We start from the raw sequence: 105,668 nt of genomic DNA, 5'->3' as shown, positions 1-105,668 counted from the left end.
CAGTAGGGTCTTTCAATTCTTACTTATTTAATAGGTCAGTTTAATTTACTGCCAAAGACAAGCAAGCCTTTATGCAAAAGTGACTTTGATATAAAAACTGAAAACTAACAGGTTTTTCTCCAGCTTGAGAGATGAAGGACTGTCAGACTCTGATGGCGGCTCTGACTGAGAACACGCTGATCGTCAACATGCTACTGAGTCTCTTCTTTCTTCCAGGTGGGATGTTTGCTCTGTTCCTTTCAAGTGGAGATGTAAAAAAATTTTTTCTAGTCTGACGTATTTGATCTTGATACACATGAATAATTTGTAGTCAGAAATGTTTGATCCTGATTTTGTTTGAAGGCTTCACATGTAACATGATAAAACTGTACTGGAGTTTTTTGGATTATGAACTTTCTCTACACTTCTCTTGCTTCAGATTATGTTCATTTTTATTCTGGTTTACAGAAGCTTTGGCTGATGACTGTGGTGGTGCAACACCAGCCCTCAGGATCACTACGCCAAATAACATGGAAGCTCTGATTGGATCCTGTGTGCAAATCCCATGTACCTATCAGACAGAGAATACTAATTACAACAGCAGCAGAAGTATCTATGGAATTTGGGTGAAAGGTAAACATTTTGGGTCCGATTCAAGCATTATTTTCCACAGCAGTGGGTCAATTAACAAATATTCACTGAGTATGACTGGAAACCTGAAAGAGAAAAACTGCACCACTCTGTTTCCTAATCTAACAACAAGTCATACAGACAAATACTTCTTCAGAGTTGAGAACGGTGTCTACAAGGCATCAGCTTGTGCTGATCCTCTTCAAATAACAGTAAGAGGTAAGAACATTTTTATTTTAATGTAGTGTAACATTAATATAATTGCTGCTCTGATGAATATTCAAAAAGTAGGCTTAGTACAACAATAACACTCAGTCGTCCTCAGTATTTTATTTTAATGTTACAAAATGCTTTTTCATTTTGTTGTTTGAAGGTTCACTTTCATTTCTTTTGAAAGACTCTTATGTGTGGCTACTGCACAAAGAATTTACTTATGTTTGGTACAAACATTAATTAATAATGGTAGATTAAAAATAACTAAAAAAATATACTTTGTCTTCAGTTTTTTTCATGATAAATGCTAGTGGATCCATTTTAAGAACTTTTGGTTGAAGTTGAGGAAAATAGTGATTGGATATTTCTTTTTATTTTAACAACTGTTCAGTCATTTTCTGAAGACTGGAAGTTTTAGCTAATAAAAATATCTATCTGATGTGAAACCCCAGATTCTCCATGGAGTCCCAGCATTAATGTTCCCTCTGACCTGAAGGAGCATCAGTCTGTCACTGTAACCTGCTCAGCTTTCACTCCCTGTCCACACTCACCTCCTGAACTCACCTGGAATCTCCAACAAGACTCTCTCAGACAAACTGAGAAAAACACAGATGGAACCTTTACAACTAAAATCCAGGAGAACATCACTCTGTCAGACACACATGATGGATACAACATCAGATGTTCTGCCAGATATCCTGTGATTGGAGGAATCAAGACAGCAGAGACAGAAGTGACTCTCAGTGTTTCCTGTAAGTGATCCTGTCAGCAGGTCATGGTTCAGCTGTTTCTGATCAACAAAGTTCATGTGTGTCTCATTTTCCTCAGATGCTCCTAAAAACACCTCAGCATCCATCAGTCCATCAGGTTTGATGTCAGCAGGTAGCTGGGTGGAGCTGAGCTGCTCCAGCAGAGCCAAACCTCCACCCAGCTTCACCTGGTTCAGGATCAGTGAACATGGAGCCACTAAAGTGTCCGTGGGGAAAGTTTACAGTTTCAATGTTTCTGAGGGAGGAGAGTATCACTGTGAGGCTACAAATGATCTGGGTCAACAAAAATCACCTGTGATCCTTGTTGCTAATAAAGGTAATACTTTAACCTGAACTCATCTGGTCATGTTTTTTTTTCTTTTAGGATGACTCCATTTGTTTTGTGTTTCAGATTTATCATTGAGTTGTCTTAACTTGTTCAGAAATTGGTTTACAAATCACATTTTAAATATCAAAACATTCAATTAGATTTTTTTTTACAGTAACAAATAATTAGGAGGATTTACTGAATATACTTTCTTATTGCAGATAATCGATCATCTGAATTCCAGATCCTTAATATATTGAAGATCCTGGGGATTGTATTGCTCTGCAGTAGCATCATCATCTTTGAGAGGTGGGGTACTTTTCTAATAGTTGATACTTTGCAGCTTCTGTTAGATGCTGGTGATTAAATATTTTTTTGCTCTTTCAGCTGGTTCAGATTCTCCAAGAAACCAAAGAAGGTAAACAGAGTTCATTCTTTGCATCCTAAGACAAAAAAATTACAAAAACAGTTCAGGCACCATCTAAAATAAATATGTTAGGTTTGATTAAAAACCCCTTTTTTATGTCACAAGTTTTAGAAATGATTTAGAAATAAAAAGGTCAAAACTCTTAATCAACAGCTGATGCAGTTCGTTACCGTAAATCAGTGATGCCCAAAGTCGCTCCTCAAGGACCGGCATCCTGCATGTTTTAGTTTTCTACCTGGTTGAGAGAACTAACCAACCAACTAACTTACTTATTTCAATGTACCTGGATGAAATAAGGGCTCATCAGAAGACCAAAAAGGAAAATTGAGAGGCTGAAAAGTTTGTTACTACCACCAGGGAGAGAATTAAAACATGCAAGATGCCGGCCCTCGTGGACTGACTTTGGGCATCACTGCCGTAAATAGTATAAACGTCTAAAATTAGAGGCTAAAGTGAGTTACATTTCCTCAAACACATCCATACACAGGATCAGCATGGTAACTTAGGGTTCAATTTTACCCAAAGACTCTTCGACATATGATGAAAAGAAGCTGGAATCGAACTCACAACCAAATTTCTGACAATTACCACCAAGCTACAACTTACCATTTTATTAAAGGAGAAATACAGTACCTTGTGCTTTTAGTTGGGAATCCAGTGAGACTGAAAATAAAGAGACCAACCTTCATTTAATTTGAAACTGTTTGAGCTCAAATAAATTTACTGCAGGCAAGCAAAACACAAGTTTGCTTTTTCTGACCACAGGAAACAGAAGAGCCAATCTATGTCAACAGTGTGATGCCGACTGCAGCGTCATGAGCCACAAGGAGACCAGGAAGATGCCAAGGTCTCTGTCAGAGAGAGGATTTATTTATATCTACCAATATAGTTTCTCTGTCCAATAATTAATGTTTGTGTTTCAAGAAGCTCATTCCTATCTGCAAAGGCCAGTTGCTGAGACGCTGAACGTGTCACCAGATCATTACATCACCGTTTATTGGGGTTTAGAAATCCCTTATTATTATTATCATTATTATTTCATGACATTTTTTTCAGCAATTATGTGTAATACTAATGGAGTAAATACTAATCCTTTGGTGGATCACTGAGTTATAAAAGAGATCTAAAAATGTCACAAAATAAAGAGGTTGTACGAGTGAAGCAGAACTCCTCCTGAATGTAACATTTCTTTGTGTGAATAGAAGTAGATTGTTTATGAAAGGGAACTTTTTGATTATTACTGCCACATATTGCCATTTTGAACAGATCTTTAACAATTACACTACATGTTTTTGCTGTCAGCAAAAGGCGTAAAATGTGATATATTCCATAATGTGAGGTTGAAAATCTGTACTCTTTGTCAAAGGTTTTTAAATCCTCATATGTTGTACAAAGGATAGTTGCAGCAATAGCTAACAGGTGTGGACACAGGATGATTTCTTCATTATGGTTTCATAAAGGTGTTGGTGTAATACATGTAGAATGAACTTTCGTTCTCTTGTGTAACAGGACAATTTCCAATACCAAAACACAGGTTTCAGTATTTAATGTGCGTAGTTCTGAACGCTTCTGGTTTTCGTTCCTGGTGGTTTTGCCTTATATGTCCATCGCTTCTCTTTTTACATTTTCTGGGTTTCTCCCAAGTGTTTTTTTTCTTCTTCTTTCAATTTGCCGCTAATTCATTAGCTCTGACACTTTCTGTAAAGATTCTTTGAAACAATAAATAAAAATGATTCAGAGAAAAGGAGTCATTGGTGCTTAATTTTCTGGAGAAGCTGGTAAGAGCCAGAGTCCTGATTGATTTAATTGATTTTAATTATTCAAATGGGACGGCGCAAATTAACAAATGTACAATGTTGTCAAAATGAAGTATGATGGAAGAATCTGAAAGTGAGCAAAAAACAAAAAAACAACAGCTTATACACTGAGGCAGAGGTGGAAAATAACAAGGAACTGATCAGAGGTGATGAGGAAGAGCTGTGGTAGAAAACAATAGAGAAACAAAAGGAGAGACACCAATCAAGTTAAGTTGACTTACAAAGATAATTTCAGAAGCAAGACAGTTCAAAGCCTCTTAAATCACAAAAACATCATACTGCAGTCAATTGTGAAACAACCAATAAATATTCAATTTGTTGAACGGCATCATTATGATCATCAAGCAAATAAACATCAAATATGTTGATCAGTGTTCCTGTTCCTGCTGATAATTAACACAACGAGACACTCAAAGAAACTCCACATCAACAGGAAAAGAAACTCTGAAAAAAAAAAGACAAAAAGGCAACAACTACTAACTGAGACAAAAACACAGTGGATCATTACGGTCATGACCATATTAGTCTTTCTCAGCTGCAGGACCATCATTATTTTTATTGGTAATGGTTATTTTTTTTATTAGTTTTTCAGCAGCAAGTCAACTTTATCCATTGATTGCCAAATCATTAAAATCTTATTTTTTCAGGATTGGTAATTGTATTAAGGTGGTATAGAAAAACGACTGAAAAAAAAGTCAATTATGTTTTAAGTAACTGTAAATATATATATATATTTCTTAATAAACACTATAACTAAACTTCGAACACTATAACTAAACTTCGAAAGCTAAAAGAAATCTACTGTTTTGCATAAAGTCCCCCACCTATTCCTCATCTACAAATTGAAACTGTTATTGAAACTGTTATTCAACACATAGTGGACATCAGTGAGGTAGTTCATGGACATAATCAGTCAACAAGACCATAAAGGCAAATTCTGCACCCAACATCCTCTTTTTACAACAGAGGAAGAATGAGCACAGACACAGACGTGCTTTCATACATCGGCTAGAGAAGGTGCTTCTTAGGTCTTTTCTCACCTGCAGAAATTTACACTTTTCTTGATTTGGAACAATTTTTAAACAACTGTTCACTGACTGGGTAAGAGCATTTTATGAAGTTTACACATTTTGCTACTTTTAAAACAGAAAACTAACTTCTTGCCATTAAAATAATGGAATTTAGTGTCCTTATTTTTACTCTATTTTAGATACATGTCATGTAACTTTTATATAAAGATATACATGTATATAGAGTTGAATGTGATTCTCATCTAACACAGTAGGAAGTGTATGTTCCTGTCTACTTTCTAGTATATAAGAAATCTGTTTTAATTCCCTGCCAAAGATGTTGCAAAATTTATATAAAAAAGATTTTGATGAGAAAATTGAAATGTTGCTGATTCTAAAACCTTCTCCAGTTTGACAGATGAAGGTCAGTCAGACTCTGACTGAGAACATGCTGACAGTCAACATGTTACTGAGTGTCTTCCTTCTTCCAGGTGAGATGTTTGTTCACTTCCTTTTATTGGTAGAGGCCAGATAAACCACTTCAAGTCTAAAATACTTCATCATGATGTTGTCTATAGTTTCCACATGAGAGATGCTGCAGCTGAACTGGAGTTTATAAATCATAAACGTTCTCTGCAGGCAGACTTTGCTCTACATTGTGTTCATTATTGGTCTGGTTTACAGGTGCTTTGGCTGATTACTGTGGTGATGTAACACCAGCCCTCAGGATCACTACACCGAATAACATCGAAGCTCTGTCTGGATCTTGTTTGCAAATCCCATGTACCTATGACCCAAAACATAATGAATATGACAGCAGTAAAACTATCTATGGAGTTTGGATGAAAGGTGGTGTAAATTTTGGGTCCAATTCAAGCATTGTTATTTTCAACAGCAGTGGGCCAGTTAACACCTATTCACTGAATATTACTGGAAACCTGAAAGAGAAAAACTGCACCACTCTGTTTCCTAATCTAACAACGAGTCACACAGACAAATACTTCTTCAGAGTTGAGAACGGTGTCTACAAGGCATCAGCTTGTGCTGATCCTCTTCAAATAACAGTAAGAGGTAAGAAAAATTTTCATAATAGAATGATATTATATAATGTCGTTCTGGTTATATTGTTAAACCTGCGTACTACAAGCATATTTAATCTTTTTAAATTGTAACTTTTAAAACATTCTGTCACTATATGCTTTTACAGCCTTTGCAAGAATCCCTGACTAGTTTTATCATTAATTTATTAGTTAGTGGCATTTAAAGGTTCACATTAAGCTCTATCTGGAAATATATTAAGATATGCTCCAAATGTTTATTATTTTTCAGAGATATTGACTAAGTGTTGCAGATAGAGATGTCAGTTCTTTTGCTTGGAACAGCTGAACTGTTTTGGAGCACATTCAACAATTTTTTATTTAGTACAATGAATGTGTGCTCTTTTTCTACAATGTGTGTCTGATGTGAAATTATAGATTATCCTCGGAGTCCCAGCATTAATATCTCTGGTGGTGACCTGAAGGAGCATCAGTCTGTCACTGTAACCTGCTCAGCTTTCACTCCCTGTCCACACTCACCTCCTGAACTCACCTGGAATCTCCAACAAGACTCTCTCAGACAAACAGAGGAAAACACAAATGGAACCTTTACAACTAAAATCCAGGAGAACATCACTCTGTCAGACACACATGATGGATACAACATCAGTTGTTCTGCCAGATATCCTGTGATTGGAGGAAACAAGACATCAGAGACAGAAGTGACTCTCAATGTTTCCTGTAAGTGATCCTGTCAGCAGGTCATGGTTCAGCTGTTTCTGATCAATAAAGTTCATGTGTGTCTCATTTTCCTCAGATGCTCCTAGAAACACCTCAGCATCCATCAATCCATCAGGTTTGGTGTCAGCAGGTAGCTGGGTGGAGCTGAGCTGCTCCAGCAGAGCCAAACCTCCACCCAGCTTCACCTGGTTCTGGAATGGCACAAAAGTGTCTGAAAAACAAAATTACAGCTTCATTGTCACTAAGGAAGGAGAGTTTTACTGTGTGGCCAAAAATGATTTAGGAAATGAAACGTCATCAAGGATCTGTGTCAGTATTAAAGGTAAGTAAATGTTGTTACTTCTTGCTTCAAATCAATTCTGATTCTAGAAATGTAGATCAATAACATCAGAAGTTGTTATTTTAAAAATATGAGCACGTGCTGATCAGAATCTGCTTGATCCCATATTTGGGATTTTTATTATTTATAATTTGTTCAATTTTTCACGGTGTAATGGTTTTCCAACTTACACCTGCAATGATTTGAAAAGCAAGTATTGAGAACACAGATTTAAATTTAATGCAGTTTGTCTCTGATCCACAAACAAATGAAATTATTTTTAGACGGTTTTGCCATTACAATAGATATTTGACCACTGTTGTTATCAAAAATGGTAGATTTTCATCTGGAAGTGACCAGTCCATGAGCACAATGTTTTTTTATCCATTTTTAAATTATATTGTGATGTACATTAAAGTGCCCTGTGACAGACTGGCGACCTGTCCAGGGTGAACCCGCCTCTCACCCGGAACGTAGCAGGTACCAACAACCCTCCCGACCCCATTTGAAACAAGGGTGAACAGAAAATGGATGGATGGATGTACATTAAAGATCAGTGTTTATCATGGGCTCAGCTGTGGTAAAGCTTTATTAAACAGACTGAAAGTGTCAGCTAAGATGACATAAATGAAGATGTTTGAGGACCTATCCTGCAACCATCAAAGCTTAAGCCTGTCAAAAACATGGTGTTATTGTTCACAGTGAAGCAAGTTTCAAATCAAAATAGATTAATGCAGTATCGACAAAAAGAAAATAACATTTTCTAAACAATAAAAATATAAATTATGGTAAGAGGAGACAAAAATTGATCTGTTAAGACACAATGAGGCTTTAAAAGGATCATGATATTGAACTGATATGAAACATGTTTTTTCAAAGGTTAACAAAGTCTAACATTAATGATATAAAACATTAAACTTTTAAAACTATACTTGATGTTTATCTAAGCTCTAAACTGGTACTTCCTCACACTAATAATATGTTTCATATCTTATGTCTCAGATTCTCCATGGAGTCCCAGCATTAATGTTCCCTCTGATCTGAAGGAGCATCAGTCTGTCACTGTAACCTGCTCAGCTTTCACTCCCTGTCCACAATCACCTCCTGAACTCACCTGGAATCTCCAACAAGATTCTCTCAGACAAACAGAGAAAAACACAGATGGAACCTTTACAACTAAAATCCAGGAGAACATCACTCTGTCAGACACACATGATGGATACAACATCAGATGTTCTGCCAGATATCCTGTGATTGGAGGAAACAAGACAGCAGAGACAGAAGTGACTCTCAGTGTTTCCTGTAAGTGATCCTGTCAGCAGGTCATGGTTCAGCTGTTTCTGATCAATAAAGTTCATGTGTGTCTCATTTTCCTCAGATGCTCCTAAAAACACCTCAGCGTCCATCAGTCCATCAGGTTTGGTGTCAGCAGGTAGCTGGGTGGAGCTGAGCTGCTCCAGCAGAGCCAAACCTCCACCCAGATTCACCTGGTTCAGGAACAGTGAACATGGAGCCATGAATGTATCTGTGGGGAAAGTTTACAGCTTCAATGCCTCTGAGGGAGGAGAGTATTACTGTGTGGCTACAAATGATCTGGGTCAACAAAAATCATCTGTGATCCATGTCAATATTAATGGTAAATATTTTAGCTCCACTGAATCTTGCCTAAATGTTTAAAATTACCCTTCTAACAGAAGCTATTGATTTATTTTTACTGTTTTATTTGCTTGTCAAGAAGCCAACAGACACTTTGATACAATGGGAATCGCAGTGGGAATATCAGTGACCGTCGTCCTTCTCGTTTGCCTCGGTGTGTCATTTTGGTGAGTATCACAATTAAAATTAAAATGTTACACAGTGAAGATACCATTTTGTTCATAACAGTAAGAATGTGTTCATAAAGGTCTTTCTTTACATGCCTTTGCATTTTGAACAGTCCACTTCTTGTTGCAAATCAAAATATAAATAACAAAAAAAAGTTTTAGTTTTTCCCTTCAGTGAAATGAATCAAAGGGAATGTTGGGCTTGTAAAAAAAAGTTGCAGTTTCTTGTGATTGTATGTAGAGTGAAGTGAAATAATTAGGTTTATATTTTTATTGTGATACCACAGAAAAGGTTTCAACAGTTTTCTTTTTATTGTCTTTAGCAGCTTAAGGAAAATTTCCAGATTCTTTGTCTTTTTGGCTGTTTTGTGATTCAGTGGAGAGATAGCTTTATATTTTTTTTACTTTTCTTCGTGTTTCTGATTTTTAAGGTTTTCAGAAGATTTAAGCTGCACAGTCTATCTCTTTTTTTTGCCTTAGTTTAAATGTTTGCCACTCTCCAGTCAAATGTTTGTTCAAAAACACTGTTCTCCTGAACTGAGAAAAATGCCCAAAATGTTTTAGTTTTCTGTAATTCTGGAATTAACACTGACTATTAAATGTTTTCTGATGGTAGCAGTGCAAATAGTAAACACTATTTCTCATATAGAAATATAATTTTGACAGTAAACTGTTTAATCTGGCTACTGATGTTGGACTGCATTTACTTGTTGTGGTGTTGTTTATACTATAACATCAGACTTTAGATAAGTATTGATATTAATAAAAGTTTAAAGAAATTCCCAGAACGTTAAACAAATAGGAGAAAAGACAATGTATACATAAATTAGTAATATCTAGGAAGAATGAAACACATCTAACAGCTGTGAAACACTGCAGCCTAATGGATTAACATCACAATAACAGCCTCTGTGGTTTCACCTTCTAGTCTCAGCAATCTCTACATTTGTAGCCAGAAAATGTTTTTACTTCACAACTAAACTGATAAGAAAGCCACTTCACTGTCACCGAAACGGATTTTTGCAATAAATTACATTTTATGCGTCATATTTTTGAGCAAAAGAAAATGTCACTTTCAAGAGATAACTCAATCGAAATTAAAGCGCCGTCTTATGAAAGTAAAGAATAACAATTTGTGGAAAAATACTTAGCTTCAGAGGACTTGTCTCATGTTCTGTGTTGCCATGGTTATTGTGTTGGTTATCTAGACAAATTATTTCTGATATTACAAATGTATAACCAAACTGGTGTCAAATTAACACCATGAGGAAAAAGTAGCTTTTGTTGTACATAAAACCCTTAATATTCATTTTGATTATACATGAAACTTTATCCCTGAAAATGACTTCTTGTTTGTCTTTCAATTATTGTTTAACTTGACCAGGACTTAATCTGATGTGATTAAACTGATGTTTATTTTCTAGTGTTTGCTTCACATAAAGTCTTGACTGTCTTGAGTCTTTGTGTTATCACCTGAACCACAGTAGAAATCTTCTGTAATCTATTGTCTTCCAGGTGTTTTCAGTCCAAACATTCAAATCTACAAAAGAGTCAGGTGAGGAAATGTTCATCTTCTGGATGCAGCACTGCAGTGTGCTGTCATGATTGTGACCACATCAGCGCGAACAACGCATTTCATTATTTTCCACAGAGTCAAACAGGCATTGAGGCTGATGCTCCGATGTCAGAGGTCAACCAAACAGAAGGGGAAGTTAATTATGGAGAAATTAACTTCATCAAAAAGACACCTGAAACTTCCTTACCGCCCGTCCAGAACAGTGATCAGCAGGAGATGGTGTACGCTCAGGTCAAAGTGTCAACGGCGGAAAACTCCTCGACACAGACCGCTGAGAGTCCAGAGAGTCTCTACGCTCAAGTGAAGAAAAAATAATGTTTCCTTGTTAAATATGAAACACTGAGTTTTAGTTTTGTTTACACAATCAATTAGTTAGTTCATGTCAGACCTTAAGAGAATCTGCTTCTGTCAATCTGTGTATCCTTTTTGTCATTTTTAACTAAATGCTTTTCAATCATTCAAGATGAATGAATGAATGAATGAATGAATTATGTGATGCATTCCACCAGGATCATATGCTTACATACTGTATTCCTCAGTGTGAATACATTTTATTACATCTTTATAAATTAATGCAACAGGAAATACTCATTATATGTAGTTGTAAAAATAAATACTCACACCTGCACAAATTCGTCACATTTTTTTAGGGAACATGTCTGAAAAAGGGATGAAGAAGTAGAAATTGTTTAATCACAGTCCTTCATCATTCAGTGGTTGTGAACATAAATAATCTTCTCATTTCCTCTGCAGCTACACATAACCGTACGCCCACTCTATCAGTCAAAGACCTCTGAATATTATGAGCTATTGAATTTAGCTTCATACATCAGCTGCGATATTTGAAATTCTATCTAATCTGGCAGTGTGCGAAGACAGGAAATTATAAATAAACTATTAGTTTGGTCATAAAAACCTACCATGTGAACCATTCTGATGGCTATTTTTTGATACAAGGGTATTGGTCAAAGCGTTGCCCCAAACTTCAACACAGTAACTTAAATATGGAAAAATTAAGAGCATACAAAATGAAGCGCAGTACAATTAAGAAAATGTCTAGCATCGCTGAGAACTTATCGTTTGTGAAATATTTAATAAAGCAAATGAGTCTGGAGTTGTTCCAAAAAACATCATTTAATATGTTCTCAAAATTACTGATGTTATTTTATTTCTCCAATAGTGTGCAATAGTATTCTTGTTTAGCTATATTTATATTTTCAGCCTTTATTTTATTATCTTTCAAGATATCTATGTATGGTGTGTTCATTTTTTTCATAATCCACACAGCTATTATAACCTTTATGACTAAACTTTTTCATTGGATAGTTGTTGTCATATAATGGTTTACAATTGTTTAGAAAATTTTCATATGCACTATCAATGTCATCTTTCTCCAGTACTGATTTCTATTTTTTTTTAGATAATTAATAGATAAATAGAGTAGATTATTCAGTTCTCAATCTGTCATGTAGAAATAACTGCTAAAACCAAAAAGATTTAGCTGATCACTAATACCATTAATTAATTGCTTACAAATAGATTTTGACATGCTTACTGCGTTCTATTTGTGTTTCTTTTACATGAAAACAGCAAAGTTGTTGAAAAGGAGTGAGTAAACATTTTATTACTTAAGTCCATCCATTCCTTCTCTGTACCTGCTTCATCTGGTTGACTTCAACAGATGGCTGTAACCTGAGTGAAAAGCGACAAAGAGCCGAGATGCATCAAAGACAGGTCACCATAGGAACAGAAACAAGCAGCTACACACACACACACACACGCACACGCACACGCGCACACGCCCACACACACACACACGCACACACACACACACACACACACACTCTTAGGAGAATTCAGTGTTGCTGGTTAATCTGCAAGAGCTGTTGGACCTTCTTGCTGTTAGCAGCAAAATCAGACGTCGAGTTTTGGTAACCCTAACTAGCTTGTCCATGATCTTCACAGCAGGTCCAGGCTTAATTTATTTACGTTTCTTTAACACGATAACTTGATGTTTTTATTTGGATGCGCTTAATTTGATTATTTGTCACAACAAATCTCAGATTTTTATTTTATGTTGGAGGGTGTGTTTTCTTTTTTCAGTGTATCAATGTGCATTTCCAGTTGCTAATGCATGCTCTGACAATCCAATTAAAAACAAACCAACATCCTCTTTGGAAGAAGAACTCAAAAATACAGCCGTTGTCTGTGACACAACGTTCTAGTTTTAAAATAGAGAAATTCGTCCCTGGATCCTCAGCTCATCAGATGAAACTTAAACATTATTTGACTGAAAGGTAAATCCTTAAACATTTTTGTTTTCTGATTCGGATGAGAGAATGTTTGTGTTTATTTATTTATGACTTTGAGTCAAAAAAACCACACGGCTTCTTGGTTTGAGAACATTTTAAAATTTGTTCAAACTGTGGTTTTCGTTTTGAATTTTATCTTCAAATTATTTTCAAAAGTCCTTGGTTTATTCTGCAGTGACTTTGATGTAAAACTGTATTTCTCAGATCTTTTTGTCCAGTCCAGGAGACTGGCAGCTCTGCTGACAATCACCGTGTGTGCAGAAAATAAGCTTCATTTTGCAGATAGATACGTCTACGAAATACTGACCTGATTTTCTGCATGCTTGGTTGGAGTGTTTTCAAAGAAATGTCTAGTTTTGTTTAATTTTTTTAAGATGTGCTGACAGAGTAAATAAAATAAAATAAAATAAAATAAAAATAATGCATATCTTGGTACATGTCATGCAAAGTAAAACATATTCCTGGCTTTTAACTTCAAAATATAGTTTTGTTTCAAGTCCTTTTGGGCCTAAATGTGTTTGACTTGGATAGTACAATCACAACCACAAATTGTTAATATTGATTATCGTCATATTTTTATTTATCTTATTATCATTAGTTACAAATAGCATCACATAAGTTACACCGATTTGAAGTCAGCTGTCAAAAACTGTTTCATCCTTTTCTTACCCTGTAGATTGGTGAGTGGAAATATAAATTTACTTTTTCAAAAAAGTTATCGGTACACAACACATGGGATTGTGCACAATAGAAATGGTTGTGTAGAGATGTGAAGGGAAGCAATGCAAATTTCTACTCATTATTTTATGCACTTTGTTCTCTGCCATGTCATGCATAGTTCAGAGGGAGACGTACATCCACCTGTTTCAAATAAAAGCATCGATAAAAGGCCTTCTTCTTCTTTTTCTTGTTCTTCTTTTTGTCTCTTTGCAATTGAAAAGAGGGTTGACAGAGAACAAATTGCAATGAGTTGTTTCCTCCGTGCTCCATGTTAATTCAGACAATTTATTTTTGCATGAAAATAAATCGTCAAACAAACGTTGCATCCTCTTTTAGAAGAGGAACGAAGAGATTGTGCTTGATTTCACACAACATAAAACAGGCCTGCATGATTTTCTTATCGCCAGATGGTTTTAACACATTCCTTGATTTGGAGAAATGTTATTTTATTTCATATTGATTGGGAAAGAAGTGAACATCTTTATGAATTATACAGTTATTAACATTTGCTATGACTCAATTAGCTCAATTTGTCTGCATCTGCACTATTGCAGACTAATTATATTTTTCTCTGTTTGGTGTGAATAATGTTCCTTCACTTCATTGTGTGTTTCTTACCAGTTTATTCTTACTTCTACCACACTAAAATCTGTCATTCTTCTTTATTTCCTAGTTTACATTAGATCAGTTTTAATTCATTTTAAAAGACAATACAAACTTTATTCAAAAGAGACTTTAAATGGAAAAACTGAAATGTAATTTTTTACTGAAATCTTCTCCAGTTTGACAGATGAAGGTCAATCAGACTCTGATGGCAGCTCATGTCACATATATATATATATATATATATATATATATGTGACATGAGCTGCCATATATATATATATATATATATATATATATATATATATATATATATATATATATATATATATATATATATATATGACATGAGCTGCCATCAGCTGCCATATATATATATATATATATATATATATGTATATATATATATATATATATATATATATATATATATATATATATGACAAATAACACATAAAAGAGGGAAGATGACAGATAACACATAAAAGTAAGAGAGCAAGCCAGATGCAAGGTTGACAAATTAAATGGACTTTTAATGCAACTTTTGCTGAAAGTCTTTATTGGAGTAAATGATATCCAATCATACCATTAAAACACTAAATCGACAGACAGACGTTCAGGGTTGAGTAAAAACTCTTCAGATTTGCACTCTGATGATCAAGGCCGCCATCGCCAACAAGACGAAACACAGATAACGACCAAGTTGGGAACCTCGAAATAAAAATCCTCATTTCTATAAGAGAGCAGAAAATATGACAAGTGGTTGGATTTGTTTATATTTTGTCCTGGTCACCAATAATACTTGAAAAATAATCACTGTTGTTTTTCTGCAGCTGTTGATGAAGCTGCTACATGCCACAAACACAATAAAACTAATCAGCTACAAGCAAATCAGTAAGATCAAAGTTTTTGTCATGAGTACTTTAGCAGTTTATATGATTCATTTCATATCATGATACAAGTTTAATTATTAGTACTAACTGTTTTATTTCAACACCAGACAGTAAAAAAAAGTAAATTTGGATGTTTGAAAATAAAATATTGATTTTGCTTTTGGTTAGATGAACCCCAAATTTAACTAACCCTTACAAAAATACAACAAATGTTCCTTAGATTTTAAAATGCCCTGTGTGTTTCTTATCTTCATAATCAAACTGTTATTCAACACATAGTGGATACAAGTGACATGTTACAAGGAAGTAATCAGTCATACAGATGTTTTTCATTTAGTTCAACCACTTCTGAGAAAGAGCCATTGATTTCCATCCTTTTTGACATACTACGGTCTGTATATTCTTGTTTATAATATGAAAGTTTTAATTTGCTGCCAAATAATTTATCCAAAACAACCTCTGATTTAAAAACTGAAAAATAATTTTCTGAGCTCTTTTCCTCTTTGACAGACGAAGGACGACTATCAGTCTGATGGCGGCTCTGACTGAGAACATGCTGACAGTCAACATGTTACTGAGCCTCTTCTTTCTTCCAGGTGAGATGTTTGTTCACTTCCTTCCTTTTGGAGAAATTGAGACATTTCTAAAATATTTAATCTTGATCTTGTTTAAAGCCTCCACACGTAACATGATGCAGTAAATCTGGAGTTTGTGGATCATGAAGTTTTCCTGTTGGCAGATTTTGCTCTACATTGTGTTCATTATCAGTCTGCCTTACAGGTGCTTTGGCTAACGACTGTGGGAAGAATATACCAGCCCTCAGGATCACTACACCGAATAACATGGAAGCTCTGACTGGATCTTGTTTGCAAATCCCATGTACCTATAACCCAACGGATTCTACATATGACAGCAGTAAAACTATCTATGGAATTTGGATGAAAGGTGGTGTAAATTATGGCAATGATAGAGATAAAGTTATTTTTGACAGCAGTGGGTCAATTAACATCTATTCACTGAATATTACTGGAAACCTGACAGAGAAAAACTGCACCACTCTGTTTCCTAATCTAACAACAAATCACACAGACAAATACTTCTTCAGAGTTGAGAACGGTGAATACAAGGCATCAGCTTGTGCTGATCCTCTTCACATAACAGTAAGAGGTGAGAACATTTTTGTTTTAATGTAGTGTAACATAGAACTGCTGTTATGATAGTGATGATTAATATTGTAAATTTAGTTGTAGTGCAACAAGATCACTTGACATTCCTCAAGTTTTTCCAAGTCTTTCAAATTGTTAACATGTGGTCTTTTAACTTAGTGTTGTTTGAAAGTTTACTTTAATTGTTTCCTACAAAATACAACATATATATGTATTTGGGACAACTGTCTCTCAAAATGTATAATATTTTTGGGCTTTCTTCCACAAACGTATGACTGGTAAACTGACACATTTGAATTGATTAGAGGAACACATTTTGATCTGATTGGCCATAATAACAATCATTACATTTGGAGGATAGTTGGGGATGCTTACTTCATCCTCACTGTCAACTATGGAAGTGGCAGCATCATGATGTGGGACTGCTTGCTGCAGGAGGAATTGGTACCCATCATAAAACTCATGGCATCATGAGGAAAGAACACTATTAGCAAATATTGAAGCAACATCTGAAGACTTCAGCCTGGCAGTAAAACTTGGGCACTGATTGGTTCTCTAAATGGACAACATCCAATTTGTCATAATGTGGCTTAAAGACAACAAAGTCTGTGTTTTAGAGTGGCATCACAAAGCCCTGATCAAAGTCCTAAGGGAAAGATGTGGGAAGATCTGAAAAGACCAGTGAGTGAGGCTGCCTACAAACTGGACCCAGTTTAACCAGTTCAGTCAGGAGGAATGGAGACCAGCAGCAAAATATTAGGAAAAGGTTGTGGAAGGAATCCCAAAACGGTTTGATCCAAGTCATATATTTTAAAAGACAGTTTTCTCTGATACTGAGCAAATTTATGTAAACTTGTGAATATAAGTAAAGTTTAAAAAAAAATTCTCTCATTGAGCAAATAGAAATAATTTTTGTAATTATGACTTATCTAAAACAACAACTGAAACAAAGGTTTCTCTGGATTTAGTTTCATACAGTCAGAAAAAAAAGTGCATGTGTCTCTTTATTTTGTTTGTGAAAATATCTGGTGTCAACTGTGCATACATGTTTTCATGCGTGCACAAAATAATCATTTGTTTCCTTTTTGTCTTCAAATTTTTTAATGAAGTGAGATAAATGTCAATGGATCACTGGTCAATTTGAGGACAACTGTGTTTGCTTATTTCTTTTTCTCAGATTAATTAAACTTATTGAAAAATATTTTAACAATCATTTGGTAGTTTTGGGCACTGGAAGTCTGCTTTGTTTATTAAAATGTGCGTCTTATTTGAAATTTTAGATTCTCCTTGGAGTCCCATTATTAATATCTCTGGTGGTGACCTGAAGGAGAATCAGTCTGTCACTGTAACCTGCTCAGCTTTCACTCCCTGTCCACACTCACCTCCTGAACTCACCTGGAATCTCCAACAAGACTCTCTCAGACAAACTGAGAAAAACACAAATGGAACCTTTACAACTAAAATCCAGGAGAACATCACTCTGTCAGACACACATGATGGATACAACATCCGATGTTCTGCCAGATATCCTGTGATTGGAGGAAACAAGACAGCAGAGACAGAAGTGACTCTCAGTGTTTCCTGTAAGTGATCCTGTCAGCAGGTCATGGTTCAGCTGTTTCTGATCAATAAAGTTCATGTGTGTCTCATTTTCCTCAGATGCTCCTAAAGACACCTCAGCATCCATCAGTCCATCAGGTTTGGTGTCAGCAGGTAGCTGGGTGGAGCTGAGCTGCTCCAGCAGAGCCAAACCTCCACCCAGCTTCACCTGGTTCTGGAACAGCCAACATGGAGACATGAATGTGTCTATGGGGAAAGTTTACAAATTCAATCCTGCTGAGGAAGAAACGTTTCACTGTGTGGCTACAAATGATCTGGGTCAACAAAAATCACCTGTGATTCTTGTTGCTATTAAAGGTAATACATTAACTTACATGCATCTTGTCATGTTCTTTTAGGATTATACTATGTCTTGCATCATGTTTCAACATTGATATTTTGTCACTTTTACAAAGAATTATTATTAGTTCAGATTTTGGCTTATAAAGAAAAAATTAAAAACAAATAAAACATCCAATTTGAAATATTTTGCAGTAAAACGAATAATGAGGATTTACTGAATATACTTTCTTGTTGCAGATAATCGATCATCTGAATTCCAGATCCTTAATATATTGAAGATCCTGGGGATTGTATTGCTCTGCAGTAGCATCATCATCTTTGAGAGGTGAGATGCTTTTCTAATAGTTGATACTTTGCAGCTTCTGTTAGATGTTGGTGATTAAATATTTTTTGTTCTTTCAGCTGGTTCAGATTCTCCAAGAAACCAAAGAAGGTAAATTAAATGAGTTTATTTTTTGCATCCTAACACAAACAAGACAGAAAAAGTTCTTCAGGCGACATCTAAAATATTTAGTTTAGTTTTTTTTTTTAAAAGTTAGATTTTATGTCAAAGGATTTTAGAAATGGTTAAGGTGAAAATCCACTGTCTTTATCATCAGATCATCATGTTCTTTAACCTAAATGATAAATATTCTGCATAGATTTAATACTTAAACTTTTAAAATTAGAGGCTACAGTGAGTGATATTCCCTCAAACACATCCAAACACTGATGTACAGGATCATCAGGTAACTTAGAGTTCAATTTTACCCAAAGACACTTCAATCATGATGAAAGGAAGCTGGAATTGAACTCACAACCAAATTTCAGACGACTACCACAGAGCTACAATTTACCATCTCATTAAAGGAAAAATGTTGTATTTTGTACTTTTAGTTGGGAATCCAGTGAGACTGAAAGCAAAGAGACCAGCCTCTACTTCCTCTGAAACAGTTTGAGCTCAAGTGCATTTACTGTAAAATACATTTTGTTTTTCTCTACACAGGAACCAGAAGAAACAATCTATGTCAACACTGTGATGGAGGCTAAAGCATGATGAGCCACAAAAAAAGACCAAGAAGACGTCAAGGCCTCTGTCAGAGAGAGGATTTATTATTTCTGTCCAATTCTTCAAGTTTTTATCTCAAGAAGCTTTTTTCTATCAGCAAAGACCAATAGGTGGAGGTCTGGATACACTGTGGACGAGTCACCAGTCCATCACATCCCCATTTGTTGGTCTTTAGAAATATGTTCCTTTTCTTGCTACTTTTTTTCCGCAATAAAATATAATACTCATTGTCTAAACAGTAATGCTTTGGTAGAACACTGAGATCGAAATATCTGTGAAAGAAAACAAGTTCATATTTATTTAGAAACAACATTTCTAATGTTTTGACTCAGTGTTCAGAAATCAATATTTAGTGGAATAACCATGAGGTTTTCATTGAGGTTCAGTTCAGTGGTCTCTTACTCTATATTGTATCTATATGTGGCCCATATATATTTATGGTCTCTATTCCAGATTTACACTTTCCACTTTTTCTCAGCTCAGATCAGAACTGGTTTTTAGCTGAATGAAAAACAAAATCATAAAAGCAACAACAACAACAACAACAACAACAACAACAACAACAACAACAACAACAATATTGATCAAAGTAGTGCAGATTTTTGAAAACATAATTTACTGAAACCATGTCTCACAGTGAGCAGAGTATGATAATGGACATGTCTAACTTTGAATAGTTTTTCTTAACCACAAACTTTGTACGTAGATCATCAGAAAAAAGTACAATTTTAGCCTCACAACATATTTTGCACAGATTAATGTGCTTTATTATTCCTTTATTATTTATAACAATGGATTTCTTCTTTGCAATCATCCATGAAGGACATGTCTGAGATGTCCACACCCAGAAATTGTCCCTTAACCAAATTCTCCCACCTGAGGTCCAAACCTTATTTTGTTGGGCTTGAAGTTGTACTAAGTACCACTAAACTCAATGTTCAGGTAGAGAATAACATCATCTTCATAATAAACTGATTTTGTTTTGCACTTAGGATTAAATCATATTGTTTGTAAATAGTTTTAATCTTCCTATGTAATCAAAGTGCATTATAATGATATTATCATTTATGAATGGGGTTTTTATTTACCATATTTTCCGCACTATAAGGTGCACCGGATTATAAGGTGCACTGTCGGCCTTTCAGAAAATTGAAGGTTTTTAGGTGAGCCTTATAATGAGGAAAATACGGTAATTGTTGTTCAGTTTCTTGAGACGATGTTTTGCTGTGAAAATATACTTAAAATAATCCTTATTGAAATAAATGATAAAGTTTATATATTGATATGATTTTCCTTATCTGTGTACACCATGGCAGACAATGTGTTAGAAAGGCTAACATCCACTTTCACAAAAGAGGAAGGATAAACAGCACTTTGACCTAAAATTGACATTCAAACACAAAAGTCCCTCTTGTGATGTTTGTGATCTTTGCTATAAAAACTGCCATTGTTTTTTATTTGAGAACTAGTTGTTTTTAATACATCATTTATTATTTAAAAGCTCAAGCTTTTTCTGAGCTCTGTGTCATGTAGTGCAACTCCTACCTAAAGGAGCCCAGAATGACCATTAACTGCATGTTTAGTGATGAATAAGAAAACTTACAAAGATTTTGGCATGTTAAGAATACAGCAGCGACAACAGGGAAACCTGATGAGAGAACCAGTGGAGAACAATGAGGATAAAAAGGCCTAAAAACTCTGAGACTGACAGATAGAGGGAAGATGACAGATAATAAATAAAAGTAAGAGAGCAAGCCAGATGCAAAGTTTACAAATTAAATGGACTTTTAATGCAACTTTTGCTGAAAGTCTTTATTGGAGTAAATGAAATCCAACCATACCATTAAAACACTAAACCGACAGACAGACGTTCAGGGTTGAGTAAAAACTCTTCAGATTTGCACTCTGATGATCAAGGTCGCCATCGCCAACAAGACGACACACAGATAACGACCAAGTTGGAAACCTAGAAAATAAACTCCTCATTTCTATAAGAGAGCAGAAAATATGACAAGTGGTTGGATTTGTTTATATTTTATCCTGGTCACCAATAATACTTCAAAAATAATCACTGTTGTTTTTCTGCAGCTGTTGATGAAGCTGCTACATGCCACAAACACAATAAAACTAATCAGCTACAAGCAAATCAGTAAGATCAAAGTTTTTGTCATGAGTACTTTAGCAGTTTATATATGATTCATTTCATATCATGATACAAGTTTAATTATCAGTACTAACTGTTTTATTTCAACATTAGACAGTAAAAAAAAGTTAATTTGGATGTTTGAAAATAAATATTGATTTTGCTTTTGGTTAGATGAACCCCAAATTTAACTAACCCTTACAAAAATACAACAAATGTTCCTTAGATTGTAAAATGCCCTGTGTGTTTCTTATCTTCATAATCAAACTGTTATTCAACACATAGTGGATACAAGTGACATGTTACAAGGAAGTAATCAGTCAAACAGACTAAGAAAAGCAAATTCTATACCAAACTTCCTCTTTTGCAAATGAGGAAAAAAAAATACGCCACCTAGATTTCATACAACCTTAGCTTTTAAACAGAGAAGTTGCTCTTTTGGATCTTCTGCTCACCTGCTCAAATTCATATTCTCCTTAATTTGAAGCAATTTTGTTACAAGTGTTGATTCATTGGGTAAGAACATTTTATGAATTACATTTCTGTTGCAGTTATTAAAGTAATAAATTACTTTTTTTGCCATTAAAGAAACTGTGGAGATTATTGTAATAAATTATACTTGACGTTTTCTTGCATGTTTTTCATTTAGTTCAACCACTTCTGAGAAAGAGCCATTGATTTCCATCCTTTCTGACATACTACGGTCTGTATATTCTTGTTTATAATATGAAAGATTTAATTTGCTGCTAAATAATTTATCCAACACAACCTCTGATTTAAAAACTGAAAAATAATTTTCTGAGCTCTTTTCCACTTTGACAGACGAAGGACGACTATCAGTCTGATGGCGGCTCTGACTGAGAACATGCTGACAGTCAACATGTTACTGAGCCTCTTCTTTCTTCCAGGTGAGATGTTTGTTCACTTCCTTCCTTTTGGAGAAATTGAGACATTTCTAAAATATTTCATCTTGATCTTGTTTAAAGCCTCCACATGTATCATGATGCAGTTAATCTGGAGTTTGTGGATCATGAAGTTTTCCTGTTGGCAGATTTTGCTCTACATTGTGTTCATTATCAGTCTGCCTTACAGGTGCTTTGGCTAACGACTGTGGGATGAATATACCAGCCCTCTGGATCACTACACCGAATAACATGGAAGCTCTGACTGGATCTTGTTTGCAAATCCCATGTACCTATAACCCAACGGATCCTAAATATGACAGCAGTAAAACTATCTATGGAATTTGGATGAAAGGTGGTGTAAATTATCGCAATGAAAGAGATAAAGTTATTTTTGACAGCAGTGGGTCAATTAACATCTTTTCACTTATTATTACTGGAAACCTGAAAGAGAAAAACTGCACCACTCTGTTTCCTAATCTAACAACAAATCACACAGACAAATACTTCTTCAGAGTTGAGAACGGTGTCTACAAGGCATCAGCTTGTGCTGATCCTCTTCACATAACAGTAAGAGGTAAGAACATTTTTATTTTAATGTAGTGTAACATAGAACTGCTGTTATGATAGTGATGATTAATAATGTAAATTTAGTTGTAGTGCAACAAGATCACTTGACATTCCTCAAGTTTTTCCAAGTCTTTCAAATTGTTAACATGTGGTCTTTTAACTTAGTGTTGTTTGAAAATTTACTTTAATTGTTTCCTACAAAATACAACATATATATGTATTTGGGACAAATGTCTCTCAAAATGTATAATATTTTTGGGTTTTCTTCCACAAACGTATGACTGGTAAACTGACACATTTGAATTAATTAGAGGAACACATTTTGATCTGATTGGCCATAATAACAATCATTACATTTGGAGGATAGTTGGGGATGCTTACATCATCCTCACTGTCAACTATGGAAGTGGCAGCATCATGATGTGGGACTGCTTGCTGCAGGAGGAATTGGTACCATCATAAAACTCATGGCATCATGAGGAAAGAACACTATTAGCAAATATTGAAGCAACATCTGAAGACTTCAGCCTGGCAGTAAAACTTGGGCACTGATTGGTCCTCTAAATGGACAACATCCAAAGTGGTCATAATGTGGCTTAAAGACAACAAAGTCTGTGTTTTAGAGTGGCATCACAAAGCCCTGATCAAAGTCCTAAGGGAAAGATGTGGGAAGATCTGAAAAGACCAGTGAGTGAGGCTGCCTACAAACTGGACCCAGTTTAACCAGTTCAGTCAGGAGGAATGGACACCAGCAGTAAAATAATAGGAAAAGGTTGTGGAAGGAATCCCAAAACGGTTTGATCCAAGTCAAATATTTTAAAAGACAGTTATTTATGATACTGAGCAAATTTATGTAAACTTGTGAATATAAGTAAAGTTGGAAATAGAAATAATTTTGGTAATTATGGCTAATCTAAAACAACTGCAACAAAGGTTTCTCTGGATTTAGTCTCATACAGTCTGAAAAAAAGTGCATGTTTCTCTTTATTGTGTTTGTGAAAATATCTGGTGTCAACTGTGCATACATGTTTTCATGCGTGCACAAAATAATCATTTGTTTCCTTTTTGTCTTCAAATTTGTTAATGCAAGTGAGATAAATGTCAATGGATCACTGGTCAATTTGAGGACAACTGTGTTTGCTTATTTCTTTTTCTCGGATTAATTAAACTTATTGAAAAATATTTTAACAACCATTTGGTAGTTTTGGGCACTGGAAGTCTGCTTTGTTTATTAAAATGTGCGTCTTATTTGAAATTTTAGATTCTCCTTGGAGTCCCAGCATTAATGTTCCCTCTGACCTGAAGGAGCATCAGTCTGTCACTGTAACCTGCTCAGCTTTCACTCCCTGTCAAAACTCAACTCCTGAACTCACCTGGAATCTCCAACAAGACTCTCTCAGACAAACAGAGGAAAACACAAATGGAACCTTTTCAACTAAAATCCAGGAGAACATCACTCTGTCAGACACACATGATGGATACAACATCAGCTGTTCTGCCAGATATCCTGTGATTGGAGGAAACAAGACAGCAGAAACAGAAGTGACTCTCAGTGTTTCCTGTAAGTGATCCTGTCAGCAGGTCATGGTTCAGCTGTTTCTGATCAATAAAGTTCATGTGTGTCTCATTTTCCTCAGATGCTCCTAGAAACACCTCAGCATCCATCAGTCCATCAGGTTTGGTCTCAGCAGGTAGCTGGGTGGAGCTGAGCTGCTCCAGCAGAGCCAAACCTCCACCCAGCTTCACCTGGTTCAGGAACAGCGAACATGGAGACATTAATGTATCTATGGGGAAGGTTTACAGCTTCAATGTTACTGAGGGAGGAGAGTATTATTGTGTGGCTACAAACCGTCTGGGTAATGAAACGTCATCAGTTATACTAGTTATAACGAAAGGTAATTATTAAACTTAAAGTCTACTTTTAGAAATAGCTGCCTGTAATTGTTTGTAATATAGTTTTCTGTGTTCTTCCTGTAAGGTGTAAAACTGTTGGTGCCCGTCATCGTGGGGATTATTGTGGTCATCTGCTTTCTTGTTTTTCTGGTTGTGTTTGTTTGGTGAGTTTCACCCGTAAACATTTTGAGATGAAATGAAGGTCCAAACCTAAGTAGAATGCTCCACTGTAAACAGGACATCCATACAGTTTCAAATGTCTATCATTAGATAGGTAAGAGATTGGTTCAAAAAGTATTACATCAATTGTGAGTTATACAAGAAGGTCTGCAGGAGGATGTGTTTTGTTCCTTATTTGTTATTTTCAAACAGCTGGAAATGTTACATTTGGAAACCCTCCAGTCAATAAATTAATACATACATCAGCGAGCTCAAAATGGCAGACTGAAGTTTTACAGATGACATTATAGAGATGTATTCAGATTGTTTACAGAATTTAATCACTCTTGGTTGCAGGTTGTTGGAGTAGCCCTTATTTTTATTATTTATTTTTATTTATTCTGTACATCATTTCATTTGCTCGAGGAATTGCAAAAGTTTGGATTACCTTTTTAAATTTTACCCAGTTGCTATGATGCATACCTGTGGCAACAGGATATTGTTTTCACAAGTGGGAGCAATTATTACCACCTGAACAAGTCAAATTATACCTGAAATATAGACTCTATTCCCAGAGTTGTAAATGGAGGTTTTGTGAAGACAGAGCAGAATTTTACTTCTGATCTTTCCAGCCCCATTAAAACCAGATTTGTGCCACTTCTGTATGTGGTACTAGATGGGAAACATATAGTGTATAATGTAACATGTAGTTTTGAAAGAAACTGTTATCAGAACGGTCGTGCTACATTCATCCAAATTTGTGATCATTGCTGTGAAACGTGCATTATTATTCTGCAGCAGATGTGATAAGTCCAGACATAATCAGTAACTGGAAATTAAAATTAGGAAATTATGAAATAAGTCTGTATCACTGAAGCACATCACATAACAACTCCACCACTGTCCTGGCTCCGGCTACACATCCAAACTTCTCAACAGAAATTGCAGTCAATGTTCTGCAAAAGACCATTGCTATTGGTTCTTCTTCCTTTTTCTATTGACTTCATTTGTGTTATGATTTTGTGACAATACTGTTGACTCCCAGTGTTGTCACAAACATCGCTTCATAGACAACTGCATCCATGATTACTTCTCTAAACAGTGTGGTGCTGTGTGACATCTTTGTTCTTTTTCTGCGCAAGCGGGTCATTTTGGGAATCATCCACACAGAAGTCTGATTGCATCATTCAGTGAGTCGTATGAAGGACTATAAGAGAAATGGATTTCAGAAAAAAAAAGAAAAAAGTAAAAGGAAATAAGCATCAAAACTTGTAATATTAAGATAGCTTAAAATTTGCAGGACGGTAGCTCTCGAGGTCCAGACTTGGGCATCGTAGACCTAAAACAAAGACTCCAAAGTTTTCTGGAGCCTCCTTTAGGTGAACACAATAAAACACAGAGAATGGGGATTAATAGGAAGCTTGACCTTCCAGTGGCCAAGTATTTTGGTTCCACTCACACCTTGCACCACTCCCTAAACCACTGTGGATTATTCCTTTTCCACTGGTATTGTCACTGCTTATATAGCTATCCCCACATAAGACATACTGCTGCAATGCATCTTGGGAGCCTGTTTGGGATGAACAAGGTTGGAGCTGACACCATCAGCCCAATTGGTCCTCACCCTGTGCCCTTACAATACTGAAAGTACGGGGAATGTCCATTGACGCTCTTTTCATTGTTTTATGAAAATGACATTGTCCAAATTGTGACTGATCTGCCATGAAATCTGGCCCTTGGTGAAGATAGTTTTTGCCCTAGTGTTGGCCACACCCAACATCTTATTTGGTCCAAGAAACATAGAAACACTATGTCTTGAAAAAAAACAACAGCCAAAAAAAAAATATCTTTGATATAGCTCAACACTGTAAAAACCAAAACATCACAGAAACAGACTCATGAGTCTGAGTTAGTAGCCATTCCCCTTTCGTCTACAAATAAGTAACGGCAGTGAATTTTTAGCTTTAGAAAACCATAAAAAATTGTCATTCTTTGTAGGAAGAATAACAACAACAAAGCAGCTAGCATCCTTTTGTGCAATATCATTGTATTCAGGCTGATTAGTGAGACAACATTTGCTCCGCCATGAAACTGTACTACAAATTAAACTTGTTAAAAGCAACGTGAAAGAAACATTGTGCCTACTTTTGGTTTGTTTTAATTTTCTTAGTGTACGTTATAATCAGGTTTTATCTAAAACAAAAGCTTGAAAACGCGACAGTATTTCAAGCTAACCAGATGTAAATGGGATTGAATTATGGTAATCATCTTTTTCAAATGTTTTTTGCATACTAGTCTTGATTCTTGCTCTGTTTGTGCCATCACCTGAAACACAGCGCCATTATTCTGACAGCTCTCTAATGTCTTGCAGGTATTTTATGTTCAAATATTCAGCGGCACAAAAGACTCAGGTGGGGGAACGTTCATCCTTTGTACTCAGCACTGCTGTGAGATTCTGTTTGCATATTTGTTACCTCCTGAAATTTTATTTTTCCGCAGAGTCAAATGGACATAGATCTTGGTGTTCAGAATCCAGCATTTGAGCAAGAGGAAGAACTGCATTATGGGGAAGTCAAAGTAACCAGTAAGACACCTACAGTTTCACTTAAACCAGCGCAGGACAATGAGCAGCAGGAGACGGTGTACGCACAGGTCAACGTGTCAACGCCAGAAAACCCTCCAACACAGGCTGACGGCGGCCCAGAGAATTACTACACTGAAGTGAAGAAAAAATAGTCTTTGTTGTGAGATAAGAATTTTTTTCTTTTGTTTTTTCTCAGCTCAGAATTTCAAACAAATCTTTTTTTTTTTTTTTTTTTTTTTAAATCATGGCTATTCGGTAAAGTTTTTATTTTTTTTATTTTTTATATATCATAGCCCTAATGGACACTGCTTTGGCTAATTTTGAAAATGTTTAGCAAACTTATCTTCCCTAAATATTTTTTTTTCCAGTTGAATTGTAAAGCACTAATTTATGTGGCTGATTTGTAAACTTTCAATTGGATAAACTTCAAGATCTGAATTACTTTAGTTGACTTTTCAAAGTACTCACATTCGTACTTTGAAAGACGTTAAACTGGTTATTCAACAGTCTAGTTTCCTTTCCTCATTTTCTATCTCTTTTGTTCCTCCAATAACTTTATTTAAAATAAGAAAAATACAGGACCAAATAAAATGGATAAAAGAAACCAAAATCTAAACATAAATAAATAAAAATGCAAATTAATGTCAAAAGTATTGGTGTTCAAGGGTTGTGGTCTTTCAAGGGTTTTAACATTTAAACTTGATTTTAAAGACACTAGAGTCCTATATTTATTGAAAATAAGAAAATCTGAAATGAGGTTTTTTTTTGCAGATGTTTGGAGGCATGAATATGATATTTACCATAAATAACAAAAAAAGTAAACATTTAAAAAGTTTGTATCACTAAGGTCCCATTTTTCTATTCCAAATAAAACAGCCTTATTTGTTACTGTCCAGTTAGGTCAGGTTTTTATTAAAAGTAAAGAACTCTTGATGATCGGATCACTGAACTCAATGCTCAAGAAAACTGTCAGCAGTTTGCAGCTAAACTGCTTTTGACTAAGTTTCTTTTATAGCCAGGATTAAATCAAAAATATATGTAAATAGTTTTGTTCTGCCTATGTGGTTGAAATGTACTGGATATATTTGATTATATATTTCTGGATATTAATTTGATGTGTTTGTCATAATGTTTTGTGAGATGATAATTCTTGTAAATTTGTGCTTCATAAATTAAAACTCAATGCAACTAAATCAATTCTTCAGAGTCGGGTGGAATAAATGCAAATTAAAAATGATATTAACTTCTAAACTTCTAGCTTTTTTTTAACCCCACCCCTCCATCAGTTTCCCAGATTATTTCATATATTGCTTTTGATTTTGTTGAATGTTTGTCTGAAGTAAAACCCCAGATTCTCCATGGAGTCCCAGCATTAATGTTCCCTCTGACCTGAAGGAGCATCAGTCTGTCACTGTAACCTGCTCAGCTTTCACTCCCTGTCCACACTCACCTCCTGAACTCACCTGGAATCTCCAACAAAACTCTCTCAGACAAACAGAGAAAAACACAGATGGAACCTTTACAACTAAAATCCAGGAGAGCATCACTCTGTCAGACACACATGATGGATACAACATCAGATGTTCTGCCAGATATCCTGTGATTGGAGGAAACAAGACAGCAGAGACAGAAGTGACTCTCAGTGTTTCCTGTAAGTGATCCTGTCAGCAGATCATGGTTCAGCTGTTTCTGACCAATAAAGTTTATGTGTGTCTCATTTTCCTCAGATGCTCCTAGAAACACCTCAGCATTCATCAGTCCATCAGGTTTGGTGTCAGCAGGTGTCAACATTATGTTTCTTTGAAGCTTCTCTGTGGTTTTCTTCATCCTTTGAACATGGCAGTCCTAATATTCATCCCATGCATTGCCTAATAAATGCACTGTTCCTGGGTTTAAATATTAACAGGCTGTCCTCCTCTTTTACAATAAGAGGAAGGATAAATATCGCACCTGTAAAGTCTGACTAAACATTGACTTTGAAACTCAAGTTGCTTGTTGGATGTTTTGCTCACCGAGTGAAATTCTTAAACCAGATTCACATTTTTCTGAGTTTATCTGCACATTATTCAGGTAAGTATGCTGTTAAAATGAAAACGCTTTTGACAATGTGTTTTTCCTAAACCAGTATTTTTTCTTGCTATAAAATCTGTCATTGTTTTTATGTGAAAATAGTTGTTTTTAGTTATACATTCAATTTGTTATCAATAAGCTGTGCCGCAGTTGTTCATGTAGTTTAAGTTTGAAGATGGATCAAAATGTATGAAGGGTTGTCCAGGACGAGAACTCTGTTTTCTCTCACACACATTACTACGGACTCTCACACAAACACAAGAATTGCATTTACACACTATTTAAATATCACACACAGTGAAAGAGTACCTATGACCGCCGATGTTGTGACTATCTGTGCTATTAGAAATTTTCGAAAGGTAGCATCGACAGATAGACATGGCCGTCTAGATGCGCTGCGGTAGGAAAATCTGATGAGGAAGCACAGAAAGTCAGAACATCTGGGGTTAGAGGAGCTCTTTCATTTAAGGCAAGGGTCACACTGCTTGTTAAATTCGATGATGAGAAAATTCAATTAAAAATTGTGACTACTTATCTTAATCTGTCCTTAGTCAAATTGCAAATATTGTTAAAGTACGAGTGTCTCATTCATATACATGTAATGTCATTCATTCAGGCTAATTAGTTCACACACACACACACACGCACACACCCACGCACGCACACACATGCCTACAGTCCTGAGTTTAGTTTAAACAGTAAATGTGCATGTGATATTTTAATAGTGTATATCTGTAATTTTAGTCTTGTGTGTGTGTGTGAGAGAGAAAACATCATTTTTGTCCTAAACGGCCCCTTATAAAGCTGCAGAATGGAGCTTGAAGTGACCATAAAGTGCATGTTTAATGATAACAAAGGAAACCTACAAAGATCTTGGGAAGGTGAAAAGATAAAAGTTACAATGGCACAAATCATAGCAAAAACTGACAAAGAAACCAGTGCAACCAGTTTATTACCAGTGACTGGCTTATGCGCTCCAATTACCTCTTCTGGTCTTCCTGTTTTTCTCCACTCCTTTCTCACAGTGAAACAGAAACAGCTGAGGGACAAGTGCAGATGGAGGAGGATAAACCTAACAGATAAAAGGGGAAACTAAACCCACAGGGGATATAAATTAAAATATTAAATACTTATCTAACAGAACCCAAGCTGGAGCACAAAGGGGGAAGACAGATGAATAAATCAACTAAGATAGACTAAAATGTCAAGATCTCAGTAAATGCACAACAAAGAGGAAATCAGAATAGAAACCCTTGAGAAACTAAAGGTTCAAAAGCCTACACATCATGACATAAACAACAATTTCCTAAATAGGTTTTATTCAAATACGACATATTGGAAACGCTGAAATGCAGCAAGTGTTTTCATCTTTTTCCAGTCTGATTTCAGCTGTCTGAGAACATGCTGAGAGTCAACTTGATACTGAGTGTCGTCTTCCTTCCAGGTGAGATGTTTGTTCACTTCCTTTAATTTGGACACATCACATGAAACATTACTAGTCTGCTTGAAGGCTTCCCGTGTAAAAAAAAAAAAAAAAAAATGCTGCAACTCAACTGGGGTTTCTAGATGATGAAACTTATCTACAGTCAAATATTTTTTTATTATTGCTGTTCTTACAGGTGTCTTGACAAAATGCCCAAATCCAGTCCTTATTGCTAGCACACCTGGGCAGATTGAAGCACTGAATGGATCTTGTTTGCAAATCCCATGTAGCTTCAGTACGACGGATCGGAACTTTAACATCAATAAAGCGATTTATGGAATTTGGCTGAAGAAAGTGTCAAAATTTAATGCCAACCCAAGTCCCATTATTTTCAACAGCGATGGGTCGGTTAACAAATATTCACTGAGTATGACTGGAAACCTGAGAGAGAAAAACTGCACCACTCTGTTTCCTGATTTAAGAACCAGTTATACTGACAAATACTTCCTCCGAATTCAAAATGAGAAATTTAAGGCAACAGACGTCTGTAATCCTCTTCATATAACAGTCAAAGGTAAGACACTTTCTACCTGCTTACACTATGATACTGATGTGCAATGTTATTCAGAAATATTTACATCCTGATGTATTTAGGTTATTTTCATTCAATTGAGATGTTTTCTACAGATGGAAAGATGATAAAAACAAGACTTCTTTGTTTTTATTGACATTTCAAAAATGTCCATCTTGCAGGCCTTTAGTATTTGGTTACTTGAAGGAAAAAAATAATCTTCATTGGCTTTGCATTATATTACAATTACTTTTATGAGTTTTGACCAGCTGTTTTCACTTTCCATTGGGATATCGTCAATTTATTCCAAATATTTTTATGGATGAGCTCTCTCACAGATTCTCAGTGATAATTAAGTCAAGACTCTTCTAGACCCGCCATAAAACATTAAAATTATCTCCAATTATCTGGGCGTGCCGTGGTGGCGTAGGGGATAGCACGACCTTTGTTTGGAGGCCTTGAGTCCTCGACGTGGTTGTCGCGGGTTCGACTCCGGGACCCGACAATATTTGCCACATATATTCCTTTCCTGTTAGAGCTCACAAAAGACCCCCTGGAGGGGAAAAATATACATCTCCAGTTATCTGTTCTTAACTGAAATTATTGAAATAAGAGTCAATTAAAAAGAACGAGGAAAAATTTCATGAAATATTATGTACATATTTCTTGTTTGTCACATGTCGACTATGTTGAAAACCTGTTGAGTACCCTAGTACTCAACAGGTTGGAGTTATTCAGTGGACATATTTTACACATTTCACTTTTTAACCTGCTGGTTTTGTGTAAAACCCCAGATTCTCCATGGAGTCCCAGCATTAATGTTCCCTCTTACCTGAAGGAGCATCAGTCTGTCACTGTAACCTGCTCAGCTTTCACTCCCTGTCCACACTCACCTCCTGAACTCACCTGGAATCTCCAACAAGACTCTCTCAGACAAACAGAGAAAAACACAGATGGAACCTTTACAACTAAAATCCAGGAGAACATCACTCTGTCAGACACACATGATGGATACAACATCAGCTGTTTTGCCAGATATCCTGTGATTGGAGGAAACAAGACATCAGAGACAGAAGTGACTCTCAGTGTTTCCTGTAAGTGATCCTGTCAGCAGGTCATGGTTCAGCTGTTTCTGATCAATAAAGTTCATGTGTGTCTCATTGTCCTCAGATGCTCCTAGAAACACCTCAGCATCCATCAGTCCATCAGGTTTGGTGTCAGCAGGTAGCTGGGTGGAGCTGAGCTGCTCCAGCAGAGCCAAACCTCCACCCAGCTTCACCTGGTTCAAGAATAGTGAATATGGAAACATTAATGTATCTGTGGGGAAGGTTTACAGCTTCAATGTTACTGATGGAGGAGAGTATTACTGTGTGGCTACAAATGATCTGGGTAATGAAACATCATCCAGGCTCTGTGTTGGAATAAAAGGTAACTGTTTTCTTCTTCATGTTTCAATTTCATTTCAAATGTTTGTTTTCTATTAAAATGTGAGGTGCTAAGTGGAAAAAACAAATTCACATGACCAGAGTTTCTTTTGACCAACAAGCAGCTGTATAACATATAGGTCTGCTTGCACCGATTGTTTGCATATTTTTGTAAAATGTGTTTTAACTTAAAACTCCAGGATCTCCATGGAGTCCCATCATTAATATTTCTGGTGGTGACCTGAAGGAGAATCAGTCTGTCACTGTAACCTGCTCAGCTTTCACTCCCTGTCCACACTCACCTCCTGAACTCACCTGGAATCTCCAACAAGACTCTCCCAGACAAACAGAGAAAAACACAGATGGAACCTTTGCAACTAAAATCCAGGAGAACATCACTCTGTCAGACACACATGATGGATACAACATCAGATGTTCTGCCAGATATCCTGTGATTGGAGGAAACAAGACAGCAGAGACAGAAGTGACTCTCAGTGTTTCCTGTAAGTGATCCTGTCAGCAGATCATGGTTCAGCTGTTTCTGATCAATAAAGTTCTTGTATTTCTCATTTTCCTCAGATGCTCCTAAAGACACCTCAGCATCCATCAGTCCATCAGCAGGTAGCTGGGTGGACCTGAGTTGCTCCAGCAGAGCCAAGCCTCCCATTACCAGCTTCACCTGGTTTAAGAACAGTGCAGAAGGAGCCATTAAGTTATCTGAGGGCCAGGTTCATAGATTCAGTGCCATAGAGGGAGGTGAATATTATTGTATGGCCATAAATGATCAGGGAAATCAAACATGTCCAGTTATCCTTGTTATTGTCACTGGTAAGTTGGTTATTATATTGTGTCTTCTGTTCTCCATCATACAGATAATCTCTCTAAACTCAGAACATTTTGTGTGTTTCATTAAGGTTTGCCATTTAACCCTCTTTATTGGGGAATCATTCCAGTAGGATGCATTGTGTTCATCTGTCTCTTTGCTGGTTTTTGGTGAGTATCAGAAATTAAATTTGTGAGAAGCTAAACCCAGGTTACCCTATACAAGTGTATTTCTTCTCACTGCAGTGGGATTTTGTCCCTACTGGGAGATATAAAGGCTGAGAGATGATCTTTTTGCTGCATGAAGGGTGCTTGAAACTATTTGCAAACCAAATCAAATTTTTGAGATCATTACACATCCTCTCCAGTAATTAGATAATTTACACTTGAACATAATTTTAAACTTTTGTAGGTAAGAATTAACGGTATAAAAAAATACTTTGGAGAGTCTAAACATGAGGAAACTAAGGAGACACTTTCAAACCGGAAGTCTTGTTTTGTTTTTCATTTTGCTGTACTGCTGTTCTGAATAGTGCAGGTGTACAGGGATCAAAATTGCAAAATTCACTGTGTTCCACCATTTAAGGACAGAGTACATTTTTTATGCTATGAGATGCTTATTGTTGACTTATTATTCGGAATTACAGATTAACCAACAATCCAACCCCATATTATATTTCAAGGCTGGCTGAGTGTCTCCAATATATTGGATAATTATTATCTGAATAATTCAGAGAATGAGCCATGACTTCGGGTTCGGCATACAGTCATGGTACACATCTACAGCATAAAACTTCAATCATGCAGTGGTGTTATTATTATTATTATTATTATTATTATTATTATTATTATTATTATTATTATTATTATTATTATTATTTGCTTATCCAAACAATGTAGGGTAGGAAAGCTTATCTGGAGATCAATTTGTATATTGTACTGTTGTATCAAAGCCATAGTAAAATGACTTGTAAATTTCTTTCCTATGTCATTGAAATAAAAGTCAGTAATGCAATGACATGAATAGGGCATTGAGGCAAGAGGAAGATATTGCACAACAGAGTTCTTGTTACTGAAATGTTGGCACTTCAGCTACAGCATGAATAACTTTGTATCTTTGCTGGCAGCCCCTTCTCAAAATACTGTACTGCTCTTGATTTGTATTTACATTTTATGGTTGAGTCAGTGTTACTGAAACTGACTCATCTTTCTATGAGACACTGCATGATTCTGGTAGAAAAAGTCATTGACTTAGTATTTGAATCTTAACATTTTTTTTTACTTTATATTGTAATATTCTTTAACATCCTGTAAAGTAATTTTGATTGTCTTGAATATGTGGGACGCCATATAAATAATCTTCCCTTGCCTTGTTATCTATGTCTGCCAGGTACTTTAACTCCAAATACCAAGCTCCCAAACTGACTGAGGTGAGTAAAAATTACAGTTGTATCTACAGAACTGCAATCAGTTTTTACTTGTACATTCTTTTTCACATCCTCTGCATAAGCGTTGTTTGTTCTTCAGGGTCAAAATAGTGAAGTCCAAATGTCAGCCTCTAAACCAGAGCAACAATTGCATTATGGAGAAATAACATTTTGCAGAAAGACACCTGAAACTTCCTCCAAACTGGTGCAGCACGATGAACAGACTGTGTACGCGGAGGTAAAATTGTCACAGTGAGGAAATGAAAGAATAACCTCTGATGTGTGATAGCAAACATCTAAGTTTTGTCTATGTCAGGGGAAAGATTATGATAAAGATGGAGAGCCTGTACCTCAAGACCTTGTCACCCTCCAATGCGTAGGCTTCTGTCAGTTATTAGGAATGAATGAAATCGATTGAAAGATTTTCTATGATATTTTGTAATATCTATTGGAATAACAACAAAAGTGACGAGAAAAAAAGATTTAATTTCAATCTGCTTTGGTAAAAGACTATGGCTGTGAGTGAATGTCCCCGCAGTCAAAAGCTGCACAATCTGGTTGTAATGCAGAGCAATATTGCAATGCCAAAACTAAATATATCAGCACAGACACCTCATGCCAATATAACCATAATCAATTAAATTATACCTACAAAAGTTGTTCTTTTTCTCTGAGACGTTGAATCTCTGAATGCGCTTTGTTTAACATGTACAGCTTTTCGGGTTAGGTTTTATTTTTGCTGATGATCCATGTGTTGTATGCCAATGCATGTTTTTTAATCAAACCTGTGGTTTTCTAGTAACATTAGAAAACTTGAAGTGATTAAAAAGAAATCCTGTGATTTTTCTAGGAACACTTGAAAATCACTTCCCATTTCTGTAGAGACTAGTGAATATTCACAAGTTGTGGTCACGTTGTGCTTTTGTAAAGGACAATGCATTAGTTCTCTGCAATATAAACAAGCTACAAGCTAATATTTTTTGTTCTATCAGGAAGACTTGCCTTCCCTTTTCAGAGGTTCAGTGAATGACACATGATTTCAAAACTCAGTAAACGCACATATAAGGAAGTAAAGTTTTTTTGTTTTATTCTGAAGCTCAGAAAATTATTGTTTGCGATATGTTCACCTGTTGCCAGTAAAATAATTAGCACATTTTTCCAGAATTTAAACTTATATTACTCAGTTTGTGCTTTTCTCCTGTTTTTCCCTTGTAAAATAACGTGCTTTAGCATTCGTTGGGTAAGTGTGCCACTGTGTGTTTTTTAATCAAAGCTGGTGGGAAAATATAACTTCTGTAATCTTTTTTTAAAAAAAATATTGCCTCATAAATCAGCTAGGACAATTATTCTTCAATTATTATTTTTAATTTTTCCTTGACTTATGTAACATGTTAAATGCTTATTATGTCAAATAAATCCATTATAAAATTTTCTCTGTTTTCATTATCATTCCAATTTTCTTTTTTATGTCAACAGACTCATGTCACTATTGTATAATGACTCATGTCTCATTAAGGTTGATTTATGTTCAAATAGAACTGCGGTTCTAAGAACATATAAGGCATAACATTATGACCACTGAAAAGAATAACACTAATCTCTTCATCATGGCGTCTAACAGCGGGTGAAATATATGAAACATTTGTTCTTAAAGTTGACGTCTTAGAAGAAAGAATAACAGAAAAGCATAAGATTTGGCATGGAATGCATTGTGATGGTTTGACATGTGGGTCAGATTATCTTCAAAACTGGAGCTTTTTTTTTTTTTTTGCTTTTTTTTTGGGTGTTTCTAGCCAATACGTATCACAATCTGTCCAAAGAAAGAACAAAGATAAACTGGGGACACAGAAATGGGCAGCCAAGACTCATGGAGTACAAATGTTATTCTTTTTGGCCTCTTCCTACAAATACCCTCCGGTAGCTGAAGTTCAAGAGTTCATCATGCGTGATAACAGAAGTAGTTTTGGTCTTGTTTACTTTGCCCATTGGTTTCTGCTTATTTGCATGAAAAGCAACCACATGAAGCTACCATTGTTGTTGTGCACTTACACAAAGCTGCCCAGCAACACGGTTCACACTGGATGAAGCGCTCATGTCTTTAGCTAATAGAGACTTGAAACGGTGGTCGGAAGGAGTTGAGTTTGATTTAGATCTTTTTTGTCTAAGCATCCGGAGAGGAAGACATGCCGACATGCCAAGCTGCAGTTTGTGGAGGTTTGTGCGCACAAGTCTTAGTTTTTGCAGATGCTTATGAATCTCAGATTGCTTAAAGTTAGATTATTATAACATTCAGCATCCTCTCAATTAAAAAGAAATAAAAAATTATGGAGTGCTGAGATGAGGGGAGGAAATCTATATCACCCTCAACATTTATAGGAACTCCCAGTAAAGACTTGCTATAAAGTCTTAAAGGGACGGGAGTATTATGTATTTCCCAGGCACACAGTGCCAGTTTATTGCATAATCAAGTGACTATGTTGTTACAAAAAAGCTGTACATATCAAAAGTGACGAAAAACAAATTTGTGTATTGCAGGCATTTCGGACACCATTAAATTGGTCTTTGTCTCTTTAAGAGTCTCCTACTGTTTTCAATAATCCGTCTTTAGTACGTCATTACAGCAATCCTCCTCCAAGTGTTGAGTCACATCCAAATGGTTCCCACGGGAGGTTCAAGGATTCCTCGAACATGCATGAAAACGTCTAAGCCACACTCCAGGTATGTTTTTGACGAAAGGAATAACATTATAACTTGAAGTAAAGCACCAACAAAGTAAATTTTGTATAATTAATCCTTTTAAAACAAAGGGTGTTTATGGAGACACATTGACCACTGGGTGTGGCCACTGTTAGAGTTTTCTCTCAACATGTTTGTCTTTTTCCTTCTTGCATATCAACCTTTCCAGCCACCTCTTGTGCTTGGTGAATATATACACATGAATTCTCATCTAGCTTCTTTTGCTGGCTTTTGCTTTTCCAGGAGCCTTTATTCTGGAAGCTTTTGCTTCCAGATTAAGCCTATGTCCAGATGTCAATCCATACTGTATGTCACCTACAAAGTTGATATGTAAAAGACAAGAACAGTGCACACTGGTAGTTCATCAGCACAGTGCATCAGCAGCAGACTGCAGGGCAACGTACTCATCATGTCTGATCCAGCATGCCATGACCGCACACACCCAGATTACTCATCAGATCTGCGTCTCTGCTCATAGCAACCTCTAGGGGGCGGAAGACTCAAACAGTGTGTGTGGGGAGTTCAGTGTCAAGATCCTCCTTCCTACAGTGTTTTAATTTAATGCTGCTTTACGACAGAATAATATGAAACCAGCTAAGCCGTTAGAGTTGAAACATAGCTCAGTTTCTGTGGGGTTTTTATTAATGAAAAGTTCTGCTTTGGTCCCTAAACTACAACACTGCCCAGATCAAAGAGGAACACGGATGTGCAGAGATCTTAAAGAATATTTTAAGAACAAAGACATCAAGAAAATGTATATAACTTTCATGAGGGAAAGGCTTTTAATGTACTAGCATAGATCATTGTTCGTAGGATTTGAACCTTCGCAGGGAGAACCCAAATCATCGCCTTAACCTCTCGACCACAATAAACCACGTATTTGCAGGGTTGAGACACCGGATGAAATTTCATGAACCTTTTTACAATTTACACTCTCTCTAAAAAAAATCTCTTATATATTCCTTTTTTAGGTTCTGGTGCCCTTCATTTGATAGTTAATTGACTGGAAAGTAGGTAATGAGAGAAGAGAAAGACATGCAGCAACGGTCGCCAGGCCGGGACTCGAACCTGCGACAGCCATGTTGAGGACTAGTGATTAAAATGAAAGTGATTCTCAACACATTGTGACACCTATTAGTGGGTGGAATATTTTTAACACCTGGTGAACTGTGCTGCATTATTAACTATGCAGATTTTAAGTGAGATGCACTCCTGTGAAGCAATAAGCATTTCCTAATACGAGAACTGTCAACATAAGATATGTTATAAACACATGCCTATATGTTTGTGGGTTGAGGAGGCCTTAAACATCAAGCATCCTCTTTTAAAGGAGGAAGGACCCATATATGTGAAGCTTTGAATAAATGCTTCCTTTATTAAAGCTTCTAGACCTGTTGCTGAAGAACTGACTGTGTCACGTTGCCAGGTTTAAACTCACATTTTGCTTTAAATTTGGATTAATTTGGTAAGTATGTTGCATTTTCATGACACATTTTTATTTATTTATTCATTTTTGCTAATGAATTGATGTAGTTGTACCTGGAATAATTTTATTGAAATCTTCAGCTTAGATTCTTAACTTCTAAAAGTAACATTTTATTCTTAAAAGTCGAGCTTAATATCCTTAAAAGTACAAACAGATGAAGAAGGAGTAGACTGATGGCTGCTGTCTGAGAATCTGACAGTCAACTTACTGTGTTTTCTTTTCCAGGTGAGATTTTGCTTTTCTTGTTTGGAGAAATCATGAATCGTTTAATAGTCTGAAATATTGATCCTGATAATGTTTAAAGGCTTAACTGAGGTTAGAAGAAAGATTTTTTTCTCAGATTTTATCCACATGATTTTTTTGTTTCTGTTTTACAGGTGTTGTGGCCACAACAAACCTTCGATTACTACCTCAAAGGAGATAGAAGCACTAAGTGGATCTTGTTTGCATATCCCCTGTACATTTGAAACAATCACAGGGGATGCTAGTTTTAACAATACTATTGAAATCATTGGACTTTGGTATAAAACTGATCATAGCCAGGAAACTAAAGTAGCTTTTGGCAACAGCAAATCAGTCAATGCCTATCCAATGAAAATAACTGGAAACCTCAAGAAAAATGACTGCACAACTCTATTTTCTTATTTAAACACCAACCATGAAGGTCAATACTTATTCAGAATAGAGAACGGCCCATTTAAGGCATCAGCTGATCCTGTTCAAATAAACGTTAAAGGTAAGAACTTTTTCTTCTTCACTCCATTAATTTAGAATAACAGAAATCACATTTTAAGCATTTGACTTTTCACATGTCTATTTTCTGATCATCTGTTGTTTGCAGTAGGATGCCCAGATAATAAAAAATACAATTTTAAGGATTTTCTTGTTTTTAATGCTCAAACACTGAGAATAATATTTTCTTTTATTGTTTGTTTCTCAGAAAAAAAAGGTACATCTGCTGAGCTTTAACTCATTCTTACACAGGATTAAAATGTTGTTGGAAAAAATGATAGAAGAAAAACACTTTCAACTTCTTCTTTATTGTCAGTATTATTATTCCTAGAAAAATGTCATTTTTCAACACTACGGCTCCATGTTTTGCAGACATAAAATAAATCATCATTTAATTTGAGTTATAGATGCACCATTTTAAGCTGCAATGTTTATTGGCTCAGTTTTAGTGGTTGTAGAAAATCAAGATGAAAATGATTTTAGCCCATTTGAGAGACCATCACACTATTTATCATTCATTCGTTTTTATTTAGGCATGAACATAAAAAAATGCTTCAGATAAGTAACCCATGGTGAATATTGAACTAATGTGATACCTTTGAGAAATAATCAAATCCCAAAGTCAGCATTTTAATCACATCTTGAATTAATTTCAATATAAATTAATGTAAGAGGAAAAAAAGTAATTTTTTGTTTAGAACCAGAGTGTGTTCACTTGCTTGCATACATACAATATCACATTGTAAACCTAAAATTTAATCATGTCTCTGATGGAATTTCAGATTCTGCAAACCAAACATTATTTCAGGTGATCAAACAAATCTGAAGGATCAGTCTGTCACTGTAACCTGCTCAGCTTTCACTCTGTCCACACTCACCTCTGAACTCACCTGGAATCTCCAACAAGACTCTCTCAGACAAACAGAGAAACACAGACGGAACCTTTACAACTAAAATCCAGGAGAGCATCACTCTGTCAGACACACATGATGGATACAACATCAGATGTTCTGCCAGATATCCTGTGATTGGAGGAAACAAGACAGCAGAGACAGAAGTGACTCTCAGTGTTTCCTGTAAGTGATCCTGTCAGCAGGTCATGGTTCAGCTGTTTCTGATCAATAAAATTCATGTGTGTCTCATTTTCCTCAGATGCTCCTAAAGACACCTCAGCATCCATCAGTCCATCAGGTTTGGTGTCAGCAGGTAGCTGGGTGGAGCTGAGCTGCTCCAGAAAAACCCAGATTCACCTGGTTCAGGATCAGTGAACATGGAGCCACTAAAGTGTCTGTCGGGAAAGTTTACAGCTTCAATGCTACTGAGGGAGGAGAGTATTACTGTGTGGCTACAAATGATCTGGGAAATCATAAATCATCAATGAGGTTTCTTAGGATTAAAGGTAATTAAAAACTGGTATTAAAAGTGTTAGACCATAGCTTCTAAACTAAGTCCATATAATTATTATTTCTTCATATTACTTGGTGTAAACTCAGATACTCCTGATGAAAATTTTCCCTCAGCAGCTTTATTTCATCTATGAACAACAAACACTTTATCTTATGTATCAGTGAGACAGGTTTACAGAGTCCAAATGATTTATTGGTTAGATATAATAACTGTTCACTGAAATGCATTTAAATACACTTAAAGTATGTCGAGGATAATTGTAATTCAAGTACTTTAAATAAACTCTGACAACATTTAATCTTAGTTTAATTCAATATTTCATGTTGAACATCTGTTTTCTTCAAGGTTCTGGACTTGGTGTTTACACTAAAATAAAGATCCTGGGATCAGTAATGCTCTATGGCTCAATCATCATCTTTCAGTGGTGAGAGAAAGTTTTTAATGAGTTCATACTTTGAGGTTGTTCACCTGTTGTATTGATTATTCACTAATCTAGTCTTTTCATTTTCAGCTGGTTTAGATTCTCCAAGAGAGACAAAAGGTAAACTGTCAAGAAGTTAAGTTTAAAATGTTCAGACTTGGCAGATTTACATGTAAACATCACTTTCTGCTGAAGTTTGTGTGGAGTCAGGCCTTTTGCACAATATTGTAGAAACAATTAGATCATGTGTTGTGATGTTGAAGTACTTTTAGAAATAAACCCTGAAGCAGATTTTAAATATGTCTCCTAAAATCAAGTATTAAAATATGCTTCAGAACACATTTCATGAATGAAGAGCAATAATCTTTTATGTGATCACAGGACAAAGAAGAAGGAAATGTTGCTAATAATGGAGGTTCAGGCATCATCACAAGGAAAAGATGCTAAATTCTGAAAAGGAAGATTTTTATATTTCTTCATCCTGTTTTCTGTCTTTGAAGCTATTATTCAGTAATTTGTAATGTTTTATTTAGCTAAATCAACCAAAACTAAATGTTGTTCAGAAAAATGTTGCAATTCTGTAAATTTAGTTTTTCTATAAAAAGAGAAATGTAAATAAAAGTTTTGAATTCACATTTGTTCATACACAAACAACTGAGGTTAAGAAACAGTTGTAAAGCAATTTTTTTAATGCAAATGAACATATAAAACAAGTCACAACCATGAGCAAAATTTAGATGAGATTACAAACACATACTTCACTTATGAAGTGTGTGATGTTTATTTTTTTTTTCCTGATTTGAAGTCATGTTATGCAGAAATAGAACGTCGAGTTTCTGAATCAACACAATGGTCCAAATCATTCAATTTTAAATGATTATTAAATGATCAAAAACATATGTTAAGAGAATAATAATGAAAACAATTGAACACAACACTGAATGACATCTAGAGATACATACTGGACAAGTCACCAGTGAACCAGAACCAAAGAGAAACATAACATGCAGTCACACACAGACACAAACTCACAACAAATAACTGATAAGAGACCCGTTAACCTGTATAAGTATTGGTTTAAGAAAACAGTGAAGACGTATAATTGCTACAAATGTTTCCTCTAGTGTGCAGCAACAAAACCACACAAACTTTAAGTAGTAAAGATCAAAAAGTTATTACCTTTAAGATAGTTAATTTTATTTTAAAACAAAGATATTTTTTTCATTTTTGTTTTACATAACAGTATCTTTTATAAGAGAGACGCTGCAAACCAGGTAGGATGGTTGATTTTGGACCCATTAGAGGCAACATTATTTACAAAGCTAGACTGAAAACAAACTGTTTGTAGAAAATATCAATATCATTAAAATACAAATAAAAAATCAAATCTTTAAAAAGAATTGCATTAAAGAAACAAGTAGGAAATGCTAATGTCATGTTTACACACACAGCTCAAAAGACATTTTGTAGTGTATTAATGAATAGAGCAGATAATGTTGGAAGGAGAAACAATGTTTGAAGAACAGCAGTAGAACATTTTGGTAAGGAGATTTCCCTCCACCTACTATACATATAACACAAGTCATACCAGTTTAGAGAATGTGTGGAAAAGTTCATGTTAGTGAACATAACGTGAGTCGAAGGCTTTCTTTAAATCTAAAAATATAGCATAGCATTATGGGAGATGATGCAGCACTCTGTAATCCAGTGCTGCAACAGCTGGATTGAATCTACATGATTTTCAGACAGGAAGATCATTTAGATTCTGAATCAAAGTGTCTGAAAATGGACCCTTGAGAAACAGCAACACTTGATTTTGTTTAAAATTACAAAATGACGCAAACTAGTATTTGTCTGCCAGCTAATATCATAGTACATAATATGGATCACAAATAAAAAAATATGTCATTAAGAAATGAGTTTAATGTGTATTAATCTAAAATCTCTCCTTCACTTTCCTGTCTGAGCAGCAATGCTGATGGTGCAGGGTTATGACTCCTTCTGCCTTCACATTTTTGTCATGTACAAATAAAACTTTCCTTTAACTTAAGTAAATGTACGTGGTTCTATTTGTATCATTCAGTTTCTTTTAGTGTCATCAGCAGCATCTAGTTTTTCAGTCTTAATGTCACTTTGATTTCTGTGACTGTATTTCACAAATCTACAGTTTATCATGCAGAACGCCTTTTTTCATACTGTTAAGGTTGTAACTTAGTAGAAGTCCATTTAATTTGCAGAAAATTAAAATAAGTGTCTTCATAGCTCCTAGACTTACGTGTTGTTCAAGTGATGTAAATGTAAACTAATGCAAAGCTACACATTTCTACTTCTGATTCCTCACAATTAGCATAGCACATTTTGGTTTCATGTGTTCTGAAGTTGTTGAGAAAAATGTTATGAGAAAGATAAGAGCATTTGAAATAAAAAGAGGAAGTTAGTTTATTTGGTTCAGTCGCCAAGATCCTCATTTCATTTCTAAATCTTGTTAAATGAGGAGGTGTAGCATTTCGTTTCCATGGTTATCGTCTCTGTAACCAAAAACAGCCTGGACACTGTAGAAACTGTTGTTTTATTTAATGAAGTAAAACTTCACACCTTTCAGTGTATAAAAATCAGAATGTGCTTCACAACAAACTAATGGAAAAACCCGAGAGCCTGAAATACTTTAACCAATAATGCCAAACAGAAGCCAGTGTAGATGCACTGAAAATGGAGCAACATGTGAAAAGTTAAACTGTGTAGTCAGAATCCCAGCATCAGCATTCTGAACAACTTGCAGCTTTTGTTGGATCTCCTGAGATGTGCATAGTTTACTGAACCAACCCGACCAAAATGAAATTATTTCCACCTCAAATTGGGAGACAATTGATCTTAGTTTGGCAATGTTTCTCAGATGATGGAGAAAACAAAATAGACCAGAAACTTGACATCTTCATGAAAACTAAGACAAGACACAAGTTATTGTAAGGTTCCCAACAGATGACTTTACCAAAATACCGATACATCTGACTGTCTCTTTATATTTGAACATATATTTTTCTGGTGCAAAGATAAGCTAAGCTAAAATGATTTAATCTTAGAAACTAGCTCTGCAAATTGCAGCTAGAGTTGAGACATAGTTCAGTTTCTGCATGATTGTTTTTTAATGAAAAGTTCTGCTTTGCTCCCTAAAGTACAACACTGCCCAGATCAAAGAGGAACACGGACGTGCAGAGATCTTAAAGAATATTTTAAGAACAAAGACATCAAGAAAATGTATATAACTTTCATGAGGGAAAGGCTTTTAATGTACTAGCATAGATCATTGTTCGTAGGATTTGAACCTTCGCAGGGAGAACCCAAATCATGTTTAACATCTCAACAATAAAACGATATGCAGGGTTGAGACACTGAAATTTGAACTTCAATTTACACTCTCTAAAAAATCTATATATTCTTTTTTTGGCTCTGATTTTCATTTGATAGTTAATTGACTGGAATGTAGGTACAGAGAAGAGAAAACATGCTGAGGGACTCTGAATCAAGCATCCATGTTGAGGACTAAGTCCATTTTGTTCAAATGAAACAGCAATCTACATATTTTATGAATTCTTCACATACTAGCACTGATCATTGTTGGCAGGATTTGAACCGGCACGGTGAGACACCAATGGATTTCTAGTCTGATATAAAAATAGATTTCAGGAGCCTTTTTACCATCTACCCTCTAATACTAAAAGCCATGTCTTATGTTAAATTTTTTCCCTAATTTCTGGAGCAAGTTCTTCAATGTTCTATTTATCTTGTTTCAGGATACTTTTATTATGACTCAACACTGTTACTACATTCACTTCCCTAATTACTCCACTCATGCCTGGTAAATTCATCCTAATTTATCTGTTTGTTTCACGTTTGTAGGATTTCCATGTTTATCTTTAGAGTTCGTTTTGGTTTGCTGACATGAAAAATGTTTTAAATCCTTACGATCAGTTTCCACGAGAAATAAATAGACCTCACATCCTCTCCAGTTCTGTAAAGTTGGCACTAAATAGTCAAAACTCATCGAAAATTAAAAAAAGCTGAACTTACTAAAATAATCCACTTGATTATTCCAAGTCACACTGACACATGACAAACAGCTGTGTGGCAGAGGAAGAACATGTTCCTGTTCTTTCACTGAAGTGCAGATAATGTAATGAAGGAAGGTGACTGAAGACGTGCAGGCAAATACAATTTGACAAACTGTTTGAAAGCACAACAACTTGCATAGAAATGCTTTAAAGTAATTTGAATAATTTTCTGAGCTTAATGATAATGAGAATCAACTGGGATCTGTGTCTGACTGATTCAAAATGACTTTTTCCGCAATCTGCCCCGAGAAAAAATTTGTTCTGAACGGTCATTATATACAGTAAATAAACAGAATTGAAATAAACTGAATTAACATTGGAACTAGTGATTAAAATGAAAGTGATTCTCTCCACATTGTGACACCTATTAGTGGGTGGAATATTTTTAACACCTGGTGAACTGTGCTGCATTATTAACTGTGCAGATTTTAAGTGAGATGCACTCCTGTGAAGCAATAAGCATTTCCCAACACGAGAACTGCGTCAACATAAGATATGTTATAAACACATGCCCATATGTTTGTGGGTTGAGGAGGCCTTAAACATCAAGCATCCTCTTTTAAAGGAGGAAGGACCCATATATGTGAAGCTTTGAATAAATGCTTCCTTTTTTAAAGCTTCTAGACCTGTTGCTGAAGAACTGACTGTGTCACGTTGCCAGGTTTAAACTCACATTTTGCTTTAAATTTGGATTAATTTGGTAAGTATATTGCATTTTCATGACACATTTTTATTTATTTATTCATTTTTGCTAATGAATTGATGTAGTTGTACCTGGAATAATTTTATTGAAATCTTCAGCTTAGCTTCTTAACTTCTAAAAGTAACATTTTATTCTTAAAAGGGGTCGTGTGCTTAATATATACCTTAAAAGTACAAACAGATGAAGAAGGACCGTCAGACTCCGATGGCGGCTCTGTCTGAGAACGTGCTGACAGTCAACATGTTACTGGGTGTTTTCTTTCTTCCAGGTGAGATTTTTGCTTTCTTCTCTTGTTTGGAGAAATCACATGAATCGTTTAGTAGTCTGAAATATTGGATCCTGATAATGTTTAAAGGCTTAACTGAGGTTAGAAGAACGATTTTTCTTTCTCAGATTTTTATCCACATGATTTTTTTTGTTGGTCTGCTTTTACAGGTGTTGTGGCCACAACAACACACCTTCACATTACTACCTCAAGGGAGATAGAAGCACTAAGTGGATCTTGTTTGCATATCCCCTGTACATTTGAAGCAATCACAGGGGATGCTAGTTTTAACAATACTATTGAAATCATTGGACTTTGGTATAAAACTGATCATAGCAGGAAAACTAATGTAGTTTTTAACAGCAGCAAATCAGTCAATGCCTATCCAATGAACATAACTGGAAACCTCAAGAAAAATGACTGCACAACTCTATTTTCTTATTTAAACACCAGCCATCAAGGTCAATACTATTTCAGAATAGAGAACGGGAAATTTAAGGCATCAGCTGTTCCTGTTCAAATAAACGTTAAAGGTAAGAACTTTTTCTTCTTCACTCCATTAATTTAGAATAACAGAAATCACATTTTAAGCATTTGACTTTTCACATGTCTATTTTCTGATCATCTGTTGTTTGCAGTAGGATGCCCAGATAATAAAAAATAAAGTTTTAAGGATTTTCTTGTTTTTAATGCTCAAACACTGAGAATAATATTTTCTTTTATTGTTTGTTTCTGAGAAAAAAAAAGGTACATCTGCTGAGCTTTAACTCATTCTTACACAGGAATAAAATGTTGTTGGAAAAAATGATAGAAGAAAAACACTTTCAACTTCTTCTTTATTGTCAGTATTATTATTCCTAGAAAAATGTCATTTTTCAACACTACGGCTCCATGTTTTGCAGACATAAAATAAATCATCATTTAATTTGAGTTATAGATGCACCATTTTAAGCTGCAATGTTTATTGGCTCAGTATTAGTGGTTGTAGAAAATCAAGATGAAAATGATTTTAGCCCATTTGAGAGACCATCACACTATTTATCATTCATTCGTTTTTATTTAGGCATGAACATAAAAAAAATGCTTCAGATAAGTAACCCATGGTCAATATTGAATTAATGTGATACCTTTGAGAAATAATCAAATCCCAAAGTCAGCATTTTAATCACATCTTGAATTAATTTCAATATAAATTAATGTAAGAGGAAAAAAAGTAATTTGGTGTTTAGTACCAGAGTGTGTTCACTTCTGCTTGCATACATACAATATTTATCACATTGTAAACCTAAAAATTTAATCATGTCTCTGATGTGGAATTTCAGATTCTGCCGGGAAACCAAACATTACTATTTCAGGTGATCAAACAAATCTGAAGGAGCATCAGTCTGTCACTGTAACCTGCTCAGCTTTCACTCCCTGTCCACACTCACCTCCTGAACTCACCTGGAATCTCCAACAAGACTCTCTCAGACAAACAGAGAAAAACACAAATGGAACCTTTACAACTAAAATCCAGGAGAACATCACTCTGTCAGACACACATGATGGATACAACATCAGATGTTCTGCCAGATATCCTGTGATTGGGGGAAACAAGACAGCAGAGACAGAAGTGACTCTCAGTGTTTCCTGTAAGTGATCCTGTCAGCAGGTCATGGTTCAGCTGTTTCTGATCAATAAAGTTCATGTGTGTCTCATTTTCCTCAGATGCTCCTAAAAACACCTCAGCATCCATCAGTCCATCAGGTTTGGTGTCAGCAGGTAGCTGGGTGGAGCTGAACTGCTCCAGCAGAGCCAAACCTCCACCCAGCTTCACCTGGTTCAGGATCAGTGAACATGGAGCCACTAAAGTGTCTGTGGAGCAGATTTACAGCTTCAATGCTACTGAGGGAGGAGAGTATTACTGTGTGGCTAAAAATGATCTGGGAAATCAGACCTCATCAATGAGGTTTCTTAGGATTAAAGGTAATTATTTTTAAAACCACTGAATATGAGGCACAATCTCAACATTTGATGCCTAAATGTCGGTGTAAATGTCCCTATTTTGTTTTATTTAGGTATATTGTATGGACATCTTTTCTGGCTGCCAATTGCACTAGCAATTGTCCTGTTGGTGCTCATTGTTTTGGTTATTTATGTGAGGTAAGTATCAGAAATTAGAGAATTATGAATTAAACCAAATCTTTTCTTAGTTTAGAATATGGAAATGTCAACAACAATCTGAGTCGTCCACATATACAAAACATCCAATTACATACCTTCAAAAATTTGATCATAGTAATGACAATGAGTATCATCTGGACAGAATAACATAAGGGTGAGCGAAAAGCAACAGAAAGCCAAGAAGCCGGCTACATTTCTGTCAGTATGTTGCAAACATTTCTGATTCTATGTGCAAATCAGTGTTAATGGCAGGTACAGTTTTCCTGGGAAAACAGTAGATCATGCATTAGCTGCAATGGCCTCTTTCAACACTCGCCGCACAACATCCACAGTTGAAGAAAAAGCATGTTGAAGCTTGTTTAAAATTTGCTGCAAGGGATTTGGACAAGCCAGTGAAAAACGGGAGGAGCATAGTCCAAACTGACCTGTTAGGAGTTCATCACACACACAACGTTTGGGTGAAGAATGGTAAAAACTGACCAAGTCTACGCACTCACTGTGACTGCATACCTCTTTCCAATTGATGATATTTAGTGTTTTACATTAGTGTTGTCTAAGCCTAACCCTTCTGAAGAAAATGTAGTTCTATAATAACCGCTATTATCATTACAGCACATCACACCAAAAGCATAATGAGGTTTGCAGATGTATCATGATGTTGTAGAGTGCTGTCTGTCATTTATTTACATGAAAACATATTTCTTTGTTCTAAACTGCCTAATTATTAATGGAGAAATGTGCTTTTCTCATGAGCATTCTTATAAACATCTGAAGAAAGCAAAAAGGTGGATTACATGCAAGACAATAATTCTAAACACGCAGCAAAAAATAAAAATAAAATAAAAAATCTTATTTGATCCTAAGAGCCTTAAAGATAAAAAAAAAGAGAGAGAAGTGAACCATCTAGTATGTTACTAGATTATCTATGCAGGAAACACCTTGAAGTTTATCTTACACAGAAATGCTTCATGACAAACTGTAGATAATAATAGAAACATTTGTAGTGGGGCTGCACAGTGGCGCAGTTGGTAGAGCTGTTGCCTTGCAGCAAGAAGGTCCTGGGTTCGATTCCCGGCCCGGGGTCTTTCTGCATGGAGTTTGCATGTTCTCCCTGTGCATGGTGGGTTCTCTCCAGGTTCTCCGGCTTCCTCCCACAGTCCAAAAACATGACTGTCAGATTAATTGGTCTCTCTAAATTCTCCCTAGGTGTGAGTGTGTGTGTGAATGGTTGTGTGTCTCTGTCTGTCTCTGTGTTGTCCTGCAACAGACTGGCGACCTGTCCAGGGTGAACCCGCCTCTCACCCGGAACGTAGCTGGGGATTGGCACCAGCAACCCTCCTGACCCCATTAGGGACAAAGGGTGATTAGAAAATGGATGGATGGATGGACATTTGTAGTGAGAAAAAAACAAACAAACTTTGTCATATTCCATTCCCACTATAGTTTTGAACTATAGTACTAAAATAGATTTACCTTCCAATGATTAAGGCAACAACGACTTTGAAAACTTATTCTGACAGCTCTCCAATGTCTTCCAGATATTTCAAGTCCAAACAGCCAACTCAACAACAGACTCAGGTGGGTAAATATTTAGCTCTGCAGCGTATCTTCACCAGAAGAGTCTGTGCCAGCATCGGTTTGAGCATGAACTGTTTTTAAGAGTTATTTCCTCACAGACTCCAGCTGGTGAGGAGGAGGCTGCGGTACGAACACCGTCTGCTGCAGCGGAAGAACTGCAGTATGGAGAAGTGACTTTCTTCAAGAGGAAACCTGAAGCTTCCTCCACCTCAGAGGAGCACGGCGAACAGGAAGAGACAGTTTATACAGGCATCAAAGTGTCCAAGTCAAGAAAGAGCTCATCACACACCACTTACTGTCCAGATGATGCCTATGCTCAAGTGAAGAAAAAGTAACTTTTCATTTAAAATAAGTTAGCTAAAGACCTCTCTTAAAGCTACTTTGCATCTCTTAGCAACAATGCATATTTATCATGTGCTCTATTATGATACGTTTTTGTGCAGTTGTTTTGTTATTTATATTTTATTTTGGGTTGTGTGGCTTTTACACCTTGCATGGCATTGTGACAGGAAGTAATCATTTTCTTTTTTTACTTCAACAAAGTATATAAAGCCTAACCTTCTTAATTTTTATTAAAAGGATACGTTAAACACACAAAGTGAGGAATTTTATTTTCACTTAATCATTTCACTGCACCATATAAATAGTTAATAGTTAGATGATGATGTGATGCTCCACTTCTTCTTTTAACCGCAGTGCCAGACAAAACTATTGCAATAGCTGTATGTTAAAATGTGTTCCCCTTTTTTTTTATTTGTTGAACACATTGCGCCTACACACAGCAACTTGGTCTCCTTAGTTTGGGTGCTTGCGTTTTCAAAACCTTTTTTGAAAAGGAACTTGTTTTTATTTTTTGGGGCCAAACACAGAACTGTTTTCTGTCTTGAACTTCTTCCACGGGACGCATTCATCACGGGTCTGAAAGACCTTCTCGTCAGAACTGAGGAAGCTGGGGGGCGGGGGGGGTGTTATTCACATAAAACTAAACAATATCATACATGTGCAAGATGAGTCTTTCTACTCTAAGAGTAAATTCTTACTTCAGTGAATTTATTTTTTATTTACAACCATTTTATCACTCAAAATCACCTCAAATTGAAATTCTCAAATACATAGAAAAGCAAAGTTAAACACTGTTTGGCCAAATAAAACATTGTCACCTGAACTAATAGATACTCCAACGTCCTGTTGAAAAATTACTGCCTGGGTGATTATATTTCAGCTTGCAAGAAGTTATGCAATCAGTGATTGCCATTAGTGACACAGTTAAAGGCTGTTCAATTCTTAAACAGCCACGTCAAAAGACGGCAAGTGGTTGAGGAAAAGTCGTTTGTCAATTCAAGCAGAAGAAAACCATTGACAGGCATCAAGTAGAGAAACCATATAAGGAGATTGAGTAAATTACTATACTAGGCTTAAGAAGTATTGATGAAAGAACAAAACAAAATTCATAAGACGAAATTTTGAAAAAACGAAGCAAAACAAAAAAAGCTTAAGATACGGTATATCTGTGATCACCTAAAAGTTAAGTAAAAGCAAATTGGGGAAAAAAACAAAAGTACATCTCACGGTGAAAGAAAGAACATAAAAGTAATGCTACAGATTATATTTAAATATGTCTTAGCGACTTACCAACAAGTCATAAACTGTAGGCGGAGGTAGATGGAGATTTAGAGAGTTCAGGAGAGATAAAGGGTGACTGCAACAGCTGCCGCCTGAAGCGCAACCTGGTGAGCACTACAGCCGGAGGAAAGGAGATTTGTTGTGGCAGTGTCGCAAATAATGCATTTAATCAGATCATAACAGTTAACAAGGTGACTCAAGGTTGGCTTTCGACTTTAATGCAGAAGTCACTGTGACATGTAGAAGCTTTGAGTTGTTTAGTGAACTACAGCCACAGTGAGGCAGCAGCATTCAAAACCTGAAAACTGCATGATGGTCCAGGAACTTAACGGGACATCTGCTTCTTCTTCTTCTTCTTCTTCTAGGATTTTTTTTGCCATCTGGGATTATTGTTATTATTATTATTGAGTTTAGGGAGAGCGCTGCAGCATTCAGTGAGAGAACCCAACATGTCACGCAGAGGGAACCTGACCAAGCATCCATATTGAAGAGTAGGGTCAGATTACCATAGTTAAGACCAAGTGTTTTATAAATGCTGCAGCTTTTGACTACGGAAAAAGTAAACAGAACTGAATAATTAACACTAGAACGACTCGAGAGGAAGTGATCTCATAGTTTGGTGCAGCAGATGCAGACGTTTACTCTGCCACTGTTTTCTTACACAGTAATTTCCAACTAGCCTGGTTTTTGGCCAGACCAGGCAGGAATTTTAGCTAGGGCTTTACATCTAAACTCTGCTGTAGTAGGTTACCAACCTGAATAAACTCCTGCTACTACAGCAACTAAAGGTAGTAATAATAATAATACTAACATTAATAATAATACTCACACGACACTGTCACTTAAAAAGAAAGGCACTCAAAAGCTATTCTTGTTCACAGAAGACTTGAACATTCTGACGCCAAGATGCCGTTTCAACAAGACATTTTGACTCCAAAATGTTTCTAGAAGTCCACCTCATCTTTCACACGGTCAGACTTTGTACAAACCTCTCAAGCAAAAGTGTCTGAGTATTTTCTATGCAACGATAAAGATCATGTTCTCATCTACAGCTGATAGATGGAAATGAGCAAAATCCACACCTGTTTCCACCTGGAGTACAATATAAATGATCAATAATTGTGGATGCTTTGTTGAAAACATTCATTCCAAAAGCATCTTCTGCTCGTTGACCATCTGAATATTTGATCTACAGTCAAGTAAGTCTGAGCTACTAAACACCCCTAATAAGGAAACACTGTGGTAAGAGCAAGATGTTAAAAAGGTAACTTCTTCTTTCTTGAGGTCAGGATGTGAAGGGGAGACAAATTAAAATAAGTCGATGTGTTATATCGACTTATTTTGAAACACACATTCAGAGGTCGGCTGTTGGATCGGATGCTAATCAGCTCAAACGAGAGCCAGGGAAGCTGAACTGTTCCCATTTTAACTGCAGATCTTTGGTAAGTTGGTGCTATGAGTCATTTTAAACTGAGATTTTTTAATCTTAAAAAGAAGACAGGACTTTTGGGAATATTTAAAAATGAATTAGGTAAATCTGCACAAGTAGGAAGGTAGGCTGAAGGTTTTACTGTTTGAATTTTAAGACAGATGTGAAACAATGTAAAGTCCAGTTAAAATGCCTTAGCATTTGTTTTTATTTTTGTTTTTTTGTTGTTGAAGGAGGACTGTGAGACGAATGGCAGCTCTTCCTGGGAACGTGCTGACCGTCAGCGTGTTACTGAGTGTCCTCTTTCTTCCAGGTGTGAAGTTTGTTCCCTTCCTTCCCTTCAGAGACACCAGATGAATCACATCTCCACATGTTAACCTGCTGCAGCTTAGGAATAATGAAGTTTCTCTGCTGACAGATGACATTACGTTCATCATTTGTTTGTTTTTTTACAGGTTCTCTGCTTCATTATTGCGGTGCAAAACCAGGGGCCCTCAATATCACCGCACCAAACAACATTGAAGCTCTGAGTGGATCTTGTTTGGAGATCCCATGTAGTTTTACTACAAATCATCCAAATTTTAATAGGACCATTAGTATCAATGGAGTTTGGATGAAACACAGTTTAACTTTTCAATCTGATATAAGTTATGTAATTTTCAATAGCAGTAAGTCAGCAAACCCCTATCCATTGGAATTACGTGGAAACCTTGCAGAGAAAAACTGCACCACTCTGTTTCCTGGTTTAAACTCAAGTTATACAGACAGATACTTCTTCAGGATTGAGAACGGAGCATTCAGAGCAACAGGCTGCGCTCATCCTCTCAATATAACAGTTAGAGGTAAGATAAGTTTATTTTAATTATTTCACTCTCTTTCGAAATCCTAATTGTGGTGATTTATGACTTCGCATTATCAGTCAGATATAGCAATTCATCAAGACATCATAAATTTAAAGAACTTCAGCATGAGATGAAGAGGATTCATTATTTTAAACATCCAGTTATTGCTTCAGCAGAATTGCGAAGTGGCTTAATTTCCTGAACTGCTCAAGAAAGTAGCTGAAGCAAACAGTCAAAAAAAAAACTGACATGCTCTATATGACAGTCATTAAATAACTTTAAGATCAAGTTCCAGGTCTGACCAACTCATATTGTCTGCTCATCTATAGACACAAAGGGGAAGAGTCAGATTTAGTTTGTCCTTCTGACAAAAACAAATAAATAACAAAATGCAGGAAAAATATAAATTATTGTCTAGTGCACATGTGTCAAACCCTAGGCCTGGTTGCCACATCTGGCCCATTGTAATTTTTTATGCGGCCCTCTAGACTCCAAATTACTTCAATAAGTCCTTCCAGTTTTTCACAAATCTGCAAAATTCACACAAAATAAACAAATCTCCATATTTTGTTCTGATTTTATTGCATAATTTCTCTAAATTTGGTCAAAGTGAGTTTAAGTCATTGCTGTCTCAGCCTTACTTGATGTCAAGTCATAGTCCACAAATGATACGGCAAGTAATAAAAAGTCACATTTAACATCATATATCAGTGCAAATTAATTGCAAACGCTTCATAATGGTCACCACAAAATCTGCAAATTTGATTGCAAAAAAACAACAACAACAACAAAAAGCTATAACAATCACAAAATCCTGGAGGAACAAATATTTCTTAATATTTTAACAGTTTAATTGGTTATATAAATGCATTCTGGCACAACCGGCCCTTTAAGAGCATTAAGATTTTTATATAACCAAATATGAAAATGAGTTTGACAACCCTGGTCTAGTTTATTTGCCAAGAACATGTGTGTAAAATTTGACCACAGCTCATACAAAAACTAGAAATACGTGTAAATATAGTTAATGTTTAATACTATATTAACAAAAGTATTAAACAGCAGTAAATGTACTTTTCTGTTCTTTTGTTTTGTTTGCATATAACGTTGTTTATTCTTTTATAACACGATGTTCAATAAGATCAAACTACTACAATAACTACGTAGGCTTTTCTGTGTGGTATTATGTATTTGTAACTCTAATTAAATAGGAATAAAAGCTCTAGGGAGCCTCCTTGTGGGCTGACAAATCTATGCAGCAGATCGTATTTGCATCCATTTACTGTCGAACTCTTCTCATCAGTTCTTTTTTCTTTAACTTTTTTTTTTTTTTTTTTTGTCATGGCATGTATTGTTAATCCCAGATTCTCCATGGAGTCCCAGCATTAATGTTCCCTCTGACCTGAAGGAGCATCAGTCTGTCACTGTAACCTGCTCAGCTTTCACTCCCTGTCCACACTCACCTCCTGAACTCACCTGGAATCTCCAACAAGACTCTCTCAGACAAACAGAGATAAACACAGATGGAACCTTTACAACTAAAATCCAGGAGAACATCACTCTGTCAGACACACATGATGGATACAACATCAGATGTTCTGCCAGATATCCTGTGATTGGAGGAAACAAGACAGCAGAGACAGAAGTGACTCTCAGTGTTTCCTGTAAGTGATCCTGTCAGCAGGTCATGGTTCAGCTGTTTCTGATCTATAAAGTTATTCTGTGTCTCATTTTCCTCAGATGCTCCTAGAAACACCTCAGCATCCATCAGTCCATCAGGTTTGGTGTCAGCAGGTAGCTGGGTGGAGCTGAGCTGCTCCAGCAGAGCCAAACCTCCACCCAGCTTCACCTGGTTCAGGATCAGTGAACATGGAGCCACTAATGTGTCTATGGAGCAGGTTTACAAACTCCAAATGACCAACATGTCAAATATAGAAAGTCATTTTTGCGTGGCTGCAAATATTCTTGGTAATCAGACAACATCATGGAGTCACTTGAAAAATAAAGGTAACATCTGTGTGTCATTTATATTTATTTCTGCTTCTCCATATCACTGTAACCTTTATTAAGATGGAGTGTTTTATAGTTCACGTCTGTGTCCTACACTTCTTTACGTTATTTGTTATCTGTTTATTATTGTGTTTCTTTCCAAGAAACGGGGATGCTGACAGTTTCTGGCTCAGTTATCTTGCTGTTAATTTTCGCTGGGCTCATCTGCTTGGTTTCCTCAGTTTTGTGAGTATAAACAAGCGGCTTCCTCATGTGTAGTTGTAGGTGCCCAGCCTGTGGTGCCCTGGGCAGAGTTCTCCACCACATTTACATGTACTGCAGTTCAGATGCAAGGACAAGTGTCAGTAAAAACAAAAAATGTCAAGCTGTTAAAATAAACAAATAACATCAGAATTATTCTGATACCACTCCAATATTTTTCCAGGTTCTTCCAGTCCAAACATCGAACTCACCAGCAGCCTCAGGTCGGTAAATGGGATTAAACCTAAACATTCAATTTGACACCATTAGCACAAAGTGAAATATTAATGTGCATTTTTTTTTCTCCATAGGCTGAACCAGATGAGGATGTTACAGTTCAAATGCCTCCTGATAAAACTGAAGATGAACCTTATGAGGACATGAACTTTATCCAGAGACGACCAGAAGCTTTCTCTGAATCTATTAAGAACAGAGGACCGGAAGAGGCAGTTTACGCCCAGGTCAAAAAGTTCAGGGCAAGAAACTGTTCAGTGCAGACGGCTGACAGTTCGGAGGATAGTTACATTGAAATGAAGCACCAATAACTGCAGTTGAGCGATCACAGCAATATTGTTTTTGTATTTACATTATGTCAGATCATTGTGATTCTCTTTCCCTTTTTCCTCTTTCATCATAGCTTTATCATTTTATTGTAACAGGGCAGTTGCATTTTGCCTTTTTGGTGGCTTTCTTCTGGGTGATAAAGTTTGACAGACTTTACATCTTGTCTGTCACAACTCGACTGTATTTTTCTTTACTTATTTTCTTTAATTTTTTTTTAAAATTGACTTTTAATCTATTAGATAATGTATATTTCTGATACCACAAGAACACAAGATATATAACACTGATGTTCTGGTGAAAATTCAGCTTTTTTCTGCCTTTAAGGTTCAAAAGCCAAAAGAACTGATCTCCTGAGTTGCATGTTGGGTGGATTTTCCTATCATGTCAATTCTGACAATACTAGCATAAAAATGCTGGAACAGATGAATGCGGCTCCTTCTAGGATCTGTAAAATCTTCCCAAGGACGAACCAGACCTGTGCAGCTGCTCAGCTCTCTTTCTGATTTCCTTTGACTTTCTTATCATGTCAAACAAGAAATCTAAATATTTCAGGTAATTGTGTAAAAAGCACATGCATATATTTTTACATATTTTTAATCAAACTCATATACTGCATATACTAGCCATTGTGTCTTGATGCCTCTCTTTTTGATGCACACACATTATTAATTTTTAAACATATTTTGCAAGTTCACTCTAAAACAAGCAAATGGGGTTGTTAAATAAAAATAAAAGTTAGTCAGTTTTTATGTGCTTCAGCTATTTCTTTATTCTGTGATCCAGTTGAAGCCATTCTGAATCTGTGTGTCTGGTTATCCTAACTGCGAATGCCAACTGTAAATGCTGGATGAAGGAGGATTCCTCCTGTTCTGTGTACAAAAATGTTTACCGATGTATCCAGAGGACGTCACGCCAACCTTGATTTGAAGTATGTTTGAACCTTTGCTTGTTTTTTGACAAAACGTTCCTGGGATGTAAAATGTGCTAATTACTTACCAGTGCACTGCTAAACACAAAACGTATTTTACAAATGTAATTCAGTTGCGTAACAAGACTTTCAAAGCTGTTCTGCAATTTTCTCATGTCTGTATTCAGTTGGGTTTTAGCAGACTGTTTCAAAATCTGCTTGGTCACGTCCACCCAGATAAGATGATCTCTTTGTGCAATAAAGGATGTTAGTCACAGCTTTCACACACAAGAATCTTTTGAACAGAAGACGGTTTCTCATCTGCTGACTGACTTCATAAGTACCTGATTTAAAACAAAGTTTTACCTTGCACTTTGATTTATTTGGTAAGAAAATGTTTACTGTGTTTATCTTTTGGGGATAAAATCATGTTTTTGCTTTACAGACTTTATGGAGGTTCTCTCAAAATGCAACAATGCATTTTTTTTTAAGTGTTACACAAATATTGGTTTAAAGAAACCTAATGATTTTTTGAAAGAATGTTTCTAAGTGACTTGTTTTCATCACGTTTTCATTCGGTCTGCAGGGTGATGAAGGATATTAAGAGTGTCATAGCAGCGCTGTCTGGAAATATGTCGACACTCGAAATGTTACTGAGCCTCGTCTTTCTTCCAAGTGAGCCGTTTGTTCTTGTTCTTTCATCTGGTTTGCAGGAAGATTATGCTTCATATTTTGTTCACTATTAGTTTACCTTTACAGGTATTTTGGCTGCTTGCGAGCACTACGGTGTCACACTTACTTTATCAACCCCAATTGAGGCATTGAGTGGATCTTGCTATCAAGTCCCATGTCGCTTTGAAGAAGTCAATAAATTTCGTTCCGAAGGAGCGCGTGAAGGAGTGTGGATTAAAAGTGGCAAGGATATTTACACAACTGCACATGGAATTAACAAATATCCAATAGAAATTACCGGAGACCTGGACCAATTCAACTGCACCACTTTGCTTTCTGACGTAAACGCAAGTCTTGCAGGGGAGTACTTCTTAAGGCTTGACAACAAAAAAACCATGGCAACAGCTTGTGCGGATCCACTCCAGGTAACCGTGAGAGGTGAGTGTCTTATCTGTCATAAAGTATTTAGTCTACCCTGAAATTAGGTACTGCTTTGCATTGTTCACTTATTCAAGGTTCCTGGTCAAGGTTGTACCAGAAAAAAAAAAAGAAAAAAACACGCTCATAACCTTTACTTTCACAGGCATGTTTGGCAAGGTAGTATTATTTACACAATTCATACACAAGACAATCCAAAGAGCTTTGGAAAAATGTATGGATAAAAATAATAGATTGTTAGACTACTTTCACACTGCAGCTTGAAGTGACCCAAGTCCGACTTGCCCTTCTGTGACATTCATCCACCCTGAACATTATTGATACTCGACAAACGTCACTATTATGCCTCCTGATATACCAAGCAGGAAGCAGAGCAACAGTGTTTCCTAAGTTGTGCTGACTCCTGTTGGACAACAATCACAACACACTCTCCAACATACATGTTCACTTCCATGAACACTGAGCATGCTCGCTACGTCTGACGCTATTGTACGCTCAGATATACATGCAAGACGCTTTCAGACTTTTTGCAGTTCACATTAAGAGACCACGTACAAGTTGCATATATTTGGAAATGTCAACGGCCAGGCAAAAAAACGGGTTTGAGCATTAAAGCATGTGAGGTGTAATTAACACTGATTCAAATGCTACATTGCACAGTCTATGTAAAAAGTTTATGCTCAATGTTTGATATTAATAATTAATTATTTTACAGTTTTCTATTGTTAAAAATGCACATAAATGTGGAATTACAGATTTTCCATGGAGTCCCAGCATTAATGTTCCCTCTGACCTGAAGGAGCATCAGTCTGTCACTGTAACCTGCTCAGCTTTCACTCCCTGTCCACACTCACCTCCTGAACTCACCTGGAATCTCCAACAAGACTCTCTCAGACAAACAGAGAAAAACACAGATGGAACCTTTACAACTAAAATCCAGGAGAGCATCACTCTGTCAGACACACATGATGGATACAACATCAGATGTTCTGCCAGATATCCTGTGATTGGAGGAAACAAGACAGCAGAGACAGAAGTGACTCTCAGTGTTTCCTGTAAGTGATCCTGTCAGCAGGTCATGGTTCAGCTTTTTCTGACCAATAAAGTTCATGTGTGTCTCTTTTTCCTCAGATGCTCCTAGAAACCCATTAGCAACCATCTGTCCACCAGGTTTGGTGTCAGCAGGTAGCTGGGTGGAGCTGAGCTGCTCCAGCAGAGCCAAACCTCCACCCAGCTTCACCTGGTTCAGGAACAGTGAAGATGGAGAAGTAAAAATATCTGTGGGGCAGGTTTACAACTTCAACGTTACTGAGAAAGGAGAATATTACTGCGTGGCTTCAAATAATCTGGGGAATCAGACATCATCAGTGATTCTTCTTAATATTGAAGGTAATTACTAACTGGTATTCAGAAGTTTAAGGTTAAAGACGTGTGACATTCTACAATAATTTCAACAGAGTTCATGCAGTCATCGTTAGCTGGCTGGAGTTGAGCTGCTTCAACCCAACCAAGCCTTCCTTCTTGCATCACGATAAAAACTATATCACTTTATGGCTGCTAATACTCTTAGTTATGATATGTTTTCATAAATTAAATTAAAAATCAAAAGTAAACAAAAACTGATCATTTGATCTGTTTTCTCGGCTGTTGTGAAACAATTGCTTCCTGGAGGTTTGGGCTGTGTTAAAGAATGAAACTTTACCCAATTGCTAACCTTTGTCCAAGATGCATTTCATGCACCAGTTCAACTCTATGAAATTACCATAAATTGTCTGCACTGTAAGCAACCATTCTCCCCTGTGAAGAGAGAAGCTCCGAGGCCAACAAGGTGGTTGTTAATGTTAAAAAAAGTAGGTAACTAAAATAAATAAATAAATAAAATAAACAAACAGAGGTAACATAAAGTAAATAATATATAAATTAACCAGAAAACAACTAAAACGGGGCACCTAAGTGGATTAATGTATTCTGTGCTACTAAAATTGTTATAAGACTTTTATAAAGGGTGTTTGCCATTACAACTCAGAAGTAAGGGGAGCATCACTCACGGGGTCACATTGAGTGAGAAAGACTTTACATGGTCCAGAAATGGTAACCAAGTTCTTGAGAATGTGATTTCAGAGCCTTTGAGAGTATGCCTAATGTTTTCCAGTTTCATAAATGAAAGGGCATCTTTTATCCAATGAGAATGTGGGAGAGGATTCTTCCATTACATCAGTATAATACCGTAGCCAGTAGTGTGAGGAAGGCCACAAAGTCAGAATGATGGGGTGACAGTAAGGCTGTACTGTGGTCGAGGTGATTACAGAAAGTGAGTCAAAAACAGATTTCCAAAACTGAGATAAGGAGGATCATGTCCAAAACATATGGCTAAATTATATTGTAAGTGTAAGTTATAGGAGATGTTGAAGGAGGGAGGCATAAAAGAGAGTTAATGTTAATTCAATAGGGGTCAACAGGTTCATTCACTTCCTCCACTGCCATTGCTAAAACTACAAGCTGACTACAATTCTAGAAAGCTGATGTCATCATCACAACTTCTCCTTCTGTTTACCGATTGGCCAGGATGAAATTCTGTCTAATGAATCCAGTTTTGTGAGCAGGGAAGATGGCAGGAATATCGACAGAGACGAGAGATATTCCTTATAAAATGGGCAGAACACTGCCAACAGCAGGCACTTCATTTTGATACAGCATTGAAGAATAATTCATTTCATTTTGCATAGTCTCATCATCATTACACACTCTTCTTGATTTTGTTTTGGGTATCAATCAATCAAATTCAAAACAAGACCTTATTGATTTTGTTCAGAAGGTGCTAAGTGTGAAAGCTACCCGACCATATTATGATTCTTACAATTTCTCAGTGTTACGGTCAGTGGCCTTGCATGTTTTTTTTTCTTTCTGTATAGTTGTGGCTTCATGCCTGCTGGCTGCGCTGTGAGAGACGGGCCTGCATTCAGTCGTCCTCCTTACTAAGTCAAATGCCAACCGCCATTAAGGAAAAAGTTAAAAACCAATCACAAGAGATAGACAAGACAAGGATTTCTCCTTGCTCAGAGTCGCTCTCAGCAGATTACTGAACTACACTTAAGCTGCGACTCCTTGGCAGGAATCGCATGCAGTGATAGGAGCTCTCTGAGAGGACTGATGATCTTTGAGAATATGGGGCCTGATCTTCTTGTCAACAAAGGTTTTTGTCATTTTGCGCTGCCCAAGATGTTTATTTAAAAAATACATATAAATACATTGAAAATATATGTCACAGATAGTTGTAGTTCAGGCTCTTAAATCATGCAAAGTCCTGATGACATTTCAACTTTGTTATGTTGAACACTATTCTTTGATGCAGTGTCTAGAGTTTTCATCTACGTCACGATGACGATCGTGGGATTGGTGATGCTCTGTGGATCCGTCATCATCTTTGAGTGGTGAGAGAAAATATTCTGAGAGTTTTTTTTTTTTTTGCTGTGCACTTGTTTTATATTTAGTAATGCTAACATCCTTTTTATTTATTTATTTTTTTTCAATTTTAGCTGGCTTAGATTCTGCAAGAAACCATCGGAGGTGAGACAATTGATCTGATAAATAAAGCTAATCCTGAAATGATTCATGCTTCTTGCACCTGTGTGTCTGGGTTGCTGCCAGTGTGACATGTAGATATTAACTGCAGTATAAAACAGCTGCGTAGCAACAACACAGTTTGTTTCTTTGTTGTTTCCTGTCTACAGGACACAAAAGAAGCAGAGTGACGGAGGCACAGGCATCATGAAAATAAAGATGTAAGCTTCACTCTGCAGTGGAGAATTTCTCCTTCCCTACTCTGTCACATACCTATATTACTTGTAATGCTTTCTTTCAAACATTCAGCCATGCAGGCAAATATTTGAGCTATATTTTTGTTCAAAGTAAGGAAATTAAAATATCTGCTATGTTTTGAGCGTTGCTTTCGCTGCATAAAAATCAATGCAAAAATAAACAGAAGATAGAAAAGCCAACAACTGATTATGTCATCCAGATCATGTTACTGTGAAATATCACCTCTGTGTTTGTCGACCAGTAACAGTCTTCAGTCAGAGGTTTCTTATTGCTGCTGGAGATGTTTCCTGCTCACAGAAACTGCAACAACTCTTTCAAGTTTCTTGTGTATTGCGAGTTTGTGTAACGTTAAATTACCACTTAAGCATCATTTAAAAGACAGTACTATTTTGATCTTGTGAATTTGTAAATCCATGTTACATTTCTATTTCTGTAACAGAAATAAATATTCTCTAAAAACTGTTTTCTCATTATTACAATTTTTTTATGTTGAAACAATGTTCTAGGAATATAGCTGTGTGTTTATATAGTCTTTTTTAAGTTATCTTCTGTCACTTTCTTGGTATTTGGATTACAAGAAATGTTAATGAAATACTCAGAAACTTTGATTGGTGTTCCCTTTTGATTCGTCTCAAGAAAAGAGTTTAAACAAATTAAAATTATGACCTTACATAATGTTCTTTACCTTTACTTTTAAATCTACTCTGAATTCTCAACTTCTATCAATTTTTCTCCAGATTATATTGTTGGTGACGTTTCACTACAAACAATTAAGTTTATTTCTTTCTTCATGTACAGTAAGAGTGGATATGAGTTCAGATGGCAGGTATTCAGTCAAACCTGAAACCTGGAAAGTTTTAACTCTCATAGGAGTTTAAAGTGGTACAAACCTGTTTCGTAAAAGCTTGATGGTTTTGATATTATTTGCATGCGGCTGTAAGTTTTTCCCTTGTCTTTCTGAGAGAAGGGGTCAGATGTAAAGACATGTTGCAGAGAAAAAGTTGTGAAAATATGTGAAAAACAAACGAAAAGGGAAGTTGGTTGTCTGGTTTTGTTAGATCCTCTTTGTGACAACCACCCTTTAGTTTTCTTACGTGAAGTCTCTTCATCTTGTTGACCACAATTTTAGGTTCTTAAAAATTTTTTTAAAAATCATCTGTATTTATATTATTGAATAATGAATCTGATGTTAGTACATCGTCATGACACTTTTGTGAAACGTTGTCCTTTGCAGGTTTGAGTGATGGAGATGAAATAAGAAAATAGCAACTTCCTTTTTTGAAACAGGAGAATATTGAAAACTTAGCATAAAGAAGTAAGACTAAGCTCAACGTGCCGACACAATGACATGCATAGTTAGATATTATCTGCAGTTTGCACAAATTCTTATTATAAGTAATTGCATGCGTGGAAATTATCCGACATTTGATAGCAAACAAGGATTGTTACAAAGTAACATTTGCTATAGATTTAATTCTGTACTAAAAATTCGCCCAGTGCCTAAACTTTTTAACAAAAACAGTGCACAAATCATCAGCTTATCATCTCACAGGATGTGCTTTTAATAAAGATCAAAAAGTTATTACCTTTAAGATAGTTAACTTTATTGAGAACAAGGACAATTTTTTTATTTTTGTTTTACATAACAGTATCTTTTATAAGAGAGACGCTGCAAACAAGGTATGATGGTTGATTTTGGACCCATTCAAGGCAACATTATTTAGCTAGCAGCATTCAGACTGAAAACAAACCCTAGTGCTTTGTAGAAAATATCAATATCATTAAAATACAAATAAAAAATCTAATCATTATAAAGAATCGCAATAAAGAAACACGTAGGAAATGCTGATGTCATGTTTACACACACAGCTCAAAATAAATTTTGTAGTGTATTAATGAATAGAGCAGATAATGTTGGAAGGAGAAACAATGCTTGAAGAACAGCAGTAGAACATTTTGGTAAGGAGATTTCCCTCCACCTACTATACATATAACACAAGTCATACCAGTTTAGAGAATGTGTGGAAAAGTTCATGTTAGTGAACATAACGTGAGTCGAAGTCTTTCTTTAAATCTAAAAATATAGCATAGCATTATGGGAGATGAGGCAGCACTCTGTAATCCAGTGCTGCAACAGCTGGATTGAATCTACATGATTTTCAGGCAAGAAGATCATTTAGATTCTGAATCAAAGTGTCTGAAAATGGACCCTTGAGAAACAGAAACATTTGATATTGTTTAAAATTACAAAATGATGCAAACTAGTATTTGTCTGCCAGCTAATATCATAGTACATAATATGGGTCACAAATAAAAAAATTTCATTAAAAATGAGTTTAATGTGTATTTGTTAGGATAATTTTCTTATCATTGTTACAGCTGTTGTAGTGTTACTAGGGTCATCTATATGTTAATTGAAATAGGTGTGTGGGACAGAGTTGACCTTACTTTTACACTACAAGTGTGATCTTTGATGATGGTCTTTTGAGAGTTTCCCTTAGTCGTAAAACTGCTTCTGCTATGTGTTAGATCCTGGGGGCTCCTAATATTATTAGCACCAGCCCCTTTTGTTCTTGTTTTGTGTTAATAAAAGACAAGTTCTACTGCAGAGCTTCAGAACATGGTGAACTGTTCTGAGGAGCAGTTCTCTGCGTCTTCTCCTTCTGCGGAAGCTTGGTTGAAAACTCATAACGTCATCTGTGGTTCTTTCTTTATATTTAGATGAACAAAAATACCCAACAGTATTAATCTAAAATCTCTCCTTCACTTTCCTGTCTGAGCAGCAATGCTGATGGTGCAGGGTTATGACTCCTTCTGCCTTCACATTTTTGTCATGTACAAATAAAACTTTCCTTTAACTTAAGCAAATGTACGTGGTTCTATTTGTATAATTCAGTTTCTTTTAGTGTCATCAGCAGCATCTAGTATTTCAGTCTTAATGTCACTTTGATTTCTGTGACTGTATTTCACAAATCTACAGTTTATCATGCAGAACGCCTTTTTTCATACTGTTGAGGTTGTAACTTAGTAGAAGTCCAGTTAATTTGCAGAAAATTAAAATAAGTGTCTTCATAGCTCCTAGACTTACGTGTTGTTCAAGTGTTGTAAATGTAAGCTAATGCAAAGCTACACATTTCTACTTCTGATTCCTGACAATTAGCATAGCACATTTTGGTTTCATGTGATCTGAAGTTGTTGAAAAAAATGTTCTGATATAAAGACGAGCATTTAAAATAAAAAGAGGAAGTTAATTTATTTGGTTCAGTCGCCAAGATCCTCATTTCATTACAAAATCTTGTTAAATGAGGAGGTGTAGCATTTTGTTTCCATGGTTATCGTCTCTGTAACCAAAAACAGCCTGGACACTTATAACCTGTAGAAACTGTTGTTTTATTTAATGAAGTAAAACTTCACACCTTTCAGTGTATAAAAATAAGAATGTGCTTCACAACAAACTAATGGAAAAACCCAAGAGCCTGAAATACTTTAACCAATAATGCCAAACAGAAGCCAGTGTAGATGCATTGAAAATGGAGCAACATGTGAAAAGTTAAACTGTGTAGTCAGAATCCCAGCATAAGCATTCTGAACAACTTGCAGCTTTTGTTGGATCTCCTGAGATGTGCATAGTTTACTGAACCAACCCGACCAAAATGAAATTATTTCCACCTCAAATTGGGAGACAATTGATCTTAGTTTGGCAATGTTTCTCAGATGATGGAGAAAACAAAATAAACCAGAAACTTGACATGTTCATGTAAACTAAGAAAAGGTGCAAGTTATTGTAAGGTTCTCAACAGATGACTTTACCAAAATACCAATACATCTGACTGTCTTCTTTATTTTTTAACATATATTTTTCTGGTGCAAAGATAAGCTAAGCTAAAATGATTTAATCTTAGAAACTAGCTCTGCAAATTGCATGAACACTCTAGCTATCTCTGAGCAGACAGTTTAAGGAAGAACTGTAACGTTGTGACATTAATTGGGTCACACTTGGATGAGCAGAAGTTCTGACATCCTCTTTCAAAACAGGAGGAAGAATAAATGCAGCTGGGTGGTTTAATACGACTGTATCTTTTCAACAGAGTGGAAGATTATTTGATCTGCTGCTGATTGAGTGAAATTCAAGGTTTATTAGTTTTAATTGCAGATTTTTAAATTTAAGGTAAGAAAATGTTACTGAAATTATTATTATTACTTTTAATTTTGCTAATGATTTAAATAATTTTCAAATACAAATTCTCTGACATTCTGGTATAATAAGTTTATCTTCTTTATTTAAAATTACATTTTAACTTTTCCACACAATATAGTTTTGTTTGACTGACTTGTTTCCATCTTGTTTTAGGTCTGAGAGAAGATGAAGGTCTATCACAGTCTGTCTGAGAACATGTTGACAGTCAACATGTTACTGAGTGTCTTCTTTCTTTCAGGTGAGCTCTTTCTTCACCTCCTTGTAATTAGAGCATTAATTGTTTAATTTTTACTCTAAATATTCGATCCTGGTTTTGGTTAAATGCTCATTTTGTAATTTGGTGAAGCTGAACTTCAGTTTGTTGATCATAAACTTTCTCTGCTGACAGATTTCGTTGTGATGGACACACACCTACCTTTTGTCATTACAACACCAAAGTCCATTGTAGCACTGAGTGGATCTTGTTTGCAAGTCCCATGTAGCTTCACAGTTCAAGTAGCAGAAAATGATTTTGACAGAGGAGAACAAACCTCTGCGAAATGGATTCCAAGTAGTCGGAATATTTTTGACATCAGTCAGGGATTTAATAACGACCAAATAAATATTACTGGAAACATAAAACAGAGAAACTGCACCACTGTGTTTTCTGACATAAAGTCGACACAAGACACTGAATACTTCCTCAGAATTGAGAATAGTATATTCAGGTCAACAGCTTGTTCTACTCCTCTTCAGTTTACCGTTCAAGGTAAGACTTTTACTCTACACACCTTACAAAGTTATACAAATAAATTGATTCCAACTTTGATTTAATTAACCTTCACTTTACCTGATTATGTTTATATCTTATGTTAATTTTATGTTCTATATTTCAGTATAGTTTATGGTACAATATCAAATTCTGAAGAATCATGTTTAGCTTTTGTTCATGAAGACAAAATCTTCTGAAGTATGACCTTGAAGCATTTTGGTTTGCATATACTTTATATAAAACTCAATAGTTAATTTGGAGCTTCTGATAATTTCAGAGCAAATTTTCAGTCGGCTTTCACACATCCATTTTCCATTTACTCTGCAGTAAATATTAATGCATGAAGAAATGCTTAATCAGATTGGAAAAGACGCCTTAAATAAAAGCAGAATCCAAACTTTCTAGTTGTTTCCCCCCTAATGACTTCAGCTTGTTTTTACTAAAACAAAAACAAACCAAATTTTGGTCTCAACTAGAGGTTTTGCATCGAATAATTTCGTGGCAAATTTTTCAGTTTTTTTTAAGATTTGCTAGGGTTTCTAAATCTTTGAAAAAAACAGTTTGATTTTGATTAAAGAAATAGTGAGCTCATTTCTCTCTGAAACATTTGGGCAGGTGGTTAAAGGTCAAGCAGGGGTCACTGCAGGCTGGCAAAGGACAATGATCTAACATTCAGATCCTACTTATATACTTTAGGATGACAAACATAGTGAGTTAGTCCAGAGTTATTTCCATGCCCTAAATAATTTTCTGACACAAAGCATGATATGACATAAATTGTTGGAGTCCTAAATATGGACTCAGTGGATGCTCTTTATTATGAAGATACAATATTTAAATACTGTTCAGAACAATATAGAGGAATTATGGTCTTTGTGATTTTTGTTGCACAGAAAGAGAAGAAGATTAGTTAGTTAGTTTTCTGCTCTAGTCGTGTCTAGTCTGTCCCAGCTGGTTGTATTTATCTAAACCACTGAGTCACAGCTTTTTTCATATATTCTGTTCTCTAAACTGAAGCTTAGAAATGTATTCATACCCGTCTGCAGATACCTGGGCCTCATATTAAATTATAATTTCTCTAACACTAATTATTGACATATTAAATACTTGTGTGCAATGTTTTGTCTTAATACATATATAGAAATAAATCATCAGTCAGTGTTTTAGTTACTCTGGAGTTTTAGGAAACATAGAAAATAATAATTCTAATAATAATAAAAAAATATATATATTTGGAGGCTGTAAACTGTAAAAAATTTCAGAGAAAATTGTGAAATCATTCCAGACTATATACAAATTTTTGACTGTTTATGTGAAATCCAGAGTTGTAAAGTAATAGGGTGATTCCTGGGCAATTATCTAAAAAAAAATAAAAATAAAAAAATAAATAAATGTTTTACTTAGTAAGTTGTTAGCAACATTTTAACACATAATGATGGGACCCAAGAAAACACAAAATGACATGATATTTCTCTGCTTAGGAAAATAAATCTTTCGTCACACGCTCATTACTTCAGTCGAAAAATTTTGTTTTGCAGTTTTAATCTGGAAAGTGTTCAACATAATATTTATTGTGTTATGCTGATTTATTTATGTTTTAATGTGAAATTACAGATTCTCCAGAGAAACCCAGAATTGAACCTGATCTGAAAGATCTGAAGGAGCATCAGTCTGTCACTGTAACCTGCTCAGCTTTCACTCCCTGTCCACATTCACCTCCTGAACTCACCTGGAATCTCCAACAAGACTCTCTCAGACAAACAGAGAAAAACACAAATGGAACCTTAACAACTAAAATCCAGGAGAACATCACTCTGTCAGACACACATGATGGATACAACATCAGATGTTCTGCCAGATATCCTGTGATTGGAGGAAACAAGACAGCAGAGACAGAAGTGACTCTCAGTGTTTCCTGTAAGTGATCCTGTCAGCAGGTCATGGTTCAGCTGTTTCTGATCAATAAAGTTCATGTGTGTCTCTTTTTCCTCAGATGCTCCTAAAGACACCTCAGCATCCATCAGTCCATCAGGTTTGGTGTCAGCAGGTAGCTGGGTGGAGCTGAGCTGCTCCAGCAGAGCCAAACCTCCACCCAGCTTCACCTGGTTCAGGAACAGTGAACATGGAGACATTAATGTGTCTGAGGGGAAAGTTTACAGCTTCAATGTTACTGAGGGAGGAGAGTATTACTGTGTGGCTACAAATGATCTGGGTCAAACCAGATCATCTGTGATCATAGTTACCATTAAAGGTAATTAAAAACTGGTATTAATTGTTTTAGATCATAGCTTCTCAACTAAGTCCATGTAATTATTATTTCTTCATATTACTTGGTGTAAACTCAGATACTCCTGATCAAAATTTTCCCTCAGCAGCTTTATTTCATCTATGAACAGCAAACACTTTATCTTATGTATCAGTGAGACAGGTTTACAGAATCCAAATGATTTATTGGTTAGATATAAAAACTGTTCACTGAAATGCATTTAAATACATTTAAAGTATGTCAAGGAAAATTGTAATTCAAGTACTTTTAATAAACTCTGACAACATTTAATCTTAGTTTAATTCAATATTTCATGTTGAACATCTGTTTTCATCAAGGTTCTGGACTTGGTGTTTACACTAAAATAAAGATCCTGGGATCAGTAATGCTCTATGGCTCAATCATCATCTTTCAGTGGTGAGAGAGTTTTTAATGAGTTCATACTTTGAGGTTGTTCACCTGTTGTATTGATTATTCACTAATATTAATCTAGTCTTTTTCATTTTCAGCTGGTTTAGATTCTCCAAGAGAGACAAAAAGGTAAACTGTCTAAGCTCAACGTGAAGTTAAGCCTTAAAATGTTCAGACTCTTGGCAGATTTACATGTAAACGGATCTTTTTACTTTCTGCTGAAATTTGTGGTTGTTGTGTGGACAGTCAGGCCTTTTGCACAATATTGTAGTTAAACTGGAATTAGATCATGTGTTGTGACGAGGCTTGTTTGTCAAACTACAAGTACTTTTAGAAAATACCAACCCTGAAGCAGATTTTAAATATGTCTCCTAAAAATCAAGTATTAAAATATGCTTTCCAAAGTAATACATTTCATGAATGAAGAGCAATAATATTTTTCTTTTATGCTTGATCTCTACAGGACAAAGAAGAAGGAAATGTTGCTAACAGAGTAATGGAGGTTCAGGCATCATGAGTCACAAGGAAAAGATGCTAAATTCATTCTGAGAAGGAAGATTTTTATATTTGTTCATCCTGTTTTCTGTCTTTGCAAGCGTTATTATTCATAGTAATTTGTAATGTTTTATTTAGCTAAATCAACCAAGCAACTAAATGTTCAGAAAAAAAATGTTTGCAATGCTGTAAATTTAGCTTTTTCTGTATAAAAAGAGAAGAAATGTAAATAAAATGCAAAGATCTTTGAATTCACATTTCATTGTTCACATTTGACACAAACAACTGAGGTTTTAAAGAAACAGTTGAAACAGTCGCACATCTTTTTAATGCAAATGTGAAGTTAGATATAAAATGAAGTCAACGAAACCATGAGCAAAATTTAGATGAGATCACAAACACATACTTCACTTATGAAGTGTGTGATGTTTATTTTTTTTTCCTGATTTGAAATCATGTTATGCAGAAATAGAACGTCGAGTTTCTGAATCAACACAATGGTCCAAATCATTCAATTGCTAAACAATGAGATTATTAAATGATCCTAGTTGTTATATGTTAAGAGAATAATAATGAAAACAATCCTGAACACAACACTGAACTAGACATCTAGACAGATACATACTGGACAAGTCACCAGTTTGTGACAGAACCAGAACCAAAGAGACACATAACATGCAGTCACACACAGACACAAACTCACAACAAATAACTGATAAGAGACCCGTTAACCTGTATAAGTATTGGTTTAAGAAAACAGTGAAGATGTATAATTGCTACAAATGTTTCTGCCACTGTGCAGAACTACAAAATAAATTTTGTAGTGTATTAATGAATAGAGCAGATAATGTTGGAAGGGGAAACAATGCTTGAAGAACAGCAGTAGAACATTTTGGTAAGGAGATTTCCCTCCACCTACTATACATATAACACAAGTCATACCAGTTTAGAGAATGTGTTGAAAAGTTCATGTTAGTGAACATAACGTGAGTCGAACACTTTCTTTAAATCTAAAAATATAGCATAGCATTATGGGAGATGAGGCAGCACTCTGTAATCCAGTGCTGCAACAGCTGGATTGAATCTACATGATTTTCAGGCAAGAAGATCATTTAGATTCTGAATGAAAGTGTCTGAAAATGGACCCTTGAGAAACAGCAACACTTGATTTTGTTTAAAATTACAAAATGATGCAAACTAGTATTTGTCTGCCAGCTAATATCATAGTACATAATATGGGTCACAAATAAAAAAATGTCATTAAAAATGAGTTTAATGTGTATTTGTTAGGATAATTTTATTATCATTGTTACAGCTGTTGTAGTGTTACTAGGGTCATCTATATGTTAATTGAAATAGGTGTGTGGGACAGAGTTGACCTTACTTTTACACTACAAGTGTGATCTTTGATGATGGTCTTTTGAGAGTTTCCCTTAGTCGTAAAACTGCTTCTGCTATGTGTTAGATCCTGGGGGCTCCTAATATTATTAGCACCAGCCCCTTTTGTTCTTGTTTTGTGTTAATAAAAGACAAGTTCTACTGCAGAGCTTCAGAACATGGTGAACTGTTCTGAGGAGCAGTTCTCTGCGTCTTCTCCTTCTGCGGAAGCTTGGTTGAAAACTCATGACGTTATCTGTGGTTCTTTCTTTATATTTAGATAAACAAAAATACCCAACAGTATTAATCTAAAATCTCTCCTTCACTTTCCTGTCTGAGCAGCAATGCTGATGGTTCAGGGTTATGACTCCTTCTGCCTTCACATTTTTGTCATGTACAAATAAAACTTTCCTTTAACTTAAGTAAATGTACGTGGTTCTATTTGTATCATTCAGTTTCTTTTAGTGTCATCAGCAGCATCTAGTATTTCAATCTTAATGTCACTTTGATTTCTGACTGTATTTCACAAATCTACAGTTTATCATGCAGAACGCCTTTTTTCATACTGTTGAGGTTGTAACTTAGTAGAAGTCCAGTTAATTTGCAGAAAATTAAAATAAGTGTCTTCATAGCTCCTAGACGTACGTGTTATTCAAGAGATGTAAATGTAAGCTAATGCAAAGCTACACATTTCTACTTCTGATTCCTCACAATTAGCATAGCACATGTTAGTTTCATGTGATCTGAAGTTGTTGAAAAAAATGTTCTGATATCAAGACGAGCATTTAAAATAAAAAGAGGAAGTTAGTTTATTTGGTTCAGTCGCCAAGATCCTCATTTCATTTCTAAATCTTGTTAAATGAGGAGGTGTAGCATTTTGTTTCCATGGTTATAGTCTCTGTAACCAAAAATAGCCTGGACACTTATAACCTGTAGAAACTGTTGTTTTATTTAATGAAGTAAAACTTCACACCTTTCAGTGTATAAAAATAAGAATGTGCTTCACAACAAACTAATGGAAAAACCCGAGAGCCTGAAATACTTTAACCAATAATGCCAAACAGAAGCCAGTGTAGATGCATTGAAAATGGAGCAACATGTGAAAAGTTAAACTGTGTAGTCAGAATCCCAGCATCAGCATTCTGAACAACTTGCAGCTTTTGTTGGATCTCCTGAGATGTGCATAGTTTACTGAACCAACCCGACCAAAATGAAATTATTTCCACCTCAAATTGGGAGACAATTGATCTTAGTTTGGCAATGTTTCTCAGATGATGGAGAAAACAAAATAAACCAGAAACTTGACATCTTCATGTAAACTAAGACAAGGTGCAAGTTATTGTAAGGTTCCCAACAGATGACTTTACCAAAATACCGATACATCTGACTGTCTCTTTATATTTGAACATATATTTTTCTGGTGCAAAGATAAGCTAAGCTAAAATGATTTAATCTTAGAAACTAGCTCTGCAAATTGCATGAACACTCTAGCTACCTCTGAGCAGACAGTTTAAGGAAGAACTGTAACGTCGTGACATTAATTGGGTCACACTTGGATGAGCAGAAGTTCTGACATCCTCTTTCAAAACAGGAGGAAGAATAAATGCAGTTGGGTGGTTTAATACGACTGTAGCTTTTCAACAGAGTGGAAGATTATTTGATCTGCTGCTGATTGAGTGAAATTCAAGATTTATTAGTTTTAATTGAAGATTTTTAAATTTATGGTAAGAAAATGTTACTGAAATCATTATTAGTATTACTTTTAATTTTGCTGCTTTAAAACTATATCAGTACTCTGTGCTTAAATATTTTTTCATTTGAAAAGGTTTAGATCTAATGATTTAAATAATTTTCAAATCCAAATTCTCTGACATTCTGGTATAATAAAGTTTATCTTCTTTATTTAAAGTTACATTTTAACTTTTCCACACAAGTATAGTTTTGTTTGACTGACTTGTTTCCATCTTGTTTTAGGTCTGAGAGAAGATGAAGGTCTATCACAGTCTGTCTGAGAACATGTTGACAGTCAACATGTTACTGAGTGTCTTCTTTCTTTCAGGTGAGATCTTTCTTCACCTCCTTGTAATTAGAGCATTAATTGTTTAATTTTTACTCTAAATATTTGATCCTGATTTTGGTTAAATGCTCATTTTGTAATTTGGTGAAGCTGAACTTCATTTTGTTGATCATAAACTTTCTCTGCTGACAGATTTTGCTCCACTTTATGTTCATCTGTAGTTTGTTTTTACAGGTGTCTCTGCTGATCTATGTGGTGATCGTATCCCTCCTTTTGTCATTACAACACCAAAGTCCATTGCAGCACTGAGTGGATCTTGTTTGCAAGTCCCATGTAGCTTCACATTTACAAAAGCAGAAAATGATTTTAACAGAGGAGAACAAACCTCTGCGAAATGGATTCCAAGAAGTCGTAATATTTTTGACATCAGTCTTGGATTTAATAACGACCAAATAAATATTACTGGAAACATAAAACAGAAAAACTGCACCACTGTGTTTTCTGACATAAAGTCGACACAAGACACTGAATACTTCCTCAGAATTGAGAATAGTAAATTCAGGGCAACAGCTTGTTCTATTCCTCTTCAGTTTACAGTTCAAGGTAAGACTTTTACTCTACACACCTTACAAAGTTATACAAATAAATTGATTCCAACTTTGATTTAATGAACCTTCACTTTACCTGATTATGTTTATATCTTATGTTAATTTTATGTTCTATATTTCAGTATAGTTTATTGTACAATATCAAATTCTGAAGAATCATGTTTAGCTTTTGTTCATGAAGACAAAATCTTCTTAAGTATGACCTTGAAGCATTTTGTTTTGTATATACTTTATATAAAACCTAAAGGTTAATTTGGAGCTTCTGATCATTTCAGATCAAATTTTCAGTCGGGTTTCACACATCCATTTTCCATTTACTCTGCAGTAAATATTAATGCATGAAGAAATGCTTAATCAGATTGGAAAAGACGCCTTAAATAAAAGCAGAATCCAAACTTTCTAGTTTTCCCCCCTAATGACTTCAGAATTCTTTAGTCTTGCAAATTTGCTTTACAAATTTTAATGCTCAAAAACTGTGTAGAGTTTCCTTGACCACACCACATCCAATTATCTTTCTGAAGTAAGTGACACAGCACTTTCCATATATTTTCAATTACGTCCTTTAGGTGGCGCTTTTCTACAAAAAACGTAGTAAAATAAAACCTTATTGCTAAGAAAATATTTAAATATGCAGAAAGCATAGATAATAATAATAATAATAATAATAATAATAATAATAATAATAATAATAATAATAATAATAATAATAATAATAATAATAATAATAATAATAATAATAATAATAATAATAATAATAATAATAATAAAATATTTGGAGGCTGTAAACTGTAAAATAAAAGTTGGGAAATCATTCCAGACTATATAAAATTTTTTGACTGTTTATGTGAAATCTAGAGTTGTAAAGTAATAGGGTGATTCCTGGGCAATTATCTAACATTAATAAATTAATAAATATTTTACTTTGTAAGTTGGTAGCAACATTTTAACACATAATGATGGGACCCAAGAAAGCAAAAAATGACATGATATTTCTCTAAGTAGGAAAATAAATCTTTCGTCACATGCTCATTACTTCAGTCAAAAAAATTTGTTTTGCAGTTTTAATCTGGAAAGTATTCAACAAAATATTTATTGTGTTATGGTGATTTATTTATGTTTTAATGTGAAATTACAGATTCTCCAGAGAAACCCAGAATTGAACCTGATCTGAAAGATCTGAAGGAGCATCAGTCTGTCACTGTAACCTGCTCAGCTTTCACTCCCTGTCCACACTCACCTCCTGAACTCACCTGGAATCTCCAACAAGACTCTCTCAGACAAACAGAGAAAAACACAGATGGAACCTTTACAACTAAAATCCAGGAGAGCGTCACTCTGTCAGACACACATGATGGATACAACATCAGCTGTTCTGCCAGATATCCTTTGATTGGAGGAAACAAGACAGCAGAGACAGAAGTGACTCTCAGTGTTTCCTGTAAGTGATCCTGTCAGCAGGTCATGGTTCAGCTGTTTCTGATCAATAAAGTTCATGTGTGTCTCATTTTCCTCAGATGCTCCTAGAAACACCTCAGCATCCATCAGTCCATCAGGTTTGGTGTCAGCAGGTAGCTGGGTGGAGCTGAGCTGCTCCAGCAGAGCCAAACCTCCACCCAGATTCACCTGGTTCAGGATCAGTGAAAATGGATCCACTAATGTGTCTGAGGGGAAAGTTTACAAATTCAATGCTGCTGAGGGAGGAAAGTATTACTGTGTGGCCACAAATGATCTGGGTCAAACCATATCATCTGTGATCATAGTTACCATTAAAGGTAATTCATAACTGGTATTAAAAGATATTCAGTAGAAACCTCTTGTCACATTCCTCCAAAATCCTCTGCAACAAAACTCTGTATAACTTGTACTTCCTCTTTTAAAATCCCAATTTTTTCCTTGGACTCATCTAGTTTTTCTTTTATTGCAGGAGGAACCTTTTCATTTTGGATTGCACTTATTGCATCAATCGCTGTCATTTTGCTCATCTGCCTGGTGATTTGTGTTTGGTGAGTCTCATCAATTGATGTGTTTTAGATGAATGCATGATGAACATTTTTTAAGTTTTGTCAGTGTTAGCATTTAGTCACTACCTGTTCCACGCAGAATATGTCTTTGGTAAAATTTGAGGTTTTTGTCATTGTGTGTATTATCATTCTATAGAGCTTAAGTTGGACAGCAGGGATATGCATTAAATGTGAATTAGAACCTGTCATATTTAATTATGTAAAAGCCCCACATTTTGAGAAAATACCACATTGAATTAGTGCAGTCAACCCTAAAGTCTTTGCAAAATTCAAGTTTGTTTCTGTATCTGGTGACTCTTCCTTTATAGCAAATAAATGAATTTGAGCAAGGTGGATGGTACAGCGAAAAATGTTTTGTTCTTTTCTTTGCAGAGTAGGAAGGTGGAAAGTTTTGTTTGTTAATTTTTTCCCTTTTCGTGTTCAACTGAAACTTGTTCCCTGTAAAAGAAACAACAGTTGTCCAGGTCTTTCTTTCTTTTGGTGATTTTATTAAATCCATTAATCCTCTAATATTTGCCTAAAATCAGTTTGTGTCTTTCATTGTCTCCTGAAAGTTATCAGAATCATGCTCACAGATCGCTAATGTCTTCTAGGTGTTGTAAGTTCAAACATCCAACTCCACGGCGGACTCAGGTCAGTAAATGTTCCCTTTTTATGTGCAGCACTGTAGTGAGTTGCATTTGTGATGTTTGTGGTTGCATCTGGGTGGAACATGCATGTCATTCTTCCACAGACTCGAGTAGAGATGGAGGTTCAAATGCCAGACAAAAATCCAGAAGATGAAATCCACTATGGTGAAGTGACCTTCGTCCCGAGGAGACCTGAAGCCTCGGCCGTCTCAGTGCAGGACAGTGGACAGCAGGACTTGGTGTACGCTTCGGTCAAAGTGTCTGCTGATTGTTCTGAGGATCTCTACGCTCAAGTGAAGAAAAAGTAACTTATGATGTTGGATCAAAAAATACATATGTACATATGTATGCATGTGTATATATATAAATATATATATTAAAATGTCTCATTTTAAAAGACAAACATCTTAATGCTCCATTTCACTTGTTTTTTTGTTCCCTCATAAAATTATCATGGTCCTATTTTAGGCCTTTTGTCGTTTCATAACCTGCTACGTTCTTTGCATTTCATACCATGTAAGATAATAGTGGAAGGTTTTCATGTTCCGTTCTTTAACACAAAAACTACAAGACTAATAAAAACCCTTTTAATGAAACCAAGTAGCATTTTTAAAAAAGGGATAATTCTTGTTTCACAACAGAATGTGCCTCCAAAAGTTGAGCTTCTTCTCTCAGTGGGTTTTTAAATAATATTCTGTTTTTCTAAAGCCAGATGAAGAAATCCACCAAGCTGCTTGTTATGTGCTGTATTATGATTTTTTTTTTAAAGTCTGTAATTTTTTTACAGTCTGTTTCAGCTTCTGTTTTTTCTTTAATCCTCACCACAGAAATTAAATGTGTGAGCAGGTTTTGCTTTCAAGAATGAATGTATACATTTTCTTGATATTTTGATTTTGTTACCATGTTTTATTTTGTTTTAGCTTTTGATTTTAATAAAATAATTTATTTCTAATTCTGTGCATTTCTTTTATTAACATCATATTGAAACAGTATCAAATCAAGTCAAATGCATTATGCTGCAAATGGTGACATCATAGATGTATCTTAACACTAAACACAGCAACACAAAATTAATGGTTTGACATGGAGAATACAATACATTTTACAATTAGATAAAAACTGGTTGCCATTTGTTTAATAAAGTGTTGATACAATAGAAAAGCGATCAGAGAGAAAATTGTGCCAAGTCCTTCTTCTTTTCACTAAAGCGAGTGCTTATTTCTCCAACAGCCTTAGCGTGCTCCTCATCCACCTCTTCCTTTAGCCTCTGCTGCTCCTTCAGAAACTCCGCCCAGTCCTCTTTCAATTTCTCCATGTTCGACTGCAGCTGGGAGCTCTGGAAGATTACGATGATAAAACTTTGGTAAATGCTTCAAGAAAATTGTGTCTTGATTTTAAAACAGAACTGACCAGTAAGGTCAGACCGTCTCAATACAATGCAAAGTTGTGATGGTCGTTCGTTTTCACCTGTTGGATCTCTAGCTCCCTCTGCTGGACTCTCTCTGCCATGTGATTAGCAGCCTCCACTGTAGGCGAGGGAGGGGAGAAAATGAGATCAGCTCACATTTATTTAATTGCAAAACATTCACTGTGATTAGAACAAGTTATAAATGATAATGTGGAAGTTGCTTACAGCGCTTACTGATGTCAGATAGTTTCTGGCTCATTTCCTGTAAATTAGCGGGCACCATTTGCTCGTTTGTCTCCTGCACCGTTTTATTCAAGTTCTCCAAAAGCCGAGTCTCCCTCAGGCCTCGCTTCTCCTAAAGAGCCGCGGAGAAAAAAATACAAACCAATATGCATTTGTTTCATTTAATGTATAGACAGCAGTATATGAGCCAATTGATTTGTTTGAAAAGCACAACGGTGTTAACATTTGTGACCACTAATAAGCATTTGCATCAATGTTATGGTTAAACTACCTCAAACTCTCTGACAAAGTAGCGAACTTCTGCACTGATAACAGGCCTGTGGTCCAACAGTCTGGACTGGATGTCACCAACATCTGCAGAATCAATAAGCAAATACAGTTTGCACATAAAAATAAAATTATAAGTATTTCAAAGTGTAGCATCCTGAAAACACATCACAGAAAGAAGGAGTTGGCTTTCGCAAAACTATCTGCTTTATTAACCCAACTAATAAAGTATGTCGTGGTCTTGAAAAGTAAATGACATAAACATAAATTGACGGACTATAACTCACCTTTAGCAATCTTCTCCAGCATTAGAAAGTCTCCTGAACGTTGCTTTGGAAAATAAACCCTGATATTTGCCTCTGTAGAGCAGCCGCTAGCTAAACAAACTGCTAATGTAGCATCCTCTAAACTGGATATTGTGCTGATTTAAGGATTTCAGTCAGAGTGAAGAAGCCAGCAACTCGGTACAGACTACATGCAGAAACATATTACAAGCTATTATCAGTCAGGTGAAAGGAAGTCAGCTGACTCAAATTGTAAACACTACTACTACTTCCGGGTGACGGACCGAACCAAGTTGTTGCATCCGGGGTCCACTCGCTCCTCCATTCGTGGTTAATTGTTTTACATGAGTCTAAATATGACAAATTATTATAAAAAATATGTTAAGTCTTTAACTCTGTTAAATTTTAATTGTTTGTTTTTTATGTGTAAATTTGTGGAAGTGATGTTGTGTGTCAGTTCTGCATGTCTGACGCTAGATGTCAGTGTTGATCATAGTTACCAATAAAGGTAATTCATAACTGGTATTAAAAGTGTTGGACCATAGCTTCTCAACTAAGTCCATATAATTATTATTTCTTCATATTACCTGGCGTAAAATGAGTTATGCCAGAGCAAATGTTTTCCTCAGCAGGTTTACTTCATTCGTGAACAGCAAACACTTTATCTTAAGTATCAGTGAGACAGGTTTGCAAACTCCAAATTATCAATCGGGAAGATATAGAAACTGTAGCTAACCTGTTCACTCAAATGTATTCAAATACACTTAATGTATGTCAAAGATAATTGTAATTCAGGTACTTTAAATAAACTCTGACACATTTAATCTTATAAGAGAGACCTGTTGACCTGTATTGGTCTAAGAAAGCAGTGCAGATGTATAATTGCTTCAAATGTTTCCTTTAGTGTGCAGCAAAAAAACCACACAATCTTTAAGTAATAAAGATCAAAAAGTTATTACCTTTTTTTAAAAAAAAAATTATTTTTGTTTTACATAACATAATCTTATATAAAGGAGACGCTGTAAACAAGGTAGGATGGTTGATTTTGGACCCATTCAAGGCAACATTATTTAGCTAGCAGCATTCAGACTGAAAACAAACCCTAGTGCTTTGTAGAAAATATCAATGTTATTAAAACACAATTAAAAAATCAAATCTTTAAAAAGAATTGCATTAAAGAAACATGTAGGAAATGCTAATGTCATGTTTACACACACAGCTCAAAATAAATTTTGTAGTGTATTAATGAATAGAGCAGATAATGTTGGAAGGAGAAACAATGCTTGAAGAACAGCAGTAGAACATTTTGGTAAGGAGATTTCCCTCCACCTACTATACATATAACACAAGTCATACCAGTTTAGAGAATGTGTGGAAAAGTTCATGTTAGTGAACATAACGTGAGTCGAACACTTTCTTTAAATCTAAAAATATAGCATAGCATTATGGGAGATGATGCAGCACTCTGTAATCCAGTGCTGCAACAGCTGGATTGAATCTACATGATTTTCAGGCAAGAAGATCAAATTACAAAATGACGCAAACTAGTATTTGTCTGCCAGTTCAGACAAATACTAGTTTGTTATAAATCCATATTATTATAAATCCAAATAATATGGATTTATTTGTGATCCATATTATAGTAAATAATATGGATCACAAATAAGAATATGTCATTAAGTAATGAGTTTAATGTGTATTAATCTAAAATCTCTCCTTAACTTTCCTGTCTGAGCAGCAATGCTGATGGTGCAGGGTTATGACTCCTTCTGCCTTCACATTTTTGTCATGTACAAATAAAACTTTCCTTTAACTTACGCAAATGTACGTGGTTCTATTTGTATCATTCAGTTTCTTTTAGTGTCATCAGCAGCATCTAGTATTTCAGTCTTAATGTCACTATGATTTCTGTGACTGTATTTCACAAATCTACAGTTTATCATGCAGAACGCCTTTTTTTATACTGTTGAGGTTGTAACTTAGTAGAAGTCCAGTTAATTTGCAGAAAATTAAAATAAGTGTCTTCATTGCTCCTAGACTTACGTGTTGTTCAAGTGATGTAAATATAAGCTAATGCAAAGCTACACATTTCTACTTCTGATTCCTCACAATTAGCATAGCACATGTCGGTTTCATGTGATCTGAAGTTGTTGAGAAAAATGCTCTGATATAAAGACGAGCATTTAAAATAAAAAGAGGAAGTTAGTTTATTTGGTTCATTCGCCAAGATCCTCATTTCATTACAAAATCTTGTTAATTGAGGAGGTGTAGCATTTTGTTTCCATGGTTATCGTCTCTGTAACCAAAAACAGCCTGGACACTTATAACCTGTAGAAACTGTTGTTTTATTTAATGAAGTAAAGCTTCACACATTTCAATGAGTAAAAATCAGAATGTGCTTCACAACAAACTAATGGAAAAACCCGACAGCCTGAAATACTTTAACCAATTATGCCAAACATAATTGGTTATGTTTGGCATAACCAAACATAACCAAACATAACCATCTACATTTTCAGTGTAGATGCACTGAAAATGGAGCAACATGTAAAAAGTTAAACTGTGTAGCCAGAATCCCAGCATCAGCATTCTGAACAACTTGCAGCTTTTGTTGGATCTCCTGAGATGTGCATAGTTTACTGAACCAACCCGACCAAAATGAAATTATTTCCACCTCAAATTGGGAGACAATTGATCTTAGTTTGGCAATGTTTCTCAGATGATGGAGAAAACAAAATAGACCAGAAACTTGACATCTTTATGTGAACTAAGACAAGGTGCAAGTTATTGTAAGGTTCCCAACAGATGACTTTACCAAAATACTGATACGTCTGACTGTCTTCTTTATTTTTGAACATATATTTTTCTGGTGCAAAGACAAGCTAAGCTAAAATGATTTAATCTTAGAAACCAGCTCTGCAAATTGTATGAACACTCTAGCTACCTCTGAGCAGACAGTTTAAGGAAGAACTGTAACGTTGTGACATTAATTGGGTCACACTTGGACGAGAAGAAGTTCTGACATCCTCTTTCAAAAAAGGAGGAAGAATAAATGCAGCTGGGTGGTTTAATACGACTGTAGCTTTTCAACAGAGTGGATGATTTTTTGATCTGCTGCTGATTGAGTGAAATTCAAGGTTTATTAGTTTTAATTGAAGATTTTTAAATTTATGGTAAGAAAATGTTACTGAAATTATTATTATTACTTTTAATTTTGCTGCTTTAAAACTATATCAGTACTCTGTGCTTAAATACATTTTCATTTGAAAAGGTTTAGATCTAATGATTTAAATAATTTTCAAATACAAATTCTCTGACATTCTGGTATAATAAAGTTTATCTTCTTTATTTAAAGTTACATTTTAACTTTTCCACACAAGTATAGTTTTATTTGACTGACTTGTTTCCATCTTGTTTTAGGTCTGAGGGAAGATGAAGGTCTATCACACTCTGTCTGAGAACATGTTGACAGTCAACATGTTACTGAGTGTCTTCTTTCTTTCAGGTGAGCTCTTTCTTCACCTCCTTGTAATTAGAGCATTAATTTTTTAATTTTTAGTTTAAATATTTGATCCTGATTTTGGTTAAATGCTCAATTTGTAATTTGGTGAATCTGAACTTCAGTTTGTTGATCATAAACTTTCTCTGCTGACAGATTTTGCTCCACTTTATGTTCATCTATAGTTTGTTTCTACAGGTGTTTCTGCTGATCGTTGTGGTGGTTTTACACCTACCTTTTTCAGTACAACACCAAAGTCCATTGTAGCACTGAGTGGATCTTGTTTGCAAGTCCCATGTAGCTTCACATTTACAAAAGCTGAAAGTGATTTTGACAGTGGAGGACAAAACTTTGCAGCCTGGATTCCAAGTAGTCGGAGTATTTTTTACATCAGTCAGGGATTTAATAACGATCAAATAAATATTACTAGAAACATAAAACAGAGAAACTGCACCACTGTGTTTTCTGATATAAAGTCGACACAAGAAACTGAATACTTCCTCAGAATTGAGAATAGTAAATTCAAGGCAACAGCTTGTTCTACTCCTCTTCAGTTTACAGTTCAAGGTAAGACTTTTACTCTACACACCTTACAAAGTTATACAAATAAATTGATTCCAACTTTGATTTAATTAACATTCACTTCACCTGATTATGTTTATATCTTGTGTTAATTTTATGTTCTATATTTCAGTATAGTTTATGGTACAATATCAAATTCTGAAGAATCATGTTTAGCTTTTGTTCATGAAGACAAAATCTTCTGAAGTATGACCTTGAAGCATTTTGTTTTGTATATACTTTATATAAAACCTAATAGTTAATTTGGTGCTTCTGATCATTTCAGAGCAAATTTTCAGTCGGGTTTCACACATCCATTTTCCATTTACTCTGCAGTAAATATTAATGCATGAGTAAATGCTTAATCAGATTGGAAAAGACGCCTTAAATAAAAGCAGAATCCAAACTTTCTAGTTTTCCTCCCTAATGACTTCAGAATTCTTTAGTCTTGCAAATTTGCTTTCCAAATTTTTACGCTCAAAAACTGTGTAGAGTTTCCTTGACCACACCACATCCAATTTTCTTTCTGAAGTAAGTGACACAGCACTTTCCACATATTTTCAATTACGTCCTTTAGGTGGCGCTTTTCTACAAAAAACATAGTAAAATAAAACCTTATTGCTAAGAAAATATTTAAATATGCAGAAAGCATACACAATAATAAACAACGTTCAAACTGACATTTTTGGCTCTTACACTAGTCTGTCCCAGCTGGTTGTATTTATCTAAACCACTGAGTCACAGCTTTTTTCATATATTCTGTTCTCTAAACTGAAGCTTAGAAATGTATTCATACCCGTCTGCAGATACCTGGGCCTCATATTAAATTATAATTTCTCGAACGCTAATTATTTACATATAAAATACTTGTGTGCAATGTTTTTTCTTTATACATATATAGAAATCAATGACCAGTCAGTTGTTTAGGAAACATAGAAAATAATAATTATAATAATAATAAAAAAAATATTTGGAGGCTGTAAACTGTAAAAAATTTCAAAGAAAATTGTGAAATCATTCCAGACTATTTATAAATTTTTGACTGTTTATGTGAAATCCAGAGTTGTAAAGTAATAGGGTGATTCCTGGGCAATTATCTAAAAAAAATAAAATAAAAATTAATAAATGTCTTACTTAGTAAGTTGTTAGCAACATTTTAACACATAATGATGGGACCCAAGAAAGCAAAAAATGACATGATATTTTTCTGCTTAGGAAAATAAATTTTTGGTCACAAAAAATTTTGTTTTGCAGTTTTAATCTGGAAAGTATTCAACAAAATATTTATTGTGTTATGCTGATTTATTTATGTTTTAATGTGAAATTACAGATTATCCAGAGAAACCCAGAATTGAACCTGATCTGAAAGATCTGAAGGAGCATCAGTCTGTCACTGTAACCTGCTCAGCTTTCACTCCCTGTCCACACTCACCTCCTGAACTCACCTGGAATCTCCAACAAGACTCTCTCAGACAAACAGAGAAAAACACAGATGGAACCTTTACAACTAAAATCCAGGAGAACATCACTCTGTCAGACACACATGATGGATACAACATCAGATGTTCTGCCAGATATCCTGTGATTGGAGGAAACAAGACAGCAGAGACAGAAGTGACTCTCAGTGTTTCCTGTAAGTGATCCTGTCAGCAGGTCATGGTTCAGCTGTTTCTGATCAATAAAGTTCATGTGTGTCTCATTTTCCTCAGATGCTCCTAGAAACACCTCAGCATCCATCAGTCCATCAGGTTTGGTGTCAGCAGGTAGCTGGGTGGAGCTGAACTGCTCCAGCAGAACCAAACCTCCACCCAGATTCACCTGGTTCAAGAATAGTGAACATAGAGAAGTAAAAATATCTGTGGGGAAAGTTTACAACTTCAGCGTTACTGAGAACGGAGAATATTACTGCGTGGCTTCAAATAATCTGGGGAATCAGACATCATCAGTGATTCTTCTTAATATTGAAGGTAATTACTAACTGGTATTCAGAAGTTTAAGGTTAAAGACGTGTGACATTCTACAATAATTTCAACAGAGTTCATGCAGTCATCGTTAGCTGGCTGGAGTTGAGCTGCTTCAACCCAACCAAGCCTTCCTTCTTGCATCATGAAAAAAAAATTCAATAGGGGTCAACAGGGACTGAACAGCTTCATTCACTTCCTCCACTGCCATTGCTAAAACTACAAGCTAACTACAATTCTAGAAAGGTGATGTCATCATCACAACTTCTCCTTCTGTTTGCCGATTGGCCAGGATGAAATTCTGTCTAATGAATCCAGTTTTGAGAGTAGAGAAGATGGCAGGAATATCGACATCTTCCCTACTCTGAAGTTATATAACTGAAGTTATTATTTTTGGACCTAAAGAGGAACGATCTAGAGTCAGTGCACAGTTTCAGTTATTACAACTAAAAACCAGCGATCAGTCCAGAAACCTGGGAGTAGTGATGGACTCTGACCTGAACCTTCAGAGCCACGTAAAGACAGTCACAAAGACGGCCTTCTATCACCTGAAGAACATTTCCAGTATTAAAGGACTAATGTCTCAGCCAGATCTAGAGAAACTCATGCTTTATCTTCAGTGGTATTGATTATTGTAACGGCGTTCACACAGGTCTGTCAACAAATCAATCAAACAGCTGCAGCTGATCCAGATGCTCTGTTCACTAAAACCAGGAAGATTAACACCAGTTTTAAAGTCTCTCCACTGGCTCCCTGTCGCTCAAAGAATAGACTTTAAAATACTGTTGTTAGTTTATAAATCACTGAATGATTTAGCACCACAATACATTAAAGATCTGCTGCTGTTGTATCAACCTTCCAGAACTTTGTCTTGGTTCTGGTCTGCTCTGCATCCCAGAACCAGAACCAAACGAGGAGAAGCGCATTTAGCATCTATCAAAAATCTGGAACAAACTTCCAGAAAACTGTAAAACAGCTGAAACACTGACTTCCTTTAAATCTCAACTAAAAACCCACTTGTTTAGAGTTGTATTCAAAACGTAATCAATTGCAAATTTATTGACGGAATCTGACTATGTTGTGTTTTTATTGTTGATTCTATGTTGCATTGTATTTTTGTGTTTGATTTGATGTAAAGCACTTTGAAATGCCTTGCTGCTGAAATGTGCTATACAAATAAAGTTTGATTGATTGATTGACAGAGACGAGAGATATTCCTTATAAACACACCTCCTCAAAACAGGGATTTCTCCTTGCTCAGAGTCGCTCTCAGCAGATTACTGAACTACACTTAAGCTGCGACTCCTTGGCAGGAATCGTATGCAGTGATAGGAGCTCTCTGAGAGAACTGATGATCTTTGAGAATATGGGGCCTGATCTTCTTGTCAACAAAGGTTTTTGTCATTTTGCGCTGCCCAAGATGTCTATTTAAAAAATACATATAAATACGTTGAAAATATATGTAACAGATAGTTGTAGTTCAGGCTCTTAAATCATGCAGAGTCCTGATGACATTTCAACTTTGTTATGTTGAACACTATTCTTCGATGCAGTGTCTAGAGTTTTCATCTACTTCACGATGACGATCGTGGGATTGGTGATGCTCTGTGGATCCGTCATCATCTTTGAGTGGTGAGAGAAAATATTCTATGAGAGTTTTTTTTTTTTTTTTTTTGCTGTGCACTTGTTTTATATTTAGTAATTCTAACATCCTTTTTATTTTTATTTTTTTATTTTTTTTCAATTTTAGCTGGCTTAGATTCTGCAAGAAACCACCGGAGGTGAGACAATTGATCTGATAAATAAAGCTAATCCTGAAATGATTCATGCTTCTTGCACCTGTGTGTCTGGGTTGCTGCCAGTGTGACATGTAGATATTAACTGCAGCATAAAACAGCTGCGTAGCAAAAACACAGTTTGTTTCTTTGTTGTTTCCTGTCTACAGGACACAAAAGAAGCAGAGTGACGGAGGCACAGGCATCATGAAAATAAAGATGTAAGCTTCACTCTGCAGTGGAGAATTTCTCCTTCCCTACTCTGTCACATACCTCTATTACTTGTAATGCTTTCTTTCAAACATTCAGCCATGCAGGCAAATATTTGAGCTATATTTTTGTTCAAAGTAAGGAAATTATAATATCTGCTATGTTTTGAGCGTTGCTTTCGCTGCATAAAAATCAATGCAAAATAAACAGAAGATAGAAAAGCCAACTGATTATGTCATCCAGATCATGTTACTGTGAAATATCATCTCTGTGTTTGTCGACCAGTAACAGTCTTCAGTCAGAGGTTTCTTATTGCTGCTGGAGATGTTTCCTGCTCACAGAAACTGCAACAACTCTTTCAAGTTTCTTGTGTATTGTGAGTTTGTGTAAAGTTTAATTACCACTTAAGCATCATTTAAAAGACAGTACTATTTTGATCTTGTGAATTTGTAAATCCATGTTACATTTCTATTTCTGTAACAGAAATAAATATTCTCTAAAAACTGTTTTCTCATGATTACAATTTTTTTATGTTTCACCCATTATTAATGTTGAAACAATGTTCTAGGAATATAGCTTTGTGTTTATATAGTTTTTTTAAAGTTATCTTCTGTCACTTTCTTGGTATTTGGATTACAAGAAATGTTAATGAAATACTCAGGAACTTTGATTGGTGTTCCCTTTTGATTCGTCTCAAGAAAAGAGTTTAAACAAATTAAAATTATGACCTTACATAATGTTCTTTACCTTTACTTTTAAATCTACTCTGAATTCTCAACATCTAACAATTTTTCTCCAGATTATATTGTTGGTGACGTTTCACTAAAAACAATTAAGTTTATTTCTTTCTTCATGAACAGTCAGTGAATATGAGTTCAGATGGCAGGTATTCAGTCAAACCTGAAACATTGAAAAGTTTTAAGTCTCATAGGAGTTTAAAGTGGTACAGGCCTGTTTCGTAAAAGCTTGATGGTTTTGATATTATTTGCATGCGGCTGTAAGTTTTTCCCTTGTCTGTCTGAGAGAAGGGGTCAGATGTACAGACATGTTGCAGAGAAAAAGTTGTGAAAATATGTGAAAAACAAACGAAAAGGGAAGTTGGTGGTCTGGTTTTGTTAGATCCTCTTTGTGACAACCACCCTTTAGTTTTCTTACATGAAGTCTCTTCATCTTGTTGACCACAATTTTAGGTTCTTAAACATTTTTTAAAAAATCATCTGTATTTATATTATTGAATAATGAATCTGATGTTAGTACATCGTCATGACACTTTTGTGAAACGTCGTCCTTTGCAGGTTTGAGTGATGGAGATGAAATAAGAAAATAGCAACTTACTTTTTTGAAATAGGAGAACACTGAGAACTTAGCATAAATAAGTAAGTCTAAGCTCAACATGCCCACACAATGACATGCATAGTTAGATATTATCTGCAGTTTGCACAAATTCTTATTATAAGTAATTGCATGCGTGGAAATTATCCAACATTTGATAGCAAACAAGGATTGTTACAAAGTAAAATTTGCTATAGCTTTAATTCTGTACTAAAAATTCGCCCAGTGCCTAAAGTTTTTAACAAAAACAGTGCACAAATCATCAGCTTATCATCTCACAGGATGTGCTTTTAATAAAGATCAAAAAGTTATTACCTTTAAGATAGTTAACTTTATTGAGAACAAGGACAATTTTTTTATTTTTGTTTTACATAACAGTATCTTTTATAAGAGAGACGCTGCAAACAAGGTAGGATGGTTGATTTTGGAACCATTCAAGGCAACATTATTTAGCTAGCAGCATTCAGACTGAAAACAAACCCTAGGGCTTTGTAGAAAATATCAATATCATTAAAATACAAATAAAAAATCTAATCATTATAAAGAATCGCAATAAAGAAACACGTAGGAAATGCTGATGTCATGTTTACACACACAGCTCAAAATAAATTTTGTAGTGTATTAATGAATAGAGCAGATAATGTTGGAAGGGGAAACAATGCTTGAAGAACAGCAGTAGAACATTTTGGTAAGGAGATTTCCCTCCACCTACTATACATATAACACAAGTCATACCAGTTTAGAGAATGTGTTTAAAAGTTCATGTTAGTGAACATAACGTGAGTCGAACACTTTCTTTAAATCTAAAAATATAGCATAGCATTATGGGAGATGATGCAGCACTCTGTAATCCAGTGCTGCAACAGCTGGATTGAATCTACATGATTTTCAGGCAAGAAGATCATTTAGATTCTGAATGAAAGTGTCTGAAAATGGACCCTTGAGAAACAGCAACACTTGATTTTGTTTAAAATTACAAAATGACTAGTATTTGTCTGCCAGCTAATATCATAGTACATAATATGGATCACAAATAAAAAAATATATCATTAAAAATGAGTTTAATGTGTATTTGTTAGGATAATTTTCTTATCATTGTTACAGCTGTTGTAGTGTTACTAGGGTCATCTATATGTTAATTGAAATAGGTGTGTGGGACAGAGTTGACCTTACTTTAACACCACAAGTGTGATCTTTGATGATGATCTTTTGAGAGTTTCCCTTAGTCGTAAAACTGCGTCTGCTATGTGTTAGATCCTGGGAGCTCCTAATCTTATTAGCACCAGCCCCTTTTGTTCTTGTTTTGTGTTAATAAAAGACAAGTTCTACTGCAGAGCTTCAGAACATGGTGAAATGTTCTGAGGAGCAGTTCTCTGCATCTTCTCCTTCTGCGGAAGCTTGGTTGAAAACTCATGACGTCATCTGTGGTTCTTTCTTTATATTTAGATGAACAAAAATACCCAACAGTATTAATCTAAAATCTCTCCTTCACTTTCCTGTCTGAGCAGCAATGCTGATGGTGGAGGGTTATGACTCCTTCTGCCTTCACATTTTTGTCATGTACAAATAAAACTTTCCTTTAACTTACGCAAATGTACGTGGTTCTATTTGTATCATTCAGTTTCTTTTAGTGTCATCAGCAGCATCTAGTATTTCAGTCTTAATGTCACTTTGATTTCTGTGACTGTATTTCACAAATCTACAGTTTATCATGCAGAATGCCTTTTTTCATACTGTTGAGGTTGTAACTTAGTAGAAGTCCAGTTAATTTGCAGAAAATTAAAATAAGTGTCTCCATAGCTCCTAGACTTACGTGTTGTTCAAGTGATGTAAATGTAAGCTAATGCAAAGCTACACATTTCTACTTCTGATTCCTCACAATTAGCATAGCACATGTTGGTTTCATGTGTTCTGAAGTTGTTGAGAAAAATGTTCTGATATAAAGACGAGCATTTAAAATAAAAAGAGGAAGTTAGTTTATTTGGTTCAGTCGCCAAGATCCTCATTTCATTACAAAATCTTGTTAAATGAGGAGGTGTAGCATTTTGTTTCCATGGTTATCGTCTCTGTAACCAAACATAGCCTGGACACTTATAACCTGTAGAAACTGTTGTTTTATTTAATGAAGTAAAACTTCACACCTTTCAGTGTATAAAAATCAGAATGTGCTTCACAACAAACTAATGAAAAACCCGAGAGCCTGAAATACTTTAACCAATAATGCCAAACAGAAGCCAGTGTAGATGCATTGAAAATGGAGCAACATGGGAAAAGTTAAACTGTGTAGTCAGAATCCCAGCATCAGCATTCTGAACAACTTGCAGCTTTTGTTGGATCTCCTGAGATGTGCATAGTTTACTGAACCAACCCGACCAAAATGAAATTATTTCCACCTCAAATTGGGAGACAATTGATCTTAGTTTGGCAATGTTTCTCAGATGATGGAGAAAACAAAATAGACCAGAAACTTGACATCATGTAAACTAAGACAAGGTTCAAGTTATTGTAAGGTTCCCAACAGATGACTTTACCAAAATACCGATACGTCTGACTGTCTCTTTATATTTGAACATATATTTTTCTGGTGCAAAGATAAGCTGAGCTAAAATGATTTAATCTTAGAAACCAGCTCTGCAAATTGTATGAACACTCTAGCTACCTCTGAGCAGACAGTTTAAGGAAGAACTGTAACGTCGTGACATTTATTGGGTCACACTTGGATGAGCAGAAGTTCTGACATCCTCTTTCAAAAAAGGAGGAAGAATAAATGCAGCTGGCTGGTTTAATACGACTGTAGCTTTTCAACAGAGTGGAAGATTATTTGATCTGCTGCTTCTGCAGTGAAATTCAAGATTTATTAGTTTTAATTGAAGATTTTTAAATTTATGGTAAGAAAATGTTACTGAAATTATTATTAGTATTACTTTTAATTTTGCTGCTTTAAAACTATATCAGTACTCTGTGCTTAAATATTTTTTCATTTGAAAAGGTTTAGATCTAATGATTTAAATAATTTTCAAAGTCCAAATTCTCTGACATTCTGGTATAATAAGTTTATCTTCTTTATTTAAAATTACATTTTAACTTTTCCACACAAGTATTGTTTTGTTTGACTGACTTGTTTCCATCTTGTTTTAGGTCTGAGAGAAGATGAAGGTCTATCACAGTCTGTCTGAGAACATGTTGACAGTCAACATGTTACTGAGTGTCTTCTTTCTTTCAGGTGAGATCTTTCTTCACCTCCTTGTAATTAGAGCATTAATTGTTTAATTTTTTCTCTAAATATTCAATCCTGATTTTGGTTTAATGCTCATTTTGTAATTTGGTGAAGCTGAACTTCAGTTTGTTGATCATAAACTTTCTCTGCTGACAGATTTTGCTCCACTTTATGTTCATCTATAGTTTATTTTTACAGGTGTCTCTGCTGGTGGTTGTGGTGGTCATCAAATTACCTTTGTCATTACAACACCAAAGTCCATTGTAGCACTGAATGGATCTTGTTTGCAAGTCCCATGTAGCTTCACAGTTCAAGTAGCAGAAAACGATTTTGACAGAGGAGAACAAACCTCTGCGAAATGGATTCCAAGTAATAAGGATATTTTTAACATCAGTCAGGGATTTAATAACGATCAAATAAATATTACTGGAAACATAAAACAGAAAAACTGCACCACTGTGTTTTCTGACATAAAGTCGAGACAAGAAACTGAATACTTCCTCAGAATCGTGAATAGTAAATTCAGGGCAACAGCTTGTTCTACTCCTCTTCAGTTTACAGTTCAAGGTAAGACTTTTACTCTACACACCTTACAAAGTTATACAAATAAATTGATTCCAACTTTGATTTAATTAACCTTCACTTTTCCTGATTATGTTTATATCTTATGTTAATTTTATGTTCTATAATTCAGTATAGTTTATGGTACAATATCAAATTCTGAAGAATCATGTTTAGCTTTTGTTCATGAAGACAAAATCTTCTGAAGTATGACCTTGAAGCATTTTGTTTTGTATATACTTTATATAAAACCTAATAGTTAATTTGGAGCTTCTGATCATTTCAGAGCAAATTTTCAGTCGGGTTTCACACATCCATTTTCCATTTACTCTGCAGTAAATATTAATGCATGAGTAAATGCTTAATCAGATTGGAAAAGACGCCTTAAATAAAAGCAGAATCCAAACTTTCTAGTTTTCCTCCCCTAATGACTTCAGAATTCTTTAGTCTTGCAAATTTGCTTTCCAAATTTTTACGCTCAAAAACTGTGTAGAGTTTCCTTGACCACACCACATCCAATTTTCTTTCTGAAGTAAGTGACACAGCATTTCCATATATTTTCATTTACGTCCTTTAGGTGGCGCTTTTCTACAAAAAACATAGTAAAATAAAGCCTTATTGCTAAGAAAATATTTAAATATGCAGAAAGCATACACAATAATAAACAACCTTCAAACTGACATTTTTGGCTCTTACACTAGTCTGTCCCAGCTGGTTGTATTTATCTAAACCACTGAGTCACAGCTTTTTTCATATATTCTGTTCTCTAAACTGAAGCTTAGAAATTTATTCATACCCGTCTGCAGATACCTGGGCCTCATATTAAATTATAATTTCTCTAACGCTAATCATTGACATATTAAATACTTGTGTGCAATGTTTTGTCTTTATACATATATAGAAATCAATCATCAGTCAGTTTTTTAGTTACTCCGGAGTTTTGGGAACCATAGAAAATAATAATTATAATAATAATAATAAAAATATTTGGAGGCTGTAAACTGTAAAATATTTCAAAGAAAATTGTGAAATCATTCCAGACTATTTACAAATTTTTGACTGTTTATGTGAAATCCAGAGTTGTAAAGTAATAGGGTGATTCCTGGGCAATTATCTAAAAAAAATAAAAAAATAATAAATGTTTTACTTAGTAAGTTGGTAGCAACATTTTAACATAACGATGGGACCCAAGAAAGCACAAAATGACATGATATTTCTCTAATTAGGAAAATAAATTTTTGTTCACACTCTCATTACTTCAGTCAAAAAATTTTGTTTTGCAGTTTTAATCTGGAAAGTATTCAACAAAATATTTATTGTGTTATGCTGATTTATTTATGTTTTAATGTGAAATTACAGATTCTCCAGAGAAACCCAGAATTGAACCTGATCTGAAAGATCTGAAGGAGCATCAGTCTGTCACTGTAACCTGCTCAGCTTTCACTCCCTGTCCACACTCACCTCCTGAACTCACCTGGAATCTCCAACAAGACTCTCTCAGACAAACAGAGAAAAATACAGATGGAACCTTAACAACTAAAATCCAGGAGAACATCACTCTGTCAGACACACATGATGGATACAACATCAGATGTTCTGCCAGATATCCTGTGATTGGAGGAATCAAGACATCAGAGACAGAAGTGACTCTCAGTGTTTCATGTAAGTGATCCTGTCAGCAGGTCATGGTTCAGCTGTTTCTGATCAATAAAGTTATTCTGTGTCTCATTTTCCTCAGATGCTCCTAAAGACACCTCAGCATCCATCAGTCCATCAGGTTTGGTGTCAGCAGGTAGCAGGGTGGAGCTGAGCTGCTCCAGCAGAGCCAAACCTCCACCCAGATTCACCTGGTTCAGGAACAGTGAACATGGAGACATGAATGTGTCTGTGGGGAAAGTTTACAGCTTCAATGCTACTGAGGGAGGAAAGTATTACTGTGTGGCCACAAATGATCTGGGTAAAAACAGATCATCTGTGATCCTAGTTACCATTAAAGGTAATTCATAACTGACATTAAAAGATATTCAGTAGAAACCTCTTGTCACATTCCTCCAACATCCTCTGCAACAAAACTCTGTATAACTTGTACTTCCTCTTTTAAAATCCCAATTTTTTCCTTGGACTCATCTATTTTTTCTTTTATTGCAGGAGGAAACTTTTCATTTTGGATTGCACTTATTGCATCAATTGCTGTCATTTTGCTCATCTGCCTGGTGATTTGTGTTTGGTGAGTCTCATCAATTGATGTGTTTTAGATGAATGCATGATGAACAATTTTTAAGTTTTGTCAGTGTTAGCATTTAGTCACTACCTGTTCCACGCAGAATATGTCTTTGATCAAATTTGAGGATTTTGTCATTGTGTGTATTATCACTGTACATAGAGCTTAAGTTGGACAGCAGGGATATGCATTAAATGTGTCATATTTAATTATGTAAAAGCCCCACATTTTGAGACAATACCAGACATTGAATTAGTGCAGTCAACTCTAAAGTCTTTGCAAAATTCAAGTTTGTTTCTGTATCTGGTGACTCTTCCTTTATAGCAAATAAATGAATTTGAGCAAGGTGGATGGTACAGAGAAAAATGTTTTGTTCTTTTCTTTGCAGTGTAGGAAGGTGTAAAGTTTTGTTTGTTAATTTTTTCCCTTTTTCGTGTTCAACTGAAACTTATTCCCTGTAAAAGAAACAACAGTTGTCCAGGTCTTTCTTTGGTGATTTTATTAAATCCATTAATTCTAATATTTGCCTCAAATCAGTTTGTGTCTTTCATTCCTGAAAGTTATCAGAATCATGCTCACAGATCGCTAATGTTCTAGGTTTAAGTTCAAACATCCAACTTCACAGCAGACTCAGGTCAGTAAATGTTCCTTTTTATGTGCAGCACTGTAGTGAGTTGCATTTGTGATGTTTGTGGTTGCATCTGAAACATGCATGTCATTCTTCCACAGACTGAGCAGAGGTTCAAATGCCAGACAAAAAGCCAGAAGAAATCCACTATGGTGAAGTGACCTTCTTACAAGTGGCCGCCTCAGTGCAGGACAGTGCAGCACTTGGTGTACGCTTCGGTCAAAGTGTCTGCTGATTGTTCTGAGGATCTCTACGCTCAAGTGAAGAAAAAGTAACTTATGATGTTGGATCAAAAAATACATATGATCATGGTCCTATTTTAGGCCTTTTGTCGATTCATAACCTAAGTTCTTTGCATTTCACACCATGTTAGATAATAGTGGAAGCCATGTTCATGTTCCGTTCTTTAACACAAAAACTACAAGACTAATAAAAATCCTTTTAATGAAACCAAGTAGCATATTTAAAAAAGGGATTATTCTTGTTTCACAACAGAATGTGTCTCTAAAAGTTGAGCTTCTTCTCTCAGTGGGTTTTTAAATAATGTTGTTTTTCTAAAGCCAGATGAAGAAATCCACCAAGCTGCTTCTTATGTGCTGTATTATGATTTTTTTTTCAAGTCTGTAATCTTTTTACAGTCTGTTTCAGCTTCTGTTTTTTCTTTAATCCTCACCACAGAAATTAAATGTGTGAGCAGGTTTAGCTTTCAAGAATGACTGCATACATTTTCTTGATATTTTGATTTTGTTACCATGTTTTATTTTGTTTTAGCTTTTGATTTTAATAAAATAATAATTCTGCATTTAACAACATTATTGAAACAGTATCAAATCAAGTCAAATGCATTATGCTGCAAATGGTGACATCATAGATGTATCTTAACACTAAACACAGCAACACAAAATTAAAGTTTTGACATAGGGAATACAATACATTTTACAATTAGATAAAAAAGCAAGTTTGCTGAACTGGTTGCCATTTGTTTAATAAAGTGTTGATACAATAGAAAAGCGATCAGAGAGAAAATTGTGCCAAGTCCTTCTTCTTTTCACTAAAGCGAGTGCTGATTTCTCCAACAGCCTTAGCGTGCTCCTCATCCACCTCTTCCTTTAGCCTCTGCTGCTCCTTCAGAAACTCCAGTCCTCTTCAATTTCTCCATGTTCGCCTGCAGCTGGGAGCTCTGGAAGATTACGATGATAAACTTTGCAAATGCTTCAAGAAAATTGTGTCTTGATTTTAAAACAGAACTGACCAGTAAGGTCAGACTGTCTCAATACAATGCAAAGTTGTGATGATCGTTTTCACCTGTTGGGTCTCTAGCTCCTCTGCTGGACTCTCTCTGCCATGTGATTAGCAGCCTCTGTAGGCGAGAGGAGAAAATGAGATCAGCTCACAATTATTTAATTGCAAAGCATTCACTGTGATTAGAACAAGTTATAAATGATAATGTGGAAGTTGCTTACAGCGCTTACTGATGTCAGATAGTTTCTGGCTCATTTCCTGTAAATTAGCGGGCACCATTTGCTCGTTTGTCTCCTGCACCGTTTTATTCAAGTTCTCCAAAAGCCGAGTCTCCCTCAGGCCTCGCTTCTCCTAAAGAGCCGCGGAGAAAAAAATACAAACCAATATGCATTTGTTTCATTTAATGTATAGACAGCAGTGTATGAGCCAATTGATTTGTTTGAAAAGCACAACGGTGTTAACATTTGTGACCACTAATAAGCATTTGCGTCAATGTTATGGTTAAACTACCTCAAACTCTCTGACAAAGTAGCGAACTTCTGCACTGATAACAGGCCTGTGGTCCAACAGTCTGGACTGGATGTCACCAACATCTGCAGAATCAATAAGCAAATACAGTTTGCACATAAAAATAAAATTATAAGTATTTCAAAGTGTAGCATCCTGAAAACACATCACAGAAAGAAGGAGTTGGCTGTCGCAAAACTATCTGCTTTATTAACCCAACTAATAAAGTATGTCGTGGTCTTGAAAAGTAAATGACATAAACAGAAATTGAAGGACTATAACTCACCTTTAGCAATCTTCTCCATCATTAGAAAGTCTTCTGAACGTTGCTTTGGAAATTAAACCCTGATATTTGCCTCTGTAGAGCAGCCGCTAGCTAAACAAACTGCTAATGTAGCATCCTCTAAACTGGATATTGTGCTGATTTAAGGATTTCAGTCAGAGTGAAGAAGCCAGAAACACGGTACAGACTACATGCAGAAACATATTACAAGTTATTATCAGTCAGGTGAAAGGAAGTCAGCTGACTCAAATTGTAAACACTTCTACTACTTCCGGGTGACGGACCGAACCAAGTTGTTGCATCCGGGGTCCACTCGCTCCTCCATTCGTGGTTAATTGTTTTACATGAATCTAAATATGACAAATTATTATAAAAAATATGTTAATTCTTCAACTCTGTTAAATTTTAATTGTTTGTTTTTTATGTGTAAATTTGTGGAAGTGATGTTCAGTTTTGCATGTCTGACGCTAGATGTGTTGATCATAGTTACCAATAGGTAATTCATAAAAAAATTGTAGCCTCAACTAAGTCTATATAATTATTATTTCTTCATATTACCTGGCGTAAAATGAGTTATTCCAGAGCAAATGTTTTCCTCAGCAGGTTTACTTCATTCGTGAACAGCAAACACTTTATCTTAAGTATCAGTGAGACAGGTTTGCAAACTCCAAATTATCAATCGGGAAGATATAGAAACTGTAGCTAACCTGTTCACTCAAATGTATTCAAATACACTTAATGTATGTCAAAGATAATTGTAATTCAGGTACTTTAAATAAACTCTGACAACATTTGATCTTATAAGAGAGACCCGTTGACCTGTATTGGTCTAAGAAAGCAGTGCAGATGTATAATTGCTTCAAATGTTTCCTTTAGTGTGCAGCAAAAAAACCACACACCAAGTAATAAAGATGTGTTATTACCTTTTTTTAAAAAAAATTTTATTTTTGTTTTACATAACAGAATCTTATATAACAGAGACGCTGTAAACAAGGTAAGATGGTTGATTTTGGACCCATTCAAGGCAACATTATTTAGCTAGCAGCATTCAGACTGAAAACAAACCCTAGTGCTTTGTAGAAAATATCAATGTTATTAAAACACAATTAAAAAATCAAATCTTTAAAAAGAATTGCATTAAAGAAACATGTAGGAAATGCTAATGTCATGTTTACACACACAGCTCAAAATAAATTTTGTAGTGTATTAATGAATAGAGCAGATAATGTTGGAAGGAGAAACAATGCTTGAAGAACAGCAGTAGAACATTTTGGTAAGGAGATTTCCCTCCACCTACTATACATATAACACAAGTCATACCAATTTAGAGAATGTGTTGAAAAGTTCATGTTAGTGAACATAACGTGAGTCGAACACTTTCTTTAAATATAAAAATATAGCATAGCATTATGGGAGATGATGCAGCACTCTGTAATCCAGAGCTGCAACAGCTGGGTTGAATCTACGTGATTTTCAAACAAGAAGATTATATATCATGTTTAGCTTTTGTTCATGTATTCCTCTCTTTGTCATTACAACACCAAAGTCCATTGTAGCACTGAATGGATCTTGTTTGCAAGTCCCATGTAGCTTCACAGTTCAAGCAGCAGAAAACAATTTTAACAGAGGAGAACAAACCTCTGCAGTATGGATTCATAGTAAAAAGATTATTTTTGACATCAGTCTTGGAGTTAATAATGATCAAATAAATATTACTGGAAACATAAAACAGAGAACCTGCACCACTGTGTTTTCTGACATAAAGTCGACACAAGAAACTGAATACTTCCTCAGAATTGAGAATAGTAAATTCAGGGCAACAGCTTGTTCTATTCCTCTTCAGTTTACAGTTCAAGGTAAGACTTTTACTCTGCACACCTTACAAAGTTATACAAATAAATTGATTCCAACTTTGATTTAATTAACCTTCACTTTTCCCGATTATGTTTATATCTTTTGTTAATTTTATGTTCTATAATTCATTATAGTTTATGGTACAATATCTAATTCTGAAGAATCATGTTTAGCTTTTGTTCATGAAGACAAAATCTTCTGAAGTATGACCTTGAAGCATTTAGTTTTGTATATACTTTATATAAAACCTAATAGTTAATTTGGTGCTTCTGATCATTTCAGAGCAAATTTTCAGTCGGGTTTCACACATCCATTTTCCATTTACTCTGCAGTAAATATTAAAGCACAAGTAAATGCTTAATCAGATTAGAAAAGACGCCTTAAATAAAAGCAGAATCCAAACTTTCTAGTTTTCCTCCCTAATGACTTCAGAATTATTTAGTCTTGCAAATTTGCTTTCCAAATTTTAACGCTCAAAAACTGTGTAGAGTTTCCTTGACCACACCACATCCAATTTTCTTTCTGAAGTAAGTGACACAGCACTTTCCATATATTTTCATTTACGTCCTTTAGGTGGCGCTTTTCTACAAAAAACATGGTAAAATAAAACCTTTTTGATAAGAAAATTATGACTTTATATAATGTTCTTTACCTGAACCTTTAAATCTACTCTGAATTCTCAACTTCTATCAATTTTTCTCCAGATTATTTTGTTGGTGACGTTTCACTACAAACAATTAAGTTTATTTCTTTCTTCATGAACAGTCACAGTGAATATGAGTTCAGATGGCAGGTATTCAGTCAAACCTGAAACCTTGAAAAGTTTTAAGTCTCATAGGAGTTTAAAGTGGTACAGGCCTGTTTCGTAAAAGCTTGATGGTTTAGATATTATTTGCATGTGGCTGTAAGTTTGTGTTTCTGAGAGAAGATAGTAAAGATGTAAAGTCAAGTTGCAGACAGAGTTGTGAAAATTTGTGAAAAAGATACGAAAAGGGAAGTTGGTTGTCTGGTTTTATTACATCCTCTTTGTGACAACCACCCTTTAGTTTTCTTACGTGAAGTCTCTTCATCTTGTTGACCACAATTTTAGGTCAACAAGAACTTTTTTTTTAAATCATCTGTATTTATATTATTGAATAATGAATCTGATGTTAGTACATCGTCATGACACTTTTGTGAAACGTCGTCCTTTGCAGGTTTGAGTGATGGAGATGAAATAAGAAAATAGCAACTTCCTTTTTTGAAACAGGAGAATATTGAGAACGTAGCATAAAGAAGTAAGACTAAGCTCAACATGCCCACACAATGATATGCATAGTTAGATATTATCTGCAGTTTGCACAAATTCTTATTATAAGTCATTGTATGCGTGGAAATTATCCGACATTTGATAGCAATCAAGGATTCTTACAAAGTAAAATTTGCTATAGCTTTAATTCTGAACTAAAAACTTTCTCAGTGCCTAAAGTTTTTAACAAAAACAGTGCAAAAATCATCAGCTTATCATCTCACATGATGTGCTTTTCTCTGAAAAGTTTCAGGCATCCTTTGAGCAGAAGCTGGATAGAAAATAAATGACAAAAGAAAAACATTTTTGCTGGGTGGAGCTGAGCTGCTCCAGCAGAGCCAAAACTCCACCCAGCTTCACCTGGTTCAGGAACAGTGAACATGGAGCCACTAATGTGTCTGTGGGGCAGATTTCCTTCAGTGTCACTGATGGAGGAGAGTATTACTGTGTGGCCACAAATGATCTGGATCAAACCAGGTCATCTGTGATCATAGTTACCAATAAAGGTAATTCATAACTGGTATTAAAATTGTTAGACCATAGCTTCTCAACTAAGTCCATATAATTATTATTTCTTCATATTACCTGGTGTAAACTGAGTTATGCCAGAGCAAAAGTTTTCCTCAGTAGCTTTACTTCATTCATGAACAGCAAACATTGAGCCTCTTATGTATCAGTGAGACAAATTTGCAAACTCCAAATGATCAATCGGGAAGATATAGAAACTGTAGCTAACCTGTTCACTGAAATGTATTCAAATACACTTAAAATATGTCAAGAATAATTGTAATTCAGGTACTTTAAATAAACTCTGACAACATTTATTCTTATAAGAGAGACCTGTTGACCTGTATAAGTATTGGTTTAAGAAAACAGTGAAGATGTATAATTGCTTCAAATGTTTCCTCTAGTGTGCAGCAACAAAACCACACAAACTTTAAGTGATAAAGATCAAAAAGTTATTACCTTTAAGATAGTTAACTTTATTGAGAACAAAGACAATTTTTTTAATTTTTGTTTTACATAACAGAATCTTATATAAGAGAGACGCTACAAACAAGGTAGGATGGTTGATTTTGGACCCATTCAGGGCAACATTATTTAGCTAGCAGCATTCAGACTGAAAACAAACCCTAGTGCTTTGTAGAAAATATCAATATCATTAAAATATCTTTTAATCTTTAAATCTAAAAATATAGCATAGCATTATGGGAGATGATGCAGCACTCTGTAATCCAGTGCTGCAACAGCTGGATTGAATCTACATGATTTTCAGGCAAGAAAATCATTTATATTCTGAATGAAAGTGTCTGAAAATGGACCCTTGAGAAACAGCAACACTTGATTTTGTTTAAAATTACAAAATGACGCAAACTAGTATTTGTGTGCCAGCTAATATCATAGTACATAATATGGTTCACAAATAAAAAAATATGTCATTAAGAAATTAGTTTAATGTGTATTAATCTAAAATCTCTCCTTCACTTTCCTGTCTGAGCAGCAATGCTGATGGTGCAGGGTTATGACTCCTTCTGCCTTCACATTTTTGTCATGTACAAATAAAACTTTCCTTTAACTTAAGTAAATGTACGTGGTTCTATTTGTATCATTCAGTTTCTTTTAGTCTCATCAGCAGCATCTAGTATTTCAGTCTTAATGTCACTTTGATTTCTGTGACTGTATTTCACAAATCTACAGTTTATCATGCAGAACGCCTTTTTTCATACTGTTGAGGTTGTAACTTAGTAGAAGTCCAGTTAATTTGCAGAAAATTAAAATAAGTGTCTTCATTGCTCCTAGACTTACGTGTTGTTCAAGTGTTGTAAATGTAAGCTAATGCAAAGCTACACATTTCTACTTCTGATTCTTCACAATTAGCATAGCACATGTTGGTTTCATGTGTTCTGAAGTTGTTGAGAAAAATGTTCTGATATAAAGACAAGCATTTAAAATAAAAAGAGGAAGTTAGTTTATTTGGTTCAGTCGCCAAGATCCTCATTTCATTACAAAATCTTGTTAAATGAGGAGGTGTAGCATTTTGTTTCCATGGTTATCGTCTCTGTAACCAAAAACAGCCTGGACACTTATAACCTGTAGAAACTATTGTTTTATTTAATGAAGTAAAACTTCACACCTTTCAGTGTATAAAAATCAGAATGTTTCTCAGATGATGGAGAAAACAAAATAAACCAGAAACTTGACATGTTCATGTAAACTAAGACAAGGTGCAAGTTATTGTAAGGTTCTCAACAGATGACTTTACCAAAATACCGATACGTCTGACTGTCTTCTTTATTTTTGAACATATATTTTTCTGGTGCAAAGATAAACTAAGCTAAAATGATTTAATCTTAGAAACTAGCTCTGCAAATTGTATGAACACTCTAGCTACCTCTGAGCAGACAGTTTAAGGAAGAACTGTAACGTCGTGACATTAATTGGGTCAAACTTGGATGAGCAGAAGTTCTGACATCCTCTTTCAAAAAAGGAGGAAGAATAAATGCAGCTGGGTGGTTTAATACGACTGTCGCTTTTCAACAGTGTGGATGATTATTTGATCTGCTGCTGATTGAGTGAAATTCAAGATTTATTAGTTTTAATTGAAGATTTTTAAATGTATGGTAAGAAAATGTTACTGAAATTATTATTAGTATTACTTTTAATTTTGCTGCTTTAAAACTATATCAGTACTCTGTGCTTAAATATTTTTTCATTTGAAAAGGTTTAGATCTAATGATTTAAATAATTTTCAAATACAAATTCTCTGACATTCTGGTATAATAAAGTTTGTCTTCTTTATTTAAAGTTACATTTTAACTTTTCCACACAAGTATAGTTTTGTTTGACTGACTTGTTTCCATCTTGTTTTAGGTCTGAGAGAAGATGAAGGTCTATCACAGTCTGTCTGAGAACATGTTGACAGTCAACATGTTACTGAGTGTCTTCTTTCTTTCAGGTGAGCTCTTTCTTCACCTCCTTGTAATTAGAACATTAATTGTTTAATTTTTAGTTTAAATATTCGATCCTGATTTTGGTTAAATGCTCATTTTGTAATTTAGTAAAGCTGAACTTCAGTTTGTTGATCATAAACTTTCTCTGCTGACAGATTTTGCTCCACTTTATCACTTCATCTATAGTTTGTTTTTACAGGTGTCTCTGCTGATCGTTGTGATGGACACACACCTACCTTTGTCATTACAACACCAAAGTCCATTGCAGCACTGAATGGATCTTGTTTGCAAGTCCCATGTAGCTTCACAGTTCAAGTAGCAGAAAATGATTTTAACAGTGGAGGACAAACCTCTGCAGCCTGGATTCCAAGTAGTCGGAGTATTTTTGACATCAGTCAGGGATTTAATAACGATCAAATAAATATTACTGGAAACATAAAACAGAGAAACTGCACCACTGTGTTTTCTGATATAAAGATGACACAAGACACTGAATACTTCCTGAGAATTGAGAAGGGTAAATTCAGGGGAACAGGTTGTTCTATTCCTCTTCAGTTTACAGTTCAAGGTAAGACTTTTCCACTTTACCTGATTATGTTTATATCTTATGTTAATTTTATGTTCTATAATTCAGTATAGTTTATGGTAATATATCTAATTCTGAAGAATCATGTTTAACTTTTGTTCATGAAGACAAAATCTTCTTAAGTATGACCTTGAAGCATTTTGTTTTGTATATACTTTATATAAAACCCAATACTTAATTTGCTGCTTCTGATCATTTCAGATCAAATTTTCAGTCGGGTTTCACACATCCATTTTCTATTTACTCTGCAGTAAATATTAATGCATGAGTAAATGCTTAATCAGATTGGAAAAGACGCCTTCAATAAAAGCAAAATCCAAACTTTCTAGTTTTCCTCCCTAATGACTTCATAATTCTTTAGTCTTGCAAATTTGCTTTACAAATTTTAATGCTCAAAAACTGTGTAGAGCTTTTTTGACCACACCACATCCAATTTTCTTTCTTAAGTAAGTGACACAGCACTTTCCATATATTTTCAATTACGTCCTTTAGGTTGCGCTTCTCTACAAGAAAATATAGTAAAATAAAACCTTATTGCTAAGAAAATATTTAAATATGCAGAAAGCATACACAATAATAAACAACGTTCAAA

The 105,668-nt window shown here is 35.3% G+C and overlaps 15 protein-coding genes and 1 long non-coding RNA gene across 19 annotated transcripts in view; 14 read left to right on the top strand and 2 right to left on the bottom strand.

The window, feature by feature from the left end:
* The first annotated feature begins 5,123 nt into the window (after positions 1-5,123).
* LOC122824003 (myelin-associated glycoprotein-like) lies at positions 5,124-11,677 on the top strand. The gene is made up of 10 exons (XM_044104145.1): positions 5,124-5,244; positions 5,564-5,644; positions 5,838-6,224; positions 6,629-6,931; positions 7,008-7,253; positions 8,253-8,552; positions 8,629-8,886; positions 8,986-9,073; positions 10,589-10,628; positions 10,725-11,677. The coding sequence occupies exons 2-10, from the start codon at positions 5,572-5,574 to the stop codon at positions 10,962-10,964; spliced, it is 1,935 nt and encodes a 644-aa protein (XP_043960080.1). The 5' UTR covers positions 5,124-5,244; positions 5,564-5,571; the 3' UTR covers positions 10,965-11,677.
* An 810-nt stretch (positions 11,678-12,487) lies between these two features.
* On the top strand, positions 12,488-16,817 carry LOC122824675. Its single transcript, XM_044105536.1, has 5 exons — positions 12,488-12,946; positions 15,515-15,568; positions 15,688-15,773; positions 15,958-16,344; positions 16,705-16,817. The coding sequence occupies exons 1-5, from the start codon at positions 12,780-12,782 to the stop codon at positions 16,815-16,817; spliced, it is 807 nt and encodes a 268-aa protein (XP_043961471.1). The 5' UTR covers positions 12,488-12,779.
* A 636-nt stretch (positions 16,818-17,453) lies between these two features.
* LOC122824013 (B-cell receptor CD22-like) lies at positions 17,454-19,835 on the top strand. The gene is made up of 5 exons (XM_044104158.1): positions 17,454-17,926; positions 18,003-18,260; positions 18,483-18,570; positions 18,648-18,678; positions 19,231-19,835. The coding sequence occupies exons 1-5, from the start codon at positions 17,599-17,601 to the stop codon at positions 19,279-19,281; spliced, it is 756 nt and encodes a 251-aa protein (XP_043960093.1). The 5' UTR covers positions 17,454-17,598; the 3' UTR covers positions 19,282-19,835.
* Positions 19,836-22,078: 2,243 nt separating this feature from the next.
* On the top strand, positions 22,079-27,780 carry LOC122824006 (myeloid cell surface antigen CD33-like). Its single transcript, XM_044104148.1, has 8 exons — positions 22,079-22,139; positions 22,259-22,344; positions 22,529-22,915; positions 24,170-24,469; positions 24,546-24,803; positions 24,887-24,965; positions 27,332-27,371; positions 27,460-27,780. Exons 2-8 carry the CDS (start codon positions 22,281-22,283, stop codon positions 27,694-27,696), a joined length of 1,365 nt encoding a protein of 454 aa, XP_043960083.1. The 5' UTR covers positions 22,079-22,139; positions 22,259-22,280; the 3' UTR covers positions 27,697-27,780.
* A 4,514-nt stretch (positions 27,781-32,294) lies between these two features.
* On the top strand, positions 32,295-36,548 carry LOC122824674 (hemicentin-1-like). Its single transcript, XM_044105535.1, has 8 exons — positions 32,295-32,307; positions 32,403-32,702; positions 32,779-33,036; positions 33,233-33,535; positions 33,612-33,860; positions 33,947-34,025; positions 35,245-35,284; positions 35,382-36,548. Exons 1-8 carry the CDS (start codon positions 32,295-32,297, stop codon positions 35,535-35,537), a joined length of 1,398 nt encoding a protein of 465 aa, XP_043961470.1. The 3' UTR covers positions 35,538-36,548.
* A 4,938-nt stretch (positions 36,549-41,486) lies between these two features.
* On the top strand, positions 41,487-42,182 carry LOC122824016. Its single transcript, XR_006369437.1, has 3 exons — positions 41,487-41,634; positions 41,988-42,066; positions 42,154-42,182. It is a non-coding gene; the product is annotated as an uncharacterized LOC122824016 (long non-coding RNA).
* Positions 42,183-46,697: 4,515 nt separating this feature from the next.
* LOC122824004 (B-cell receptor CD22-like) lies at positions 46,698-51,504 on the top strand. The gene is made up of 8 exons (XM_044104146.1): positions 46,698-46,872; positions 47,017-47,143; positions 47,311-47,673; positions 48,463-48,771; positions 48,848-49,105; positions 49,198-49,282; positions 50,842-50,881; positions 50,980-51,504. The coding sequence occupies exons 2-8, from the start codon at positions 47,056-47,058 to the stop codon at positions 51,214-51,216; spliced, it is 1,380 nt and encodes a 459-aa protein (XP_043960081.1). The 5' UTR covers positions 46,698-46,872; positions 47,017-47,055; the 3' UTR covers positions 51,217-51,504.
* A 2,352-nt stretch (positions 51,505-53,856) lies between these two features.
* Positions 53,857-57,709, top strand: LOC122824005 (myelin-associated glycoprotein-like). Its single transcript, XM_044104147.1, has 8 exons — positions 53,857-53,946; positions 54,167-54,246; positions 54,389-54,775; positions 56,140-56,439; positions 56,516-56,782; positions 56,929-57,010; positions 57,210-57,249; positions 57,337-57,709. The coding sequence occupies exons 2-8, from the start codon at positions 54,183-54,185 to the stop codon at positions 57,568-57,570; spliced, it is 1,374 nt and encodes a 457-aa protein (XP_043960082.1). The 5' UTR covers positions 53,857-53,946; positions 54,167-54,182; the 3' UTR covers positions 57,571-57,709.
* Positions 57,710-58,455: 746 nt separating this feature from the next.
* Positions 58,456-63,887, top strand: LOC122824009 (B-cell receptor CD22-like). The gene is made up of 8 exons (XM_044104153.1): positions 58,456-58,517; positions 59,083-59,171; positions 59,256-59,606; positions 60,362-60,661; positions 60,738-60,995; positions 62,959-63,037; positions 63,143-63,173; positions 63,338-63,887. The coding sequence occupies exons 1-8, from the start codon at positions 58,471-58,473 to the stop codon at positions 63,356-63,358; spliced, it is 1,176 nt and encodes a 391-aa protein (XP_043960088.1). The 5' UTR covers positions 58,456-58,470; the 3' UTR covers positions 63,359-63,887.
* A 3,624-nt stretch (positions 63,888-67,511) lies between these two features.
* LOC122824012 (vascular cell adhesion protein 1-like) lies at positions 67,512-71,693 on the top strand. The gene is made up of 7 exons (XM_044104157.1): positions 67,512-67,593; positions 67,777-67,861; positions 69,989-70,291; positions 70,368-70,625; positions 70,979-71,057; positions 71,150-71,180; positions 71,515-71,693. Exons 2-7 carry the CDS (start codon positions 67,789-67,791, stop codon positions 71,566-71,568), a joined length of 798 nt encoding a protein of 265 aa, XP_043960092.1. The 5' UTR covers positions 67,512-67,593; positions 67,777-67,788; the 3' UTR covers positions 71,569-71,693.
* A 2,662-nt stretch (positions 71,694-74,355) lies between these two features.
* Positions 74,356-78,959, top strand: LOC122824008 (sialic acid-binding Ig-like lectin 13). Its single transcript, XM_044104152.1, has 8 exons — positions 74,356-74,647; positions 74,898-74,982; positions 75,175-75,543; positions 76,684-76,986; positions 77,063-77,320; positions 77,473-77,551; positions 78,163-78,202; positions 78,303-78,959. Exons 2-8 carry the CDS (start codon positions 74,910-74,912, stop codon positions 78,504-78,506), a joined length of 1,326 nt encoding a protein of 441 aa, XP_043960087.1. The 5' UTR covers positions 74,356-74,647; positions 74,898-74,909; the 3' UTR covers positions 78,507-78,959.
* Positions 78,960-79,150: 191 nt separating this feature from the next.
* Positions 79,151-80,677, bottom strand: LOC122824015 (biogenesis of lysosome-related organelles complex 1 subunit 5-like). 2 transcript variants are annotated; one of them, XM_044104163.1, is made up of 5 exons: positions 80,404-80,677; positions 80,121-80,203; positions 79,832-79,961; positions 79,666-79,724; positions 79,151-79,534 (listed from the first exon to the last, which is right to left on the bottom strand). In XM_044104163.1, the coding sequence occupies exons 1-5, from the start codon at positions 80,423-80,425 to the stop codon at positions 79,364-79,366; spliced, it is 465 nt and encodes a 154-aa protein (XP_043960098.1). In that variant the 5' UTR covers positions 80,426-80,677; the 3' UTR covers positions 79,151-79,363. The 2 variants fall into 2 exon arrangements, with proteins under 2 accessions (XP_043960098.1, XP_043960099.1); XM_044104164.1 differs by having other exon boundaries at positions 79,841-79,961; positions 80,404-80,672.
* Positions 80,678-83,581: 2,904 nt separating this feature from the next.
* On the top strand, positions 83,582-88,912 carry LOC122824010 (myelin-associated glycoprotein-like). Of its 2 annotated transcripts, XM_044104155.1 has the most exons (7): positions 83,582-83,905; positions 84,098-84,466; positions 85,791-86,093; positions 86,170-86,427; positions 87,975-88,053; positions 88,172-88,202; positions 88,367-88,912. In XM_044104155.1, exons 1-7 carry the CDS (start codon positions 83,833-83,835, stop codon positions 88,385-88,387), a joined length of 1,134 nt encoding a protein of 377 aa, XP_043960090.1. In that variant the 5' UTR covers positions 83,582-83,832; the 3' UTR covers positions 88,388-88,912. The 2 variants fall into 2 exon arrangements, with proteins under 2 accessions (XP_043960090.1, XP_043960089.1); XM_044104154.1 differs by lacking the exon at positions 88,172-88,202 and having other exon boundaries at positions 83,629-83,905; positions 88,367-88,602.
* A 3,610-nt stretch (positions 88,913-92,522) lies between these two features.
* LOC122824011 (B-cell receptor CD22-like) lies at positions 92,523-95,553 on the top strand. The gene is made up of 5 exons (XM_044104156.1): positions 92,523-92,626; positions 92,877-92,961; positions 93,154-93,522; positions 94,876-95,178; positions 95,255-95,553. Exons 2-5 carry the CDS (start codon positions 92,889-92,891, stop codon positions 95,521-95,523), a joined length of 1,014 nt encoding a protein of 337 aa, XP_043960091.1. The 5' UTR covers positions 92,523-92,626; positions 92,877-92,888; the 3' UTR covers positions 95,524-95,553.
* Positions 95,554-97,262: 1,709 nt separating this feature from the next.
* LOC122824673 (biogenesis of lysosome-related organelles complex 1 subunit 5-like) lies at positions 97,263-98,667 on the bottom strand. Its single transcript, XM_044105534.1, has 4 exons — positions 98,401-98,667; positions 98,118-98,200; positions 97,825-97,958; positions 97,263-97,509 (listed from the first exon to the last, which is right to left on the bottom strand). The coding sequence occupies exons 1-4, from the start codon at positions 98,420-98,422 to the stop codon at positions 97,380-97,382; spliced, it is 369 nt and encodes a 122-aa protein (XP_043961469.1). The 5' UTR covers positions 98,423-98,667; the 3' UTR covers positions 97,263-97,379.
* A 5,400-nt stretch (positions 98,668-104,067) lies between these two features.
* LOC122824007 (vascular cell adhesion protein 1-like) overlaps positions 104,068-105,668 on the top strand; it is an 11,379-nt gene continuing 9,778 nt past the window's right edge. The window contains exons 1-3 of one of the 2 annotated variants that reach the window (XM_044104150.1): positions 104,068-104,160; positions 104,411-104,495; positions 104,690-105,058. In XM_044104150.1, the coding sequence (XP_043960085.1) occupies positions 104,423-104,495; positions 104,690-105,058 (442 nt within the window). In that variant the 5' untranslated portion in view covers positions 104,068-104,160; positions 104,411-104,422. Of the gene's footprint in view, positions 104,161-104,281; positions 104,496-104,689; positions 105,059-105,668 lie in introns of those variants that run through there. The other variant, XM_044104149.1, reaches the window with a different exon arrangement.

Source organism: Gambusia affinis, linkage group LG21 (genome assembly GCF_019740435.1).
Source record: "Gambusia affinis linkage group LG21, SWU_Gaff_1.0, whole genome shotgun sequence".
Classification (NCBI taxonomy): Eukaryota; Metazoa; Chordata; class Actinopteri; order Cyprinodontiformes; family Poeciliidae; genus Gambusia; species Gambusia affinis.
Note: the sequence above shows the minus strand (reverse complement) of the source record. Positions and strands in the feature narration are given on the sequence as shown.

Coding starts and splice junctions, on each gene's coding strand:
- LOC122824003 (XM_044104145.1), top strand. CDS start 5,572: ATGAAGGTCAGTCAGACTCTGACTGAGAACATGCTGACAGTCAACATG. Junction 5,645..5,837: donor GAGTGTCTTCCTTCTTCCAG/GTGAGATGTTTG, acceptor TCTGGTTTACAG/GTGCTTTGGCTGATTACTGT. Junction 10,629..10,724: donor CAAATCTACAAAAGAGTCAG/GTGAGGAAATGT, acceptor TATTTTCCACAG/AGTCAAACAGGCATTGAGGC.
- LOC122824013 (XM_044104158.1), top strand. CDS start 17,599: ATGTGCGTCTTATTTGAAATTTTAGATTCTCCTTGGAGTCCCATTATT. Junction 18,261..18,482: donor GATTCTTGTTGCTATTAAAG/GTAATACATTAA, acceptor TTCTTGTTGCAG/ATAATCGATCATCTGAATTC. Junction 18,571..18,647: donor AGCATCATCATCTTTGAGAG/GTGAGATGCTTT, acceptor TTGTTCTTTCAG/CTGGTTCAGATTCTCCAAGA.
- LOC122824009 (XM_044104153.1), top strand. CDS start 58,471: ATGTTTACCGATGTATCCAGAGGACGTCACGCCAACCTTGATTTGAA. Junction 59,607..60,361: donor ACTCCAGGTAACCGTGAGAG/GTGAGTGTCTTA, acceptor GTGGAATTACAG/ATTTTCCATGGAGTCCCAGC. Junction 63,038..63,142: donor TCCGTCATCATCTTTGAGTG/GTGAGAGAAAAT, acceptor TTTCAATTTTAG/CTGGCTTAGATTCTGCAAGA.
- LOC122824674 (XM_044105535.1), top strand. Junction 32,703..32,778: donor AGTGACTCTCAGTGTTTCCT/GTAAGTGATCCT, acceptor CATTGTCCTCAG/ATGCTCCTAGAAACACCTCA. Junction 33,536..33,611: donor AGTGACTCTCAGTGTTTCCT/GTAAGTGATCCT, acceptor CATTTTCCTCAG/ATGCTCCTAAAGACACCTCA.
- LOC122824015 (XM_044104163.1), bottom strand. CDS start 80,425: ATGCTGGAGAAGATTGCTAAAG. Junction 79,962..80,120: donor ACTTTGTCAGAGAGTTTGAG/GTAGTTTAACCA, acceptor GCGGCTCTTTAG/GAGAAGCGAGGCCTGAGGGA. Junction 79,535..79,665: donor GGGAGCTAGAGATCCAACAG/GTGAAAACGAAC, acceptor GTAATCTTCCAG/AGCTCCCAGCTGCAGTCGAA.
- LOC122824010 (XM_044104154.1), top strand. CDS start 83,833: ATGAAGGTCTATCACACTCTGTCTGAGAACATGTTGACAGTCAACATG. Junction 86,094..86,169: donor AGTGACTCTCAGTGTTTCCT/GTAAGTGATCCT, acceptor CATTTTCCTCAG/ATGCTCCTAGAAACACCTCA. Junction 86,428..87,974: donor GATTCTTCTTAATATTGAAG/GTAATTACTAAC, acceptor TCTTCGATGCAG/TGTCTAGAGTTTTCATCTAC.
- LOC122824673 (XM_044105534.1), bottom strand. CDS start 98,422: ATGATGGAGAAGATTGCTAAAG. Junction 97,959..98,117: donor ACTTTGTCAGAGAGTTTGAG/GTAGTTTAACCA, acceptor GCGGCTCTTTAG/GAGAAGCGAGGCCTGAGGGA. Junction 97,510..97,824: donor GACATCAGTAAGCGCTGTAA/GCAACTTCCACA, acceptor GAGAAATTGAAG/AGGACTGGAGTTTCTGAAGG.
- LOC122824011 (XM_044104156.1), top strand. CDS start 92,889: ATGAAGGTCTATCACAGTCTGTCTGAGAACATGTTGACAGTCAACATG. Junction 93,523..94,875: donor TCTTCAGTTTACAGTTCAAG/GTAAGACTTTTA, acceptor GTGAAATTACAG/ATTCTCCAGAGAAACCCAGA. Junction 95,179..95,254: donor AGTGACTCTCAGTGTTTCAT/GTAAGTGATCCT, acceptor CATTTTCCTCAG/ATGCTCCTAAAGACACCTCA.
- LOC122824006 (XM_044104148.1), top strand. CDS start 22,281: ATGGCGGCTCTGACTGAGAACATGCTGACAGTCAACATGTTACTGAGC. Junction 24,470..24,545: donor AGTGACTCTCAGTGTTTCCT/GTAAGTGATCCT, acceptor CATTTTCCTCAG/ATGCTCCTAGAAACACCTCA. Junction 27,372..27,459: donor CAGCGGCACAAAAGACTCAG/GTGGGGGAACGT, acceptor ATTTTTCCGCAG/AGTCAAATGGACATAGATCT.
- LOC122824005 (XM_044104147.1), top strand. CDS start 54,183: ATGGCAGCTCTTCCTGGGAACGTGCTGACCGTCAGCGTGTTACTGAGT. Junction 56,783..56,928: donor GAGTCACTTGAAAAATAAAG/GTAACATCTGTG, acceptor TTTCTTTCCAAG/AAACGGGGATGCTGACAGTT. Junction 57,011..57,209: donor TGCTTGGTTTCCTCAGTTTT/GTGAGTATAAAC, acceptor ATATTTTTCCAG/GTTCTTCCAGTCCAAACATC.
- LOC122824008 (XM_044104152.1), top strand. CDS start 74,910: ATGAAGGTCTATCACAGTCTGTCTGAGAACATGTTGACAGTCAACATG. Junction 75,544..76,683: donor TCTTCAGTTTACAGTTCAAG/GTAAGACTTTTA, acceptor GTGAAATTACAG/ATTCTCCAGAGAAACCCAGA. Junction 78,203..78,302: donor CAACTCCACGGCGGACTCAG/GTCAGTAAATGT, acceptor ATTCTTCCACAG/ACTCGAGTAGAGATGGAGGT.
- LOC122824004 (XM_044104146.1), top strand. CDS start 47,056: ATGAAGAAGGACCGTCAGACTCCGATGGCGGCTCTGTCTGAGAACGTG. Junction 47,144..47,310: donor GGGTGTTTTCTTTCTTCCAG/GTGAGATTTTTG, acceptor CTGCTTTTACAG/GTGTTGTGGCCACAACAACA. Junction 49,106..49,197: donor GAGGTTTCTTAGGATTAAAG/GTAATTATTTTT, acceptor TGTTTTATTTAG/GTATATTGTATGGACATCTT.
- LOC122824675 (XM_044105536.1), top strand. CDS start 12,780: ATGCATGCTCTGACAATCCAATTAAAAACAAACCAACATCCTCTTTGG. Junction 12,947..15,514: donor AAACATTATTTGACTGAAAG/GTAAATCCTTAA, acceptor TTTTTCATTTAG/TTCAACCACTTCTGAGAAAG. Junction 15,774..15,957: donor GAGCCTCTTCTTTCTTCCAG/GTGAGATGTTTG, acceptor TCTGCCTTACAG/GTGCTTTGGCTAACGACTGT.
- LOC122824012 (XM_044104157.1), top strand. CDS start 67,789: ATGAAGGTCTATCACAGTCTGTCTGAGAACATGTTGACAGTCAACATG. Junction 70,292..70,367: donor AGTGACTCTCAGTGTTTCCT/GTAAGTGATCCT, acceptor CTTTTTCCTCAG/ATGCTCCTAAAGACACCTCA. Junction 71,181..71,514: donor TCTCCAAGAGAGACAAAAAG/GTAAACTGTCTA, acceptor TGATCTCTACAG/GACAAAGAAGAAGGAAATGT.